This window comes from Triturus cristatus, chromosome 3_1 (assembly GCF_964204655.1).
Source record: "Triturus cristatus chromosome 3_1, aTriCri1.1, whole genome shotgun sequence".
NCBI lineage: Eukaryota > Metazoa > Chordata > Amphibia > Caudata > Salamandridae > Triturus > Triturus cristatus.
This window is the reverse complement of record NC_140583.1, coordinates 369,858,533-370,002,711: the sequence shown is the minus strand read 5'-3', so window position 1 is coordinate 370,002,711 and position 144,179 is coordinate 369,858,533.

Below are 144,179 nucleotides of genomic sequence, written 5' to 3'. Positions count from 1 at the left end.
AAGGCTGACTATCATGTCATGGGAGTGATGCTACATGTTATATGCTCCATGGTGAGAAGACATGTATGCATGGTACCACAACATGCACAGAAGCAGTCACCACACATTCCCAACCTGTACCACCACCAAAAAGCCTTGCTGCAATACTTACCCAAACTGACATTTCCACATGTCCGTGCATGGAACGCTGATTCAGCACACGTTGCAATACTCACGAGGAATAGCAGGAGGACAACGATGACACGACCAGACAACAGGTGCAAAATACCTGGGAATGACAGACACACGAGAAGTCACCTAAAACAATTCTCAACGCACACCTGGAAGTGTACAAAACATGAACAATGTTGGACACATGTAAATTGTCAATCAAGTCTCTCCGCAAAACTGTGTTGCATGACATCATCACTCGAGTGACACATCAGAACACACATCCAAGTCACTTTGCATTCAGTCAGCTGGACACACACATTGCAACACATGACAATCAATGCTACAAGCTTGCACACTCATAGACAGTGACTCACCATTATGAGAAGAAGTTGTGTATGAGCTGACTCCGGATATCATCCCCCTCCTCCTCCTCATCACTAGCCTCGTGACCAAGCCTTGATCCTCCACGGGCGGATGCTCCTGCTCATCTGGATCCAGGATGAGTGGCACTGCCTTCTCAACTGCCATGTTGTGCAGCATGCAGCACACAATGAAGATTTTGCGGACCTTCTCCAGGGCATAAGGGAGGGCCCCGCCTGTCTTGTCCAGGCACCGGAATCGGCTCTTCAGGAGTCAAAACGTCCTTTCAATCACTCGCCTGGTCTGCCCGTGTGCATCGTTGTACCGGTGATCTGAAGCTGTTCTTGGGTTGTGGAGAGGTGTCATCAGCCATGGCATGTTGGGATAGCCAGAGTCCCCTACATGGAAACATCATGTAAATAAGTGGGTCAGGAGATGCCGTAAGAGACAAAGATACCGCAACATATAGGACAAAAAGACTATACCCACCAACAAGACATGCTCGTTTGTTGTGCAGCCGCAGCATCATTTGTGGCACCCTGCTACGCCTCATGATGTAGGCATCGTGTGCTGATCCTGGAAAACGTGCACAGACATTGGAAATCAGCATGTTAGCAAGACACACCACAAGGGCATTTATCGAGTGGTAATGTTTGTGGTTGCGATAGGCTTGTTCCTGTGCCTGTGGTGGTACAAAAGCCACAGGTGTAACATCAATGGACCCAATTACATGGGGCATCCCACCCAGGGCATAGAAATCCCCCTTGACATCCCTCAACCCTTCTGGAGTCGGAAATTTGATGAATTCATCAAGGTGCTCCAACATGGCTGCTAAAACATCACGCAGGACACGGCTGAACATAGTCTGGGACATCCCACCCACATCAGCTATGGTCAATTGAAACGTACCTGTGGCAAAAAAATGTAAGGCTGCCATCACCTTCATATTGGGGGTCAGCGCAGTAGGATACCTGTGTTGCGGTTGGAGGTGTGGTGCCAGCTTGTTTGTCAGGTCCTCAATCAACTGTTGAGTGAATCTGTAACGGCGGCTGCAGGCACGTTCCCTCATATACAAAACAATAGGGCAACCCAATAAACCCCAAGGATTTGGGTATAATGTAATTCCACAAAAAATATAAACCTTGAGGATTTACTTCATTAATATTTCTTAGTCAAACAGTCACTTTAGTGAACTTAATTTCAAAAGAACCTAGAGAGAAACAGTAGTTATCACAGTTCATTATTTATTCATTTTTATGCATTCTTTTTTTGATTTCAATGTAACCAATCGTTTATATATACAGAAAGGAAAAATAAATTTTCATTTATACACTGGCAACATAAGACTACTGTCAATTTGATACACATAGAAAACAGTAGTTATTGACACTTTTTACAAAGATGAACCATCCACAGTTGGTCATGTATCAAGAAAATTCTTGTTTCAACGTTTGTGGTATCAAAGCACATCAGATGAACACTTGTTTACACCAAAGAAGTGTCACGGCGTCGACGTTTCGGTCTCCTATCAGATAATATTAATCAACGAGACCATCTTCAGGACCAAAGTTGCGCCATGTATCTATTATAAACAAATGCATTACATTACTTAACAGACTATTTACAAATATCTACATCTAAGTTCTACATATTGGTATTGCCTATACAATGAAGGAAAAGGTGTATCCAAGGGTAATCACCCGATCTAGTGAATAAGGTCCCAAAAACCATAAAGTATATGACATTCAATAAAATCTCCAAAGAACAACTAAGGTTATAAATTCAGTAAGTGAAATCCTACTTTAATATCTCTCCAGCAGCGTGACCATCACCACTTTGTGAACGTATTTCTCATGCCAGTGTGGTGGAAACGAGCCACTTACTATATAGAGACCATAAGTAATTCTTAGTCTGTTGAATCAATTCTTCCGCGGTCTTCTAATGAAGAGCTTGGTTCTTAAAGTATATACAACACGCCGCAAATCAGAAAACTATCGTAAACATTTAAAATCTTTCCATAAGTCCACTTTTTAAGCAAACGGAATATGATGAGAAAACCTCCCAGCCATTACTTCCAGGAAACGCCAGCTATCGTCGGCGGTGCGTGAGTCCTTATTCTGTAAACAAACAGACACCCACCTAATCAGTAAACGATTACGCCATGCCGCTAGTGTCTTTATAAATGAAACCACAGTACATCAAGCTTTCCACGACTTACCATTTAGCAGAAATCTCCAGCTACTCTACTTCCATTGCGCGTCTCGCCAATTAGTCCGAGCGTGAATTCTGGGGTAACGCGAGCCTTAATAATGGCGTGATCTAAATCGTCATATGTAAGCGGTCAACAAGTCGGCCATCTTACAGTGTAGTAGTTCAAACAACGGACTCACCTAATGCCCTGCTGTCTTCTAGATACGCCCAAACAGGTGAAAACCAAAACAGGTGAAAACCAAATCATAACACTATATACCGCCTAGTTATGGGCGTGCATGTATCTTAAGAAAAATTATTAAACGTATGCCGAATAACACGACACCTGTTATGAATTTGCTATGCCACGTCCAAATCGTCTTATCCAAAAGGAAAAACTGTCGGCCATCTTAAGGTGGATATATTTGAACTACAAACAAGCATATAATGCTCGGACCCACTAATACCCTACTTGCTTCTCCATGCAGTTGGAGAACAAATCAAAAAGCCATAAGCCAATCAATAGAACCTAGCCAATAATATCCATATAAGCTTAGGAAACCACTCAGAGTGTCGATGACTATGTCAAAAGTGTAAATCCAATGCTCTCGTTATAGAACTCATGGGTTACACAAAGTCCTAGATCATCGAAGCAAACATCCCACAACTGAGTGGAGTGTAATTTGTGGTAGACCACTATCCGTCAGATCACTAGAGTACTCTCAAGTAGCCCAAATGACTAATCAGTGGTCAGTAACCATCCTCTCCTGTTGTTGCGAGTTCTGCCTCTCTGTGTATGTGGACCTCTCCCCAGATAAAATTGGGGATGAGAGGCTACCCATATAGGCTTGTGAAACGCTCACTCAAAAGGGCTTGGTATTATGATCGGGAGGCACTCCTACAGAATAAGGAACAACGTGCCCCCACATCTGAAATTATCACCTGTGTCATGACATTTGGCACTGAGTCTAATTCCATCAAAAAGATTGTGTCAAAAAATTGGCATCTGATACAGAAAGTCGAACCACAGTTTTCCAGACCGCGTTTTGCTTTCAAAAGAGCAAAGAATCTAAGGGACTCACTTGTAAAAGCGTATAAAGAACCAGTCCCGACTTCACTAACAAACCTGTGGGGGCTAGCACCCATAACTGGCCACTACCCATGTGGGCATTGCATAGCCTGCCCAACGACATCAGTGGTTAAATCCTGTGTCCTTAATGGAATTAAGTGGACAATACGCCAACACACAAATTGTCTGACAAGAAATGTCATCTACTGTATAGAATGCCCTTGACAAGAAGTCAAGAAGCGCATAATACAACATCAATCGCGTATTAGATGTAGAATCATTACTGCACCTATGGTAGAACATTATGTGGAAAAAGAACATAACCCCACTGAAATGAAATGGTTTGTACTAGAGACTGTTAAAAATACAAAAAGGCGACAGAATGTTGAACGCCTACTGACTCTGAAGGAAAACAGGTGGATTTGGTCAGTTAAAACGGTGGAGAGGGGATTGAATTCCTTTATCGAATGGCAAACTTTGGCGACACTGTAAACTATATGACCACTGGTTGTTCAACTCCATCTAACAGTATGCATCAGTTTTCGGTTCCTAAACTGACCACTGATTAGTCATTTGGGCTACTTGAGAGTACTCTAGTGATCTGACGGATAGTGGTCTACCACAAATTACACTCCACTCAGTTGTGGGATGTTTGCTTGGATGATGTAGGACTTTGTGTAACCCATGAGTTCTATAACGAGAGCATTGGATTTACACTTTTGACATAGTCATCGACACTCATGGGTCTGAGTGGTTTCCTAAGCTTATATGGATATTATTGGCTAGGTTCTATTGATTGGCTTATGGCTTTTTGATTTGTTCTCCAACTGCATGGAGAAGCAAGTAGGGTATTAGTGGGTCCGAGCATTATATGCTTGTTTGTAGTTCAAATATATCCACCTTAAGATGGCCGACAGTTTTTCCTTTTGGATAAGACGATTTGGACGTGGTTCCTCTTGAGCATAGCAAATTCATAACAGGTGTCGTGTTATTCGGCATACGTTTAATAATTGTTCTTAAGATACATGCACGCCCATAACTAGGCGGTATATAGTGTTATGATTTGGTTTTCACCTGTTTTGGTTTTCACCTGTTTGGGCGTATCTAGAAGACAGCAGGGCATTAGGTGAGTCCGTTGTTTGAACTACTACACTGTAAGATGGCCGACTTGTTGACCGCTTACATATGACGATTTAGATCACGCCATTATTAAGGCTCGCGTTGCCCCAGAATTCACGCTCGGACTAATTGGCGAGACGCGCAATGGAAGTAGAGTAGCTGGAGATTTCTGGCAAATGGTAAGTCGTGGTAAGCTTGATGTACTGTGGTTTCATTTATAAAGACACTAGCGGCATGGCGTAATCGTTTACTGATTAGGCGGGTGTCTGTTTGTTTACAGAATAAGGACTCACGCACCGCCGACGATAGCTGGCGTTTCCTGTAAGTAATGGCTGGGAGGTTTTCTCATCATATTCCGTTTGCTTAAAAAGTGGACTTATGGAAAGATTTTAAATGTTTACGATAGTTTTCTGATTTGCGGCGTGTTGTATATACTTTTAGAACCAAGCTCTTCATTAGAAGACCGCGGAAGAATTGATTCAACAGACTAAGAATTACTTATGGTCTCTATATAGTAAGTGGCTCGTTTCCACCACACTGGCATGAGAAATAAGTTCACAAAGTGGTGATGGTCATGCTGCTGGAGAGATATTAAAGTAGGATTTCACTTACTGAATTTATAAAAGGAGTTGTTCTTTGGAGATTTTATTGAATGTCATATACTTTATGGTTTTTGGGACCTTATTCACTAGATCGGGTGATTACCCTTGGATACACCTGTTTTCCTTCATTGTATAGGCAATACCAATATGTAGAACTTAGATGTAGATATTTGTAAATAGTCTGTTAAGTAATGTAATGCATTTGTTTATAATAGATACATGGCGCAACTTTGGTCCTGAAGATGGTCTTGTTGATTATTATTATCTGATAGGAGACCGAAACGTCGACGCCGTGACACTTCTTTGGTGTAAACAAGTGTTCATCTGATGTGCTTTGATACCACAAACGTTGAAACAAGAATTTTCTTGATACATGACCAACTGTGGATGGTTCATCATTGTAAAAAGTGTCAATAACTACTGTTTTCTATGTGTATCAAATTGACAGTAGTCTTATGTTGCCAGTGTATACTTTCTGTATATATAAACGATTGGTTACATTGAAATCAAAAAAAGAATGCATAAAAATGAATAAATAATGAACTGTGATAACTACTGTTTCTCTCTAGGTTCTTTTGAAATTAAGTTCACTAAAGTGACTGTTTGACTAAGAAATATTAATGAAGTAAATCCTCAAGGCTTATATTTTTTGTGGAATGGCACGTTCCCTCATGACAGCCAAGTCTGGCATTAGTCTTGGGACAGGTGGTGCCTTGCAAAACATAGTTTTGAAGAATGAAGATTGAGAGTCGGCAAACATCAATGTCAATCAACATAGCACATGCTACACTGCTAATACACATCAGGTAACTATGGAGTCGGGTGTGTGCAATACATCCAGGACACAGATGCCAGCTTGCTGGCACTCCTACAAAAAGCCTGATACACCTGTTGATTGTCAAGTCTACATGACATGCCCTGAAATGATTTGGGGGCCAGTCTGAGTGAAGAGCCACAGATATGACCGGAGTGACACACAACCACATAGCTGCATTTGAAGGATGTCATCTCATCCAGACAGCTGACTGCAAGGCACACGCACAGGTCACATGGAATGTCAAATGTACATATCAAACACAGTGCGATGAAGGGGTACATGTGACAACACAAAGACACAGCCATTGAGACAACAAACACATGTATGACTGAAAATATATGATGTCCCATGCACACTGACCCTACAGCCTTGGGAATCCACATGTGGCATGGTGTGCGTAGATATGTTACATGCCCAACTCCACACAGACACCTGTTGGATGCACCAACAGCAGATGCCATTGACGGGACACTGACATGAAGCTCATGGGAACACATGACACACACCTGACATAGTCCCAAAGGGGCTAACTGATCGTGACAAGGGACAGTGGCCCTGTCCCTTGCATCAGGAGACAGGTGCGGGTGTTGATGACTGTGCCACCCACTGCTGCTATGCATGACACAGTTGGACTACAGACACACATGTGGCAAGTGTCAAGGTGATGTGTGCCACATCGTGCCCCATCACACATGACATGTGTCCACAGGTCAGAACACATCAATTGTGCAACTAGATGAGAGGACCTGTGCAATATCACTGCCTAACACACCTAGAGCCTGCACATGAAAGTATGCAATGACAATTACTTGATGGACATCCATGTGCGACTCGTAGCCCTCCATTCCTGGCATGTGTACGGCTGTATTACCATTGTAAGCGTGTGAAATGCGTACCCGTATGTGTACGCACTGGTAGTACACGTACGTGTAATAAGGTAGTACACGTACGTGTACTACCAGTGCGTACGTGTACACGTATGTGCACAACTAGTGCGTACACGTACTTGTACACGTACGTGTAGGCACTGGTAGTACACGTATGTGTACTACCAGTGCCTACACATATGTGTACACGTACGTGTACAACTAGTGCGTACACGTACTTGTACACGTACGTGTAGGCGCTGGTAGTACACGTACGTGTACAACTAGTGCGTACACGTACTTGTACACGTACATGTAGGCACTGGTAGTACACGTACGTGTACTACCAGTGCCTACATGTGCGTGTACAACTAGTGCGTACACGTACTTGTAAACGTACGTGTAGGCACTGGTAGTACACGTACGTGTACTACCAGTGCGTACACATACGTGTACTACCAGTGCCTACACGTATGGGTGCAAGTACGTGTACGCACTAGTTGTACACATACGTGTACTACCAGTGCCTACATGTACGTGTACTACCAGTGCCTACACGTATGTGTACAAGTACGTGTACACACTAGTTGTACACATACGTGTACTACCAGTGCCTACACGTACGTATACAAGTTTGTGTACACACTAGTTGTACACGTATGTGTATGCACTGGTAGTACACGTACATGTACTACCAGTGCCTACAGGTATGTGTACAAGTACAGTACGTGTACGCACTAGTTGTACACGTATGTGTACTACCAGTGCCTACACGTACGTGTACACTAGTTGTACACATACGTGTACTACCAGTGCCTACACGTACGTGTACAAGTTCGTGTACGCACTAGTTGTACACGTATGTGTATGCACTGGTCGTACACGTACATGTACTACCAGTGCCTACAGGTACGTGTACAAGTACAGTACGTGTACGCACTAGTTGTACACGTACGTGTACTACCAGTGCCTACACGTACGTGTACAAGTACGTGTACGCACTAGTTGTACACGTACGTTTACGCGCACTGCCTACACGTACGTGTCAAACGCACTGTGCAACTGGTGCCATAGGGGTACGTGTCAAACGCACCGTACCTGTGTGTGGCTTTCAAAATTACATAGGGGACACATAAGGGACAAGTATTAGGCCCTAAATGCATGCTGGTTGTCATGGATACCGAGTTTTCTCTTCAAATTTTTCCATCAGGTGTCCTGGAAAAGTCAGTTGGCCACAAAATACAATGTTGCAAAGTGGTTGTTGACTTGACATGATGCTCTAAATTTGAACAATGCAAATGCTGTCACTGGTGTATGTTTAAAGGGATTGTAGTAAACGTAAGATGTGAATGATTCTGACCAATCACTATGTACTCCTCAAAATGAATGCCCCTCAGCAAGACAGATATAAGGCAGCCAGAAGCCATGAGTGGGCACTTGCCTCCACAACTTTCCTGTTGACAACATTGCTGCTGTCTCTGCTTCCCTGGACCATGTATCGTGCTGTGGAGAGGGCCCAGCCATTCACCCAGGAGGAGAATCAGGCCTTGCTGGACGTCCTCCTCCCACAGTACACCAGCCTTTATGGGAGACCAGGGGAGCAGGTGAGTGCTGAGTCCACTACCTTTGCCTATGCACCTGTTGTGTGACTGTCAATATTGTGTCCAGGTGGGACTGACATGCAATGTTGTTCAGAGTGTGTCCCGGGGAGGGCATGCTTATGTCTCTCATGCAGTGCATCATGTAGTTCCTGTGAGCACTCCTCACTTGCATGGTGCTTACAGTGACTTTCACTGCATAGTGCATGAGACATTCAGCCTGGCTAATCCTTGGGGGCTTTTATTCCTGTTGTCCTGAGGTGATTCAGTGGTCCCCCCGGTGTGACAGGTGACTGTACCCACAGATGTGTATGAGTTGAGTGGACCTATGGTGAGAGTGTCCAAATGACATGTACGACCTCATGGACATTGATGTGTGTGAATGTTCCTTTCATGTGGGTGAGTGTCTATGTGAAGTGTTGCACCACAGCTGCATGTTGGAGGCTAATGATCTATCCATCTGACGTGACAAGTGAGCCGTGCTTTGTGTCTGACTTGCAGAGCTAGCACGACACCTGTGACTCCCCCCTGGCTGCAGAGTGAGGGTTGTATCCGCTGTTGTTGGGACATGTGACTGCATGGCACGTGCTGCCCATCAGCCTGCTGTTGCATGTGCTGCACAGTGTGTGGCATGTGTCATTGAGTGTTTTGCACCCCTCATTCCACCTGTAGACTTTCAATGCCATGTACTGCATTGGCGCTTGCACACAGGCCAATTTCATGTTGTGAATGAGGCTATTCATGTCAGCAACCTGTGCCCTGTTCAACATTTCAAAGATGTTCTAATGTGTGTCTCTGGGACATGGAGCAGGAGTATTGATGTTGTGTCACTTTGTCATCCTGACAAGTAACTGCCTATGAGAAGGGGGTGATCTGGACCAAAGTCGTCAGGGCCGTGAGGACTGCGGGGGTCCTGATCGACAGCTGGCCCAGGTCCGCAAGAGGTGGCAGGACATCCGGTGCTGGACCCGGCGGATCGCCCGGGTCCAGCTCAAACTCTCTCCTCCTCGCCCCCACGGCGGCCGCCGACACCTGACCCACCACATGAAACGTATCCTGGTGGTGGTCTTCCCTGACCTCGATAGGCAGTTACATGAGAGACTGCAGCAAGGAAGGGGTAGGTACATGGCTTTTTGTCACCAGCTTTAGGAAGTGCTATTTTGCATGAATACACTTCCAGAGTTCATATGTGCAGTGCATTTTCTGTTCCCAAATGTCACCTGGGGATCTTTTTCATCCCTTCCTCTCCTTCACATGTGTCCCCTGGTGTGTGTGTAATCACATTTGCACATGGTCATCTAGGGTGCCAGTACATCTAAGTGCACATTGCTTTCTGCATCATGTGGGAGGGTGGTCTGTGACTTGTGACGGTACCTTGCCTGTGCCATGACCTGTTCACTATGTTGGGGGTCCATAGTTGTTGTCACTGATGCTGATTCTCAACATAGGAGTGTGAGCTTTCAACTGGACACCCTTGCAGCATGTATGAGCAGTGTTGTGGCCTCAGACATGATGTGCATGAGTGTGAGATATGCATAGTGCCATGACGGTTGAACATGGTAGAGTCAGCTCATTCAGGACCATGGAGCAGTGTACCCACTACAGTCCCCTGAGACACCCTGGCCTCCTAATCATGTGCGTCATCCAACACTGTGCACATTCTCTGTTTGTGCTGCATAGGTCTGCCTCTGTGGCATTGTTCCCTGGCCTAGTTTGGATTTTGTTAATGTGTGCTACATGTGTCCACTGGACAGGGATACACCATTTTGCTTGTGCATACTCACACTGGGCAGTGCCTGTGTGGCTATTCACAACAATCTGTTGATGGTTGTTTGTCACAAATATGTGCTGTCAGCCCCACGAGGTGATGTGGTGTCAATGAAGCAATTTTTCTAGCACAGTTGTTGTTACCCTGAATAAGAGGTGTCACTTTTTGATCTGTATAAATCACATTGACTCAGGTATTGGGGGTGGGGGGGGTGCGGGAGAGGCATACATGTACAACCCTGATTTTTCATTGCCAGGTCTGGATTGTGTGTGAGTATTGCCTGGCCTAAAATACACTGGGCAGTGCCCCTGTGATGCTGGCCAGTGCTTAATGTACGTGCTTTGCAGCCTGTGTCATTTTTTTACCAACAAGAATCCTGCTCGTACATTTTTGGCACGTGTGTGGTTCAGATGCAACGCAGTTTGGACTTTGTGTGCTGACATCTGTGTGTACATTCTGGCTTGCCATGAGGGTGTCCCCACAGTACAGCTGGTCTTTTTTACCAACCTATTGCAGGCCCATTAGCTTATGCATTGTCCTGGGTGTGGACATGTGTGCCACTCCAGATGACAGGCAGTAGGTCATATGTGTAGCCAACTGTGTAATCAGGTGACGGATGGCCTGGTGACAACTGACATGATTCAAGTTGTTACTCTTCATGAATTATACCTTGACACTCACAGCACTTGTCAACAGTTAAACACAACAAGGTTCAGCACTATTCAGAAAAAGTCAACGAGTATATTCAGGAATGTCCAAAACGTAGATGTATTTTTTCCATAAGAGATTCTTTTCTTTATTTCATATGTTCACAAACATGGAGAATCAAAACCTCATAGACGTGAAAAAGCCATAGCCGACACGTTTCGTCTCTTATAACGAGACTTCTTCAGGGCTTCAAAAAACAGTATAGAAAAATGTTCAGATTAATTATCAAGGTCCAAAGCTTCAATAGGCTTCTTATAGGAGCATATCAGAGTAACGTGGTAACCTGTTTCTTCCAATGTCTTCGGTCAAGGAATAAACCGAGCACCTAAGCGAGGATATATATAAGCCTCCGCTCTTTAATATACAATATAGGCAGAGAGGACACCTTCTTGAGAACAGGATTCAGGTCCGATTATAAATATGGTTGATGGAAATAGGAGGTTATCCAGGGGTTAAGAAAATTGCTAGTAGGGCTCCACGGAACCTCCGTGAATTTAGGTGCATGACCGTCATCCGTATCTGCTTATTTTTTTATGATTTGTGTTAGGAACACTGGTGTGCCTGCATGCAATATGTCGTACAAGGCAGTGCACACAAAAGTACATTGACACTGTCATTGAATAAGCTGGCACCTTTTCAAAGAAGCCACTGTTATAAATAAATGGTGTTGCAGATTCTCCATATACATGTTCCCATGGTGGTCTTGATTTTGTGAGACTCATTAGTTGTCGGTGATACAAACTAACGAGTGTCAAGACGTCAAGACCTCCGTGGGCCCATGTATATGTACTTTCTGCAACGCCATCTATTTCTAACAGTGGCTCCTCCGAAAAGGTGCCAGCTTCTTCAATGACAGTGTCAATGTACTTTTGTGTGCACTGCCTTGTGCAACATCTTGCATGCAGGCACATCAGTGTTCTTTTCACAAAATGGCCAATTGGCACATCCCAAACATGTAGATTGATTAAAGTATTGTGAGTCCCAAGGTACCAACATTTGTTCGTTTTGTGTTCCAAGGGACTTACAGGTCTCTGAGTGTGGTGACACCTTGAGTATTGAGGTGTGTTAGTTTACCTTGAGTGCACCACTCCTGTTTTTTCAGGGTAAACAAGAGGTGTCATGACTTCATTGTATTGCTGTGCTCACCGGTTCACAGACACTAGCTTCTCAGTGTATTGCTCATTCAAGTTGTGGCCTTTTGTGTATTGAGTTTCCTGGTGTCAAAGTGGCATGGTGGGTCTACCAACTGGGCAGTACAGGGCTTACATATGTGCGGAGTAATCCAGCTGTTACTCATGATGCATTGCCTGATATGCACTGTGACCAATTGTTCTTGGGCTCATGTGTCAGATGTATACAGGTGACTGATGCTTGCTGGTTTCTTCTCCTTGCCCACAGCATCATCATCCACAAGTGAGGGAGACACCTGCATGGACCTTGAGGAGGGACCCAGCGACAGTGCCACCAGTGCTGTCTAGTCAGCAGGAGACAGTGGGACGGAGGGAGAGGGGAGTCAGTCGGAGGACCTGTCCGGAGGCGAGAGCATGTACGACACCGACAGGTCCCAGGCTGACATCCTTGAGGAGGCGGAGGATGCAACAACATCTGGCAGCATCCCACCATCTGTACCCGCCTCCTCCATTGCCATCTCCGCCCTCCCAGTTGCTCCCGTCCCTTCTGTCCGTGCAGGGTCCCACCGTGTCTCCTTAGGACCAGGCACCGCAGCCCCTGCCCCTGTCACCCCTGCTGCCCTCAGTGAAGAGTCTGTGGACACACTGCGGCAGTTGCAGGTTGGTCAGGCATCGATGCTGCATGTCCTCCATGAACACACTAGACTGCTCATACAGTTGGTGTCGTTCGTGGAGGGCATGTCATCAACGATGACTGAGCAATGCAGGTTTCTGCGGTCCATGGACTCTTCACTGACATAAGCAGTGTCTCTCCTGCGGCGCTCCGTCCCCCCACCTACCCCGGACCCATCCACACTGCCCTCTCCCATGCCTGTCCAAAGCACACACAGACAGTCACAGGCACACACCCCAACAGTCACATCCAGCACACCCCCAACTAAGGCACAGCGCACACCTCCTGGCATGCACACTCAGGGGGGATGTAGTCACACCCACAAGGTCTGGAGGCAAACGGCAGACACGCAGCCTCAGTCAGAGTCCGCAGTCCTCACGAACCACTTCCTTCAAATCCACTCCCCTTAGCTCCCCTGCCAAAATGTCACCCAAAGAGACCTACATGGCTAGTCTGTCCCTCAGCCCCACTGTGACACCATCCCGCAAGCGGTTGAGGAAGTCTCCGGCCAGGGGAGTTGAGTCCCCCCCATGTCCACCACCTCCCCCAAGAGCGCTGCACCCCATCCCTCGGACACCCCCCCTCCGTTGGCCCTGGTGTTTCTTCTGGTGCAGGGGTTTCTCTGGACGCCCTGGCAGCAGTGTGCAGCGAGCTGCTCACCACCACCTTTGGCGCTGCCTCACCCCCTGTGGTGGATACGTCCAGCCCTGCACCCACCACACCTACCCAACCCACTCCTGTCCCTGCGGTGCCTGGTACTCCCACTGATGATGCCCCCCCCCGGTCGACAAACCTTGAGGTGACTTTGTGCAGGCAAGGTAGGGGTGGACACAGTCGCATACGTCCACCCTTGGACTCGGACTATGGACTGGCCATTGGCCTTTGTAAATAGTGACTTCTTACAAAAAAAATTTGGTGTGCTGAATAAAGCCTTTTCATTTAGTTTCCACACTATTGCATTTCAGGTACTTGATGTTGGTGATGAGGCCCATGAAGTTGGTGTTCTGGTAATGTGTTAGGGTTCTGAGAAATGTTTTAGTATGATGGTCATGAGGTGGACCATGGTATCTGTGTGCCATCACAATGTCTGTGAAAATATTAATTGGTAGTGTGTGTTCCTTTGGATTGTGAGACATTGTCCCAAGGAGTGTTCCTTCCTCTGTGGCACCTGACATGTTCCCTGCAAACTGTTGCACAATTGTTGTGCTGACCTGTGTCAACATATCCTTTGTTGGTGGCGGATCCCTTCAACAATGGCCATGCATGCTCACCGATGTCTCCTGCTGAATCGTCTGTGCCATCCTTGCCAGTCACTGTACTTGTGTTTTGTGTATGTAGGAATGGCATCAGGGACCAATTGCCCCTTTTCAGCACTATGCATGTGTGTAATCACGGCCTAACACACAAATGGCACGTGTAATGCAGGGTATTTGGGCACTTGACTCACAATTGTGGGCATTGTATCTAGTCGCAGTGAACCCTATTCCTTACTTGAGAGACAACATCTGGGTGGCTGGACCAGCACCTGGACATTCCTATCACTCCTGTGATGTGCATGACAGTGTGTGTTCCCCTTGGCTAACTTATTTTAGTATGCAGTTCCATAACTATACAGTCTGTTGGCATGAAATCAGGGTGTGTATTGTGGGGCATCCGCCATGGGTGGGTATGCATGTGTTGTATGTCCTCACACCCACATGTGGTGTGTCATGCAGTGTGTGAATGACATCCATCCTCCTGGGAGTGGAGCACTGCTGGGAGTCCTCTGCACCCACCCCTCATATGTCTGTCCACTGCTGGGAGTCCTCTGCACCCACCCCTCATATGTCTGGGCACTGCTGGGAGTCCTCTGCACCCACCCCTCATATGGCTGGACACGGCTGGCAGTCCTCTGCACCCACCCCTCATATGTCTGGACACTGCTGGGATTCTTCTGCACCCACCCCCATATCTCTGTCCACTGCTGGTTGTGATATGCACCCACCCCTTATATGTCTGTCCACTGCTGGTGGTGATATGCACCCACCCCTCATGTGTCTGTCCACTGCTGGGAGTCCTCTGCACCCACCCCTCATATGTCTATCCACTGCTGGGAGTCCTCTGCACCCACCCCCATATGTCTGGACACTGCTGGTAGTGATATGCACCCACCCCTCATATGTCTGTCCACTGCAGGGAGTCCTCTGCACCCACCCCTCATATGTCTGGGCACTGCTGGGAGTCCTCTGCACCCACCCCTCATATGTCTATCCACTGCTGGGAATCCTCTGCACCCACCCCTCATATGTCTGGACACTGCTAGGAGTCCTCTGCACCCACCCCTCATATGTCTGGGCACTGCTGGGAGTCCTCTGCACCCACCCCCATATCTCTGTCCACTGCTGGTAGTGATATGCACCCACCCCTCATATGTCTGTCCATTGCTGGTAGTGATATGCACCCACCCCTCATATGTCTGTCCACTGCTGGGAGTCCTCTGCACCCACCCCTCATATGTCTGGACACTGCTGGGAGTCCTCTGCACCCACCCCTCATATGTCTGGGCACTGATGGGAGTCCTCTGCACCCACCCCTCATATGTCTGTCCACTGCTGGGAGTCCTCTGCACCCACCGCTCATATGTCTGGACACTGCTGGTAGTGATATGCACCCACCCCTCATATGCCTGTCCACTACTGGGAGTCCTCTGCACCCACCCCTCATATGTCTGTCCACTGCTGGGAGTCCTCTGCACCCACCACTCATATGTCTGGACACTGCTGGTAGTGATATGCACCCACCCCTCATATCTCTGTCCACTGCTGGGAGTCCTCTGCACCCACACCCATATGTCTGTCCACTGTTGGGAGTCCTCTGCACCCACCCCCATATGTCTGTCCACTGCTGGGAGTCCTCTGCACCCACCCCTCATATCTCTGTCCGCTGCTGGTAGTGATATACACCCACCCCTCATATGTCTGTCCACTGCTGGGAGTCCTCTGCACCCACCCCTCATATGTCTGGGCACTGATGGGAGTCCTCTGCACCCACCCCTCATATGTCTGTCCACTGCTGGGAGTCCTCTGCACCCACCCCTCATATGTCTGGACACTGCTGGTAGTGATATGCACCCACCCCTCATATGCCTGTCCACTACTGGGAGTCCTCTGCACCCACCCCTCATATGTCTGTCCACTGCTGGGAGTCCTCTGCACCCACCACTCATATGTCTGGACACTGCTGGTAGTGATATGCACCCACCCCTCATATCTCTGTCCACTGCTGGGAGTCCTCTGCACCCACCCCCATATGTCTGTCCACTGTTGGGAGTCCTCTGCACCCACCCCCATATGTCTGTCCACTGCTGGGAGTCCTCTGCACCCACCCCTCATATCTCTGTCCGCTGCTGGTAGTGATATACACCCACCCCTCATATGTCTGTCCACTGCTGGGAGTCCTCTGCACCCACCCCTCATATGTCTGGACACTGCTGGGAGTCCTCTGCACCCACCCCTCATATGTCTGTCCACTGCTGGGAGTCCTCTGCACCCAATCCTCATATCTCTGTCCACTGCTGGGAGTCCTCTGCACCCACCCCTCATATGTCTAGGCACTACTGGGAGTTCTCTGCACCCACCCCCATATCTCTGTCTACTGCTGGGAGTCCTCTGCACCCACCCCTCATATCTCTGTCCACTGCTGGGAGTCCTCTGCACCCACCCCTCATATGTCTGGACACTGCTGGGAGTCCTCTGCACCCACCCCTCATATCTCTGGACACTGCTGGTAGTGATATGCACCCACCCCTCATATGTCTGTCCACTGCTGGGAGTCCTCTGCACCCACCCCTCATATGTCTGGACACTGCAGGTAGTGATATGCACCCACCCCTCATATGGCTGCCCACTGTTTGGAGTCCTCTGCACCAACCCCCATCTGTCTGTCCACTGCTGGTAGTGATATACACCCACCCCTCATATGTCTGTCCACTGCTGGTAGTGATATGCACCCACCCCTCATATGTCTGTCCACTGCTGTTGGTGATATGCACCCACCCCTCATATGTCTGTCCACTGCTGGCAGTCCTCTGCACCCACCCCTCATATGTCTGTCCACTGCCGGGAGTCCTCTGCACCCACTCCCATATCTCTGTCCACTGCTGGTAGTGATATGCACCCACCCCTCATATGTCTGGACACTGCTGGTAGTGATATGCATCCACCCCTCATATGTCTGTCCACTGCTGGGAGTCCTCTTCACCCACCCCTCATATGTCTGGACACTGCTGGTAGTGATATGCACCCACCCCTCATTTGTCTGTCCACTGCTGATAGTGATATGCACCCACCCCTCATATGTCTGTCCACTGCTAGGAGGCCTCTGCACCCACCCACGCTCCCCCTTGGAACTGTACACTGCTGGCCAGGACCTACTCACACAACAATATGAAGGTAACTTGCTGGGTCAGTCCTCTATGCCCACATTCCTGGGGTGTGTACGCCTCGTATCCAAATTTTCCTGCTGCCGTAACAGGGTACATGTGGTACGAACCGTACCCACGCATGTATGCGTGGGTACGGTCCGTACCTGAGTACTCATGGGGCCAAAGGGGTACGCACCGTACCCACGCATGTACGTGTGGGTACGGTCTGTACCTGAGTACTCATGGGGCCGTAGGGGACGCACCGTACCCACGTATTCATGCGTGGGTACGGTCCGTACCACTGTTGTCATGGTGCTGTAGGGGTACGTGTAGTACGCACCGTACCCACGCATTCATGCGTGGGTATGGTCCGTACCACTGTTGTCATGGTGCCGTAGGGGTACGTGTGGTACGCACCATACCCATGCATTCATGCGTGGGTACGGTCCGTACCACTGTTGTCATGGTGCTGTAGGGGTACGTGTGGTATGCACCGTACACGTCCACTTCCTTTTTGCGGTACGCAGGGGTAGCTGGCCACGCCCCCCCAAGTGACCAGACCCTGGTGGTAATGTATGGCCTCCATATTATAGGTTTGTGTTTGCTATGGGGTATGTTTCCTGGCCCTCACCCCCCCCCCTGGCCCCTGGGTGTTGTTCTCACCTTCTGCGGCGTGTTCGTCAGGTGCGGTGCACCAGGTCGTAGGCCAAGAGGACCGAGATGACACGTGCGATGGGGTTCATGGCTGTACATCGCGTACCGGGGCTCCGTGGCGTAGGGTTCTGCTTTTCCGGCAGTTTTTCGCTCCCGTAGTCACAGCGAGGTACGTAGTGACGTCAGTACGAATCGTACTTGCTGGGCCGGAAAATGCTGCTGAAATACGTACGGACGTCGTGTACAAGCAGTTCCGGATCGGAATCGTGAGTATTTTTTTGCTGTATGGTCTTTTGTACGATTCGTACAGAAAAAGGCTTTCTGTACGAATCGTACTTCCTAGGTTGTAGAATGAGTTTACCTGGTACGAGTCGTACGGAGAAAACGCTCCGTACGACTATTCATACTGCCTTTTTCCATGATTGGAATCGGCCCCTAGTTATTTAATTGAAAATTAATTTTAATTGTGTACCTAATGTTTTTAAAGTTAAGTTCAATTTTAGGTGCAGGTTGTGGGGATTATAGGGGTAAAGGATGGGAAATTAATTAATTTGAATGAATTATAATTTGGTTTTTAATTAATAATATTTGTTCAATTGATAATTAATTATGTTAATTCTGCTAATATTTGTTTTTTACATTTTAGATGTGAGTTCTGGGTTTTGTAGGGGCAGGAGGTGGGAAGGAAGTATATCAATTTTAAGCAGCTAGTAATTTTATTAAGATTAATAATACTTTTTGTGTGGGTATATTGTGGGAAGTACATTGATTATATTTAATTAATAATGAATATTTAATTAATGAAAATTAATTGTTGTTGAATATTAATATTAACCCCTTTGCCGCAAGGGTAATTCCCCCAAGGCGCGGGGGGCACGCGGCGCCGCGGTGCTCGTGACGAGCCCAGCTCGTCATGAGGCACAGTGGAGCTGTGCTCATGACGAGCTGAGCTCGTCACGACCCCGCCCACTGATTGATTCTCCCGCACAGGCAGAGAATCAATCGCGCGTGGGCGGGCCGCGACTGTTATGACGAGCCCAGCTCGTCATGAGCACAGCTCCACTGTGCCTCATGACGAGCTGGGCTCGTCATGAGCATGCAAGCGGTTAATAGTGTAAAATATGTTTTTTAGGTGCAGGTTGTGAGTTTTGTGGTGTTATTGGGTGGGAAGTAACTAAACTAAATCTATGTACTAATTAATTGCTTTGTTAATAAATAATTTCTAAATGAAAATATTTTTTGTATGAAAATATTTTTTGTGTTGTATTTATAATATCAGTTGTAGGTATTTGCAATATGTATTTAACAGTATAATATGTTTTTACGTTTTTTCATTTTAAAATATATAGATATTTTCCAACATATTTATATGTTTTTTAATTTACTCAGCTTTTAAAATATTTTTTTACTAAAGATATTTTGTTTGTTTATAATGTTGAATTGACTGGCGTGGTAGTAGTACATTTTACCCCTCCATTATCCAACACTTTCCCTACTGTTGCTTTTACTGGAGTGGGAATAGTAAATTTTACCCCTCTGCATTCCAACACTTTCCCTACTGTTGTACTGACTGGAGTGGGAATAGTAAATTTTAGTCCTCCGTAATCCAGCACTTTTCCTACTGTTGCACTGACTGGAGTGGGAATTTTTTTTTTGTTAAATATACATTTTATTGCTGTTAACTGTGGTGGGAATAGTAAATTGTAGTATTTTGTAATGTTATATTTTATGCATTTATATATTTATTGTAGTTAGAAAACTAAATCTTATTTTGTTACTGTTGTGTTGTTTTAGGTGGGAGTAATTATGTTTATATTTATTTAGTTGAAAAATCTTTTCTTTTTAATGTTGTGGGAAGTGTATATATATTCATTTTAATTTGTAGTAATTTATTTTGGGGCCGATTCCGATCCTGTAATTTTTTTTCCCATACGACTCGTATCCATATTTTTTTCCGTACGAATCGTACAAGTCACGTCTGACCCGTGAAGTACGATTCGTATGGCAAAAAGTACATACGGATCAGCCCTATCCGTACGAATCAGATCGGGAAAAGATGTACGAGATGTACCCGGACACTTTTCCGTACGAATCGTAAAAATGCAGTCCGAGCATACTAGTACGATCCGGACCGGCTTACCGATTTACGATTTGTACGGAAAACGTCCGTCCCGTACACGGGGAATGACTTGTACAAATGCAATGTCTATGTACGCACCGTACAGTAGCAATGTCGGTGTACGCACCGTACATAGGCGATGGCGGTGTACGCACCGTACATAGCAATGTCGGTGTATGCACCATACATAAGCGATGGCGGTGTACGCACCGTACATAGCGATGGCGGTGTACGCACCGTACATAAGCGATGGCGGTGTACTCACCGTACATAGCAATGGGGAGTGTACGCACCGTACACAGCGATGGGGGTGTTCGCACCGTACATAGCAATGGCGGTGTACGCACCGTACATAGCGATGGGGGATGTACGCACCGTACATAGCAATGGCGGTGTACGTACCGTACATAAGCGATGGCGGTGTATGCACCGTACATAGCAATGGGGGTGTACGCACCGTACATAGCGATGGGGCTGTTCGTACCGTACATAAGCGATGGCGGTGTACGCACCGTACATAGCAATGGCGGTGTACGCAGCGTACATAGCAATGGCGGTGTACGCCCCGTACATACACAACGCATGGGGCCGTGTGTCTGTACGACTCGTACCCCTGTACCGTACTGAACTACGGACACTGGAAAACAGCACAAGGAGGGTCTATTCGACTCGCACAACACCACAAAACACATCTACACTGCACAAAAAATGGAAAGGACTGACCTGGACACATCCCATCAGGCAAACAGAGGGGCAAATTCACAACCACCCCTTATGACACACCCACCAAAAATTCAAACTGAGCCACACCCACAAATGGACCAATAAAGAGGGCCCTCACACACAAACCATGAGCCTTTGCAACAGACTCACTGCAGCTACAGAGCACATACCAACAACTGCACCCATCCACCTTAACATATACACCTTCACATAACCTCCTTCACACATACCCCCTCTACACATTCACACCCACACTGTCACATTCAGGCCCACACACCCACAACCATCCACACCCTCACCCCACACCATGCCCACAGACAAGAATCCAAAGTTCACAAGGGAGGAGCTGGAGATCCTTGTCAATGAAGTCATCAGAGTCGAGCCACAGCTGTTTGGAACATTAGTCAGACAGACCAGCATATCTGAAACATCACGCCTGTGGCAGAGGATTGTCGATAGGGTGAATGCTGTTGCACCCATCAGAAGGACCAGGAATGAATGCCAAGCCAGGTGGTATGATCTGCGGAGGGCGGTCAAGCGCAAAATGAATGAGGACTACGCCCAAAGCAACATCACTGGAGTTGGTGCGCCCCGCAGACCAGTACATTACCATCCCTGGGAGGAGAAGGTGATGGCCATGCTTCCGCCGGTGGGAGTACATGAACTCCAAGGAGTTGCAGAGCCTGGTGAGTACACAAACAACTTACGTAACATGGGGGTAATGCCATCCACACCCCAACTACACCAAATGCACGCAACTACCCCCAAGCCCTCACCGGCCAGAACCACAGTCAAAAACTACACTAATGCCAATAACATGTGTATGCCCCATTGAGAAAGCAAGGCCATGCTACGTCCCATGCTACATGAAGCACCAACCCAAGAATGGATGTCTGGTATGCTGGGAGGGTGGGTGGCACAAAACGCATGTTTGAATCATAAATCAGACCCAATTGCCCTCATCCCATATGGCCCAGCTACATACCCATGCACCATGGCAATGCACAGGGATTGGGAAAGTACTGACAAGATAGCTCACACTTGGCCCTGGTGTAGGCAGCACAAGGCCCTCCTGTGACCAGTGCAAACACAAACACCAACACAACAAGGTCAGATATCTAGGACAGGAACTCACACTCACTGTCATGGCAGCATGCTCCATGGGGGACAGCTACATCACCTGGGAGCCCCAGGGCCAAATCACACTACACCCACCAGCAGGCCCTGTCACACACACCCCTTACACAAGCAGACACCACCAGGACAGGCAATGGATTTACCCACTGTCACAATGGACATGCAACACAACAAGACCAATACATAGCCGAAGAAGCATCCAAGCCACAAATCGACATGTCAAAGACTCAGGAGAACATATCAATCTGTCCCCCGCAACATACCCATCCACAAGTGAACATTGAGGAGAATGCTAGGCACATACAACTACCTGGAGGAACAGTGCCAACTTGAATGTGTATGAAACATGCATGTTGCATGAAACAGCATTAACATTGTTTGTCTCTCACACACAGGGCAACGTGATGAATATTCCCCCAACAATGGGGGGGAAGAATCACAGTCACAGGCTCGGGAGGAACCTAATCCCACCGGCAGCGGTGCCTCTCAACACTCCGCGGAAAACCCCGACCGACCTGGACCCTCTGGTGTCCAAGCCCCTGCAGAACCTGGTTCTGGCCCATCTGTGCCAAACACCACCCCCATTCCTGCCACATCCCAGGAGACACCGAGGAGCCCTGCCCACAGTGAACAATTGAGCCAGTCTGACCAGGAGGGACAAGGTGCGGCGGGCACCCAGGAGGAGGCAGACAACACCGACACTGCCATCCCTCAGGGGTCCCATAGACCCGATGTGCCCACAACAGCAGGCCAGGCTCGTGTGGGCAGGGGTGGTGGGATTGGAGGATGGCGGAGGCGAGAACCTGACCAGCCAGCTGAAGGGACCGGTATGTCACACATCCACAACATCATGGAGGCATACCGGCATGAAACCAGGGAGTTCAGCCAGGTAGTGGTGACCCTCACAGAGATCAAGAACCAGCAGGCCGAGCAACACGCCAGTCAATAAGAACACCAAGAACGGATGGAGGCAAGACTGGCTGAGCTCCTGGCGGTGCAAAGGAACATAAACCATTCACTCTGTCGGATTGCCGACAACATGGGCAACCCTCCCTGTGCCACCAGGCGAAGACCACCACCACCAGCCACAGGGAGGGAGGAGGAGGAGGATTCATCCAACGGAGCCTCCCAAGCATCATCAAGGCCTACATCTGAGGGTCCCGCGAGGAAGGTGGGTCGTCCACGGAAAAGACCATGAGAGGCAGCGGCCCATCCACATCTCCCAGGTCACCTGGCCTGGCACCTGGCCTTCATGTGCGACAGCATCACCTTATTGACTGACATCATCTGCCACATGGACTTGCTGGTCACAGTCTGACCAATGATGCCAAACACTGTGGTCTGGACTCTGATGACTTCAAATGCCAAGGATCCCATCTCCCCCTGTGAACTTTGGATTCTATGGTCCCTGCATAGCACCTTTTTCTGTGCACAAATCACGCCCCAGAGCTACAAATAAAAAATTAATACATGCAATTTTATGTTGCAGTCATTTAGCATGATTACACAACGTACAGATATGTCGAAGTATGCCTGAGTATGGAACAAACTCCAGCCATCCATACACTTGGATCTGAGTCCGGTCGAGGACACACATGGGTCACAATGTATCACAAAATACAGACATGGAGCCCAATACTCACACGTGATAGCCTCAAGATGCTGAGGGGGGGCTTGCAATACTGCTCAGACAGACCAATTTGGAAGAGTATCATGAAGGTGTAGAGGTCATGGGTCATGTTAATGTGCCCGGGGAGGGAGTCCCAGGTCTGTTTTGCGAGGTGGGAGAACTATCTCCTGCCTGCAGTTTTTATGTGGATGTGATGAATGGTGGCCAGGGCAAGGTGGGCTGCATGGAGTTGGGCCAACGGAGTGTTGGATGACAGACATCCACGGTCGGTGTTGGGTCTGGGGTTGTGGACTGCCTCCTGAGTGTGGTTGAGGAGTCTGAAGGTGATCCTGCAGCACACAGTGAGCCATTGTACCTATCTCAGGTGGACAGTGATGGGGCTGGGGTGGGGGATGTTGCAGATGAGGTGTGCGGATGCACCCAGGATGTGGACAACTTCTCCTGCAGTTTTGCTGTTGTTCTCCGTAGATGGCGGTGCTGTAGTTGAGCCGGCTGATGTCTTGGACCAGGGGGACGGTCTGTCTTGCCTTGGAGTGGATCCATCTGTGGGTCATTTGCAGCATGTGGGGGGTGTTGCAGCATGAGGTAAAGATGCATGGTAATTGTCAGCGATGGGTCCATGATGAACACCAGCTTGCGTGCATGGCCACTGGGTGCTGGTGTGGTGCACAGACTAGTGGGACACAAGGAGTTGAGCCAGCTGTAAGGGGACAATCCTCAGATGATGACCTCTGTCCTGTCCAAGTCCAGCCTCAGGTGGCTGATGTTCAGCCATTCCTCAACGGATCTCATGCCTCGTTGAAGTTTTGATCTGGCAATGGCTGGGTCTTTGGTGAGTTGGAGGAGCATCTGGGTGTCAATGGCATACGAGATGATGATGAGGTCGTGTGATGGTGGAGAGGGGGGTCATGGAGACATTGAAGATCGTCACGCTGAGAGAAGAACCCAGTGGCATGGGCCAGATGACCCCAGTGTATTACATGTTGCAGGGTGGAGGCAGACTCCCTGGACCTTGCTGGTGAGAGAATTTCTGATTTAGCCCTGGGCCCTCCTCTGGATACCAGTGTTGGAGATGTGTGAGATGACAGTGTGGTAGCACATGGTGTAGAATACCATTGAGAGGTCAAGGGTGGTGGCCTCACCATTGTTGAGCATGGCAAAGTTGTGGTTGGTGGTGGCAATGCTGACGGTTGCAGTGGTGTGATTACTATGGAAGATGGCCTTGTGCCGGTTGCCTGGAGAAGGTTGCATGGAGGAAAATTGTCATTTGCTTGTTGTGTGTCTTCCTGATGACAGAAGGGCCTGGGTCTCTGCATGCCTCCTGCACCCATGGAATGTGGCAAACTCAAAGGAGACATTCAGGACGCGCTGGATGTGGGCTTAAAGGATGTGGAATGATGTGGTTTAGATGTTGTGTGGGAAGGGGACTGATGGAGAGCCAGAGTGTATGTTGCAATGAGCCAGGTTGTGTCATTGGTGCTGATGGGAGTCCATAACCTGATGGGGGTTTGTCCTGCGGATAATAGTGCTGTCTGCGTCTGTGTGCCAAGGCTGTCGTGTATGCCCATGAGCTTGCAGTGGTACAAAGTTGCAAGGGATGTGATCTGCCTTGCAAGGCTGGGGTGTCTTGGATGGAGATCTGCTGTCAGTTCACTCACAATGCTGATGAGCTCCTTGATGTCGTGTGTTTGGGTGTCTCGGCACTATCTGAAGGATCTCCACTTGTCCTTGCTGATGATATGGTGATGGCTGTGTGTGGTGTTTTCCAGGGCTGTAAGGCAAATTATGGCTCTTTGTGTTGCAAGGTTTGCACAAGAGTCCGGCTAAGTCTGTAGGAGTCCAGTAGGTCTGCCTTGTCCCAGGTGCCTGAACTGTTGTTGTGCTTCACAGGAAAGTCCGTCAATGTGGCAAGATTGTGGGATCAGTTGCTGATCCAGTGCGTGAGGTTGTGGCGGGGTGTTGTTTTGAGTGTCCCACACAGCTTGTCTGTGGTGACTTACATCAAGCATCTTTGGGGGATCGGTAGCGGGGTGTGGGGCAGTGTGTTGCTTGTCGGAGACGTGGAGTCAACTGTTGATGGACCAATGATGGATGGTGGTGTTGTTCCCCTCCAGCAAGAAGTTAATAGCACACAGCCACATGTAGCCCGTAGAGGTGAGGGCATGCATGCAGATGTACGTGTTGATGGCTTAGCGGAATAGTGGATGTAGTCCTGCAGATCTGTAGAGGAGTGTTACACTGAGGGTTGCCATGGAGATGCTGCAAACCCGGATTTGTGACTCTGAGGGTGTACTTGTGAATAAATAGCAATTCATTCCCAGGGATTGGTGTTGCCGTCCCTGCGGGTGGCCTTGTCTCCGTCTGAGATGGCAATGAAAACGTCATGTGCTGAGGATGCTTTTGTCCAGGTTACTGTCATGAAGGTGATGTGTGGGGCTGTTGTGTTGAGGAGGTAAACATGTGCATTTGCATGTGTCAAACATGAACAATGTTTGACACATGCAAATTTCAAAGAAAGTCTCTCCGCAAAACTGTGTGGCATGACATCATCACTCTAGTGACACATCAGAACACACGTCCAAGTCACTTTGCATTCAGTCAGCTGGACACACATATTGCAACACATGCCACTCAATGCTACAAGCTTGCACACTCATACCCAAGTGACTTACCATTATAAGAAGAAGTTGCGTATGAGCTGACTCCGGATGTCCTCCTCCTCCTCATCACTAGCCTCGTGAGCAAGCCCTTGATCCTCCACGGGTGGATGTTCCTGCTCATCCGGATCCAGGATGAGTGGCACTGCCTTCTCAACTGCCATGTTGTGCAGCATGCAGCACACGAGGAAGATTCGGCAGACCTTCTCCGGGGCATAAGGGAGGGACCCGCCTGTCTTGTCCAGGCACCGGAATCGGCTCTTCAGGAGGCCAAACGTCCTCTCAATCACTCGCCTGGTCTGCCCTTGTGCATCGTTGTACCTGTGATCTGCAGCTGTTCTTGAGTTGCGGAGAGGTGTCATTAGCCATGGCATGTTGGGATATCCAGAGTCCCCTACATGGAAATATCATGTAAAAAACAGGGTCAGGAGATGCCGTAAGAGCCAAAGATACCGCAACACACAGGACAAACAGAGTATACCCACCAACAAGACATGCTTGTTCGTTGTGCAGCCGCAGCATCATTTGTGGCACCCTGCTACGCCTCATGATGTAGGCATCGTGTGCTGATCCTGGAAAACGTGCACAGACATGGGAAATCAGCATGTTAGCAAGACACACCACAAGGGCATTTATTGAGTGGTAATGTTTTCTATTGCGATAGGCTTGTTCCTGTGCCTGTGGTGGTACCAAAGCCACATGTGTACCATCAATGGACCCAATGACATGGGCATCCCTCCCAGGGCATAGAAATCACCCTTGACATCTGTCAACTCCTCAGGAGTAGGAAATATGATGAATTCATCAAGGTGCTCCAACATGGCTGCTAAAACATCACGCAGGACACGGCTGAACATTGTTTGTGACATGCCACCAACATCAGCTATGGTGAATTGAAACGTACCTGTGGCAAACAAATGTAGGGCTGCCATCACCTTCATCTTTGGGGTCAGTGCAGTAGGATACCTGTGTCGCGGTTGGAGGTGTAGTGCCAGCCTGTCGGTCAAGTCCTCAATCAACTGTTGAGTGAATCTGTAACGTCGGATGCAGGCACGTTCCCTCATGGCACCCAAGTCTGGCATTAGTCTTGGGACAGGTGGTGCCCTGCAAGACATTGTTTGGATGAATGAAGATTGAGAGTCGGCCAACATCAATGTCAATGAACATAGCACATGCTTCACTGCTAATACACATCAGGTAACTATGGAGTCGGGTGTGTGCAATACATCCAGGACACATATGCAAGCGTGTTGGCACTCCTACAAAAAGCCAGATACACCTGTTGATTGTCAAGTCTACATGGCATGCCCTGAAATGAGCTGGGGGCCAGTCTGAGTGAACAGCCAGAGATATCACCAGAGTGACACACATCCACATAGCTGCATTGGAAGGATGTCATCTCATCTAGACAGCTGACTGCAAGGCACACGCACAGGTCACATGGAATGTCAAATGTACATATCAAACACGTTGCGATGAAGGGGTACACGTGACAACTAAAAAACACAGCCATTGAGACAACGCACACATGTCTGACTGGGAAAATATGATGCACGATGCACACAGACCCTACAGCTGTGGGAATCCACATGTGGCATGGTGTGCGTAGATGTGTTCCATGCCCATCTCCACACAGATCCCTGTTGGATGCCCGAACAGCAGATGCAGTTGACAGGACACTGACATCAAGCTCATGGGAACACATGACACACACCTGACATAGTCCCAAAGGGTCACGGTGATCGAGACCTGTCAGTTGATAGAGTGTCCCTGTCCCGAGCATCAGGAGACAGGTGCGGGTGTTGATGACTGTGCTATCCCACTGCTGCTGTGCATGACACAGTTGGACTACAGGAAAATCACAGGAGTGTAACCCATAGACCCAACTGAGATCAGGGTAATTGCAAAATACTTACAACAATATCTCAGCAGGAATTATTGAATTCTTTGCAATTGTATGCACAAAACATTACAAACCACAAAGCAAGTAAAAAAGAGGCTTCAAATATTTTGATTAATGCGCCCGTGGGCGTCATGTATTTGGAGAAGATTAATGAAAAATATATACAAATTGTAACAGCACTACTTGGTATGAATACCAAAAAACAACCCTAAAGAAGAAAGTGTACAATGTGCTCGTGATAATGGAGTGACGGCGCAAGTGACAACGTGAAGGAAACCATAGCCAAATGGCGCAAAACAGTATTTACAAGATATGTACAAGATGAAAGGTTCAAAACATCCACTTTTTTTCAATTGTCCATTCGATATTTTTCGAAATTATTCGGAGAACCAAACATTAGAGGGCGCCAGAAAGAGTTAAGGCTGATGGGCACAGGTCGACGACGTTTCGATCCTATTCAATTAGGATCATCCTCAGGACCAGGGTCGCAAATTTCAGGGAGTGCTGAGGCACGGGAAGGAGGGGCTCGGTTGTAGAAGGAACCGGAGAGTAGATAATAACGTCCCGGTAGAGATTCAATCGAAACACGAATGAAAGTAGCGTGTCTGCTGTCAAGGGTACAGGGTGGACTGGTGAGCCGATCACAAGACCTCCGCGAGGGTAAGGAATTTGGCGTCTCGCTAACAGGAGCGGAGCTAGGGAGCCAGGGAGGGACGCGAAGGGGCGCTTCAATGAATTTTGATGAGCAGGTCAGGGGAGTAAGGGTCCAATAGTTAAACGAAGGTACACCAAGCCGCCACGGACGTGTGCGGTACTCGAACGCTGCCACAGTTGGACTACAGACACACATGTGGCAAGTGGCAAGGTGATGTGTGCCACATAGTGCCCCATCACATATGACATGTGTCCACAGGTCTGTTGATGGTTGTTTGTCACAAATATGTGTTGTCAGCCCCACGAGGTGATGTGGTGTCAATGAAGCAATATTTCTAGCACAGTTGTTGTAACCCAGAATAAGAGGTGTCAGTTATTGATCTGTATCAATCACATTGACTCAGGTATTGGGGGGGGGGGGTGTGGGAGAGGCATACATGTGCAACCCTGATTTTTCATTGCCAGGTCTGACTTGTGTGTGAGAATTGCCTGTGCAAAAATACACTGTGCAGTGCCCCTGTGATGCTGGCCAGTGCTCAATGTTCGTGCTTTGCAGCCTGTGTCATTTTTTTACCAACATGAATCCTGATCATACATTTTTTGCACCTGTGTGTGGTTCTGATCCAACGCATTTTGGACTTTGTGTGCTGACATCTGTGTGTACATTTTGGCTTGCCATGAGGGTGTCCCCACAGTACAGCTGGGCTTTTTTATCACCCAATTGCAGGCCCATTAGCTTATGCATTGTCCTGGGTGTGGACATGTGTGCCACTCCAGATGACAGGCAGTAGGTCATATGTGTAGCCAACTGTGTAATCAGGTGACGGATGGCCTGGTGACAACTGACATAATTCAAGTTGTTACTCTTACAAAATTGTACCTTGGCACTCACAGCACTTGTCAACAGTTGTTCATGTTTTAAATGTGGAAATTGGATGATTTGTGTTAAGTACACTGATGTGCCTGCATGAAAAAAGTCTACCAAAGAAGCGCACACCAAACGACATTTCAACTTTCATGGAACACACTGGCACCTATTCAAAGAAGCCACTGTTCAAATTAAATGGTGTTGCAGATTCTCCATATACATGTTCCCACAGTGGTCTTGATTTTGTGAGACTCCTTTGTTGTTGGTGATACAAACTAACGAGTCTCAAGACATCAAGACCTTCGTGGGCCCATGTATATGTACTTTCTCCAACACCATTTATTTCTAACAGTGGCTTCTCAGAAAAGGTGCCAGCTTCTTCAATGACAGTGTACATGTATTTTTGTGTGCACTGCCTTGTGCGACATATTGCATGCAGCCACATGAGTGTTCTTTTCACTAAATGGCCAATTGGCACATTCAAAACATGTAGATTGGGTAAAGTATTGTGAGTCCCAAGGTACCAACATTTGTTCGTTTTGTGTTCCAAAGGACTTACAGGTCTCTGAGTGTGGTGACACCTTGAGTATTGAGGTGTGTTAGTTTACCTTGAGTGCATCACTACTGTTTCTTTCAGGCTAAACAAGAGGTGTCATGACTTCATTGTATTGCTGTGCTCACCAGTTCACAGACACTAGCTTCTCAGTGTATTTCTCATTCAAGTTGTGGCCTTTTGTGTATGTATTTTCCTGGCGTCAAAGTGGCATAGTGGGTCTACCAACTGGGCAGTAAAGGGGCTTACATATGTGCGGAGTAATCTAGCTGTTACTCATGATGTATTGCCTGATATGCACTGTGACCAATTGTTCTTGTGCTCATGTGTCAGATGTATACAGGTAACTGATGCATTTTGGTTTCTTCTCCTTGCCCACAGCATCAACATCCGCAAGCGAGGGAGACACCTGCATGGACCTTGAGGAGGGACCCAGCGACAGTGCCGCCAGTGCTGTGGAGTCAGCAGGAGCCAGTGGCACGGAGGGCGAGGGGAGTCAGTCGGAGGACCTGTCTGGAGGCGAGAGCATCTACGACGCCGATGGGTCCGAGGCTGAACTCCCTGAGGAGGCGGAGGATGCAACAACAACTGGCAGCATCCCACCATCTGTACCCGCCTCCTCCATTGACATCTCCGCCCTCCCAGTTGCTCCCGTCCCTTCTGTCCGTGCAGGGTCCCACCGTGTCTCCTTCGGACCAGGCACCGCACCCCCTGCCCCTGTCACCCCTGCTGCCCTCAGTGAAGAGTCTGTGGACACACTGCGGCAGTTGCAGGTTGGTCAGACATCAGTGCTGCATGTCCTCCATGGACACACTAAACTGCTCACACAGCTGGTGTCGTTGGTGGAGGGCATGTCATCAATGATGTCTGAGCAACACAGGATTCTGCGGTCGATGGACTCTGCACTGACGGAAGCAGTTTCTCTCCTGTGGCGCTCCGTCCCCCCAACCCTGGACCCATCCACACTGCCCTCTCCCATGCCTGCCCAACGCACACACAGACAGTCACGGGCACGCACCCCAACAGACACATCCAGCACACCCCCAAGTAAGGCACAGCGCACACCTCCTGGCAGGCACACTCAGGGGGATGTAGGCACACCCACAGGGTCTGGGGGCAAACAACAGACACGCAGCCACAGTCAGAGTCCACAGTCCTCACAACCCAGTTCCTCCAAAACCACTCCCCTTAGCTCCCCTGCCAAACTCTCACCCAAAGAGCTCTACATGGGTGAGCTGGCCCTCACCCCCACTGTGACACCAACCTGCAAGCGGGCGAGGAAGTCCCCGGGCAGGGGAGTTGAGTCCACCCCCATGTCTACCCTCTCCCCCAAGAGCGCTGCACCCCATCCCTCGGCCACCCCCCCTCCGTTGGCCCTGGGGTATCTTCAGGTGCAGGGGTTACTCTGGACACCCTGGCAGCAGTGTGCAGCGCCGAGCTCACCTCCACCTTTGACGTCCAGCCCTGCCCCCACCACACCTACCCAACCCCCTCCTGTCCCTGCGGTGTCTGGTCCTGCCACAGATGATGCCCCCCCTCGGTCGACAAACCTTAAGGTTACTTTGTGCAGGCAAGGTAGGGGTGGACACGGTCCCCTACGTCCACCCTTGGACTATAACAAAGGACTGGCCATTGGCCTTTGTACATAGTGTCTTCTTAATTTATTATTTTTGTGTGCTGAATAAAGCCTTTTCTTTTACTTTCAACACTATTGCATTTCAGGTACTTGATGTTGGTGATGAGGCTCCTGGAGTTGTTGTTCTGGTAATGTGTTAGGGTTCTGAGAAATGTTTTTGTATGATGGTCATGAAGTGGACCATGGTATCTGTGTGCCATCACAATGTCTCTGCAAAGAATCATTGGTAGTGTGTGTTCCTTTTCTTTGGAGACATTGTCCCAAGGAGTGTTCCTTCCACTGTGGCACCTGATATCTTCCCTGCAAACAGTTGCTCAATTGTTGTGCTGACCTGTGTCAACACTTCCTTTGTTGGTGACAGATCCCTTCAACAATGGCCATGCCTGCTCACCGATGTCTCCTGATGAATCGTCTGTGCCATCCTTGCTAGTCACTGTACTTGTGTTTTGGGTATGTAGGAATGCCTTCAGGGACAAATTGTCCCTTTTCAGCACTATGCATGTGTGTAATCATGGCCTACCACACAAATGGTACTTGTTGTGCAGGGTATTTGGGCACCTGACTCACAATTGTGGGCATTGTATCTGGTGGAATTGAACCCTATTCCTTCCATGAGAGACAACATCTTGGTGGCTGGACCAGCACCTGGACATTCCTATCAGTCCTGGGATGTGCGTGACAGTGTGTGTTCCCTTTGGCTATCTTAGTTTTGTATGCAGTTACATGACTATACAGTCTGTTGGCATGAAATCAGGGTGTGTATTGTGCTGCATCCGCCATGGGTGGGTATGCATGTGTTATATGTCCTCACACCCACATGTGGTGTGTCATGCAGTGCGTGAAAGACATCCATCCTCCTGGGAGTGGGACACTGCTGGGAGTCCTCTGCACCCACCCCTCATATGTCTGTCCACTGCTGGGAGTCCTCTGCACCCACCCCTCATGTGTCTGGACGCTGCTGGCAGTGATATGAACCCACCCCACATATGTCTGTCCACTGCTGGGAGTCTTCTGCACCCACCCCTCATATGACTGTCCACTGCTGGTAGTGATATGCACCCACCCCTCATATGTCTGGACACTGCTGGTAGTGATATGCACCCACCCCTCATATGTCTGGACGCTGCTGGGAGTCCTCTGCACCCACCCCTCATATGTCTGTCCACTGCTGGTAGTGATATGCTTTCACACCTCATATGTCTGTCCACTGCTGGGAGTCCTCTGCACCCACCCCTCATATGTCTGGACACTGCTGGCAGTGATATGCACCCCCCCTCATATGTCTGGACACTGCTGGTAGTGATATGCACCCACCCCTCATATGTCTGGACGCTGCTGGGAGTCCTCTGCACCACCCATCGTATGTCTGGACACTGCTGGTAGTGATATGCACCCACCCCTCATATGTCTGGGCACTGCTGGTAGTGATATGCACCCACCCCTCATATGTCTGGACGCTGCTGGGAGTCCTCTGCACCCACCCCTCATATGTCTGTCCCTGCTGGTATTGATATGCACCCACCCCTCATATGTCTGTCCACTGCTTGGAGTCCTCTGCACCCACTCCTCATATGTCTGTCCACTGCTGGTAGTGATATGCACCCACCCCTCATATGTCTGGACACTGCTGGTAGTGATATGCACCCACCCCTCATACGTCTGTCCACTGCTGGGAGTCCTCTGCACCCACCCCTCATATGTCTGGGCACTGCTCGTAGTGATATGCACCCACCCCTCATATGTCTGGACGCTGCTGGGAGTCCTCTGCACCCACCCCTCATATGTCTGGACACTGCTGGTAGTGATATGCACCCACCCCTCATATGTCTGTCCACTGCTGGTAGTGATATGCACCCACCCCTCATATGTCTGTCCACTGCTGGGAGTCCTCTGCACCCACCCCTCATATGTCTGTCCACTGCTGGTAGTGATATGCACCCACCCCTCATATGTCTGGGCGCTGCTGGGAGTCCTCTGCACCCACCCCTCATATGTCTGGACACTGCTGGTAGTGATATGCACCCACCCCTCATATGTCTGTCCACTACTGGTAGTGATATGCACCCACCCCTCATATGTCTGGATGTTGCTGGGAGTCCTCTGCACCCACCCCTCATATGTCGGTCCACTGCTGGTAGTGATATGCACCCACCCTACATATGTCTCTCCACTGCTGGGAGTCCTCTGCACCCACCCCTCATATGTCTGTCCACTGCTGGTAGTGATATGCACCCACCCCTCATATGTCCGGACACTGCTGGTAGTGATATGCACCCACCCCTCATATGTATGGGCACTGCTGGTAGTGATATGAACCCACCCCTCATATGTCTGGATTCTGCTGGGTGTCCTCTGCACCCACCCCTCATATGTCTGTCCACTGCTGGGAGTCCTCTGCACCCACCCCTTATATGTCTGTCCACTGCTGGTAGTGATATGCACCCACCCCTCATATGTCTGGACACTGCTGGTAGTGATATGCACCCACCCCTCATATGTCTGTCCACTGCTGGGAGTCCTCTGCACCCACCCCTCATATGTCTGTCCACTGCTGGTAGTGATATGCACCCACCCCTCATATGTCTGGACACTGCTGGTAGTGATATGCACCCACCCCTCATATGTCTGGACGCTGCTGGGAGTCCTCTGCACCCACTACTCATATGGCTGGACACTGCTGGTAGTGATATGCACCCACCCCTCATATGTCTGTCCACTGCTGGTAGTGATATGCACCCACCCCTCATATGTCTGTCCACTGCTGGGAGTCCTCTGCACCCACCCCTCATATGTCTCTCCACTGCTGGTAGTGATATGCACCCACCCCTCGTATGTCTGGACGCTGCTGGGAGTCCTCTGCACCCACCCCTCATATGTCTGGACACTGCTGGTAGTGATATGCACCCACCCCTCAAATTTCTGTCCACTGCTGGTAGTGATATGCACCCACCCCTCATGTGTCTGGATGCTGCTGGGAGTCCTCTGCACCCACCCCTCATATGTCTGTCCACTGCTGGTAGTGATATGCACCCACCCTGCATATGTCTGTCCACTGCTGGGAGTCCTCTGCACCCACCCCTCATATATCTGTCCACTGCTGGTAGTGATATGCACCCACCCCTCATATGTCTGGACACTGCTGGGAGTCCTCTGCACCCACCCCTCATATGTCTGGACACTGCTGGTAGTGATATGCACCCACCCCTCATATGTCTGGACGCTGCTGGGAGTCCTCTGTACCCACCCCTCATATGTATGTCCACTGATGTAGTGATATGCACCCACCCCTCATATGTCTGTCCACTGCTGGGAGCCCTCTGCACCCACCCCTCATATGTCTGGACACTGCTGGTAGTGATATGCACCCACCCCTCATATGTCTGGATACTGCTGGTAGTGCTATGCACCCACCCCTCATATGTCTGGACACTGCTGGGAGTCCTCTGCACCCACCCTCATATGTCTGTCCACTGCTGGGAGTGTATCTGACTTATCCTGACTAGTGTGGTGGTCCCTACTTGGGCAGGGTGCATACCTCTGCCAACTAGAGACCCCATTTCTAACATCTGTGATCTGCGGTAAGGATAGGACTTGTGTTTGTGCAGAACCTTAGACTAATTTGGTGTACACTACCATCCATATCTAAGACCATTACAATTTTCCCTTTTTCCTGCCTTAGTTTTTAATTGCCTTTTTCCCCCTTTTCCAAATCTAAGCGCCCTAAACCTTCACTTGTTGTACTATGTGGTTGTGGTACCATGGATACCTGCAATCTGGATACCCTCAGCAAATCTAAGCTGCTGAAGATTTGCACACAGAGGGGGGTGAAGGCAGACAAGAAGGCTACCATGGCATATCTGCAAATAGGCCTCAGGACTTTTGAGGAGGTACAAGGATATCAGGCCACCTCAGGTGAGGATGAGGTGGAGAACAATGAGGAGGGATGGATCACTGATTGAGGATGAGGAGAGGGAGGACCAGTCCAGGGTCCTGAGTTCCTAGGACAGCCTAACTCTACCCTCGCAGAGGACATGAATGCCCCTGATGCTCAGGATGGGGCAGGGAACATTGAATCTGCCAAAAAAACATTCCCCTCAGGAGCAGAAGGATAGGAGGGAGGTGTGGAAGCTCAAGAGGGAGCTGGAGCTGGCTAAGTTGAAGCTGAAGGAGAAAAAGCCTACAAAGTTCTCCACGACTAAGGACCAGCATACATCATCCCCTCCACCTGAATTTCCACCAACTCTCCCTGAGACCTATGTCCTGTCTCCCTTGCCCTCCCAAAGACATCTTGCATCTGCCGCAGCTACAGTGAAGGCCAGTCTTTCTCCTACCTCACCGCCAAGTCCTGGAACAGCTTTCCCCTCCACCTTCGAGCATCACCCTCACTCGCAGACTTCAGGGAGAAACTCAAGACCTGGCTGATCAAATGAGCCCAGCAGCCTCGCACCTGGATACTCTCTGGGTTATTAGCCATGCTCTTCAAATGCCAAATGATTGATTGATTGAAAACGCTGGAGCATGAGCTCAAGCTTAAGGAGCTGGCTATCCAAACCAGACAGGTGGAGTCTAGCAGCAGTGGGGGCAGCACACTTGCAGTGTCCCATGGGGATGCAAGGGTCTGCAAACCAAAATATGTGGTGCCCAACTATGTGGTGGGAGACAATATTCACAAATGATTCTCAGCTTATGAGGTAGCTATAAGAGTGCACAGGGTTCCTGAGGAGTATTTTGGGTAGCTTGAGGAGGTATATACCCACGGTAGGGAGGGACACACTCCTGACACTCAAAGTGGAAGACCAAACACAGTACACCCCTATGAAGGCCATTTTAGTCAAGAAATTTGGGTTAACTCCTGAAAGGTATAGACAGAAGTTCTGACATAGTCACAAACTCCATACACAGACTAGGTGGATTTCTTTGACTACTCCAGCAAGGCACTGAAGAGCTGTGAAGGGGCAGCAAGGTAAAGGATTTCACTGGGCTTTACAATCTCATTTTTAAGGAGCACATATTGGATATTTGTTTTCCAGAGCAGCGCCAGCACCTGGTGAACAGCAAACTGACTGACCTCATGAAGCATGCTGAGGAGGTGGACCCCTGGGTGAGCACCAGAGTGTCCAGCAAGAAGGTATCTGGGTGGACTCCCAAAAGGGTGGTCAGGGTTCCCACCTGAAGAAGGAGAGAAGGAGTGGGGTGATAAAAAGAAGTAGTTCTCATGAGGCCCCCAAAAGAATTCTCTGGGGAAAGGGTCCCATACCCAATCTGGCCACAAGAAATAGAGCTTTCCTAACATGAGTCAGTACAAACCCCCCAAGTGCTATGAGTGCTTTGAGTATGGACATTTAAAGGGAATCCCAAATGAGCTAAGAGAGCACAGCCTCCCACTGGAGGTAATACTAGGGGTACCAAGTGTAGTCCTTGGGGAGGTGTTTGTCCAAGTTAGTGAGGAGGAGACTAGAGGGGTTACCCTACTGTCCCTGAGTGACTTGGAGATGGTCCCAGAGACCCATGTGCCATCTAATATTACAAAGTATAAGCAATGGGTTGCTATCAATGGGCAAGGTGTGGAGGCTCTGAGGGACACTGGTGCCAGTATGACTATGGCAAGTAGCCATCTGGTGCCCCCAGAGCAGATGTTACCCAATGTATTCCGCCAGGTTGTGGTAGCAGACAACTGCGAGAGTAACTACCCAGTGTCCCTTGCTCCATTTGAGAAGGAGAGGGTCACGGTATTCTTAAAGTCGCTGTGAGTCCAGTCATGCCTGTGGACTGTTTGCTAGGGAATTACCCAGAACAGACTATATGGAAGGAGGGGGAGGTCATATCTCACCTGGAAATGCTGTGGGTACCTGAGTGGGCTTGTACTACCATCAGCTCCATGGCTGACCGGAGTGGGAGGCAAAAAGGTCTGAAACCTGGACAAATGGCACAGACAGCTTCCAAACCAAGGAGGGGTGAAGGGACTAGAGAGCCAGCCCCTGAGTGCCTCCCAATTGAGGTGGATGGAGAGCCAGAGGAGGCCATCCCAGGGCCTAGTGGAGAGGACACTGTCTGCATTGGTGAACTACTGGGTCTGGCTGAATGGCAAGTAGAAGGAGGACCCACCAGGGAGGACTTCTGCAAGGCTCAGAGGGAATGACCAGCCTTGGAGGGCATGAGGCAGCAGGCAAAAGCCTAGGAAGCAGGTGATGCCTCTGGTAGTCACCACATTTACTGGGAGAACAACCTCCTGTACAGTGAGCCTAACGAACTGATGCATGGGACAACAAGTGCCCTGGTGGTCCCCCAGTGCTAGAAGTCTTTCCCACTAGGACTGGCTCACAAAATCCCCATTGCAAAATATCTAGGCCAGGAAAAGACCTTAGCAAGTCTTGTCCCTCACTTTTACTGGCCCCAAATGAAGAGGTATTCAGATGCATTTGGTAGAACCTGTGTTACCTGCCAGGCCAATCGGAAGGCAGGGCAGAAACTAAAACCTCCCATGTCTCCCTTGCCTGTCTTTGGCATTCCCTTTGTGAGGATGGGCATCAATATGGTAGGGTCCATGGATCCCCAGACTACTTCTGGTTACAGGTACATCCTGGTTCTGGTGGACCACGCCACTGGGTACCCAGAGGCAATACCTCTGAGGACTACTACGCCACCCACAGGGGCTAGAATCCTGATGGGAATTTTTACCCTGGTAGGTTTCCCCAAGGAAGTGGTGTCTGACAGGGGCACCAACTTCATGTCTGCTTATATGCTTATATGCATTAAATGTGGAAGGAGTGTGGAGTTACTTATAAGTAGGGCTCCCCGTTTTCCGTTTTTACGGATTTTTACATATAAATACAGACGGAAAACAAGTTTTCCTTTATCTGTATTTATATATAAAAAACGGGAAAATACTAGTAAATGTTACTGTGCTGCCGTCTGGTGTCTCCCCCTCCTTAATGGGTTAAGAGGTGTCAGCCCGGGCTGAGAAAGCTTCCCGGGCACACACAGAGCTGCCGGCCGCACCCGAGTACTTCACATGTCTTTGAAAGGTTAATGAGGCGTTGGTCTTATTTCACCCCTTTTAGAGCCCCTGCCAGAGTCAGATTAGGAGCCTCTATTCACAGCATTGTTGTGTGAGTTGTGGCTCTTGCACCATGTTGTGACGATTACAGCAATGGAGCATTTGGTGACAGGGTGGGACTCTGCTCCCTGATGGAATTAGCAGGTCTGGGAGGCAGCAGCTGCCTCTGGGGATGCAGAGCCGGTGCTTGACACGTGGATATCTCGAGAGGGGAGGGGGGTGAGGGAATGCAGGCAGCAGACCGGGCTGTGAGCCGGGAAGGAACTCGAAACAGGAGCGCTGTGTTCTGACACATAGAGGCAGCCGTCTGGCGCAGTGCGGCCCTCTTAAACTCACGTTGGACATCCTCAGCCATGGATACAGCACTTCTAATAGCACCATTTAGGTGTTTCTAGTTACACCTGGCCAGGGACAGTGTTAGAAGGCAACCTCAGAGGGGCCCGGAAGGGCCCTGACTGCCCTGAGACCCACCCTCGAGGTATCGTAGCCGGGCACTGGCGGGAGACTCCTCAGGGAAGGAACCTCGTATCTAGGATCGTACACTCGGCACCACACGACAGAGAGACACTACACGAGGAGTTCTTAAGAGCAAATCTTTATCAGATCAGAGTGATAGGATCTTTATGATCAGCAAGGCAAAATATATATATATAATATATATATATATATATATATAATATATATAATAATTCTTTATTCGGTTTGTCACGAAGAAAACCATAAAAGAGAACAATCATGTACAGTAAAAAAGAAAAAACAGCTGTCATTTGTTTAAAAAGAAGAGAAATTTTTTGCTTCTGAGAATCAATGTTTTTTCCTAATGCAGTTTGTTAAAGGTTTTTTCTATGGTTCATAATACATTTTAAAAAGTTTAGGACCAGGTAACAGACTTCTTCAGACTCTAAGGTTTGCAGTCTAAGGAAGGCCGGTCGACATTGTCTTAGGCCCCATCGCCTGCATAGCGGAAGTATCCAAAATTTTCTGTGTGGTTGGTAAAATTTACAAAAGATAATGACATGGATATTTGATTGAGTTGATATCGCATCACAGGGACACGGAGGCAGCTTTGAGTCCCAGGCCTTATTTAGAGGAAAAGCAACCAGTCTAAAAAAGAGGTTCAGTCTGAGCCTGGTGAGCAGCATCCTCTCATATGTTTTGGTATGCAGAGTAAGGTATGGTTGAATGCCAAAAGTTAGCTGGACTGTGTTCGCGTGAACCACTGAGGGTTTTGCAGCCTCAGTTGACAGTCTTAGTGTTTCCAGATGCCGTAGTGTGAGTTCCTTGAGCTCCTTTTTTGGGAGGGCAAAAATCGATTCTGGGTGGAGATAATATTTTTCAAGGCCCATATCTGTAAAAAAGTTTCTGATGTAGCGGAGCCATTTTAATCTAGAGGCGTGATCGAGTGACATTGTGTCAGCCACTATCGACTGTGATAGCGTATTAGCATCCGAAGTCCATATACGCCTCCACAAAAGCAATGGCTGAATTTTAAGGAGATCCTGCAAATACGGAATTCCCAGTTCCATATGGGAGGCGTAGGTTGGTGAGCCTTTTGGGGTAGCAAGAAGGAATCTTATAAATTGATTTTCAATTTTTTGTAAGGCTCCAACATCTATATGGCCCCAGACCCCTGCTCCATAGAGAGCAATCGCTTGGCACTTGGCGTTGTAAATTTTTAGCAGTTCTGCTGGCCGCCTCCTTCCCAATTTCCTCGAGAAGGACTGCAGGGCTGCTATTGAGCGCTTAAAAAGGTGGCATCTCGCTTCCACTGCTGGTTTCCAGGTTAGCTTATCATCAATCATGATCCCGAGGTATGGGTATTGTGTGGTGACCTCCAATGGCTGGCTATCGAGAAAGATACTTTTTTTTCCTTTCTGTGCCCCCCCGTGATCATGACGAACGTTTTTTTAACATTAACCTTTAGATCCAAGGCGTTCATGAAGGTGGTATATCTGTTGGACCCGGCCTCGTAGCATGGCCCTCCGTGCCCCCGCACCACCGAAACCTGGTGCCTGCAGCCCAAGCACGCGGCCCAGCCGACCTTTCCCATCAGGACACCTGCACCAACCCCGGACCTCCCCGTACATGGCCTCTCTCCTTTCGGCCTCCCCGGGCCCGCGTGCCCACTCCATGCAACAAGATGGCCGCCCGGCTCCAGCGCGACCCGGGCCTGGAGGCGCCACTCCGGCTGGAGGACATCACGCTTCCCGGGGATGAGAGAGGGAGGAGCAGTTTCTATCGCACCTCTGAACTCCCCGGGGACGATGGGTTTCGATCGGCCCTCCGGCCTCCCTGCGGGCTGGCTCCGTGCCTGCTGGATGTCTGGGACTCCTCCCGACCCGGCCCTGAAAGGATCAAAAGACAATAGCAGGAAACCCCGACAAGCGGCCCCCAGGTGACAAGACCCCTGCCTGCGCAGACTCCGGACATCAAAGCGGGGTCGACCTATAACAAGGGGTGCTCTGAGACTGTCCGACAGATTCGACGCTGGAACAACGAGAGCCTGCTGAGTGACTCGCGGCTCCCTGAAGATCGTAAGATCTCCGAACTTGTACCTGAGCCCTGCTGAGTGACTCGCGGCTCCCTGAAGATCGTAAGACCTCCGAACTTGTACCTGAGCCCTGCTGAGTGACTCGCGGCTCCTTGAAGATCGTAAGACCTCCGAACTTGTACCTGAGCCCTGCTGAGTGACTCGCGGCTCCTTGAAGATCGTAAGACCTCCGAACTTGTACCTGAGCCCGCTGAGTGACTCGCGGCTCCCCCAGACTCTCACGGTCCCGCCGGACCCCGACTCCGACCACATATCCCCCAGCTCGAGGATTGTGAGCTGTGCGCCGGATACGTCCCTGCTTTGAACCGTTACCAGAGACAGTCCCGCTACCCCCTACCTTTCCGAGACTCTTGAGCCCGTGCTCGCCGTGTACATATTTGCAGTGATACCTATTTGATAAAGCTTGTTTCTGAGAATACCCAGTGTGGTCTCTCTGTGTCGTGTGGTGCCAGAAGTACGATCCTAGTTGCGCGATTCCTCCCCCTGGGGAATCTCTCGCCAGTGCCCGGCTACGATACTACACGGGTGGGACTCAGGGAAGTCAGGACCCCCTTCCGGGCTCCTCTGAGGTCGCCGTCTAACATTGGTGGCAAGCGACGGGATTCGGGCCCATCACCTAGAGATCGTACAGTGAACAACGGACGCACGACCAACAAAGATGGCAGAAGGAAGCGCCATGAGCTCCGCAGAAACCAACGCCAACAGAGTGTTCCAGGTGGAGCATCTGGAAGAATACACACACAAAGAGCTAAAACAATTTTGCAAAGAACTTAAAATCGCTACCACTGGCCTCAACACTAAGGAAGACTTGCAGAAAGCACTGAAAACTTGGGTGGAGACCGGGGCATCCCGCCCGGAAGGCACGGGTGAGCGCCCCGACGAAGCCGAACCCCCTCCAAGTGAAAGCAGCAACAATCAGGTGCGAGGCATTGTACCAGACGGGGGCCTATCCCCAGAAGAACTCGCGGACAGAGAGAGAAGCCGCAGTCATGAACTCGAGTTAGCCAAGCTCAAAATCGAGGGCGAATTGAAGTTAGCGGAGAAAAAGCTAGCGGTAGAGCAAATGCGCGTACAAGGCGAACTGGAAGAAAAGAAGCTCCAACGGGAGCACGAAGGAAGAAAGCTCCAACTAGAGCACGAACGCAGCTTAAAAGAACTCGAGCTCAAGGCCCGAAATGAGGACGGGAGGCCCTCGGGGAACCGAGAGACGGCCCCCCCAGCGGAACAGAAGGTCCACATCCCCAAGGATGTGGTCAAAGAATATTATAAAAACGATGACATTCAGCAATGGTTTCGGGCCTACGAGGTCGCCATGACCTCCCATCGGATTCCACAGAAGGACTGGGGGGCGGGGTTATGGGGGCGGTTTCTGAGCGAAGGAAGGGACACCCTGCTCGACCTACCCCTCTCCCTGCAGACCTCCTACAGCCACATGAAAGAGGCTCTCCTCACAAGATACGGCCTCACCCCAGAAATGTACCGCCAACGGTTCCGGGACTGCAGGAAGATCCCGGGCACCACCTGGGTGGAGTATGTAAACTTTTTTAGTCGGGCCTTCGATGGGTGGGTCAAGGGCAGCAAGGTCACCACCCTGGCCGAACTCACTGATCTCATGTTATGGGAACATCTGGCTGCGAACTGCTTCGTAGAGCTACGTCAACATCTGCTGGATAGCAAGCTCACAGATCCCCGGAAGCTGGCTGTGGAGGCCGACCGCTGGACCAACACCCGGGTCTCCCGGGGCATGGTAGGAGAGTACCCCCGAACCAGTCAGGGACCACCCCGCCAGAGAGGGGGAGGGAACCAGGGAGGGCCGAGAGAGTCCCAGCCTAGCCCCCCGAAGACACCACCACCACCTTTCCCGGCGCCCCCCCCACCAGTAACAGGGCCCCCTGGGAGACGAGGACACCGGGTGACCGTCACATGTTTTCGTTGCCAGAAACCCGGGCACTACGCCAATGACCCAGAGTGCCCCATGGCCACCCAAGTCACCCCTGCGAGACAGGTAGCAAACGTAGCCCTGGGGGAGGAGGTTGAGGAAGCCGAGGAGTGGGAACCCGCCGCTATGGCCTTAGTATCACTGGGAGATAGGGAAATGATCCCTGGTAGCCTCCTACCGTCCAACACACAGAAATATGGGCAGCTCGTCAAGATCAATGGCCACCAGGTAGAGGCCCTGCGGGACACCGGAGCCAGTATCACCGGTGTCCTCAGGCACCTAGTTCCCGAGGAGCAGATCCTCCCCAATGTCTTTTGCCCCGTAATATCCGCAGACAATAGGGAAAGCATGTGTCAGGTAGCCCTGGTGCCATTTGAGTGGGGAGGGGTGATAGGTAAACTCAAGGTGGCCGTAAGAACCTCCCAGCCGGTCGACTGCCTCTTAGGGAACGACCTGGAGAGTTCTCCCTGGAAGCACGTAGAGCGCAAGGCCCACCTAGGAATGATGGGACTCCCCGAGTGGGTGTGCGCCACCACCCGATCTATGACAGCCCGACTCACTCCCCGGAGAGAAGTCGAGGGCACCCCGGTCGAAGAAGCCCGTACCGTTCCCACCGAGGGTCCTCCCGTTCCCCCATCGGAAGGGTCCGTCGCCAGCGACGAACCCGCACCATCCGACCCCGCCCCGGTCCCCGAGTTGGGGGATCTACCCGAGTTGGCCCATTGGCGCCACGAGGGCGGGCCCACCCGGGAAGAATTTTGCCGGGAGCAAGCCACCTGTCCTTCCCTGGTCGGGCTGCGGCGCCAGGCCGAGGGCCAAGCCGCAGGTGACCAGACCGGAACGCACCGAATCTATTGGGAGAATAACATCCTGTATAGTGAGCAGAAATCAGTGGAGCTGGGATCAGGACGGGTACTGGTGGTACCCCTCCGCTTCCGGGATTTCCTCCTGGGCTTAGCCCACGATGTCCCCCTCGCCGGTCACCTGGGTCAGGACAAGACCTACAGCCGTCTCGTGACCCATTTTTTTTGGCCTAAGATGAAAGCAGCGGTAGAGGCACACTGCAAGTCCTGCCCCACGTGCCAAGCCAGTGGGAAGAGTGGGGGGAAGCGCAAGGCTCCCCTCCAACCCTTCCCGGTCGTCAGTACCCCCTTCGAACGAGTCGGAATCGACATCGTGGGGCCACTGGACCCCCCCACCTCCCAAGGTCACCGGTTCATCTTGGTCCTAGTAGACCACGCCACCCGCTATCCAGAGGCTATTCCCCTGCGCACCATCACGGCCCCCGTGGTGGGCCGGGCCCTGATGGGGATCTTTTCCAGGGTGGGTTTCCCCCGCGAGGTCGTAAGCGATCGCGGCACTAATTTTATATCCCGGTATATGACGTCCCTATGGCAACAATGCGGGGTGTCCTATAAGTTCACCACCCCGTACCATCCCCAAGGGAACGGCCTAGTAGAGAGGTTTAATAGGACTTTGAAAGGGATGATCGCTGGCCTAGAAGAGCCCCTCCGGCGTAAGTGGGACGTCCTGCTCCCCTGCCTCTTGTTCGCGTACCGGGAGGTCCCCCAGAAGTCCTTAGGGTTCAGCCCGTTTGAATTACTCTATGGGCACCCCGTCCGAGGTCCCCTCAGTTTGGTTAAGGAAGGGTGGGAGGCAGCACCCCAGACCACCCCCCGAGATGTGTTCCAATATGTCCTGGCCCTCCGGAACCAGACCAGGAAGTTCCGAGAACTGGCCGAGGCCAACCTGGAGGCGAGTCAAGAAGAAATGAAGCGCTGGTACGACCAGAATGCTACTCTGGTCGAGTTCCAGCCGGGCCAGCAGGTGTGGGTCATGGCCCCCGTGAAGCCTGGCGCTCTCCAGGACCGATGGACTGGGCCCTACAAAGTGGTTGAGAGGAAGAGTCAAGTCACCTACTTGGTGGACGTCCAGTCGCCTCGGGATCCCCTCCGGGTCCTGCACGTGAACCGCCTCAAGCCTCACTTCGTGCGGACAGAACTGAGCCTCCTGCTGGCCACCGATGACGGGGCCGAAGATGAGTCGGATCCCCTTCCGGACCTCCTGTGTGTCAAGGAGCAGGATGGCTCCGTGGAGGGAGTGAACCTCTCCCCAGCCCTCACTGCCCAGCAACAAGCAGACTGCCGCCAGCTCCTCAGACAATTTTCCGACCTCTTCTCCCTGACCCCCCGGGTCACCAACTGGTGTGTTCACGATGTGGACACCAGGGACAGCCCGCCGGTGAGACACCGAGCCTACCGGGTTCCTGACCGGGTCCGGTCCTGCATTCAAGCTGAAGTCTCGAAGATGTTGACCCTGGGGGTGATCGAGCCCTCTGACAGTCCCTGGGCCAGCCCCGTGGTCCTGGTTCCGAAGGCAGCAGCCCCCGGTGTCGCCCCCGAGCTCCGGTTCTGCGTGGATTACCGGGGGCTCAATGACGTTACCCGAGCCGATGCCCACCCCATTCCACGAGCCGACGAGCTCATTGACCGACTAGGGGCCGCCCGGTTCCTCAGCACTTTCGACCTCACCTGCGGCTACTGGCAGATTGCGCTCACCGAAGGGGCCAAGGAGCGGTCTGCTTTCTCCACCCCCGATGGGCACTACCGCTTCCGCGTGATGCCCTTCGGGATGAAAAATGCCCCGGCCACTTTCCAGAGACTGGTAAATAGGGTCCTGGCCGGGCTAGAACAGTTCAGCGCGGCCTATCTGGACGACATCGCTGTCTTCAGTTCAGAGTGGAGTGAGCACCTCCAGCACCTCCGGAGAGTGCTAACCGCCCTGCGCCAGGCAGGCCTCACCGTAAAAGCCAGCAAGTGCCAGATCGGGCAAGGATCCGTAGTCTACCTGGGGCACCAAGTCGGGAGTGGCCAGGTCGCTCCTCTACAGCCAAAGATCGACGCCATCCTGGCCTGGGACCCACCCATCACCCAAACGGAAGTCCGAGCCTTTCTGGGACTCACGGGCTACTACCGCCGATTCATTCGGGGGTATGGCAGCCTGGTCGGCCCTCTCACTGAACTCACGTCTAAAAAACAGCCAAAGAAGGTGCAATGGACGGCTGCCTGCCAGGAAGCTTTCGATGCTCTAAAAAAGGCCATGTGCACTGCCCCCGTCCTCCAGGCTCCCGACTACACCAAGGAGTTCATAGTCCAGACCGATGCCTCCGAGCATGGCATTGGGGCCGTCCTGTCCCAAGTGAATGATCAAGGCCTAGACCAGCCCGTCGCCTTCCTCAGTCGGCGGCTGCTACCCCGAGAACAGAAGTGGAGCACCATAGAGCGCGAAGCCTTTGCCGTGGTCTGGGCACTCAAAAAACTACGACCCTACCTGTTCGGCACTCATTTCAGGGTCCAAACTGACCATCGGCCCTTGCGATGGCTCATGCAGATGCGAGGAGAAAACCCCAAGCTACTGCGGTGGTCAATCTCCCTCCAGGGAATGGACTTCACCGTAGAACACCGCCCTGGTACGGACCACGCCAACGCTGACGGCCTCTCCCGGTTCTTCCGCCTCAGCGAAGAGAACCCCCCAAGGTGATGGGCAGTTCTCTCCGGCTTTCAGCTGGGGGGGACGCGTGTTGGACCCGGCCTCGTAGCATGGCCCTCCGTGCCCCCGCACCACCGAAACCTGGTGCCTGCAGCCCAAGCACGCGGCCCAGCCGACCCTTCCCATCAGGACACCTGCACCAACCCCGGACCTCCCCGTACATGGCCTCTCTCCTTTCGGCCTCCCCGGGCCCGCGTGCCCACTCCATGCAACAAGATGGCCGCCCGGCTCCAGCGCGACCCGGGCCTGGAGGCGCCACTCCGGCTGGAGGACATCACGCTTCCCGGGGATGAGAGAGGGAGGAGCAGTTTCTATCGCACCTCTGAACTCCCCGGGGACGATGGGTTTCGATCGGCCCTCCGGCCTCCCTGCGGGCTGGCTCCGTGCCTGCTGGATGTCTGGGACTCCTCCCGACCCGGCCCTGAAAGGATCAAAAGACAATAGCAGGAAACCCCGACAAGCGGCCCCCAGGTGACAAGACCCCTGCCTGCGCAGACTCCGGACATCAAAGCGGGGTCGACCTATAACAAGGGGTGCTCTGAGACTGTCCGACAGATTCGACGCTGGAACAACGAGAGCCTGCTGAGTGACTCGCGGCTCCCTGAAGATCGTAAGATCTCCGAACTTGTACCTGAGCCCTGCTGAGTGACTCGCAGCTCCCTGAAGATCGTAAGACCTCCGAACTTGTACCTGAGCCCTGCTGAGTGACTCGCGGCTCCTTGAAGATCGTAAGACCTCCGAACTTGTACCTGAGCCCTGCTGAGTGACTCGCGGCTCCTTGAAGATCGTAAGACCTCCGAACTTGTACCTGAGCCCGCTGAGTGACTCGTGGCTCCCCCAGACCCCGACTCCGACCACATATCCCCCAGCTCGAGGATTGTGAGCCGGATACGTCCCTGCTTTGAACCGTTACCAGAGACAGTCCCGCTACCCCCTACCTTTCCGAGACTCTTGAGCCCGTGCTCGCCGTGTACATATTTGCAGTGATACCTATTTGATAAAGCTTGTTTCTGAGAATACCCAGTGTGGTCTCTCTGTGTCGTGTGGTGCCAGAAGTACGATCCTAGTTGCGCGATTCCTCCCCCTGGGGAATCTCTCGCCAGTGCCCGGCTACGATACTACACGGGTGGGACTCAGGGAAGTCAGGACCCCCTTCCGGGCTCCTCTGAGGTCGCCGTCTAACAATATCTATCTAGTGAGAGCTGGAGTTCGCGCGGCGTTCGGGCCAGGATGACAGCGTCATCCGCGTAGAGGAGCGCTGGAATCGGTCTCTGTTTCATTTTTGGGAGGTCCTGAGCCCCCCTCAGCATCTCCTCCTCCAGGCCATTTGTGTAGAGCGAGAAAAGGAAGGGGGCCAGAACACAGCCCTGCCTAACTCCTCGCTCCACGCCAAATGATGCCGTCAGCTCACCGTTCTTTCCGAACCGAACTCTAGCCGAGGCCCCGGAGTAGAGCTCTCTAAGAAGATCCAGCAGTGAGGGGTCCACGTTCATTGCTCTTAGGACTGTCCATAATTTGGAGTGTGCGACGCAGTCAAAAGCGGCAGACAGGTCCACATAGACCATGTATACCGTTGATTTCTTTGCATGCGTGTATTTGGCCATTATAAGGCTAAGGTTAAGTGCCTGCTCTACTGTCCCGAGGCCTTCTCTAAAGCCGAATTGTAGGTCCGAGATGATACGCTTTTCCTCACTCCAGTGATGTAGTCTCTCCAGAATGACCCTCCCCACCAGTTTGCCAAGGGAGTCCAGGAGGGATATGGGACGATAGCATTTTGGGTCCTGTCGGTCCCCTTTCTTAAAGATGGGGACCATGATTGATCTGGTCCATGAGTCCAAAATGCCCTCACTGGCTGCTGCTGTGCATACTCTCGTCAAGATAGGTGCCCAGAGCTCCTGGTTAAATTTAAAAAGGTCCACAGGGACGCCATCAGGCCCCGGGGCTTTCCCTGTTTTACTTTTTTCCAAAGCCGCCAAGATTTCGGAGATGTCAAAAGAAATTGGGATTGGATATTGTACTTCATTATGGAAGTGAGATGGATGGTCTGTGGTTCCTTGGTCTTTGAATATATTTTCGAAGTGGGCAATCCAAGTTCCCTCATCTATAGCGACCTCTATCTTGGGAGAGTTGTTGTCCGAGAGGAATGGGGATCTAATCGTTCTCCAGAAATCCTTGCTGTTTTTTGATTGGGAGCTCTTGTCTAGGTCATTCCAGAGTTTCTCTTTCATTTGTTGTAGTTTTAGTTTGCGTTCCAGTTTGTATTTTCTTCTTAGAGATTGAATAAGGCCCACGTCTCTTGGTTTTTTGTGGAGGGCAGATTTTAGATCAGTTAGGGCTCTCGTACAGTTGTGGTTAAACCAACCTTTCCTTTCTGTATGGCTACTGTCAGAATTTCTGCGAAGTTCAGTAGGACTTCCGTATGATTTAGGGCTAGGTCCAAACAATTAAGAATATATGGGTACGCCTGATTAACTAGTTTTTTTGTGAGATTTTGTGGGTCGATCTTTTCCCATTTTATGGAATAACCATTATGTTTACGCAGTTGCAGGCTGTCTTGAGCGAGGGCAGTTGCTATATCAGTGACCTTAGATCTGTATTCAGATGGATGGAATTCAATCTTTAGTGCATAGTGATCACTTAGTGTATTGCCAATTACTTGGTGATCTGTGACTTTTGTAGCGAGACCATGGGACAGCAGGATGTAGTCCACAGTTGTCTGGTGGCCTCTAGCCACGTAAGTTGGATTGAACTGATTTTTCTCCGCCTTCAGGGAATTAGCGATAAATAAATCAAACTCTGACAGTGTGTTATTCAGAGCGTTGCCAGATTTATTGTCGACGAAATGGGCTAGTGGAACGTCGTTGTCGTCTGCAAATCCGCAACATTGGGTATCTGCCATTTGGCAGGGATGAATATTGAAATCACCTCCCCAAATAAGATGGATCATTTTAGAGTTGTCCTCCTTGTGTTGAAAGGATCTTAGTCTCTCCTGCATATCTTGGACAAAAGTCAGGAAATCGTTTTCCGTTAGGTTGTTATATGAGTTGACAAGGGTGATAGTGTCCTCATTTGCAAAGGAGAGGGTGAATATCTGACAGTTAGAATCGGTGGAAAGATTGGTCACTTTTAACTGTGATAGGGTGTTGGCGATGTAGATTGTCAGGCCTCCTTTGGGTCTACCTATTGCGCTTTGAGTAGCAAATGAGGAGTAAGTTTTGTACCCCAATAAATGGAGCTCTGAGGTTGCCCAGGTCTCTTGAAGGCAAATTATTTTGCCTTGTTCTAAGAAATTAACGGCAACGGGGTCTTCGATCTTTGTTCGTAGGCCCGCCACATTCCAAAATAAAAAAGGTATTGTGTGGGAATTCACTTTCGGGACTGAAATTGGTGGGGTCGTGACAATGTTGTTACTTAGGGAAGGGGAGTGTGGCAGGTTTGGGGTAATATATTCTAGGTCCCTTGATGGTCAATGTTGGACAGGCCACACGAAGGGCTCGCTCCCTCCCCGCATGACAGGGCCCCAGCCCCCACCGGCTCCCCCGGCCGGGTCAAGCCGCCATCTTGGGCCCTGCACCACGAGGCCGCGTGGCCTCCACCCGACCCTAACCCTGGGCCTGGCCGGCCCCGACATCCCGGCACCACCATCCACCCAGGAGGTGAGCGGACCACTTGGCAGGTCAATGGGAGAACGAAGCGTCAAGGGCTCTTCCCCCGCCAGGTGCCGATCGCCTCCAGCTCCCCCAGGCGCTGGCTCCACCCCCTGCTGGGTGTCTGGACACCTTCATCCCGGGCCCTCCGACCTCCAAGCGCGAGGGTCCGGACATCAAAGGGCGCCTGCCCTATAACTGGGGCAGCTCCGGAGCAGGAAGGCAGTTGTATCCTGGAGTCGAGAGACACCGAGAGAACTCAGCCTTGACGGACTACTGGCGCTTCCGTAGCCCTATCTTGCGAACTATCGTCCTGCCTGCTGGCGCTGCCGCGGCCTTCTGCAACATCCCTCCTCGTCGGGACCTGCTGGCGCTGCCGCGGCCCGTTGTATCGACCATCCTCACCGGGACCTGCTGGCGCTGCCGCGGCCCGTTGTAACGACCATCCTCACCGGGACCTGCTGGCGCTGCCGCGGACCGTGTACCGACCATCTCTACCGGGACCGGCTGGCGCTGCCGCGGCCCGTACCAGCTAAACCACCAAGCTCGAGGATTGTGAGCTAATCATCATTTCATCCGAACTACCAGACTGGTAAACAGACTGTCCCGCTACCCTTTCCCTATCCTGAGAGACCTAAGTCGAGGGGACCTCTGAGTCCAGACCTCCTTGTACTATTTCATCGTACCTTAAGAAGTGCATATAAAGAACGCTAAATCTTCTCCTTGTGTGGTGTCTGTCTGTGGGGGGGGGGGCGGGAAGTTATTTATCTGTACGATCGCTGGAGACGGCTCTCCCCGGAGACCTCTCCCCTTGTCCTCGGCCGACCCTCCCGGTCCGTCTAACAGTCAATCCACCATTTCTAGAGGACTATATCTATTTATTGTTGGAATGTTGTACCAGGGATCCCATCTGGGCGGTTCTCTGCGAGTCATCCTCTGCTGTTGGTATCCCCATTCTCCCCAGTTTACTCCCTGATGACGTGGATTGACTATTTGCCAAGGGTTTTCCTGCTCCCGGAAACGAGAGGCGCCATATTGTCTGTTGTCATAGAAAGTTGGTTGGCGCTGAGGTGGTTCCACCCAAGGAAAAGCGGGGTCCTCAGAGAAGTTATTGTTTGAGGTTTGAATGAGAGGATAGAAAAATGAGAGGGGTTTAATTCTAATGCTTCCATTTAGGTTCAGTTGTTCCCAAGAGGTGACATAGTCTGCCACCCATGGGTCCTCAAAGGTAATGATGATGCAGTCCCCTGGATATTGTTTGGTGCCTTTCCCCACCCACGGGGTCCTGCAAAGAGAGGAAATCCTACCATGGCAATTTGGTGGCATGGGGCGATTTGTCTGCAACCAATGGTGTACTTTGTTTTTTAGGGACCATGGCGGTTCCGCCGTGTTAGGAGGTAGTTCAGTTACTCCGATCATAACTGCTACGTAAGGGGCGGCCTCAGGAGGAAGCTCAGTATGGGCTCTAGGTTCACCCCTCCCTCTTTGGGTGTTTCTTTGGGTTGGTTGGGAAGAGAGGTTGTATGCCGGGGTCTTTAAAGGAACAGTTTTTCTTGGAGCTGGTTGTGGCCAAGTGGTTGTGGGTGGTCTATTTTTGCTTTGTTTTGAAGCGGTTGAACCTGCAGTAGTAGTATTTGATATGCTTTGGGTCATGGTAACTGGGGGTGTTGGGATAGGGAGCGGTACGGTAGGTACTACTGTCTGAGGCATGACTGTTTGGGGGATGGAAAATTTTGCGCTAACACCCAGAGAGTTTGAGAGGGCGTTATGAGAAGGATTTGCGCTCCCTTTCTTCTTTGGGGGAGGCCCCTGGATGTGTTGTGGGGGCAAGATAAGCTTCGAAATCTGTAGTTCTATCTTTGTCAGCTTTTGTTCTACGGGTCTTAAGAGTTGTTTTAAGATTTCTGTTATCTTATTTATGAAAATGAGATTCTCGTAATCTTCTGGGGCCTTTTTCGTGGGTGGTTGGGTTGGTGAGTCCAATAGGATAGGAGTAGTACCTTCCAGTTGGCCGTGAAGAACAATTGCAGTAGCAAGTTCTAAGTGTGGTGGTGGTGAAGAAATTGGTAGGAGAATTGGTGGAGCCTCAGAAGTATTCGGAGGGGGAGCGGTTTTAGGTATAGTTGGGATTTTTCGGGTAGGCTTATTTTTGCTAATTGCTCCTTCTCTCCTTCCTCTAGCTTGGATATCTACCGAGGGTGATATCTGGGTGGGGGATCGAGGGGGTAGCTCAGGGGTTTTTTCTAGTCCTGAAGATGAGGGTGAATCTGCAAGGTCAGATACGGATAAATCTACATTATTTGGGAGGCTGCGTCTGCCTTCGTTCACAGCTCCTGATGCTTTTTTATTTGCCAGGACGGGGGTTCTAGCTTCTGCGAGGTTTCCCAGGGAAGATCGTTTGGCAAAATCTAAGTCCAATGAAACTCTTTTTTCCATAAGGGTAATACTTTGGTCGATGAGGGAGTTTGCTTTCGCAAGGAAGTCGTCCATAGGACCCAATAACTTCCTAACGCTTCCTGGAGCTAGTGTTTTTGTCCCTCTTGTAACTACCATCTTGTGATGTTATAAGACGATGTAGTCAGTGATATTTCCCGTGGCTAGAATAAGTATTAGGTAGATAGTAGGTATGCGGAAAGGGTGAGTAATAACTTACAAAGGGTGGGGCCCAGTCCAGTCTCTCGGTCTCTCCGGGCCTCGAACGGCCTCAAACGGCCCGCTCTTTGCCCGGTCTTTGCCCCGGAATGCGCCCCGCGCGCGTCCCGCGATGCGCGTTACAGAGGTCGCCTTTACGTTGTGATTGGTTGTAGGGGCGTGGCACTGGGAGGGGGCGCGGCTCACGCGGGAAGAGGACCAGCTGGAGCTGTTGTGTGCTGGTCCTCGCAGTCCCGGGGCCAGCGCCTCTCCCTCCTCTGCGGCCACGAGGTGTGCTGGGGCTTCCTAGCCGGTCAGCAACGCTGGTAGGTGTTTGACGGGCTACTCCTGTAGCTGAGACAACTCTGGTCGGGCTGGGAGCAAACACAGTCCGTTTGCGAGTGGCACCCGCGAAGCGGGTGCCGCGAGAAGTTATTGCGCTCGGTTGGGGGCGTGGCACTGGGAGGGGGCGCGGCTCACGCGGGAAGAGGACCAGCTGGAGCTGTTGTGTGCTGGTCCTCGCAGTCCCGGGGCCAGCGCCTCTCCCTCCTCTGCGGCCACGAGGTGTGCTGGGGCTTCCTAGCCGGTCAGCAACGCTGGTAGGTGTTTGACGGGCTACTCCTGTAGCTGAGACAACTCTGGTCGGGCTGGGAGCAAACACAGTCCGTTTGCGAGTGGCACCCGCGAAGCGGGTGCCGCGAGAAGTTATTGCGCTCGGTTGGGGGCGTGGCACTGGGAGGGGGCGCGGCTCACGCGGGAAGAGGACCAGCTGGAGCTGTTGTGTGCTGGTCCTCGCAGTCCCGGGGCCAGTGCCTCTCCCTCCTCTGCGGCCACGAGGTGTGCTGGGGCTTCCTAGCCGGTCAGCAACGCTGGTAGGTGTTTGACGGGCTACTCCTGTAGCTGAGACAACTCTGGTCGGGCTGGGAGCAAACACAGTCCGTTTGCGAGTGGCACCCGCGAAGCGGGTGCCGCGAGAAGTTATTGCGCTCGGTTGTGGGCGTGGCACTGGGAGGGGGCGCGGCTCACGCGGGAAGAGGACCAGCTGGAGCTGTTGTGTGCTGGTCCTCGCAGTCCCGGGGCCAGCGCCTCTCCCTCCTCTGCGGCCACGAGGTGTGCTGGGGCTTCCTAGCCGGTCAGCAACGCTGGTAGGTGTTTGACGGGCTACTCCTGTAGCTGAGACAACTCTGGTCGGGCTGGGAGCAAACACAGTCCGTTTGCGAGTGGCCGGCAAAATATATACAAGGAGAGCGCGGGCTCACAAAGTCTTGGAGGGGGGGTTAGGAGGTAGCGGGACAGTCTTTGGGGATAAGAATCAGATGCAGGAGCGTACCCGGCGCACAGCTCACAATCCTCGAGCTGGGGGATACGCTTGTCGTCGTGGGGTCCGGCGGGACCAAGAGAGCCTGTGGGAGCCGCGAGTCACTCAGCAGGCTCGAGTACAAGTTCGGAGGTCTTACGATCTTCAGGGAGCCGCGAGTCACTCAGCAGGGCTCAAGCACAAGTTCGGACGTCTTACGATCTTCAGGGAGCCGCGAGTCACTCAGCAGGGCTCAAGCACAAAGTCTGGAGGTCTTACGATCTTCAGGGAGCCGCGAGTCACTCAGCAGGGCTCAAGCACAAAGTCGGAGGTCTTACGATCTTCAGGGAGCCGCGAGTCACTCAGCAGGGCTCAGGTGTTTCCAAGGCGAATCTGCCGGACAGTCCCAGAGCACCCCTTGTTATAGGGCGACTCCTCTTTGATGTCCGGAGTCTGTGCAGGCAGGGGTCTTGTCACCTGGGAGTCGCTTGTTGGGGGTTTCCTGCCATTGTCCTTTGATCCTTTCAGGGCCGGGTCGGGAGGAGTCCCAGACACCCAGCAGGCGTGGAGCCAGCCCTCGGGGAGGCCGGCGGGTCGATCGAAACCCACCTTCCCAGGGAAGCGCAGAGGTGTGATGGAAACTGCTCCTCCCTTTCTCATCCCAAGGGGAGCGCGATGTCCTCCAGCCGGAGTGGCGCCTATAGGCTAGGGTCGCGCTGGGGCCGGGCGGCCATCTTGGTGCATGAAGTGGGCACGCGGGCCCGGGATGGCCGAAGGAGGAAGGCCACGGACGGGGGAAGTCCGGGTCGGGTGTGTGTGTTCTGGTGGGAAGGATCGGCTAGGCCGTGGGCTCGGGGCTGGTGTGAGGTGCAGGGGTCAGGTCTGACTACGTTACGAGGCCCGGGTCTAACAGACAGCTTTTAGCGCTAGTGGGGCACAATTGGGTTGCAGTTGAAGTCCGTGTGAGTTTCTCTCTGTGGGGCAGTATGACAGAAACTGCAAGGCTCTGAGACAAATGGCTTGTGATAGCACTTTTAAGCATATTGGGGACATTTTGCAAATGGCAAAGTTTTCAGGTGAATATATAGTGTTGACCAATAAAAACTGAGCGCATGTGTGCATTGTCCATTTAAATAAATATGGAAAAATACTAGCTGTAGCGTTGTCTTTTGCTTGTGGCAAAAATAAATGTGGATAAATACAGAAAAAATGCCCGAAAAATAAATATGGATAAATACAGACGGAAATGGCAAAAAAATAAATACCATAAAACCGGGAGCCCTACTTATAAGTTATATAGGTTCTCCACCCTCTACCAACCACAAACCAATGGACTTGTAGAGAGATTCAACAAGACCCCAAAAGGCATGAGCAGGAGCCTACCTGAGACTCTGAGACTTAAGTGAGACGTCCTCCTGCCATGGCTTCTCTTTGCCTACACGGAGGTACCACGGAGGCGGTTGGTTTTAGCCCCTTTGAGCTTCTGTACAGTCACCCTGTCAGAGGACCTTTCAGCCTGGCAAAGGAAAAGTGGGAGTAATTCCAGGAAACCTCCCCAGCATGTCATGAACTACATGTTGGCCTTCTGAAGCTAGATGGCCAAGTTGTGGAAGCTAGCTTTTCACAACATAGAGGTCAGCCAGGAAGTGATGAAACAGTGGTACAACCAGGCGGCGGTCCCTGTGGACCTGCATCGTGACCCGAAAGTGTGGGTCATGGAAAGCCATGGAGCCCGGGGCCCTCCAAGACCGCTGGGCCCCACAAGATTGTTGAGTGGAAGGGGGAGGGCACCTACTTGGTGAACCTCAAGACCCACAGACACCCCCTAAGGGTTAGCCACCTCAACAGCCTCAAGCCCCATTATGAGAAGTCTGAAGTCACCATGATGTTGGTGACAAATGGAAGGGAGGTAGGGAGATTGAAACTCTACCTACCTCTCATCCTCCCTAGAGAATGATGGGTGAGTGGAAGGTGTACATTGTTTCGCCATCCTCACTTCTGAACAGCATAGGGACTGAAACCAGTTGCTGGGACAGTTTGCTCTCTGTTTTCTCTCAGTCCTGGGGTTACACACTTGTGTACCCACAACATAGACACAGGAGACAGTCCCCCTGTCTAAAATAAAATCTACAGGCTGTCAGACAAAGTGAGGGCCATCATTAAAAAAGAAGTTTCCAAAATGCTGGTGATGGGGTGATTGAACGTTCCAGTTGACCCTGGTCTTGTCCTGTGGTGCCGGTACCAAAAGCTGCCCCAAAGGGCACTGCACCAGAACTCTGGTTCTGTGTAGACTATAGGGGGCTCAATTCAGCCACCAAAACTGATGCTCATCCAATCCCACAGACGGATAAGCTGATTGACAGATTAGGGGCTGCCCAGTACTTCTGAACTCACTTCACAATACTGGCAGATCGCCCTAACTGAAGGTGTCACGGGGAGGGCATCCTTCTCCACCATAGATGGCCAGTACCAGATTAGAGTAATCTCCTTTGGGTTTAAGAACGCCCCTACCACCATCCAGATGTTGGTAAACAAATTCTTGGCTGGGATGGAGGCCTTCAGACCTGCATATCTTGATTACAGGGCTATTTTCAGCAACAGCTGGAATTACCATCTCTTCCACTTCCAGTAGGTGCTTCAGGTGCTGTAGGATGCAGGCCTGACTATCAAAGCCACCAAATGCCAGATAGGGTAGGGGACTGTTGTGTACTTGGGACACCTGGTGGGTGGGGCAAGGTGCCAACCATCCAGGCCAAGATAGAAACCATCATGGCCTGGAGCCCCAAAACCTCAGACAGAGGTGAGAGTCTTTATTAGTCAAAGGGTATGGCACCATTGTGGCTCCTGTGACTGAACTAGCATTATAGAAACCACCCAGAAATTTAATCTGGACAGAGGCATGCCAGAAAACATTTGACTCCCTAAAATAGGTCATGTGCACAGCTGCTGTGCTCATAAACCCTGACTTTTTCAAAGAGTTCATAGTTCAAACTGATTCCTCAGAGCATGGCGTAGGGGCAGTACTGTCACAGCTTAAGGAGGAGGGCCTAGACCAACCTGTAACTTTCTTCTCTAGGAGTTTACTACCACAGGACAGAGGTGGAATGCTATTGAACTGGAAACCTTTGCTGTGGTCTGGGCCCTGAAGAAGCTGAGACCATGTCTGTTTGGGACTCACTTCCAGATTCAGACAGACCACAGGGCCTTTAGGTGGCTAATGCAAATGCGGGGTGAGAATCCAAAATTGTTGAGGTGGTCCATCTCTCTGTGGGGAATGGACTTTACAGTGGAACACAGACTTGGTTCACACCACACCAATGCTGATGGTCTCTCTAGGTTCTTCCACCTTAGTGATGAGATCTCGGTTGGGCAACTCTCCCCACTTTCAGCTGGGGGGGGGACACATGTTAGACCTGTCAGCCTTAGGGTGCTCTACCCCCAAACTTTTTGCCTGCTTTGCCTCACGTTTTGCTAATCTATTTTTATTGACCTAAGTACTCTGGGCCCTTTTCCACTGCTAACCAGGGCTAATGTGCATGTGCTCACCCATCTAAACATGGTAACATTGGTATATCTACAATTGGCATATTCAATTTTCTTATAAGTCCCTAGTATGGTGCACTATATGTGCCCAGGGCCTATACATTAAATGCTATTAGTGGGCCTGAAGCACTGATTGTGCAACCTGCTTAAGTAGCGATTTGGCATTTAAAATCCCTTGCCACGCCTTAAAATCTTTCTTTTATCACATATAAGTCACCCCTAACGTAGGCCCTAGGAAGCCCAAAGGGCAGGGTGCTGTGTAAATAAAAGGTCAGACATGTACTAGTTTTACATGTTCTGGTGGTGAAAAACTTACTAATTCTTTTTTCACTACTTTGAGGCCTACCCTTCCCATAGGTTAGCATTGGGGATTGCTTAATACATTTATTAAGTGTAATTCCTGATTGAGAAGGCGTGGAATAGTATTGTTTGGTACCTATGGACTTGTAATGATAAGTCCTATTTAATGGCAAAGTTGGATTTATGATTACAACTTTAAAAATGCCGCTTTTAGAAAGTTCAAATGAACAATTTACCCAAACTGTAATTATTTAAACTGACACTTTTATCCTCTGGGTCAAGTGAATCAATTGTCTTGGCCCATTTATTTAGTTACATAGATTCATAATCTTATTTAGATACTTGGGGGCCGATTCCAATCCTGGAAAAAGGCTGTATGAATCGTTGTACGGAGCGTTTTCTCCGTACGACTCGTACCCGGTAAACTTTCCGTACAACCTAGGAAGTACGATTCGTACAGAAAGCCTATTTCCGTACGTTTTGTACAAAAGCCCGTACGTGTCAAAAAAAACAAAGATTCTGATCCGGAACAGCTAGTACGCGACGTCCGGACGTCTTCAGGCAGCGGTTTCCGGCCCAGCAAGTACGATTCGTCCCTACGTCACTCCATACGGCTCTTTTTTTACGGGAGCTAAACACAGCCGGAAAAGCAGAGTCCTACGCGAACCGCTACGCAACGGATCACCGGTACGCGACGTACATGCCATGAACCCCATCGTACGTGTCATCCCGGTCCTCCTAGCCTACGACCTGGTGCACCGGACCCGACGCACATGCCGCAGAAGGTGAGAACAACACCCAGGGGCCAGGATGGGGGTGGGGGTGAGGGGCAGGAAACATACCCCATACCCAAAGCCAAACCTATAATATGGAGCCCATACATTACCACCAGGGTCGGTTCACTTGGGGTGGGCGTGGCCAGCAACCCCTGCGTACCGCAACAACGGAAGTAGACGTGTACGGTGCATTGCACATGTACCCCTACGGCACCAGTACAATAGTGATACGGACCGTACACACGCAATGAATGTGTGGGTACGGTGCGTTTCACACGTACCCCTATGGCACCAGTACAATAGTGATACGGACCAAACACACGCAATGAATGCGTGGGTACGGTGCGTTTCACACGTACTCCTACGGCACCAGTACAATAGTGATACGGACCGTAAACACGCAATGAATGCAAGGGTACGGTGCGTTACATACGTACCCCTACGGCACCAGTACAATAGTGATATGGACCGTACACACGCAATGAATGCGTGGGTACGGTGCGTTTCACACGTACCCCTACGTCACCAGTACAATAGTAATACGAGGCGTACACACGCAATGAATGCGGAGGTACGGTGCGTTTCACCCGTACCCCTACAGCACCAGTACATTTGGGATACGAGGCGAACCCACGCCACAAATGTGGGGTTACGGTCTGGCCCTGCATGTTACCTTCATATTGGTGTGTGTGTAGGTCCAGGCCAGCAGTGTACTGCTCCAAGGGGGTGGGTGGGTGCAGAGGATTCCCAGCAGTGGCCAGCCATATGGGGGGGCTGCAGATCAATACCAGCAGTGTCCAGACATGTAGGGGTGGCTGTAGAGGACTCCCAGCAGTGGTCAGCCATATAGGGGTGGCTGTAGATGAATACCTGCAGTGTCCAGACATATGGGGGTGGGTGCATATGACTCCCAGCAGTGTACAGGAAAATGGGGGTGGGTGCAGAGGACTCCCAGCAGTGGACAGAGACATGGTGGTGCGTGCAGAGGACTCCCAGCAGTGGCGTGCAATATGAGGGGTGGGTGCAGAGGACTCCCAGCAGTGGACAGAGATATGGGGGTGGGTACAGAGGACTCACAGCAGTGAACAGAGACATGGGGGTGGGTGCAGAGGACTCCCAGCTGTGAACAGAGACATGGGGGTGGGTGCATATGACTCCCAGCAGTGGACAGAGACATGGGGGTGGGTGCATATGGCTCCCAGCAGTGGACAGAGATATGGGGGTGGGTGCAGAGGACTCCCAGCAGTAGCATGCTATATGAGGGGTGGGTGCAGAGGACTCCCAGCAGTGGACAGAGATATGGGGGTGGGTGCAGAGGACTCCCAGCAGTGAACAGAGACATGGAGGTGGGTGCAGGGGACTCCCAGCAGTGAACAGAGACATGGGGTGGGTGCATATGACTCCCAGCAGTGGACAGAGACACGGGGGTGGGTGCATATGACTACCAGCAGTGGACAGAGACATGGGGGTGGGTGCATATGACTCCCAGCAGTGGACAGAGATATGGGGGTGGGTGCAGAGGACTCCCAGCAGTGGCATGCAATATGAGGGGTGGGTGCAGAGGACTCCCAGCAGTGGACAGAGATATGGGGGTGGGTGCAGATGACTCCCAGCAGTGAACAGAGACATGGGGGTGGGTGCATATGACTCCCAGCAGTGGACAGAGACATGGGGGTGGGTGCATATGACTGCCAGCAGTGGACAGAGACATGGGGGTGGGTGCAGAGGACTCCCAGCAGTGGCATGCAATATGAGGGGTGGGTGCAGAGGACTCCCAGCAGTGGACAGAGACATGCGGGTGGGTGCAGAGGACTCCCAGCAGTGGACAGAGACATGGGGTGGGTGCAGAGGACTCCCAGCAGTGGAGAGAGACATGGGGGTGGGGGCATATGACTACAAGCAGTGGACAGAGACATGGGGGTGGGTGCATATGACTACCAGCAGTGGCATGCAATATGAGGGGTGGGTGCAGAGGACTCCCAGCAGTGGACAGAGACATGGGGGTGGGTGCATATGACTCCCAGCAGTGGACAGAGATATGGGGGTGGGTGCAGAGGACTACCAGCAGTGGACAGAGGCATGGGGGGTGCATATGACTCCCAGCAGCGGACAGAGACATGGGGGTGGGTGCATATGACTACCAGCAGTGGCATGCAATATAAGGGGTGGGTGCAGAGGACTCCCAGCAGTGGACAGAGACATGGGGGTGGGTGCATATGACTACCAGCAGTGGACAGAGACATGGGGGTGGGTGCATATGACTCCCAGCAGTGGACAGAGACATGGGGGTGGGTGCAGAGGACTCCCAGCAGTGGCATGCAATATGAGGGGTGGGTGCATATGACTCCCAGCAGTGGACAGAGACATGGGGGTGGGTGCATATAACTCCCAGCAGTGGACAGAGACATGGGGGTGGGTGCATATGACTACCAGCAGTGGACAGAGACATGGGGGTGGGTGCAGAGGACTCCCAGCAGTGGACAGAGACATTGGGGTGGGTGCATATGACTCCCAGCAGTGGCATGCAATATGAAGAGTGGGTGCAGAGGACTCCCAGCAGTGGACAGAGATATGGGGGTGGGTGCAGAGGACTCCCAGCAGTGGACAGAGACTCCCAGCAGTGGACAGAGACATGGGGGTGGGTGCATATGACTCCCAGCAGTGGACAGAGACATGGGGGTGGGTGTATATGACTCCCAGCAGTGGACAGAGACATGGTGGTGGGTGCATATGACTCCCAGCAGTGGCATGCAATATGAGGGGTGGGTGCAGAGGACTCCCAGCAGTAGCATGCAATATGAGGGGTGGGTGCAGAGGACTCCCAGCAGTTGACAGAGACATGGGGGTGGGTGCAGAGGACTCCCAGCAGTGGACAGAGACATGGGGTGGGTGCAGAGGACTCCCAGCAGTGGACAGAGACATGGGGGTGGGGGCATATGACTCCCAGCAGTGGACAGAGACATGGGGGTGGGTGCATATGACTACCAGCAGTGGCATGCAATATGAGAGGTGGGTGCAGAGGACTCCCAGCAGTGGACAGAGACATGGGGGTGGGTGCATATGACTCCCAGCAGTGGACAGAGATATGGGGGTGGGTGCAGAGGACTACCAGCAGTGGACAGAGGCATGGGGGGTGCATATGACTCCCAGCAGTAGACAGAGATATGGGGGTGGGTGCATATGACTACCAGCAGTGGCATGCAATATAAGGGGTGGGTGCAGAGGACTCCCAGCAGTGGACAGAGACATGGGGGTAGGTGCATATGACTACCAGCAGTGGACAGAGACATGGGGGTGGGTGCATATGACTCCCAGCAGTGGACAGAGAAATGGGGGTGGGTGCAGAGGACTCCCAGCAGTGGCATGCAATATGAGGGGTGGGTGCATATGACTCCCAGCAGTGGACAGAGACATGGGGGTGGGTGCATATGACTCTCAGCAGTGGACAGAGGCATGGGGGTGGGTGCATATGACTACCAGCAGTGGACAGAGACATGGGGGTGGGTGCATATGACTCCCAGCAGTGGACAGAGACATGGGGGTGGGTGCATATGACTACCAGCAGTGGCATGCAATATGAGGGGTGGGTGCAGAGGACTCCCAGCAGTTGACAGAGACATGGGGGTGCGTGCATATGACTCCCAGCAGTGGACAGAGACTTGGGGGTGGGTGCTAAGGAGTATCAGCAGTGGACAGAGACATGGGGGTGGGTGCAGAGGACTCCCAGCAGTGGACAGAGACATGGGGGTGGGTGCATATGACTCCCAGCAGTGGCATGCAATAAGAGGGGTGGGTGCAGAGGACTCCTAGCAGTGGACAGAGACATGGGTGTGGGTGCATATGACTCCCAGCAGTGGACAGAGATATTGGGGTGGGTGCAAAGGACTCCCAGCAGTGGCATGCAATATGAGGGGTGGGTGCAGAGGACTCCCAGCAGTGGACAGAGACATGGGGGTGGGTGCAGAGGACTCCCAGCAGTGAACAGAGACATGGGGGTGGGTGCAGAGGACTCCCAGAAGTGGACAGAGACATGGGGGTGGGTGCATATGACTCCCGGCAGTGGACAGTGACATGGGGGTGGGTGCATATGACTACCAGCAGTGGACAGAGACTTGCGGGTGGGGGCAGAGGAATTCCAGAAGTGGACAGAGACATGGGGTGGGTGCATATGACTCCCAGCAGTGGCATGCAATATGAGGGGTGGGTGCAGAGGACTCCCAGCAGTGGACAGAGGTATGGGGTGGGTGCAGAGGACTCCCAGCAGTGGACAGAGACATGGGGTGGGTGCAGAGGACTCCCAGCAGTGGACAGAGACATGGGGGTGGGTGCAGAGGACTCCCAGCAGTGGACAGAGACATGGGGGCGGGTGCATATGACTCCCAGCAGTGGACAGAGACATGGGGGTGGGTGCATATGACTCCCAGCAGTGGCATGCAACATGAGGGGTGGGTGCAGAGGACTCCCAGCAGTGGCATGCAATATGAGGGGTGGGTGCAGAGGACTCCCAACAGTGGACAGAGATATGGGTGTGGGTGCAGAGGACTCCCAGCAGTGGACAGATACATGGGGGTGGGTGCAGAGGACTCCCAGCAGTAGACAGAGATATGGGGTGGGTGCGGAGGATTCCCAGCAGTGGACAGAGACATGGGGGTGGGTGCATATGACTCCCATCAGTGGACAGAGACATGGGGGTGGGTGCAGAGGACTCCCAGCAGTGGCATGCAATATGACGGGTGGATGCAGAGGACTCCCAGCAGTGGACAGAGACATGGGGGTGGGTGCAGAGGACTACCAGCAGTGGACAGAGGCATGGGGGGTGCATATGACTCCCAGCAGTGGACAGAGATATGGGGGTGGGTGCAGAGGACTACCAGCAGTGGACAGAGGCATGGGGGGTGCATATAACTCCCAGCAGTGGACAGAGACATGGGGGTGGGTGCATATGACTACCAGCAGTGGCATGCAATATAAGCGGTGGGTGCAGAGGACTCCCAGCAGTGAACAGAGACATGGGGGTGGGTGCATATGACTACCAGCAGTGGACAGAGACATGGGGGTGGGTGCATATGACTCCCAGCAGTGGACAGAGACATGGGGGTGGGTGCAGAGGACTCCCAGCAGTGGCATGCAATATTAGGGGTGGGTGCATATGACTCCCAGCAGTGGACAGAGACATGGGGGTGGGTGCAGAGGACTCCCAGCAGTGGACAGAGACATGGGGGTGGGTGCAGAGGACTCCCAGCAGTGAACAGAGACATGGGGGTGGGTGCAGAGGACTCCCAGCAGTGGACAGAGACATGGGGGTGGGTGCATATGACTCCCGGCAGTGGACAGAGACATGGGGGTGGGTGCATGTTGGACCCGGCCTCGTAGAATGGCCCTCCGTGCCCCCGCACCACCGAAACCTGGTACCTACAGCCCAAGCACCCGGCCCAGCTGAACCTCCCCACCAGGACACACGCACCGGCCCGGACATCCCCGTCCCTGGCCTCTCTCCTTTCGGTCACCCCGGGCCCGCGTGCCCACTTCATGCACCAAGATGGCCGCCCGGCCCCAGCGCGACCCGGGCCTAGAGGCGTGTTGGACAGGCCTCACAGACGGCTCGCTCCCTCCCCGCTCGACAGGGCCCGAACTCCGGCCCACCTGGCATTTCCCCGCGACAAGCACCTGTACTCCGTCTCCCGACGGACCCTCTGCCTTCGGACCCCTACTCATCCCGGGGTCCAACCCCACCGGCTCTCCCGGCCGGGTCGAGCCGCCATCTTGGGCCCTGCACCACGCGGCCGCATGGCCTCCCCTCGACCCTAACCCCGGGCCTGGCCGGCCCCGACATCCCGGCACCACCATCCACCCAGGAGGTGAGCGGACCACTTGGCAGGTCAATGGGAGACCGAAGCGTCAAGGGCTCTCCCCCGCCAGGTGCCGATCGCCCCCAGCTCCCCCAGGCACTGGCTCCACCCCCTGCTGGGTGTCTGGACACCTTCATCCCGGACCCTCCGACCTCCCAGTGCGAGGGTCCGGACATCAAAGGGCACCAGCCCTATAACTGAAGCAGCTCCGGATCAGGAAGGCAGTTGTATCCTGGAGTCGAGAGACACCGAGTGAACTCAACCCTGACGGTCTACTGGCGCTGCCGTAGCCCGCTCTTGCGAACCATCGTCCTGCCTGCTGGCGCTGCCGTGGCCTTCTGCAACATTCATCTTCCTGGGACCTGCTGGCGCTGCCGCGGCCCGTTGTAACGACCATCCTCACCGGGACCTGCTGGCGCTGCCGCGGCCTTCTGCAACATTCATCTTCCTGGGACCTGCTGGCGCTGCCGCGGCCCGTTGTAACGACCATCCTCACCGGGACCTGCTGGCGCTGCCGCGGACCGTATATTTTCCGGGGACCTGCTGGCGCTGCCGCGGCCCGTTGTATCGACCATCCACACCGGGACCTGCTGGCGCTGCCGCGGCCCATACCACCTAACCACCAAGCTCGAGGATTGTGAGCTCATCATCATCTCATCCGAACTACCTGATTGGTAAATAGACTGTCCCGCTACCCCCTTCCCTACCTTGCGAGACTCTAATCGAGGGGACCCCTGAGTCCAGACCTCCTTGTACCATTTAACCGTACCTTAAATAAGTGCTTATAAAGAACACTGAACCTTAACCGTGTGTGATATCTGTCTGTGGGGGGGAAGTTACTTGTCTGTACGATCGCTGGAGACGGCTCTCCCCGGAGACCTCTCCTTCTGACCCCGGCCGACCCTCCCGGTCCGTCTACCTTTTCTAACATTGGTGGCCAGCGGCGCGATCCGAATCAACGCGTAATCGTACAGAGAGTAGCTCACCCCACGACAAAGCACGATGTCGACCAAAGATAGCAGCTCCACCGAGAAGTTCCAAATGGAAAAATTAGAGGAATACAACCACCGCGAACTGAGACAATTTTGCATAGAACTTGGCATTGCTACCACCGGCCTGAGCACCAAGGATGATCTGAAGCGCGCTCTTGAGTCGTGGACAGAAACTGGGGTCGCAGGACCCTCCGACCAAAGCAGCGTCACACCAGACCAAAACAGCATCACACCAGAGGGGAACGCCACGGCTCCCGAGGAGCGGGGAACGGGCCTCTCACAGGAGGAGATACGAGAAAGAGACAGAGTCAGACTACACGAATTAGAGATGGCACAACTCAAGATGGATGGGGAGCTCAAGTTAGCTGAACAAAAACTCAACCTCGAGCATATGCGGCTTCGAGAGGAACGAGAAGAAAAGCAGAGACAGAGGGAGCTGGAAGAGAAAAAAATAACGCTCGAGCACGAGCGCCAACTGGCGGAAATAGAACTGCGCAAACAGAATAAGGAACTGGGGGTGCCTGAGCGACCACACACCCCGGGGCCAATTGAGAAAAAAGTTCACATCCCCAAGGATGTGGTCCGCGAGTATGTCCGAGAAGACGACATACAACAGTGGTTTAAAGCCTATGAGATCGCAATGACCTCCCACCGGATCGACCGGAGTGATTGGGGGGCCGGACTTTGGGGGAGATTTATCAACGAGGGTCGCGATGCCCTGCTGCAGCTCCCCGATCACCAAATGTCGTCCTACGACCACATGAAGGCTGCCCTCCTCACCCGCTACGGCCTCACGCCCGAGATGTACCGCCAGAGGTTCAGAGATTGCACCCGGATCCCAGGTACAACTTGGGTGGAATACGTGAACTATTTCAGCCGGGCCTTCGAGGGGTGGATCAAGGGAAGTCAGGTCACCACCTACGAACAACTCTTCAACCTTATGGTATGGGAGCACCTGTCAAACAACTGTTTCGTCGAGCTCAGGCAGCACCTACTCGACAGTAAGCTGACTGACCCCCGGCAGCTCGCCGCCGAAGCTGACCGGTGGGAAAGCACCCGAGTGGGCCGGAAGGGGCCACACGACCAGAACAGAAGCAACCAAGGCCAGCACCGTCCTCGGGGAGGAGGAGGGGGCCAGGGGCGAGGGAGAGACGCCTTACCAGCAACACCCGTGGCCAGCACCCCGCCTCCGGCCGGCCGGGGCAACCCCCCGTTGCGACCTGGGTACCGAGCCAACGTCACGTGCCACCGGTGCCAGCGACTAGGCCACTACGCCAACGATCCGAACTGCCCGCTAAACCAAACACCCAAGCCCCGCCAGGTAGCTGCCGCTGCCCTCGGGGAAGAGCAATCATCGGAGGGACCCGAAGAGTATGAGCCGGCCCAGCAAGGGTGGGAACCGGCCGCCATGGTCCTGGCATGCCTAGGGGGAAGAGACATGGTTCCGCGGGCTCCCCTACCCGCCAACACCAGAAAGTACGGTCAGTGGGTGACCATTAATGGACAGAGAGCCGAGGCCTTGCGTGACACCGGCGCCAGCGTGACGGCCGTCCGCTGTCACCTGGTGAAGCCCGAGCAGATCCTGCCGAACATTCTTTGCCCCGTCCGCTCGGCAGACAACTCTGAAAGCATGTGTAAGATGGCCTGCGTCCCGTTTGAATGGGGAGGGGTCTCCGGCCTACTGAAGGTGACGGTCCGGGACGATGCCCCCGTGGACTGCCTCCTGGGGAATGACCTCGAGAGTTCCCCGTGGGCCACCGTCGAGAGAAGAGAGCACTTGGGGATGCTGGGCCTCCCGGACTGGGCTTGCATAACCACCCGATCCATGGCCGCCCGTGCCGCCCCCCGATCGGAAGAAACCGAATGGCCAGCACCTCCGCCCCCGTTTGCCCCCGTAGAGGATAACGGCGAGTCCGACCTCCCGGACCCGACTACCGAAGAAGACGCGCCACCCCAGGACCTTCCAGATCTGGCTCAGTGGCGGCAAGAAGGGGGGCCCACCCAAGAACAGTTCCGCCAGGAACAAAAGACCTGTCCCTCCCTCGAGGGACTCCGCCAGCAAGCCAGCACCCAAAACGCCGGGGACACCACCGGAACCCACTGGGTCTACTGGGATAACGACCTGCTCTACAGCGAGCAAAGAATCGCCGAGCTAGGGGCCGGTCGAGTTCTGGTGGTACCGCTCCGCTTCCGAGACTTTCTGCTCAACCTAGCCCATGATGTCCCCCTGGCTGGACACCTGGGCCAGGATAAAACGTACAGTCGCCTGGTGACCCACTTTTTCTGGCCGAAAATGAGGAATGACGTCCTGAACCACTGCCGATCGTGCCCCACATGCCAAGCCAGCGGGAAGAGTGGCCGGAAGCTGAAGGCCCCTCTACAACCCTTCCCGGTGGTCACCACCCCGTTCGAGAGGGTGGGGATAGACATTGTGGGACCCCTGGACCCCCGCACGGCACAAGGACATAGGTTCATCTTGGTACTAGTGGACCATGCCACCCGCTACCCCGAGGCGGTGCCCCTACGGACAGTGACCGCTCCAGTGGTTGGCCGGGCCCTGATGGGGATCTTCTCCCGAGTAGGCTTCCCCCGAGAAGTCGTCAGCGACCGAGGTACGAATTTCATATCAAAATACATGAAGTCCCTCTGGCAACAATGCGGGGTCACCTACAGATTCACGACCCCCTATCACCCCCAAGGGAACGGACTGGTGGAGCGTTTTAACCGCACTCTCAAAGGGATGATTGGGGGATTGGAAGAGCCTCTCCGTCGCCAGTGGGATGTACTGCTCCCGTGCCTTCTCTTCGCCTACCGAGAAGTTCCCCAGAAGTCCCTCGGTTTTAGCCCCTTTGAACTCCTATACGGACACCCTGTGCGAGGGCCCCTCAGCCTAGTCAAGGAAGGTTGGGAGATGGCCCCCCTAACGACCCCTCCAGACGTCTTCAAATACATCCTGGCCTTACGAAACCAGACCCGGCGCTTCAGGGAGATGGCCAAGGCGAACCTCGAGGCCAGCCAGGAGGACATGAAGAGGTGGTATGACCACAATGCCTCCTCCGTTGAATTCGAACCTGGGCAGCAAGTATGGGTGATGTCCCCCACCGAACCATGTGCCCTGCAAGATAAGTGGACGGGGCCCTTCAAAGTGGTCGAGCGCAAAAGCCCCGTCACTTACCTCATCGACATGGGGTCCTCCCGGAACCCCCTTCGGGTCCTCCACACCAACCGGCTCAAACCGCACTTTGTGCGCTCCGAACTAAGCCTCTTGATGGCTACGGACAGTGGCACAGAAGAAGACTCCGAGCCCCTCCCGGATCTCCTGAAGACTCAGGAGAAGGACGGCTCCGTGGACGGGGTCCGGCTCTCTGACGCCCTCACTTCGGAGCAACGCCAGGACTGCCGGGACCTCCTGCTGCAGTTCGCTGCCCTGTTCTCCCTCACCCCCGGGGTCACCCCCTGGTGTTTGCACGACGTAGACACCGGGGACAGTCCCCCTGTCCGGCACCGGGCCTACCGCGTACCAGATCGGGTACGGGCCTGCATACAGGAGGAAGTGGCCAAGATGCTCACGATCGGGGTCATCGAGCCCTCGGACAGTCCCTGGGCCAGTCCGGTCGTATTAGTTCCCAAGGCCGCTGCCCCCGGCTCCGCCCCTGAACTGAGATTCTGCGTCGACTACCGGGGCTTGAACGCTGTCACCCGGACCGACGCTCATCCCATCCCCCGAGCAGACGAGCTGATCGACCGGCTGGGGGCCGCCCGCTACCTTAGTATCTTCGACCTAACGGCGGGCTACTGGCAGATCGGCCTCACACCCAGGGCTCAGGAACGGTCAGCCTTCTCTACCCCCGATGGCCACTATCAATTTAAGGTCATGCCCTTTGGCATGAAGAATGCCCCCGCCACGTTCCAACGCCTTGTGAACCAGGTCTTGGCGGGGCTTGAAGAATTCAGCGCTGCCTACCTGGACGATATCGCTGTATACAGCCACCACTGGTCCGACCACCTCCGTCACCTCCAAGAGGTCCTACAAGCCCTCCAGCGGGCCGGCCTCACCATTAAGGCCGGCAAGTGCCAGATTGGCCAAGGGTCTGTGACCTACCTTGGGCACCAAGTGGGGAGCGGGCTGGTGGCCCCACTACAACTTAAGATTGCTGCCATCCAGTCCTGGCAGCCCCCCGTCACCCAGACCGAGGTCCGAGCCTTCTTGGGGCTCACCGGCTACTACCGGCGGTTCGTGAAGGACTACGGCAGCATCGTGGGGCCCCTCACGGGTCTCACATCCAAGAACCAGCCGAAGCGGGTCAACTGGACTCCTGATTGTCAAGCTGCCTTCGAGGAGCTGAAGGCCGCCCTGTGCACCGCTCCGGTGCTCCAGGCCCCCGATTACAGTCGGGAATTTGTGGTGCAGACCGACGCCTCCGACCACGGCATCGGAGCCGTCCTCTCTCAGTTGAACCCCGAAGGTCATGACCAGCCGGTGGCCTTCATCAGTCGACGTCTCCTGGCCCGAGAACAGCGTTGGAGCACCATCGAGAGGGAGGCATTTGCAGTAGTGTGGGCCCTCAAAAAGCTCCGACCCTATCTCTTCGGTACCCACTTCCGGGTACAAACCGACCATCGACCCCTGCAATGGCTGATGCAGATGCGGGGGGAGAACCCAAAACTCTTGCGCTGGTCCATTTCCCTGCAGGGAATGGACTTCACTGTGGAGCACCGACCAGGCCAAGACCACGCCAACGCGGATGGCCTGTCCCGCTTTTTCCGCCTCGACGAAGAGAGTCCCCAAGGAGATGGGTGACTCTCCCCGCCTTCAGCTGGGGGGGACGCATGTTGGACAGGCCTCACAGACGGCTTGCTCCCTCCCCGCTCGACAGGGCCCGAACTCCGGCCCACCTGGCATTTCCCCGCGACAAGCACCTGTACTCCGTCTCCCGACGGACCCTCTGCCTTCGGACCCCTACTCATCCCGGGGTCCAACCCCACCGGCTCTCCCGGCCGGGTCGAGCCGCCATCTTGGGCCCTGCACCACGCGGCCGCATGGCCTCCCCTCGACCCTAACCCCGGGCCTGGCCGGCCCCGACATCCCGGCACCACCATCCACCCAGGAGGTGAGCGGACCACTTGGCAGGTCAATGGGAGACCGAAGTGTCAAGGGCTCTCCCCCGCCAGGTGCCGATCGCCCCCAGCTCCCCCAGGCACTGGCTCCACCCCCTGCTGGGTGTCTGGACACCTTCATCCCGGACCCTCCGACCTCCCAGTGCGAGGGTCCGGACATCAAAGGGCACCAGCCCTATAACTGAAGCAGCTCCGGAGCAGGAAGGCAGTTGTATCCTGGAGTCGAGAGACACCGAGTGAACTCAACCCTGACGGTCTACTGGCGCTGCCGTAGCCCGCTCTTGCGAACCATCGTCCTGCCTGCTGGCGCTGCCGCGGCCTTCTGCAACATTCATCTTCCTGGGACCTGCTGGCGCTGCCGCGGCCCGTTGTAACGACCATCCTCACCGGGACCTGCTGGCGCTGCCGCGGCCTTCTGCAACATTCATCTTCCTGGGACCAGCTGGCGCTGCCGCGGCCCGTTGTAACGACCATCCTCACCGGGACCTGCTGGCGCTGCCGCGGACCGTATATCTTCCGGGGACCTGCTGGCGCTGCCGCGGCCCGTTGTATCGACCATCCACACCGGGACCTGCTGGCGCTGCCGCGGCCCATACCACCTAACCACCAAGCTCGAGGATTGTGAGCTCATCATCATCTCATCCGAACTACCTGATTGGTAAATAGACTGTCCCGCTACCCCCTTCCCTACCTTGCGAGACTCTAATCGAGGGGACCCCTGAGTCCAGACCTCCTTGTACCATTTAACCGTACCTTAAATAAGTGCTTATAAAGAACACTGAACCTTAACCGTGTGTGATATCTGTCTGTGGGGGGGAAGTTACTTGTCTGTACGATCGCTGGAGACGGCTCTCCCCGGAGACCTCTCCTCCTGACCCCGGCCGACCCTCCCGGTCCGTCTACCTTTTCTAACAAGGCGCCACTCCGGCTGGAGGACATCACGCTTCCAGGGGATGAGAGAGGGAGGAGCAGTTTCGATCGCACCTCTGAACTCCCCCGGGACGATGGGTTTCGATCGGCCCTCCGGCCTCCCTGAGGGCTGGCTCCACGCCTGCTGGGTGTCTGGGACTCCTCCCGACCCGGCCCTGAAAGGATCAAAAGACTATAGCAGGAAAACCCGACAAGCGACCCCCAGGTGACAAGACCCCTGCCTGCACAGACTCCGGACATCAAAGAGGGGTCGAACTATAACAAGGGGTGCTCTGGGGCTATCCGAGAGATTCGACGCTGGAACAACGAGAGCCTGCTGACGTGGTCGCGGCTCCTGAAATTGGAACTCACCTGAGCCCTGCTGAGTGACTCGCGGCTCCCTGAAGATCGTAAGACCTCCGAACTTGTACCTGAGCCCTGCTGAGTGACTCGCGGCTCCCTGAAGATCGTAAAACCTCCGAACTTGTACCTGAGCCCTGCTGAGTGACTCGCGGCTCCCTGAAGATCGTAAGACCTCCGACCTTGTACCTGAGCCCTGCTGAGTGACTCGCGGCTCCCCCAGACTCTCACGGTCCCGCCGGACCCCAACTCCGACCACGTATCCCCCAGCTCGAGGATTGGGAGCTGTGCGCCGGATACGTCCCTGCTTTGAACCGTTACCAGAGACAGTCCCGCTACCCCCTACCTTTCCGAGACTCTTGAGCCCGTGCTCACCTTGTACATATTTTCAGTGATACCTGTTTGATAAAGCTTGTTCTGAGGATACCCAGTGTGGTCTCTCTGTGTCGTGTGGTGCCAGAAGTACGACCCTAGTTGCGAGATTCCTCCCCCCTGGGGAATCTCCCGCCAGTGCCCGGCTACGATACTTTGAGGGTGGGTCTCAGGGTAGTCAGGACCCCTTTCCGGGCTCCTCTGAGGTCGCCGTCTAACATTGGTGGCAAGCGACGGGATTCGGGCCCATCACCTAGAGATCGTACAGTAAACGACGGACGCACGACCAACAAAGATGGCAGAAGGAAGCGCCACGAGCTCCGCAGAAACCAACGCCAACAGAGTGTTCCAGGTGGAGCATCTGGAAGAATACACACACAAAGAGCTAAAAAATTTTTGCAAAGAACTTAAAATCGCTACCACTGGCCTTAACACTAAAGAAGACTTGCAGAAAGCACTGAAAACTTGGGTGGAGACCGGGGCCTCCCGCCCGGAAGGCACGGGGGAGCGCCCCGACGAAGCCGAACCCCCCCAAAGCGAAAGCAGTAGCAATCAGGTGCGAGGCATCGTACCAGACGGGGGCCTATCCCCGGAAGAGCTCGCGGACAGAGAGAGAAGCCGCAGTCATGAACTCGAGTTAGCCAAACTCAAAATCGAGGGCGAATTGAAGTTAGCGGAGAAAAAGCTAGCAGTAGAGCAAATGCGTGTACAAGGCGAACTGGAAGAAAAGAAGCTCCAACGGGAGCACGAAGGAAGAAAGCTCCAACTGGAGCACGAACGGAGCTTAAAGGAACTCGAGCTCAAGGCCCGAAATGAGGACGGGAGGCCCTCGGGGAACCGAGAGACGGCCCCCCCAGCGGAACAGAAGGTCCACATCCCCAAGGATGTGGTCAAAGAATATTATAAAAACGATGACATTCAGCAATGGTTTCGGGCCTACGAGGTCGCCATGACCTCCCATCGGATTCCACAGAAGGACAGGGGGGCGGGGTTGTGGGGACGGTTTCTGAGCGAAGGAAGGGACACCCTGCTCGACCTACCCCTCTCCCTGCAGACCTCCTACAGCCACATGAAAGAGGCTCTCCTCACAAGATACGGCCTCACCCCAGAAATGTACCGCCAACGGTTCCGGGACTGCAGGAAGATCCCGGGCACCACCTGGGTGGAATATGTAAACTTTTTTAGTCGGGCCTTCGATGGGTGGGTCAAGGGCAGCAAGGTCACCACCCTTGCCGAACTCACTGACCTCATGTTATGGGAACATCTGGCTGCGAACTGCTTCGTAGAGCTACGTCAACATCTGCTGGATAGCAAGCTCACAGATCCCCGGAAGCTGGCCGTGGAGGCCGACCGCTGGACCAACACCCGGGTCTCCCGGGGCATGGTAGGAGAGTACCCCCGAACCAGTCAGGGACCACCCCGCCAGAGAGGGGGAGGGAACCAGGGAGGGCCGAGGGAGTCCCAGCCTAGCCCCCCGAAGACACCACCTCCACCTTTCCCGGCGCCCCCCCCCACCAGTAACAGGGCCCCCTGGGAGACGGGGACACCGGGTGACCGTCACATGTTTTCGCTGCCAGAAACCCGGGCACTACGCCAATGACCCAGAGTGCCCCATGGCCACCCAAGTCACCCCTGCGAGGCAGATAGCCAACGTAGCCCTGGGGGAGGAGGTTGAGGAAGCCGAGGAGTGGGAACCCGCCGCTATGGCCCTAGTATCCCTGGGAGATAGGGAAATGATCCCTGGTAGCCTCCTACCGTCCAACACACAGAAATATGGGCAGCTCGTCAAGATCAATGGCCACCAGGTAGAGGCCCTGCGGGACACCGGGGCCAGTATCACCGGTGTCCTCAGGCACCTAGTTCCCGAGGAGCAGATCCTCCCCAATGTCTTTTGCCCCGTAATCTCTGCAGACAATAGGGAAAGTATGTGTCAGGTGGCCCTGGTGCCATTTGAGTGGGGAGGGGTGATAGGTAAACTCAAGGTGGCCGTAAGAACCTCCCAGCCGGTCGACTGCCTCTTAGGGAACGACCTGGAGAGTTCTCCCTGGAAGCACGTTGTTGGACCCGGCCTCGTGGCGTGGTCCTTAACCCCCTGGATTGTGCCCGTTCCCCGCCCGGCCTTCACGGGCCACCCGTCTGAACTGCACCAAGACCCTTCACCCGGAGCTGCACGTGGTCGCATACTCCTCGTGGCTCCGCCATCTTGTTGGCATCCACGTCACACCGTGCCCCAGCCGGCGCGACCCCGCTCAACCCAGCCTCGACCCCAGCGAAGCCCCGCCATCGAGGCACCACGAACTAGCCAGGGGGTGCCGCAGGAACCATTCATCGCCCCCGGCGGAGGACAGTATCGATGGGACCCCCAACTGTCCTCCCCTCTCGAGGTGTGATCGCCCGGCAACTCCCATGGGCCTGGCGCCTCTCCTGCTGGGCGTCTGGCCACCTCCACCCGGCCACTCCGCCCCCTCGGGCGCATAGGTCCGGACATCAAAGGGCTCCAGACCTATATCTGGGGCGACCCCACCACAGCTCGGCAGTTGTATCCCGGAGTCGAGAGCCCTGCTGATTGAATCGCGGCTGACCCTACGGAGAAGAACTCTTGTCGGAACCATCACGAGCCCTGCTGACTGCGTCGCGGCTCCTTCCTGTGAACCCTTTCTGAACCACCTGGAACATCGGAGCCCTGCTGACGCTGTCGCGGCCCAACCTCGCTGAAGCCTCCCTCGGAGCCCTGCTGACGACGTCGCGGCTCGAGCTGAGCAGAAACCATCTTGAGAGCCCTGCTGATTGGATCGCGGCTCTCCACGAACTGTACGCCAGAGCCCTGCTGACGCCGTCGCGGCTCGACCCCTCCGAGATCCGGAGGTCCTCCAGCTTGAGGAGAAGAACTGGGCCCCAGGTACCCTCGTACCGCATTCCTGCCAAAGACTGTCCCGCTACCCCGACCCTTCCAAAGAGACACTGAGACTTTTGGTGGATCCCTCGATCCCTTCGTGTAAATATTGCCCTCGTAACCCTTTTATTGCTGATAAAGAATTGCTTGTCACAAGACAACCTCCTTGGGTCCTGTGTGGTGGTGTTACTGTGCTAGTACGTGATAGGAGAAGGATCTCTCAGGAGACTTCTCGGCAGCGCTCGGCTACTTCGTGCAGTGTGAGGGCCCCCCCCCTTGGTGGTCGCACCGACTCCTCGGGGTCCGCCTTCCAACATTTGGTGGCCAGCGACGGGATCCGAGCCGAACGCAGTACGTACCAGCCAGTACCCACTAGCTACCCATCCAAACGAACAGCATCATGAGCAGCCAGGAAAACAACGCGACAATGGAGTTCCAGCCCGAACGGCTGGAAGAATATACGCACAAAGAATTGAAACAGTTCTGCAAAGACAAAGGCATTGCAACCACCAGCCTGGGTACCAAAGAGGAGATGCAGAAAGCTCTGAGGGCATGGTTGGAGGCCGGGGCAGGCCCCTCCCAGGAGGAAGGGCCCTTGCCCCTGACTGAGACCGCAGCAACCGCACGGACTCCGGCAACCGGAGGAAGAAAGAGTCTAGAAACCGGCCTCTCCGAAGAAGAAATACGAGAGCGGGAAAAGGTCCGGAGCCACGAGCTAGAGCTCGCCCGACTGCGGCTGGACGGTGAACTCCAGCTGGCAGAGAAGAAACTGGCCCTAGAGCAGCTGCGCCTTCAAGAAGAGATAGAGGAGAAGAGACGACACCGGGAGTTGGAGGAAAAGAAACTAACTCTTGAGCACGAGCGCAGTCTCAAGGAGCTCGAGATCAAGGCCAAGAACGGAGGGACTGACACCCCCAGAGACACTCTACCGCCTTCCGAGGCCAAGGTGCATATCCCGAAAGAAGTCGTCAAGGAGTATTACAAGAATGACGACATCCAACAATGGTTCAAGGCCTACGAGGTGGCCATGTCCTCTCATCGGGTGCCCCGAAAGGACTGGGGCGCGGGCCTGTGGGGGCGGTTCCTGAGTGAGGGGCGGGACACGCTGCTCCAGCTACCGGAGGAGGTGATGACCTCCTACGATCACATGAAGGAGGCCCTGCTCACCCGCTACGGGCTAACAGCGGAAATGTACCGCCAGCGGTTCAGAGACTGCAAGAAAATCCCGGGTACCACATGGGTGGAGTATGTGGACTTTTTCAGTCGGGCCCTAGAAGGGTGGATCAAAGGGAGCAAAGCAACCACCTACGGGCAGCTGGTCGACCTCATCGTATGGGAACACCTTTCCAACAATTGCTTCGTGGAACTGAGGCAGCACCTCCTCGACAGCAAAATGACCGACCCGCGAAAACTTGCCGTCGAAGCCGATCGATGGGTCAACTCCCGGGTCCCCCGGAACTCAATGGGGGAGTACCAGAGGAACCCCAACGGGCCCCCCCGCCAGCGCGGTGGGGGGGAGGGCCGAACAGGAACCGAGACCCTCCCGCCGGGGCCCCCAGGAGCCCCCCTCGAGGGCCACCGCAGCCACATCTCTCCCCGAGCCTAGCCCGAAAGGTGGGCCCGGCCCGACCCGGACCACGGCCGCCAGTGACCTGCTATGGCTGCCAACAAACAGGACACTTTGCCAGCGATCCGGCCTGCCCTCTGAACCGAAGAAACGGGGCCGGCGGGCACCCGCCCCGGCAGCTGACAGCCGCCGCCTTGGGGGGAGAAGAAGAGGAAGAGGAGGCCCTCGACCGAGAGAACACTGAGTGGGAGCCGGCAGCCATGTCCCTGGTCTGCCTGGGTAGCCGAGAGATGGTACCCTGCACCCCCATCCCAACCAACACCCAGAAGTACCGGCAGCAGGTCACGGTCAATGGACAACGGGCCGAAGCCCTTCGTGACACAGGCGCCAGTATCACCGCTGTCCGCTGCCACCTGGTGACCCCTGGGCAGATTCTACCGAATGCGCTGTGCCCCGTACGGACGGCCGACAACAGTGAAAGCCTATGCCAGATGGCCCTGGTCCCCTTCGAGTGGGGAGGGGTGACGGGCCTGCTAAAGGTGACAGTGCGCGACGACGCCCCGGTCGACTGCCTCCTGGGGAACGACTTGGAAAGTTCCCCCTGGGCTCAAGTAGAGCGACGAGAACACCTCCGAATGTTGGGACTGGCTGATTGGGCCTGCGCCATCACCCGGTCCATGACCGCCCAGGCCCCCCGCTCATCCTCGACCTCCGGGACCGCCCAGCCCGAGGGGCTCACACCCCCTCCCGCCAGCAGCGAGGAGGAGGCGGACACCGACCCGGGACCCAGCGAATCCTCCCCCGAAGAGATGGCTTCTCCGAGCGCCCTCCCAGAGCTGACACAATGGCGACCCGAAGGGGGCCCCACCCGAGAGCAGTTCCAGCAAGAACAACAGTCCTGTCCCTCTCTCGAAGGGGTCCGACAACAGGCGACCGCGCAAGCCAACGGTGACCAGACCGGCACCCACTGGATCTACTGGACCGAGGGCCTGTTGTACAGTGAACAGAAAGTAGCAGAACTCGGGGCCAGCCGCGTGTTGGTGGTCCCCCTCCGCTTCCGGGAGTTCCTTCTCCACCTGGCCCATGATGTGCCCCTCGCCGGACACTTGGGGCAAGACAAAACGTACAGTCGTCTGGTGACCCACTTCTACTGGCCCCGGATGCGGAGAGATGTGGACAACCACTGCCGGTCCTGCCAGACCTGCCAAGCCAGCGGAAAGACGGGGGGTCGGGTCAAGGCCCCCCTCCAGCCCTTTCCCGCCGTCAGCACCCCGTTCGAACGGGTCGGAATCGATATTGTGGGACCCCTGGACCCCCAAACCGCCCTGGGCCACCGCTTCATCCTGGTCCTCGTGGACCACGCCACCAGGTACCCGGAGGCGGTCCCGCTAAGAACTATAACGGCCCCTGTGGTAGGCCGGGCCTTGATGGGGATCTTCTCCCGAGTGGGATTCCCCAGCGAAGTGGTGAGCGACCGCGGCACGAACTTTATCTCCAGGTACATGCGGTCTCTGTGGCAACAGTGCGGGGTCACATACAAGTTCACGACCCCCTATCACCCTCAGGGGAACGGCCTGGTTGAGCGGTTCAACCGAACATTAAAAGGGATGATCCAGGGCCTGGAAGAACCCCTCAGGCGGAAATGGGATGTCCTGCTGCCCTGCCTCCTGTTTGCCTATCGGGAGGTCCCGCAGAAGTCCCTGGGGTTCAGCCCGTTTGAACTATTGTATGGGCACCCGGTCCGCGGACCGCTCAGCCTGGTCAAGGAGGGCTGGGAGATGAAACCCCGAGGCGCCCCTCCTGACGTCTACCGATACCTCCTGACCCTCCGAAACCAGAACCGCAAGTTCCGATCCATGGCCGAAGCCAACCTCGAGGCCAGCCAGGAGGACATGAAGCGGTGGTACGATCGCAACACCTCTACTATAGAATTCGAGCCAGGACAGAAAGTATGGGTCATGGCCCCGGTCGAACCCGGCGCCCTCCAGGACAAGTGGACCGGGCCCTTCAAGGTGGTGGAGAAGAAAAGTCCCGTCACCTACCTGGTCGATCTGGAGTCCCCCCGGAACCCCCTCCGGGTCCTACATGCTAACAGGCTAAAACCCCACTTCGCCCGGACCGAACTGAGCCTGCTGCTGGCGACTGACGAAGGGGGCGAGGTCGACTCCGAGCCCTTGCCCGACCTCTTGCAATCCGACATTCACGATGGATCGATCGAAGGGGTCCAACTCGCCTCGTCCCTGACCCCGGAACAGCGCAACGACTGCCAGCAATTACTGCGGGACTACGCAGCCCTCTTCTCTCTCACCCCGGGGGTGACCCACTGGTGCGTCCACGATGTCGACACCGGGGAGAGCCCCCCCATACGGCACAGAGCCTACCGGGTGCCTGACCGAGTGCGGGCCTGCATCCAGGCTGAGGTAGCAAAGATGCTGGCCCTGGGAGTCATCGAGCCTTCCGACAGCCCGTGGGCCAGCCCTGTCGTCCTGGTGCCCAAGGCCGCAGCTCCCGGTCACCCCCCGGAGTTGCGATTCTGCGTGGACTACCGAGCCCTGAATGCAGTAACCAAGACAGACGCACACCCGATACCCCGGGCCGACGAACTCATCGACCGCCTAGGGGCCGCTCGCTACTTGAGCACGCTGGACCTCACCGCCGGGTACTGGCAGATCCAGCTCACCCCCGGCGCCCAAGAAAGATCCGCCTTTTCGACCCCGGATGGGCATTACCACTTTCGGGTGATGCCCTTCGGAATGAAGAACGCCCCGGCCACCTTCCAAAGACTAGTGAACAAGGTTTTGGCCGGGCTTGAGGCCTTCAGCGCGGCCTACTTAGATGACATTGCCGTGTACAGCAACCACTGGGCCGAGCACCTTCGCCACCTGAAGGCCGTCCTGGCCGCCCTTCAGCGGGCCGGGCTCACAATCAAGGCCAGCAAATGCCAAATCGGCCACGGATCCGTGACCTACCTGGGCCATCAAGTGGGGAGCGGGCAGGTGGCCCCCCTCCAAGCAAAGATAGATGCCATCCAGACCTGGGAACCCCCCACTACCCAGACCGCTGTCCGGGCCTTCCTGGGCCTCACCGGATACTACCGGCGGTTTATCAGGGACTATGGGAGCATTGTTGGCCCCCTCACAGAGTTAACGTCCAAAAAGCAGCCCAAGAAGGTACACTGGACACCCCGCTGCCAAACAGCCTTCGACACCCTAAAAACAGCCATGTGTACTGCTCCGGTGCTGCAGGCCCCGGACTACCAGAAGGAGTTCGTGGTACAGACGGACGCCTCCGAGTATGGGATCGGGGCCGTCCTATCCCAAGCCGACGAAAAGGGGCTCGACCGACCAGTGGCCTTCCTCAGCCGACGACTACTGCCCCGAGAGCAACGCTGGAGCACTATTGAGCGTGAGGCCTTCGCTGTGGTGTGGGCCCTCAAGAAGCTCCGGCCCTACCTCTTTGGCACCCACTTCCGGGTCCAGACCGACCACCGGCCCTTGCAATGGCTAATGCAAATGCGGGGCGAGAACCCCAAGCTGCTGCGGTGGTCCATCTCGCTACAAGGAATGGACTTTGAAGTCGAACACCGGCCCGGCAATGACCACGCCAACGCCGACGGCCTGTCCCGCTTCTTCCGCCTTGACGAGGAGAATCCCCAAGGAGATGGGTGACTCTCCATGCCTTCGGCTGGGGGGGACGCCTGTTGGACCCGGCCTCGTGGCGTGGTCCTTAACCCCCTGGATTGTGCCCGTTCCCCGCCCCGGCCTTCACGGGCCACCCGTCTGAACTGCACCAAGACCCTTCACCCGGAGCTGCACGTGGTCGCATACTCCTCGTGGCTCCGCCATCTTGTTGGCATCCACGTCACACCGTGCCCCAGCCGGCGCGACCCCGCTCAACCCAGCCTCGACCCCAGCGAAGCCCCGCCATCGAGGCACCACGAACTAGCCAGGGGGTGCCGCAGGAACCATTCATCGCCCCCGGCGGAGGACAGTATCGATGGGACCCCCAACTGTCCTCCCCTCTCGAGGTGTGATCGCCCGGCAACTCCCATGGGCCTGGCGCCTCTCCTGCTGGGCGTCTGGCCACCTCCACCCGGCCACTCCGCCCCCTCGGGCGCATAGGTCCGGACATCAAAGGGCTCCAGACCTATATCTGGGGCGACCCCACCACAGCTCGGCAGTTGTATCCCGGAGTCGAGAGCCCTGCTGATTGAATCGCGGCTGACCCTACGGAGAAGAACTCTTGTCGGAACCATCACGAGCCCTGCTGACTGCGTCGCGGCTCCTTCCTGTGAACCCTTTCTGAACCACCTGGAACATCGGAGCCCTGCTGACGCTGTCGCGGCCCAACCTCGCTGAAGCCTCCCTCGGAGCCCTGCTGACGACGTCGCGGCTCGAGCTGAGCAGAAACCATCTTGAGAGCCCTGCTGATTGGATCGCGGCTCTCCACGAACTGTACGCCAGAGCCCTGCTGACGCCGTCGCGGCTCGACCCCTCCGAGATCCGGAGGTCCTCCAGCTTGAGGATAAGAACTGGGCCCCAGGTACCCTCGTACCGCATTCCTGCCAAAGACTGTCCCGCTACCCCGACCCTTCCAAAGAGACACTGAGACTTTTGGTGGATCCCTCGATCCCTTCGTGTAAATATTGCCCTCGTAACCCTTTTATTGCTGATAAAGAATTGCTTGTCACAAGACAACCTCCTTGGGTCCTGTGTGGTGGTGTTACTGTGCTAGTACGTGATAGGAGAAGGATCTCTCAGGAGACTTCTCGGCAGCGCTCGGCTACTTCGTGCAGTGTGAGGGCCCCCCCCCTTGGTGGTCGCACCGACTCCTCGGGGTCCGCCTTCCAACACACGTAGAGCGCAAGGCCCACCTAGGAATGATGGGACTCCCCGAGTGGGTGTGTGCCACCACCCGATCTATGACAGCCCGACTCACTCCCCGGAGAGAAGTCGAGAGCACCCCGGTCGAAGTAGCCAGCACCGTCCCCGCCGAGGGTCCTCCCGTTCCCCCATCGGAAGGGTCCGTCGCCAGCGACGAACCCGCACCCTCCGACCCCGCCCCGGTCCCCGAGTTGGGGGATCTACCCGAGTTGGCCCATTGGCGCCACGAGGGCGGGCCCACCCGAGAAGAATTTTGCCGGGAGCAAGCCACCTGTCCTTCCCTGGTCGGGCTGCGGCGCCAGGCCGAGGGCCAAGCCGCAGGTGACCAGACCGGAACGCACCGAATCTATTGGGAGAATAACGTCCTGTATAGTGAGCAGAAATCAGTGGAGCTGGGATCCGGACGGGTACTGGTGGTACCTCTCCGCTTCCGGGATTTCCTCCTGGGCTTAGCCCACGATGTCCCCCTCGCCGGTCACCTGGGTCAGGACAAGACCTACAGCCGTCTCGTGACCCATTTTTTTTGGCCTAAGATGAAAGCAGCGGTAGAGGCCCACTGCAAGTCCTGCCCCACGTGCCAAGCCAGTGGGAAGAGTGGGGGGAAGCGCAAGGCTCCCCTCCAACCCTTCCCGGTCGTCAGTACCCCCTTCGAACGAGTCGGGATCGACATCGTGGGGCCACTGGACCCCCCCACCTCCCAAGGTCACCGGTTCATCTTGGTCCTAGTGGACCACGCCACCCGCTACCCAGAGGCTATTCCCCTACGCACCATTACGGCCCCAGTGGTGGGCCGGGCCCTGATGGGGATCTTCTCCAGGGTGGGTTTCCCCCGCGAGGTCGTGAGCGATCGCGACACTAATTTTATTTCCAGGTATATGACGTCCCTGTGGCAACAATGTGGGGTGTCCTATAAGTTCACCACCCCGTACCATCCCCAAGGGAACGGCCTAGTAGAGAGGTTTAATAGGACTTTGAAAGGGATGATCGCTGGCCTAGAAGAGCCCCTCCGGCGTAAGTGGGACGTCCTGCTCCCCTGCCTCTTGTTCGCTTACCGGGAGGTCCCCCAGAAGTCCTTAGGGTTCAGCCCGTTTGAATTACTCTATGGGCACCCCGTCCGAGGTCCCCTCAGTTTAGTTAAGGAAGGGTGGGAGGCAGCACCCCAGACCACCCCCCGAGATGTGTTCCAGTATGTCCTGGCCCTCCGGAACCAGACCAGGAGGTTCCGAGAACTGGCCGAGGCCAACCTGGAGGCGAGTCAAGAAGAAATGAAGCGCTGGTACGACCAGAATGCTACTCTGGTCGAGTTCCAGCCGGGCCAGCAGGTGTGGGTCATGGCCCCCGTGAAGCCTGGCGCTCTCCAGGACCGATGGACTGGGCCCTACAAAGTGGTCGAGAAGAAGAGCCAAGTCACCTACTTGGTGGACGTCCAGTCGCCTCGGGATCCCCTCCGGGTCCTGCACGTGAACCACCTCAAGCCTCACTTCCAGCGGACAGAACTGAGCCTCCTGCTGGCCACCGATGACGGGGCCGAAGATGAGTCGGATCCCCTCCCGGACCTCCTGTGTATCAAGGAGCAGGATGGCTCCGTGGAAGGAGTGAACCTCTCCCCAGCCCTCACTGCCCAGCAACAAGCGGACTGCCGCCAGCTCCTAAGACAATTTTCTGACCTCTTCTCCCTGACCCCCCGGGTCACCAACTGGTGTGTTCATGATGTGGACACCGGGGACAGCCCGCCGGTGAGACACCGAGCCTACCGGGTTCCTGACCGGGTCCGGTCCTGCATTCAAGCGGAGGTCTCGAAGATGTTGACCCTGGGGGTGATCAGCCCTCTGACAGTCCCTGGGCCAGCCCCGTGGTCCTGGTCCCGAAGGCAGCGGCCCCCGGTGTCGCCCCCGAGCTCCGCTTCTGCGTGGATGTTAGAAAAGGTAGACGGACCGGGAGGGTCGGCCGGGGTCAGGAGGAGAGGTCTCCGGGGAGAGCCGTCCCCAGCAATCGTACAGTTAAGTAACTTCCCCCCCACAGACAGATGCCACACAAGGATAAGGTTCAGTGTTCTTTATAAGCACTTATTTAAGGTACGGTGGAATGGTACAAGGAGGTCTGGACTCAGGGGTCCCCTCGATTATAGTCTCGCAAGGTAGGGAAGGGGGTAGCGGGGCAGTCTATTTACCAATCAGGTAGTTCTGATGAGATGATGATGAGCTCACAATCCTCGAGCTTGGTGGTTAGGTGGTACGGGCCGCGGCAGCGCCAGCAGGTCCCGGTGTGGATGGTCGATACAACGGGCCGCGGCAGCGCCAGCAGGTCCCCGGAAGATATACGGTCCGCGGCAGCGCCAGCAGGTCCCGGTGAGGATGGTCGTTACAACGGGCCGCGGCAGCGCCAGCAGGTCCCAGGAAGATGACGGTTGCAGAAGGCCGCGGCAGCGCCAGCAGGTCCCGGTGAGGATGGTCGTTACAACGGGCCGCGGCAGCGCCAGCAGGTCCCCGGAAGATGACTGTTGCAGAAGGCCGTGGCAGCGCCAGCAGGCAGGACGATGGTTCACAAGAGCGGGCTACGGCAGCGCCAGTAGACCGTCAAGGTTGAGTTCACTCGGTGTCTCTCGACTCCAGGATACAACTGCCTTCCTGCTCCGGAGCTGCCTCAGTTATAGGGCTGGTGCCCTTTGATGTCCGGACCCTCGCACTTGGAGGTCGGAGGGTCCGGGATGAAGGTGTCCAGACACCCAGCAGGGGGTGGAGCCAGTGCCTGGGGGAGCTGGGGGCGATCGGCACCTGGCGGGGGAGAGCCCTTGACAGTTCGTTCTCCCGTTGACTTGCCAAGTGGTCCGCTCACCTCCTGGGGGGATGGTGGTGCCGGGATGTCGGGGCCGGCCAGGCCCGGGGTTAGGGTCGAGGGGAGGCCATGCGGCCGCGTGGTGCAGAGCCCCAGATGACGGCTTGACCCGGCCGGGAAAGCCGGTGGGGCTGGACCCCGTGATGAGTAGGGGTCCGAGGGCAGAGGGTTCGTCGGGAGACGGGGTACAGGTGCTTGTCGTGGGGATATGCCAGGTGGGCCGGAGTTCGGGCCCTGTCGAGCGGGGAGGGAGCAAGCCGTCTGTGAGGCCTGTCCAACATGCGTCCCCCCCAGCTGAAGGCGGGGAGAGTCACCCATCTCCTTGGGGACTCTCTTCGTCGAGGCGGAAAAACCGGGACAGGCCATCCGCGTTGGCGTGGTCTTGGCCTGGTCGGTGCTCCACGGTGAAGTCCATTCCCTGCAGGGAAATGGACCAGCGCAAGAGTTTTGGGTTTTCCCCCCGCATCTGCATCAGCCATTGCAGGGGTCGATGGTCGGTTTGTACCCGGAAGTGGGTACCGAAGAGATAGGGTCGGAGCTTTTTGAGGGCCCACACTACTGCAAATGCCTCCCTCTCGATGGTGCTCCAACGCTGTTCTCGGGCCAGGAGACGTCGACTGATGAAGGCCACCGGCTGGTCATGACCTTCGGGGTTCAACTGAGAGAGGACGGCTCCGATGCCGTGGTCGGAGGCGTTGGTCTGCACCACAAATTCCCGACTGTAATCGGGGGCCTGGAGCACCGGGGCGGTGCACAGGGCGGCCTTCAGCTCCTCGAAGGCCGCTTGACACTCAGGAGTCCAGTTGACCCGCTTCGGTTGGTTCTTGGATGTGAGACCCGTGAGGGGCCCCACGATGCTGCCGTAGTCCTTCACGAACCGCCGGTAGTAGCCGGTGAGCCCCAGGAAGGCTCGGACTTCGGTCTGGGTGACGGGGGGCTGCCAGGACTGGATGGCAGCAATCTTCAGTTGTAGTGGGGCCACCAGCCCGCTCCCCACTTGGTGTCCAAGGTAGGTCACAGACCCTTGGCCAATCTGGCACTTGCCGGCCTTAATGGTGAGGCCGGCCCGCTGGAGGGCGCGTAGGACTTCCTGGAGGTGACGGAGGTGGTCGGACCAGTGGCGGCTGTATACAGCGATATCGTCCAGGTAGGCGGCGCTGAACTCTTCAAGTCCCGCCAAGACCTGGTTCACAAGGCGTTGGAACGTGGCGGGGGCATTCTTCATGCCAAAGGGCATGACCTTAAATTGATAGTGGCCATCGGGGGTAGAGAAGGCTGACCGTTCCTGAGCCCTGGGTGTGAGGCCGATCTGCCAGTAGCCCGCCGTTAGGTCGAAGATACTAAGGTAGCGGGCGGCACCCAGCCGGTCGATCAGCTCGTCTGCTCGGGGGATGGGATGAGCGTCGGTCCGGGTGACAGCGTTCAAGCCCCGGTAGTCGACGCAGAATCTCAGTTCAGGGGCGGAGCCGGGGGCAGCGGCCTTGGGAACTAATACGACCGGGCTGGCCCAGGGACTGTCCGAGGGCTCGATGACCCCGATCGTGAGCATCTTGGCCACTTCCTCCTGTATGCAGGCCCGTACCCGATCTGGTACGCGGTAGGCCCGGTGCCGGACAGGGGGACTGTCCCCGGTGTCTACGTCGTGCAGACACCAGGGGGTGACCCCGGGGGTGAGGGAGAACAGGGCAGCGAACTGCAGCAGGAGGTCCCGGCAGTCCTGGCGTTGCTCCGAAGTGAGGGCGTCAGAGAGCCGGACCCCGTCCACGGAGCCGTCCTTCTCCTGAGTCTTCAGGAGATCCGGGAGGGGCTCGGAGTCTTCTTCCGTGCCACTGTCTGTAGCCATCAAGAGGCTTAGTTCGGATCGCACAAAGTGTGGTTTGAGCCGGTTGGTGTGGAGGACCCGAAGGGGGTTCCGGGAGGACCCCATGTCGATGAGGTAAGTGACGGGGCTTTTGCGCTCGACCACTTTGAAGGGCCCCGTCCACTTATCCTGCAGGGCACATGGTTCGGTGGGGGACATCACCCATACTTGCTGCCCAGGCTCGAATTCAACGGAGGAGGCATTGTGATCATACCACCTCTTCATGTCCTCCTGGCTGGCCTCGAGGTTCGCCTTGGCCATCTCCCTGAAGCGCCGGGTCTGGTTTCGTAAGGCCAGGATGTATTTGAAGACGTCTGGAGGGGTCGTGAGGGGGGCCATCTCCCAACCTTCCTTGACTAGGCTGAGGGGCCCTCGCACAGGGTGCCCGTAGAGGAGTTCAAAGGGGCTAAAACCGAGGGACTTCTGGGGAACTTCCCGGTAGGCGAAGAGGAGGCACGGGAGCAGTACATCCCACTGGCGACGAAGAGGCTCCTCCAATCCCCCAATCATCCCTTTGAGAGTGCGGTTAAAACGTTCCACTAGTCCGTTCCCTTGGGGGTGATAGGGGGTCGTGAATCTGTAGGTGACCCCGCATTGTTGCCAGAGGGACTTCATGTATTTGGATATGAAATTCGTACCTCGGTCGCTGACGACTTCTCGGGGGAAGCCTACCCGGGAGAAGATCCCCATCAGGGCCCGGCCAACCACCGGAGCGGTCACCGTCCGTAGGGGCACCGCCTCGGGGTAGCGGTTGGCATGGTCCACTAGTACCAAGATGAACCTGTGTCCTTGCACCGTGCGGGGGTCCAGAGGTCCCACAATGTCTATCCCCACCCTTTCGAACGGGGTGGTGACCACAGGGAAGGGTTGCAGAGGGGCTTTCATCTTCCGACCACTCTTCCCGCTGGCTTGGCATGTGGGGCAAGATCGGCAGTGGTTCAGGACGTCATTCCTCATTTTCGGCCAAAAAAAGTGGGTCACCAGGCGACTGTACGTTTTGTCCTGGCCCAGGTGTCCAGCCAGGGGGACATCGTGGGCCAGGTTGAGCAGAAAGTCTCGGAAGCGGAGCGGTACCACCAGAACTCGACCGGCCCCCAGCTCGGCGATTCTTTGCTCGCTGTAGAGCAGGTCGTTATCCCAGTAGACCCAGTGGGTTCCGGTAGTGTCCCCTGCGTTCTGGGCGCTGGCTTGTTGGCAGAGTCCCTCGAGGGAAGGACAGGTCTTTTGTTCCTGGCGGAACTGTTCTTGGGTGGGCCCCCCTTCTTGCCGCCACTGAGCCAGATCCGGGAGGTCCTGGTGTTGCGCGTCTTCTTCGGTAGTCGGGTCCGGGAGGTCGGACTCGCCGTTGTCCTCTACGGGGGCAACCGGGGGCGGAGGTGCTGGCCATTCGGTTTCTTCTGATCGGGGGGCGGCACGGGCGGCCATGGATCGGGTGGTTACGCAGGCCCAGTCCGGGAGGCCCAGCATTCCCAGGTGCTCCCTTCTCTCGACGGTGGCCCACGGGGAACTCTCGAGGTCATTCCCCAGGAGGCAGTCCACGGGGGCATCGTCCCGGACCGTCACCTTCAGTAGGCCGGAGACCCCTCCCCATTCAAACGGGACGCAGGCCATCTTACACATGCTCTCAGAGTTGTCCGCCGAGCGGACGGGGCAGAGAATGTTCGGTAGGATCTGCTCGGGCTTCACCAGGTGACAGCGGACGGCCGTCACGCTGGCGCCGGTGTCACGCAAGGCCTCGGCTCTCTGTCCGTTAATGGTCACCCACTGACCGTATTTTCTGGTGTTGGCGGGTAGGGGGGCCCGCGGAACCATGTCTTTTCCCCCTAAGCATGCCAGGACCATGGCGGCCGGTTCCCACCCTTGCTGGGCCGGCTCATACTCTTCGGGTCCCTCCGATGATTGCTCTTCCCCTAGGGCAGCGGCAGCTACCTGGCGGGGCTTGGGTGTTTGGTTTAGCGGGCAGTTCGGATCATTGGCGTAGTGGCCTAGTCGCTGGCATCGGTGGCACGTGACGTTGGCTCGGTACCCAGGCCGCAACGGGGGGTTGCCCCGGCCGGCCGGAGGCGGGGTGCTGGCTACGGGTGTTGCGGGCAAGGCGTCTCTCCCTCGCCCCTGGCCCCCTCCTCCTCCCCGAGGACGGTGCTGGCCTTGGTTGTTTCTGGTCTGTTCGTGTGGCCCCCTCCGGCCCACTCGGGTGCTTTCCCATCGGTCAGCTTCGGCGGCGAGCTGCCGGGGGTCAGTCAGCTTACTGTCGAGTAGGTGCTGCCTGAGCTCGACGAAACAGTTGTTTGATAGGTGCTCCCATACCATAAGATTGAAGAGTTGTTCGTAGGTGGTGACCTGACTTCCCTTGATCCAACCCTCGAAGGCCCGGCTGAAATAGTTGACGTACTCTACCCAAGTTGTACCTGGGATCCGGGTGCAATCTCTGAACCTCTGGCGGTACATCTCGGGCGTGAGGCCGTAGCGGGTGAGGAGGGCAGCCTTCATGTGGTCGTAGGACGACATTTGGTGATCGGGGAGCTGTAGCAGGGCATCGCGACCCTCATTGATAAATCTCCCCCAAAGTCCGGCTCCCCAATCGCTCCGGTCGATCCGGTGGGAGGTCATTGCGATCTCATAGGCTTTAAACCACTGTTGTATGTCGTCTTCTCGGACATACTCGCGGACCACATCCTTGGGGATGTGAACTTTTTTCTCAATTGGCCCTGGGGTGTGTGGTCGCTCAGGCACCCCCAGTTCTTTATTCTGTTTGCGCAGTTCTATTTCCGCCAGTTGGCGCTCGTGCCCGAGCGTTATCTTTTTCTCTTCCAGCTCTCTCTGTCTCTGCTTTTCCTCTCGTTCCTCTCGAAGCCGCATATGCTCGAGGTTGAGTTTCTGTTCCGCTAACTTGAGTTCCCCATCCATCTTGAGTCGTGCCATCTCTAATTCGTGTAATCTGACTCTGTCTCTTTCTCGTATCTCCTCCTGCGAGAGGCCCGTTCCCCGCTCCTCGGGAGCCGTGGCGTTCCCCTCTGGTGTGATGCTGTTTTGGTCTGGTGTGACGCTGTTTTGGTCGGGGGGTCCTGCGACCCCAGTTTCTGTCCATGACTCAAGAGCGCGCTTTAGATCATCCTTGGTACTCAGGCCGGTGGTAGCAATGCCAAGTTCTATGCAAAATTGTCTCAGTTCGCGGTGGTTGTATTCTTCTAATTTCTCCATTTGGAACTTCTCGGTGGGGCTGCTATCTTTGCTCGACATCGTGCTTTGTCGTGGGGTGAGCTACTCTCTGTACGATTATGCGTTGATTCGGATCGCGCCGCTGGCCACCAATGTTAGAAAAGGTAGACGGACCGGGAGGGTCGGCCGGGGTCAGGAGGAGAGGTCTCCGGGGAGAGCCGTCCCCAGCAATCGTACAGTTAAGTAACTTCCCCCCCACAGACAGATGCCACACAAGGATAAGGTTCAGTGTTCTTTATAAGCACTTATTTAAGGTACGGTGGAATGGTACAAGGAGGTCTGGACTCAGGGGTCCCCTCGATTATAGTCTCGCAAGGTAGGGAAGGGGGTAGCGGGGCAGTCTATTTACCAATCAGGTAGTTCTGATGAGATGATGATGAGCTCACAATCCTCGAGCTTGGTGGTTAGGTGGTACGGGCCGCGGCAGCGCCAGCAGGTCCCGGTGTGGATGGTCGATACAACGGGCCGCGGCAGCGCCAGCAGGTCCCCGGAAGATATACGGTCCGCGGCAGCGCCAGCAGGTCCCGGTGAGGATGGTCGTTACAACGGGCCGCGGCAGCGCCAGCAGGTCCCAGGAAGATGACGGTTGCAGAAGGCCGCGGCAGCGCCAGCAGGTCCCGGTGAGGATGGTCGTTACAACGGGCCGCGGCAGCGCCAGCAGGTCCCCGGAAGATGACTGTTGCAGAAGGCCGCGGCAGCGCCAGCAGGCAGGACGATGGTTCACAAGAGCGGGCTACGGCAGCGCCAGTAGACCGTCAAGGTTGAGTTCACTCGGTGTCTCTCGACTCCAGGATACAACTGCCTTCCTGCTCCGGAGCTGCCTCAGTTATAGGGCTGGTGCCCTTTGATGTCCGGACCCTCGCACTTGGAGGTCGGAGGGTCCGGGATGAAGGTGTCCAGACACCCAGCAGGGGGTGGAGCCAGTGCCTGGGGGAGCTGGGGGCGATCGGCACCTGGCGGGGGAGAGCCCTTGACAGTTCGTTCTCCCGTTGACTTGCCAAGTGGTCCGCTCACCTCCTGGGGGGATGGTGGTGCCGGGATGTCGGGGCCGGCCAGGCCCGGGGTTAGGGTCGAGGGGAGGCCATGCGGCCGCGTGGTGCAGAGCCCCAGATGACGGCTTGACCCGGCCGGGAAAGCCGGTGGGGCTGGACCCCGTGATGAGTAGGGGTCCGAGGGCAGAGGGTTCGTCGGGAGACGGGGTACAGGTGCTTGTCGTGGGGATATGCCAGGTGGGCCGGAGTTCGGGCCCTGTCGAGCGGGGAGGGAGCAAGCCGTCTGTGAGGCCTGTCCAACAGTGGACTACCGGGGGCTCAATGACGTTACCCGAGCCGATGGCCACCCCATTCCACGAGCCGACGAACTCATTGACCGACTAGGGGCAGCCCGGTTCCTCAGCACCTTCGACCTCACCTGCGGATACTGGCAGATTGCGCTCACCGAAGGGGCCAAAGAGCGGTCCGCTTTCTCCACCCCCGATGGACACTACCGCTTCCGCGTAATGCCCTTCGGGATGAAAAATGCCCCGGCCACTTTCCAGCGACTGGTGAATAGGGTCCTGGCCGGGCTGGAACAGTTCAGCGCGGCATACCTGGACGACATCGCTGTCTTCAGTTCAGAGTGGAGTGAGCACCTCCAGCACCTCCGAAGGGTGCTAATCGCCCTGCGCCAGGCAGGCCTCACAGTAAAAGCCAGCAAGTGCCAGATCGGGCAAGGATCCGTGGTCTACTTGGGGCACCAGGTCGGGAGTGGCCAGGTCGCCCCTCTACAGCCAAAGATCGACGCCATCCTGGCCTGGGAACCACCCATCACCCAGACGGAGGTCCGAGCCTTTCTGGGACTCACGGGCTACTACCGAAGATTCATTCGGGGGTATGGCAGCCTTGTCGGCCCTCTCACAGAACTCACGTCTAAAAAACAGCCAAAGAAAGTGCAGTGGACGGCTGCCTGCCAGGAAGCTTTCGATGCCCTAAAAAGGGCCATGTGCACGGCCCCCGTCCTCCAGGCTCCCGACTACGCCAAGGAGTTCATAGTCCAGACCGATGCCTCCGAGCATGGCATTGGGGCCGTCCTGTCCCAAGTAAATGACCAAGGCCTAGACCAGCCCGTCGCCTTCCTCAGTCGGCGGCTGTTGGCCCGAGAACAAAGATGGAGCACCATAGAGCGCGAAGCCTTTGCCGTGGTCTGGGCACTCAAAAAGCTACGACCCTACCTGTTTGGCACCCATTTCAGACTCCAGACTGACCATCGGCCCTTACGCTGGCTCATGCAGATGCGAGGAGAAAACCCCAAGCTACTGCGGTGGTCAATCTCCCTCCAGGGGATGGATTTCACCGTGGAACACCGCTCTGGTACGGACCACGCCTATGCTGACGGCCTCTCCCGGTTCTTCCGCCTCAGCGAAGAGAACCCCCCAAGCTGATGGGCAGTTCTCTCCGGCTTTCAGCTGGGGGGGACGCGTGTTGGACCCGGCCTCGTAGAATGGCCCTCCGTGCCCCCGCACCACCGAAACCTGGTACCTACAGCCCAAGCACCCGGCCCAGCCGAACCTCCCCACCAGGACACACGCACCGGCCCGGACATCCCCGTCCCTGGCCTCTCTCCTTTCGGTCACCCCGGGCCCGCGTGCCCACTTCATGCACCAAGATGGCCGCCCGGCCCCAGCGCGACCCGGGCCTAGAGGCGCCACTCCGGCTGGAGGACATCACGCTTCCAGGGGATGAGAGAGGGAGGAGCAGTTTCGATCGCACCTCTGAACTCCCCCGGGACGATGGGTTTCGATCGGCCCTCCGGCCTCCCTGAGGGCTGGCTCCACGCCTGCTGGGTGTCTGGGACTCCTCCCGACCCGGCCCTGAAAGGATCAAAAGACTATAGCAGGAAAACCCGACAAGCGACCCCCAGGTGACAAGACCCCTGCCTGCACAGACTCCGGACATCAAAGAGGGGTCGAACTATAACAAGGGGTGCTCTGGGGCTATCCGAGAGATTCGACGCTGGAACAACGAGAGCCTGCTGACGTGGTCGCGGCTCCTGAAGATCGTAAGACCTCCGAACTTGTACCTGAGCCCTGCTGAGTGACTCGCGGCTCCCTGAAGATCGTAAAACCTCCGAACTTGTACCTGAGCCCTGCTGAGTGACTCGCGGCTCCCTGAAGATCGTAAGACCTCCGACCTTGTACCTGAGCCCTGCTGAGTGACTCGCGGCTCCCCCAGACTCTCACGGTCCCGCCGGACCCCAACTCCGACCACGTATCCCCCAGCTCGAGGATTGGGAGCTGTGCGCCGGATACGTCCCTGCTTTGAACCGTTACCAGAGACAGTCCCGCTACCCCCTACCTTTCCGAGACTCTTGAGCCCGTGCTCACCTTGTACATATTTGCAGTGATACCTGTTTGATAAAGCTTGTTCTGAGGATACCCAGTGTGGTCTCTCTGTGTCGTGTGGTGCCAGAAGTACGACCCTAGTTGCGAGATTCCTCCCCCCTGGGGAATCTCCCGCCAGTGCCCGGCTACGATACTTTGAGGGTGGGTCTCAGGGTAGTCAGGACCCCTTTCCGGGCTCCTCTGAGGTCGCCGTCTAACAGTGCATATGACTACCAGCAGTGGACAGAGACTTGCGGGTGGGGGCAGAGGAATTCCAGAAGTGGACAAAGACATGGGGTGGGTGCATATGACTCCCAGCAGTGGCATGCAATATGAGGGGTGGGTGCAGAGGACTCCCAGCAGTGGACAGAGGTATGGGGTGGGTGCAGAGGACTCCCAGCAGTGGACAGAGGTATGGGGTGGGTGCAGAGGACTCCCAGCAGTGGACAGAGACATGGGGGTGGGTGCAGAGGACTCCCAGCAGTGGACAGAGACATGGGGGTGGGTGCAGAGGACTCCCAGCAGTAGACAGAGACATGGGGGTGGGTGCATATGACTCCCAGCAGTGGACAGAGACATGGGGGTGGGTGCATATGACTCCCAGTAGTGGACAGAGACATGGGGGTGGGTGCATATGACTCCCAGCAGTGGCATGCAATATGAGGGGTGGGTGCAGAGGACTCCCAGCAGTAGCATGCAATATGAGGGGTGGGTGCAGAGGACTCCCAGCAGTGGACAGAGATATGGGGGTGGGTGCAGAGGACTCCCAGCAGTGGACAGAGACATGGGGGTGGGTGCAGAGGACTCCCAGCAGTAGACAGAGACATGGGGGTGGGTGCAGAGGATTCCCAGCAGTGGACAGAGACATGGGGGTGGGTGCATATGACTCCCATCAGTGGACAGAGACATGGGGGTGGGTGCAGAGGACTCCCAGCAGTGGCATGCAATATGACGGGTGGGTGCAGAGGACTCCCAGCAGTGGACAGAGACATGGGGGTGGGTGCATATAACTCCCAGCAGTGGACAGAGATATGGGGGTGGGTGCAGAGGACTACCAGCAGTGGACAGAGGCATGGGGGGGTGCATATGACTCGCAGCAGTAGACAGAGACATGGGTGTGGGTGCATATGACTACCAGCAGTGGCATGCAATATAAGGGGTGGGTGCAGAGGACTCCCAGCAGTGGACAGAGACATGGGGGTGGGTGCATATGACTACCAGCAGTGGACAGAGACATGGGGGTGGGTGCATATGACTCCCAGCAGTGGACAGAGACATGGGGGTGGGTGCAGAGGACTCCCAGCAGTGGCATGCAATATGAGGGGTGGGTGCATATGACTCCCAGCAGTGGACAGAAACATGGGGGTGGGTGCATATGACTCCCAGCAGTGGACAGAGACATGGGGGTGGGTGCATATGACTAACAGCAGTGGACAGAGACATGGGGGTGGGTGCATATGACTCCCAGCAGTGGACAGAGACATGGGGGTGGGTGCATATGAATCCCAGCAGTGGACAGAGACTTGGGGGTGGGTGCATATGACTACCAGCAGTGGCATGCAATATGAGGGGTGGGTGCAGAGGACTCCCAGCAGTTGACAGAGACATGGGGGTGGGTGCATATGAATCCCAGCAGTGGACAGAGACTTGGGGGTGGGTGCAGAGGACTACCAGCAGTGGACAGAGACATGGGGGTGGGTGCAGAGGACTCCCAGCAGTGGACAGAGACATGGGGGTGGGTGCATATGACTCCCAGCAGTGGCATGAAATAAGAGGGGTGGGTGCAGAGGACTCCTAGCAGTGGACAGAGACATGGGTGTGGGTGCATATGACTCCCAGCAGTGGACAGAGATATGGGGGTGGGTGCAGAGGACTCCCAGCAGTGGCATGCAGTAAGAGGGGTGGGTGCAGAGGACACCCAGCAGTGGACAGAGACATGGTGGTGGGTGCAGAGGACTCCCAGCAGTGAACAGAGACATGGGGGTGGGTGCAGAGGACTCCCAGCAGTGGACAGAGGCATGGGGGTGGGTGCATATGACTCCCGGCAGTGGACAGAGACATGGGGTGGGTGCATATGACTACCAGCAGTGGACAGAGACTTGGGGGTGGGGGCAGAGGAATTCCAGAAGTGGACAGAGACATGGGGTGGGTGCATATGACTCCCAGCAGTGGCATGCAATATGAGGGGTGGGTGCAGAGGAATCCCAGCAGTGGACAGAGGTATGGGGTGGGTGCAGAGGACTCCCAGCAGTGGACAGAGACATGGGGGTGGGTGCAGAGGACTCTCAGCAGTGGACAGAGACATGGGGGTGGGTGCAGAGGACTCCCGCAGTGGACAGAGACATGGGGGTGGGTGCATATGACTCCCAGCAGTGGACAGAGACATGGGGGTGGGTGCATATGACTCCCAGCAGTGGCATGCAATATGAGGGGTGGGTGCAGAGGACTCCCAGCAGTGGCATGCATTATGAGGGGTGGGTGTAGAGGACTCCCAGCAGTGGACAGAGATATGGGGGTGGGTGCAGAGGACTCCCAGCAGTGGACAGAGACATGGGGGTGGGTGCAGAGGACTCCCAGCAGTAGACAGAGACATGGGGCTGGGTGCAGAGGATTCCCAGCAGTGGACAGAGACATGGGGGTGGGTGCATATGACTCCCATCAGTGGACAGAGACATGGGGGTGGGTGCAGAGGACTCCCAGCAGTGGCATGCAATATGACAGGTGGGTGCAGAGGACTCCCAGCAGTGGACAGAGATATGGGGGTGGGTGCATATGACTCCCAGCAGTGGACAGAGACTTGGGGGTGGGTGCATATGACTCCCAGCAGTGGACAGAGACTTGGGGGTGGGTGCATATGACTCCCAGCAGTGGCATGCAATAAGAGGGGTGGGTGCAGAGGACTCCTAGCAGTGGACAGAGACATGGGTGTGGGTGCATATGACTCCCAGCAGAGGACAGAGATATGGGGGTGGGTGCAGAGGACTCCCAGCAGTGGCATGCAGTATGAGGGGTGGGTGCAGAGGACTCCCAGCAGTGGACAGAGACATGGGGGTGGTGCAGAGGACTCCCAGCAGTGAACAGGGACATGGGGGTGGGTGCAGAGGACTCCCAGCAGTGGACTGAGGCATGGGGGTGGGTGCATATGACTCCCAGCAGTGGACAGAGACATGGGGGTGGGTGCATATGACTACCAGCAGTGGCATGCAATATGAGGGGTGGGTGCAGAGGACTCCCAGCAGTTGACAGAGACATGGGGGTGGGTGCATATGAATCCCAGCAGTGGACAGAGACTTGGGGGTGGGTGCAGAGGACTACCAGCAGTGGACAGAGACATGGGGGTGGGTGCAGAGGACTCCCAGCAGTGGACAGAGACATGGGGGTGGGTGCATATGACTCCCAGCAGTGGACAGAGATATGGGGGTGGGTGCAGAGGACTACCAGCAGTGGACAGAGGCATGGGGGGTGCATATGACTCCCAGCAGCGGACAGAGACATGGGGGAGGGTGCATATGACTACCAGCAGTGGCATGCAATATAAGGGGTGGGTGCAGAGGACTCCCAGCAGTGGACAGAGACATGGGGGTGGGTGCATATGACTACCAGCAGTGGACAGAGACATGGGGGTGGGTGCATATGACTCCCAGCAGTGGACAGAGACATGGGGGTGGGTGCAGAGGACTCCCAGCAGTGGCATGCAGTATGAGGGGTGGGTGCATATGACTCCCAGCAGTGGACAGAGACATGGGGGTGGGTGCATATAACTCCCAGCAGTGGACAGAGACATGGGGGTGGGTGCATATGACTACCAGCAGTGGACAGAGACATGGGGGTGGGTGCAGAGGACTCCCAGCAGTGGACAGAGACATTGGGGTGTGTGCATATGACTCCCAGCAGTGGCATGCAATATGAAGAGTGGGTGCAGAGGACTCCCAGCAGTGGACAGAGATATGGGGGTGGGTGCAGAGGACTCCCAGCAGTGGACAGAGACATGGGGGTGGGTACAGAGGACTCCCAGCAGTGGACAGAGACATGGGGGTGGGTGCATATGACTCCCAGCAGTGGACAGAGACATGGGGGTGGGTGTATATGACTCCCAGCAGTGGACAGAGACATGGTGGTGGGTGCATATGACTCCCAGCAGTGGCATGCAATATGAGGGGTGGGTGCAGAGGACTCCCAGCAGTAGCATGCAATATGAGGGGTGGGTGCAGAGGACTCCCAGCAGTTGACAGAGACATGGGGGTGGGTGCAGAGGACTCCCAGCAGTGGACAGAGACATGGGGTGGGTGCAGAGGACTCCCAGCAGTGGACAGAGACATGGGGGTGGGGGCATATGACTCCCAGCAGTGGACAGAGACATGGGGGTGGGTGCATATGACTACCAGCAGTGGCATGCAATATGAGAGGTGGGTGCAGAGGACTCCCAGCAGTGGACAGAGACATGGGGGTGGGTGCATATGACTCCCAGCAGTGGACAGAGATATGGGGGTGGGTGCAGAGGACTACCAGCAGTGGACAGAGGCATGGGGGGTGCATATGACTCCCAGCAGTAGACAGAGATATGGGGGTGGGTGCATATGACTACCAGCAGTGGCATGCAATATAAGGGGTGGGTGCAGAGGACTCCCAGCAGTGGACAGAGACATGGGGGTGGGTGCATATGACTACCAGCAGTGGACAGAGACATGGGGGTGGGTGCATATGACTCCCAGCAGTGGACAGAGAAATGGGGGTGGGTGCAGAGGACTCCCAGCAGTGGCATGCAATATGAGGGGTGGGTGCATATGACTCCCAGCAGTGGACAGAGACATGGGGGTGGGTGCATATGACTCTCAGCAGTGGACAGAGACATGGGGGTGGGTGCATATGACTACCAGCAGTGGACAGAGACATGGGGGTGGGTGCATATGACTCCCAGCAGTGGACAGAGACATGGGGGTGGGTGCATATGACTACCAGCAGTGGCATGCAATATGAGGGGTGGGTGCAGAGGACTCCCAGCAGTTGACAGAGACATGGGGGTGCGTGCATATGACTCCCAGCAGTGGACAGAGACTTGGGGGTGGGTGCTAAGGAGTATCAGCAGTGGACAGAGACATGGGGGTGGGTGCAGAGGACTCCCAGCAGTGGACAGAGACATGGGGGTGGGTGCATATGACTCCCAGCAGTGGCATGCAATAAGAGGGGTGGGTGCAGAGGACTCCTAGCAGTGGACAGAGACATGGGTGTGGGTGCATATGACTCCCAGCAGTGGACAGAGATATTGGGGTGGGTGCAAAGGACTCCCAGCAGTGGCATGCAATATGAGGGGTGGGTGCAGAGGACTCCCAGCAGTGGACAGAGACATGGGGGTGGGTGCAGAGGACTCCCAGCAGTGAACAGAGACATGGGGGTGGGTGCAGAGGACTCCCAGCAGTGGACAGAGACATGGGGGTGGGTGCATATGACTCCCGGCAGTGGACAGTGACATGGGGGTGGGTGCATATGACTACCAGCAGTGGACAGAGACTTGCGGGTGGGGGCAGAGGAATTCCAGAAGTGGACAGAGACATGGGGTGGGTGCATATGACTCCCAGCAGTGGCATGCAATATGAGGGGTGGGTGCAGAGGACTCCCAGCAGTGGACAGAGGTATGGGGTGGGTGCAGAGGACTCCCAGCAGTGGACAGAGACATGGGGGTGGGTGCAGAGGACTCCCAGCAGTGGACAGAGACATGGGGGTGGGTGCAGAGGACTCCCAGCAGTGGACAGAGACATGGGGGCGGGTGCATATGACTCCCAGCAGTGGACAGAGACATGGGGGTGGGTGCATATGACTCCCAGCAGTGGCATGCAACATGAGGGGTGGGTGCAGAGGACTCCCAGCAGTGGCATGCAATATGAGGGGTGGGTGCAGAGGACTCCCAACAGTGGACAGAGATATGGGGGTGGGTGCTAAGGAGTATCAGCAGTGGACAGAGACATGGGGGTGGGTGCAGAGGACTCCCAGCAGTGGACAGAGACATGGGGGTGGGTGCATATGACTCCCAGCAGTGGCATGCAATAAGAGGGGTGGGTGCAGAGGACTCCTAGCAGTGGACAGAGACATGGGTGTGGGTGCATATGACTCCCAGCAGTGGACAGAGATATTGGGGTGGGTGCAAAGGACTCCCAGCAGTGGCATGCAATATGAGGGGTGGGTGCAGAGGACTCCCAGCAGTGGACAGAGACATGGGGGTGGGTGCAGAGGACTCCCAGCAGTGAACAGAGACATGGGGGTGGGTGCAGAGGACTCCCAGCAGTGGACAGAGACATGGGGGTGGGTGCATATGACTCCCGGCAGTGGACAGTGACATGGGGGTGGGTGCATATGACTACCAGCAGTGGACAGAGACTTGCGGGTGGGGGCAGAGGAATTCCAGAAGTGGACAGAGACATGGGGTGGGTGCATATGACTCCCAGCAGTGGCATGCAATATGAGGGGTGGGTGCAGAGGACTCCCAGCAGTGGACAGAGGTATGGGGTGGGTGCAGAGGACTCCCAGCAGTGGACAGAGACATGGGGGTGGGTGCAGAGGACTCCCAGCAGTGGACAGAGACATGGGGGTGGGTGCAGAGGACTCCCAGCAGTGGACAGAGACATGGGGGCGGGTGCATATGACTCCCAGCAGTGGACAGAGACATGGGGGTGGGTGCATATGACTCCCAGCAGTGGCATGCAACATGAGGGGTGGGTGCAGAGGACTCCCAGCAGTGGCATGCAATATGAGGGGTGGGTGCAGAGGACTCCCAACAGTGGACAGAGATATGGGGGTGGGTGCAGAGGACTCCCAGCAGTGGACAGATACATGGGGGTGGGTGCAGAGGACTCCCAGCAGTGGCATGCAATATGAGGGGTGGGTGCAGAGGACTCCCAACAGTGGACAGAGATATGGGGGTGGGTGCAGAGGACTCCCAGCAGTGGACAGATACATGGGGGTGGGTGCAGAGGACTCCCAGCAGTAGACAGAGATATGGGGTGGGTGCGGAGGATTCCCAGCAGTGGACAGAGACATGGGGGTGGGTGCATATGACTCCCATCAGTGGACAGAGACATGGGGGTGGGTGCAGAGGACTCCCAGCAGTGGCATGCAATATGACGGGTGGGTGCAGAGGACTCCCAGCAGTGGACAGAGACATGGGGGTGGGTGCAGAGGACTACCAGCAGTGGACAGAGGCATGGGGGGTGCATATGACTCCCAGCAGTGGACAGAGATATGGGGGTGGGTGCAGAGGACTACCAGCAGTGGACAGAGGGATGGGGGGTGCATATAACTCCCAGCAGTGGACAGAGACATGGGGGTGGGTGCATATGACTACCAGCAGTGGCATGCAATATAAGCGGTGGGTGCAGAGGACTCCCAGCAGTGAACAGAGACATGGGGGTGGGTGCATATGACTACCAGCAGTGGACAGAGACATGGGGGTGGGTGCATATGACTCCCAGCAGTGGACAGAGACATGGGGGTGGGTGCAGAGGACTCCCAGCAGTGGCATGCAATATTAGGGGTGGGTGCATATGACTCCCAGCAGTGGACAGAGACATGGGGGTGGGTGCAGAGGACTCCCAGCAGTGGACAGAGACATGGGGGTGGGTGCAGAGGACTCCCAGCAGTGAACAGAGACATGGGGGTGGGTGCAGAGGACTCCCAGCAGTGTACAGAGACATGGGGGTGGGCGCATATGACTCCCGGCAGTGGACAGAGACATGGGGGTGGGTGCATATGACTACCAGCAGTGGACAGAGACTTGCGGGTGGGGGCAGAGGAATTCCAGAAGTGGACAAAGACATGGGGTGGGTGCATATGACTCCCAGCAGTGGCATGCAATATGAGGGGTGGGTGCAGAGGACTCCCAGCAGTGGACAGAGGTATGGGGTGGGTGCAGAGGACTCCCAGCAGTGGACAGAGGTATGGGGTGGGTGCAGAGGACTCCCAGCAGTGGACAGAGACATGGGGGTGGGTGCAGAGGACTCCCAGCAGTGGACAGAGACATGGGGGTGGGTGCAGAGGACTCCCAGCAGTAGACAGAGACATGGGGGTGGGTGCATATGACTCCCAGCAGTGGACAGAGACATGGGGGTGGGTGCATATGACTCCCAGTAGTGGACAGAGACATGGGGGTGGGTGCATATGACTCCCAGCAGTGGCATGCAATATGAGGGGTGGGTGCAGAGGACTCCCAGCAGTGGACAGAGATATGGGGGTGGGTGCAGAGGACTCCCAGCAGTGGACAGAGACATGGGGGTGGGTGCAGAGGACTCCCAGCAGTAGACAGAGACATGGGGGTGGGTGCAGAGGATTCCCAGCAGTGGACAGAGACATGGGGGTGGGTGCATATGACTCCCATCAGTGGACAGAGACATGGGGGTGGGTGCAGAGGACTCCCAGCAGTGGCATGCAATATGACGGGTGGGTGCAGAGGACTCCCAGCAGTGGACAGAGACATGGGGGTGGGTGCATATAACTCCCAGCAGTGGACAGAGATATGGGGGTGGGTGCAGAGGACTACCAGCAGTGGACAGAGGCATGGGGGGGTGCATATGACTCGCAGCAGTGGACAGAGACATGGGTGTGGGTGCATATGACTACCAGCAGTGGCATGCAATATAAGGGGTGGGTGCAGAGGACTCCCAGCAGTGGACAGAGACATGGGGGTGGGTGCATATGACTACCAGCAGTGGACAGAGACATGGGGGTGGGTGCATATGACTCCCAGCAGTGGACAGAGACATGGGGGTGGGTGCAGAGGACTCCCAGCAGTGGCATGCAATATGAGGGGTGGGTGCATATGACTCCCAGCAGTGGACAGAAACATGGGGGTGGGTGCATATGACTCCCAGCAGTGGACAGAGACATGAGGGTGGGTGCATATGACTAACAGCAGTGGACAGAGACATGGGGGTGGGTGCATATGACTCCCAGCAGTGGACAGAGACATGGGGGTGGGTGCATATGAATCCCAGCAGTGGACAGAGACTTGGGGGTGGGTGCATATGACTACCAGCAGTGGCATGCAATATGAGGGGTGGGTGCAGAGGACTCCCAGCAGTTGACAGAGACATGGGGGTGGGTGCATATGAATCCCAGCAGTGGACAGAGACTTGGGGGTGGGTGCAGAGGACTACCAGCAGTGGAGAGACATGGGGGTGGGTGCAGAGGACTCCCAGCAGTGGACAGAGACATGGGGGTGGGTGCATATGACTCCCAGCAGTGGCATGAAATAAGAGGGGTGGGTGCAGAGGACTCCTAGCAGTGGACAGAGACATGGGTGTGGGTGCATATGACTCCCAGCAGTGGACAGAGATATGGGGGTGGGTGCAGAGGACTCCCAGCAGTGGCATGCAGTAAGAGGGGTGGGTGCAGAGGACACCCAGCAGTGGACAGAGACATGGTGGTGGTGTTAGAAAAGGTAGACGGACCGGGAGGGTCGGCCGGGGTCAGGAGGAGAGGTCTCCGGGGAGAGCCGTCTCCAGCGATCGTACAGACAAGTAACTTCCCCCCCACAGACAGATATCACACACGGATAAGGTTCAGTGATCTTTATCGACACTTATTTAAGGTACGGTAAAATGGTACAAGGAGGTCTGGACTCAGGGGTCCCCTCGATTAGAGTCTCGTAAGGTAGGGAAGGGGGTAGCGGGACAGTCTATTTACCAATCAGGTAATTCGGATGAGATGGTGATGAGCTCACAATCCTCGAGCTTGGTGGTTAGGTGGTATGGGCCGCGGCAGCGCCAGCAGGTCCCGGTGCGGATGGCCGATACAACGGGCCGCGGCAGCGCCAGCAGGTCCCAGGAAGATGAAGGTTGCAGAGGGCCGCGGCAGCGCCAGCAGGTCCCGGTGAGGATGGTCGGTACAACGGGCCGCGGCAGCGCCAGCAGGTCCCAGGAAGATGAAGGTTGCAGAAGGCCGCGGCAGCGCCAGCAGGCAGGACGATGGTTCACAAGAGCGGGCTACGGCAGCGCCAGTAGACCGTCAGGGTTGAGTTCACTCGGTGTCTCTCGACTCCAGGATACAACTGCCTTCCTGCTCCGGAGCTGTCTTAGTTATAGGGCTGGTGCCCTTTGATGTCCGGACCCTCGCACTTGGAGGTCGGAGGGTCCGGGATGAAGGTGTCCAGACACCCAGCAGGGGGTGGAGCCAGCGCCTGGGGGCTGCTGGAGGCGATCGGCACCTGGCGGGGGAAGAGCTCTTGACGCTTCGTTCTCCCATTGACCTGCCAAGTGGTCCGCTCACCTCCTGGGTGGATGGTGGTGCCGGGATGTCGGGGCCGGCCAGGCCCGGGGTTAGGGTCGAGGTGAGGCCACGCGGCCGCGTGGTGCAGGGCCCAAGATGGCGGCTTGACCTGGCCGGGGAAGCCGGTGGGGCTGGACCCCGTGATGAGTAGGGGTCCGAGGGCAGAGGGTCCGTCGGGAGACGGAGTACAGGGGCTTGTCACGGGGGTATGCTGGGTGGGCCGGAGCTCGGGCCCTGTCGTGCGGGGGGGGAGCCAGCCCTCTGTGTGGCCTGTCCAACATGCGTCCCCCCCAGCTGAAGGCGGGGAGAGTCACCCATCTCCTTGGGGACTCTCTTCGTCGAGGCGGAAAAAGCGGGACAGGCCGTCCGCGTTGGCGTGGTCTTGGCCTGGCCGGTGCTCCACAGTGAAGTCCATTCCCTGCAGGGAAATGGACCAGCGCAAGAGTTTTGGGTTCTCCCCCCGCATCTGCATCAGCCATTGCAGGGGTCGATGGTCGGTTTGTACCCGGAAGTGGGTACCGAAGAGATAGGGCCGGAGCTTTTTGAGGGCCCACACTACTGCAAATGCCTCCCTCTCGATTGTGCTCCAACGCTGTTCTCGGGCCAGGAGACGTCGACTGATGAAGGCCACCGGCTGGTCATGACCTTCGGGGTTCAGCTGAGAGAGGACGGCCCCGATGCCGTGGTCGGAGGCGTCGGTCTGTACTACAAATTCCCGACTGTAATCGGGGGCCTGGAGCACCGGGGCGGTGCACAGGGCGGCCTTCAGCTCTTCGAAGGCCGCTTGACAATCAGGAGTCCAGTGGACCCGCTTCGGTTGATTCTTGGATGTGAGTCCCGTGAGGGGCCCCACGATGCTGCCGTAGTCCTTCACGAACCGCCGGTAGTAGCCGGTGAGCCCTAAGAAGGCTCGGACCTCGGTCTGGGTGACGGGGGGCTGCCAGGACTGGATGGCAGCAATCTTAAGTTGTAGTGGGGCCACCAGCCCGCTTCCCACTTGGTGCCCCAGGTAGGTCACAGACCCTTGGCCAATTTGGCACTTGCCGGCTTTAATGGTGAGGCCGGCCCGCTGGAGGGCTTGGAGGACCTCTTGGAGGTGACGGAGGTGGTCGGACCAGTGGCGGCTGTATACAGCGATATCGTCCAGGTAGGCAGCGCTGAATTCTTCGAGCCCTGCCAAGACCTGGTTCACAAGACGTTGGAATGTGGCGGGGGCATTCTTCATGCCAAAGGGCATGACCTTAAATTGATAGTGGCCATCGGGGGTGGAGAAGGCTGACCGTTCCTGAGCCCTGGGTGTGAGGCCGATCTGCCAGTAGCCCGCCGTCAGGTCGAAGATACTAAGGTAGCGGGCGGCCCCCAGCCGGTCGATCAGCTCGTCTGCTCGGGGGATGGGATGAGCGTCGGTCCGGGTGACAGCGTTCAAGCCCCGGTAGTCGACGCAGAATCTCAGTTCAGGGGCGGTGCCGGGGGCAGCGGCCTTGGGAACTAATACAACCGGACTGGCCCAGGGACTGTCCGAGGGCTCGATGACCCCGATCGTGAGCATCTTGGCCACTTCCTCCTGTATGCAGGTCCGTACCCGATCTGGTACGCGGTAGGCCCGGTGCCGGACAGGGGGACTGTCCCCGGTGTCTACGTCGTGCAAACACCAAGGGGTGACCCCGGGGGTGAGTGAGAACAGGGCAGCGAACTGCAGCAGGAGGTCCCGGCAGTCCTGGCGTTGCTCCGAAGTGAGGGCGTCGGAGAGCCGGACCCCATCCACGGAGCCGTCCTTCTCCTGAGTCTTTAAGAGATCCGGGAGGGGCTCGGAGTCTTCTTCTGTACCACTGTCGGTCGCCATCAGGAGGCTTAGTTCGGAGCGCACAAAGTGTGGTTTGAGCCGGTTGGTGTGGAGGACCCGCAGGGGGTTCCGGGTGGACCCCATGTCGATGAGGTAAGTGACGGGGCTTTTACGCTCGACCACTTTGAAGGGCCCCGTCCACTTGTCTTGCAGGGCACATGGTTCGGTGGGGGACATCACCCATACTTGCTGCCCAGGCTCGAACTCAACGGAGGAGGCATTGTGATCATACCACCTTTTCATGTCCTCCTGACTGGCCTCGAGGTTCGCCTTGGCCATCTCCCTGAAGCGCCGGGTCTGGTTTCGTAGGGCCAGGAGGTATTTGAAGACGTCTGGAGGGGTCGTTAGGGGGGCCAACTCCCAGCCCTCCTTCACGAGGCTGAGGGGCCCTCGCACAGGGTGTCCGTATAGGAGTTCAAAGGGGCTAAAGCCGAGGGACTTCTGGGGTACTTCTCGGTAGGCGAAGAGGAGGCACGGGAGCAGTACATCCCACTGGCGACGGAGAGGCTCTTCCAATCCCCCAATCATCCCTTTGAGAGTGCGGTTGAACCGCTCCACTAGTCCGTTTCCTTGGGGGTGATAGGGGGTCGTGAATCTGTATGTGACCCCGCATTGTTGCCAGAGGGACTTCATGTACTTCGATATGAAGTTCGTACCTCGGTCGCTGACGACTTCTCGGGGGAAGCCTACCCGGGAGAAGATCCCCATCAGGGCCCGGCCAACCACTGGAGCGGTCACGGTCCGTAGGGGCACCGCCTCGGGATAGCGGGTGGCATGGTCCACTAGTACCAAGATGAACCTGTGTCCTTGTGCCGTGCGAGGGTCCAGCGGCCCCACAATGTCTATCCCCACCCTCTCGAACGGGGTGGTGACCACCGGGAAGGGTTGTAGAGGAGCCTTAAGCTTCCGGCCACTCTTCCCGCTTGCTTGGCATGTGGGGCACGATCGGCAGTGGTTCAGGACGTCATTCCTCATTTTTGGCCAGAAAAAGTGGGTCACCAGTCGACTGTACGTTTTATCTTGGCCCAGGTGCCCAGCCAGGGGGACATCGTGGGCTAGGTTGAGTAGAAAGTCTCGGAAGCGGAGCGGTACCACCAGAACTCGACTGGCCCCCAGCTCGGCGATTCTTTGCTCGCTGTAGAGCAGGTCGTTATCCCAGTAGACCCAGTGGGTTCCGGTGGTGTCCCCGGCGGCTTGGGTGCTGGCTTGTTGGCGAAGCCCCTCGAGGGAGGGACAGGTCTTTTGCTCCTGGCGGAACTGTTCTTGGGTGGGCCCCCCTTCTTGCCGCCACTGAGCCAGATCCGGAAGGTCCTGGGGTTGCGCGTTTTCTTCGGGGGCCGGGTCTGGGAGGTCGGCCTCGCCGTTGTCCTCTACGGGGGCAACCGGGGGCGGAGGTGCCGGCTCACACTCCTCGGGACCCTCCAACGACTGCTCCTCCCCCAGGGCAGCGGCAGCTACCTGGCGGGGTTTGGGCGTTTGGTTCAGCGGGCAGTTCGGATCGTTGGCGTAGTGGCCTAGTCGCTGGCATCTGTGGCACGTGACGTTGGCTCGGTACCCAGGCCGCAACGGGGGGTTGCCCCGGCCGGTCGGCGGCGGGGTGCTGGCCACGGTTGTTGCTGGCAAGGCGTCTCTCCCCCGCCCCTGGCCTCCTCCTCCTCCCCGAGGACGGTGCTGGCCTTGGTTGCTTCTGTTCTGGTCGTGTGGCCCTTTCCGGCCCACTCGGGTGCTCTCCCACCGGTCAGCTTCGGCGACGAGCTGCCGGGGGTCAGTCAGCTTACTGTCGAGTAGATGCTGCCGGAGCTCGACGAAGCAGTTGTTTGACAGGTGTTCCCATACCATGAGGTTGAAGAGCTGTTCGTAGGTGGTGACCTGACTTCCCTTGATCCAACCCTCGAAGGCCCGGCTGAAATAGTTCACGTATTCCACCCAAGTGGTACCTGGGATCCGGGTGCAATCCCTGAACCTCTGGCGGTACATCTCGGGCGTGAGGCCGTAGCGGGTGAGGAGGGCAGCCTTCATGTGGTCGTAGGACGACATTTGGTGATCGGGGAGCTGCAGCAGGGCATCGCGACCCTCGTTGATAAATCTCCCCCAAAGTCCGGCTCCCCAATCACTCCGGTCGATCCGGTGGGAGGTCATTGCGAACTCATAGGCCTTAAACCATTGTTGTATGTCGTCTTCTCGGACATACTCGCGGACCACATCCTTGGGGATGTGAACTTTTTTCTCAGTTGGTCCCGGGGTGTGTGGTCTTTCAGGCACCCCCAAGTCCTTATGCTGTTTGCGCAGTTCTATCTCTGCCAATTGGCGCTCGTGCTCGAGCGTTATCTTTTTCTCTTCCAGCTCTCTCTGTCTCTGTTTTTCTTCTCGCTCCTCTCGAATCCGCATCTGCTCGAGGTTGAGTTTCTGTTCAGCTAACTTGAGCTCCCCATCCATCTTGAGTCGTGCCATCTCTAATTCGTGCAGTCTGACTCTGTCTCTTTCTCGTATCTCCTCCGGTGATAGGCCCGTTCCCCGTTCCTCGGGAGTCGTGGCGTTCCCCTCTGGTGTGACGCTGTTTTGGTCGGAGGGTCTTGCGACCCCCGTTTCTGTCCACGACTCAAGGGCGTGCTTTAGGTCATCCTTGGTACTCAGGCCAGTGGTAGCAATGCCAAGTTCTATGCAAAATTGTCTCAGTTCGCGGTGGTTGTACTCCTCTAGTTTCTCCATTTGGAACTTCTCGGTGGAGCTGCTATCTTTGGTCGACATCGTGCTTTGTCGTGGGGTGAGCTACTCTCTGTACGATTACGCGTTGATTCGGATCGCGCCGCTGGCCACCAATGTTAGAAAAGGTAGACGGACCGGGAGGGTCGGCCGGGGTCAGGAGGAGAGGTCTCCGGGGAGAGCCGTCTCCAGCGATCGTACAGACAAGTAACTTCCCCCCCACAGACAGATATCACACACGGATAAGGTTCAGTGATCTTTATCGACACTTATTTAAGGTACGGTAAAATGGTACAAGGAGGTCTGGACTCAGGGGTCCCCTCGATTAGAGTCTCGTAAGGTAGGGAAGGGGGTAGCGGGACAGTCTATTTACCAATCAGGTAATTCGGATGAGATGGTGATGAGCTCACAATCCTCGAGCTTGGTGGTTAGGTGGTATGGGCCGCGGCAGCGCCAGCAGGTCCCGGTGCGGATGGCCGATACAACGGGCCGCGGCAGCGCCAGCAGGTCCCAGGAAGATGAAGGTTGCAGAGGGCCGCGGCAGCGCCAGCAGGTCCCGGTGAGGATGGTCGGTACAACGGGCCGCGGCAGCGCCAGCAGGTCCCAGGAAGATGAAGGTTGCAGAAGGCCGCGGCAGCGCCAGCAGGCAGGACGATGGTTCACAAGAGCGGGCTACGGCAGCGCCAGTAGACCGTCAGGGTTGAGTTCACTCGGTGTCTCTCGACTCCAGGATACAACTGCCTTCCTGCTCCGGAGCTGTCTTAGTTATAGGGCTGGTGCCCTTTGATGTCCGGACCCTCGCACTTGGAGGTCGGAGGGTCCGGGATGAAGGTGTCCAGACACCCAGCAGGGGGTGGAGCCAGCGCCTGGGGGCTGCTGGAGGCGATCGGCACCTGGCGGGGGAAGAGCTCTTGACGCTTCGTTCTCCCATTGACCTGCCAAGTGGTCCGCTCACCTCCTGGGTGGATGGTGGTGCCGGGATGTCGGGGCCGGCCAGGCCCGGGGATAGGGTCGAGGTGAGGCCACGCGGCCGCGTGGTGCAGGGCCCAAGATGGCGGCTTGACCTGGCCGGGGAAGCCGGTGGGGCTGGACCCCGTGATGAGTAGGGGTCCGAGGGCAGAGGGTCCGTCGGGAGACGGAGTACAGGGGCTTGTCACGGGGGTATGCTGGGTGGGCCGGAGCTCGGGCCCTGTCGTGCGGGGGGGGAGCCAGCCCTCTGTGTGGCCTGTCCAACAGGTGGGTGCAGAGGACTCCCAGCAGTGAACAGAGACATGGGGGTGGGTGCAGAGGACTCCCAGCAGTGGACAGAGGCATGGGGGTGGGTGCATATGACTCCCGGCAGTGGACAGAGACATGGGGTGGGTGCATATGACTACCAGCAGTGGACAGAGACTTGGGGGTGGGGGCAGAGGAATTCCAGAAGTGGACAGAGACATGGGGTGGGTGCATATGACTCCCAGCAGTGGCATGCAATATGAGGGGTGGGTGCAGAGGAATCCCAGCAGTGGACAGAGGTATGGGGTGGGTGCAGAGGACTCCCAGCAGTGGACAGAGACATGGGGGTGGGTGCAGAGGACTCCCAGCAGTGGACAGAGACATGGGGGTGGGTGCAGAGGACTCCCGCAGTGGACAGAGACATGGGGGTGGGTGCAGAGGACTCCCAGCAGTGGACAGAGACATGGGGGTGGGTGCATATGACTCCCAGCAGTGGACAGAGACATGGGGGTGGGTGCATATGACTCCCAGCAGTGGCATGCAATATGAGGGGTGGGTGCAGAGGACTCCCAGCAGTGGCATGCAATATGAGGGGTGGGTGTAGAGGACTCCCAGCAGTGGACAGAGATATGGGGGTGGGTGCAGAGGACTCCCAGCAGTGGACAGAGACATGGGGGTGGGTGCAGAGGACTCCCAGCAGTAGACAGAGACATGGGGCTGGGTGCAGAGGATTCCCAGCAGTGGACAGAGACATGGGGGTGGGTGCATATGACTCCCATCAGTGGACAGAGACATGGGGGTGGGTGCAGAGGACTCCCAGCAGTGGCATGCAATATGACAGGTGGGTGCAGAGGACTCCCAGCAGTGGACAGAGACATGGGGGTGGGTGCATATGACTCCCAGCAGTGGACAGAGACTTGGGGGTGGGTGCATATGACTCCCAGCAGTGGACAGAGACTTGGGGGTGGGTGCATATGACTCCCAGCAGTGGCATGCAATAAGAGGGGTGGGTGCAGAGGACTCCTAGCAGTGGACAGAGACATGGGTGTGGGTGCATATGACTCCCAGCAGTGGACAGAGATGTGGGGGTGGGTGCAGAGGACTCCCAGCAGTGGCATGCAGTATGAGGGGTGGGTGCAGAGGACTCCCAGCAGTGGACAGAGACAAGGGGGTGGTGCACAGGACTCCCAGCAGTGAACAGGGACATGGGGGTGGGTGCAGAGGACTCCCAGCAGTGGACTGAGGCATGGGGGTGGGTGCATATGACTCCCAGCAGTGGACAGAGACATGGGGGTGGGTGCATATGACTACGAGCAGTGGCATGCAATATGAGGGGTGGGTGCAGAGGACTCCCAGCAGTTGACAGAGACATGGGGGTGGGTGCATATGAATCCCAGCAGTGGACAGAGACTTGGGGGTGGGTGCAGAGGACTACCAGCAGTGGACAGAGACATGGGGGTGGGTGCAGAGGACTCCCAGCAGTGGACAGAGACATGGGGGTGGGTGCATATGACTCCCAGCAGTGGCATGCAATATGAGGGGTGGGTGCAGAGGACTCCCAGCAGTGGACAGAGACATGGGGGTGGGTGCATATGACTCCCAGCAGTGGCATGCAATATGAAGAGTGGGTGCAGAGGACTCCCAGCAGTGGACAGAGATATGGGGGTGGGTGCAGAGGACTCCCAGCAGTGGACAGAGACATGGGGGTGGGTGCATATGACTACCAGCAGTGGACAGAGACATGGGGGTGGGTGCAGAGGACTCCCAGCAGTGGACAGAGACATTGGGGTGTGTGCATATGACTCCCAGCAGTGGCATGCAATATGAAGAGTGGGTGCAGAGGACTCCCAGCAGTGGACAGAGATATGGGGGTGGGTGCAGAGGACTCCCAGCAGTGGACAGAGACATGGGGGTGGGTACAGAGGACTCCCAGCAGTGGACAGAGACATGGGGGTGGGTGCATATGACTCCCAGCAGTGGACAGAGACATGGGGGTGGGTGTATATGACTCCCAGCAGTGGACAGAGACATGGTGGTGGGTGCATATGACTCCCAGCAGTGGCATGCAATATGAGGGGTGGGTGCAGAGGACTCCCAGCAGTAGCATGCAATATGAGGGGTGGGTGCAGAGGACTCCCAGCAGTTGACAGAGACATGGGGGTGGGTGCAGAGGACTCCCAGCAGTGGACAGAGACATGGGGTGGGTGCAGAGGACTCCCAGCAGTGGACAGAGACATGGGGGTGGGGGCATATGACTCCCAGCAGTGGACAGAGACATGGGGGTGGGTGCATATGACTACCAGCAGTGGCATGCAATATGAGAGGTGGGTGCAGAGGACTCCCAGCAGTGGACAGAGACATGGGGGTGGGTGCATATGACTCCCAGCAGTGGACAGAGATATGGGGGTGGGTGCAGAGGACTACCAGCAGTGGACAGAGGCATGGGGGGTGCATATGACTCCCAGCAGTAGACAGAGATATGGGGGTGGGTGCATATGACTACCAGCAGTGGCATGCAATATAAGGGGTGGGTGCAGAGGACTCCCAGCAGTGGACAGAGACATGGGGGTGGGTGCATATGACTACCAGCAGTGGACAGAGACATGGGGGTGGGTGCATATGACTCCCAGCAGTGGACAGAGAAATGGGGGTGGGTGCAGAGGACTCCCAGCAGTGGCATGCAATATGAGGGGTGGGTGCATATGACTCCCAGCAGTGGACAGAGACATGGGGGTGGGTGCATATGACTCTCAGCAGTGGACAGAGACATGGGGGTGGGTGCATATGACTACCAGCAGTGGACAGAGACATGGGGGTGGGTGCATATGACTCCCAGCAGTGGACAGAGACATGGGGGTGGGTGCATATGACTACCAGCAGTGGCATGCAATATGAGGGGTGGGTGCAGAGGACTCCCAGCAGTTGACAGAGACATGGGGGTGCGTGCATATGACTCCCAGCAGTGGACAGAGACTTGGGGGTGGGTGCTAAGGAGTATCAGCAGTGGACAGAGACATGGGGGTGGGTGCAGAGGACTCCCAGCAGTGGACAGAGACATGGGGGTGGGTGCATATGACTCCCAGCAGTGGCATGCAATAAGAGGGGTGGGTGCAGAGGACTCCTAGCAGTGGACAGAGACATGGGTGTGGGTGCATATGACTCCCAGCAGTGGACAGAGATATTGGGGTGGGTGCAAAGGACTCCCAGCAGTGGCATGCAATATGAGGGGTGGGTGCAGAGGACTCCCAGCAGTGGACAGAGACATGGGGGTGGGTGCAGAGGACTCCCAGCAGTGAACAGAGACATGGGGGTGGGTGCAGAGGACTCCCAGCAGTGGACAGAGACATGGGGGTGGGTGCATATGACTCCCGGCAGTGGACAGTGACATGGGGGTGGGTGCATATGACTACCAGCAGTGGACAGAGACTTGCGGGTGGGGGCAGAGGAATTCCAGAAGTGGACAGAGACATGGGGTGGGTGCATATGACTCCCAGCAGTGGCATGCAATATGAGGGGTGGGTGCAGAGGACTCCCAGCAGTGGACAGAGGTATGGGGTGGGTGCAGAGGACTCCCAGCAGTGGACAGAGACATGGGGGTGGGTGCAGAGGACTCCCAGCAGTGGACAGAGACATGGGGGTGGGTGCAGAGGACTCCCAGCAGTGGACAGAGACATGGGGGCGGGTGCATATGACTCCCAGCAGTGGACAGAGACATGGGGGTGGGTGCATATGACTCCCAGCAGTGGCATGCAACATGAGGGGTGGGTGCAGAGGACTCCCAGCAGTGGCATGCAATATGAGGGGTGGGTGCAGAGGACTCCCAACAGTGGACAGAGATATGGGGGTGGGTGCTAAGGAGTATCAGCAGTGGACAGAGACATGGGGGTGGGTGCAGAGGACTCCCAGCAGTGGACAGAGACATGGGGGTGGGTGCATATGACTCCCAGCAGTGGCATGCAATAAGAGGGGTGGGTGCAGAGGACTCCTAGCAGTGGACAGAGACATGGGTGTGGGTGCATATGACTCCCAGCAGTGGACAGAGATATTGGGGTGGGTGCAAAGGACTCCCAGCAGTGGCATGCAATATGAGGGGTGGGTGCAGAGGACTCCCAGCAGTGGACAGAGACATGGGGGTGGGTGCAGAGGACTCCCAGCAGTGAACAGAGACATGGGGGTGGGTGCAGAGGACTCCCAGCAGTGGACAGAGACATGGGGGTGGGTGCATATGACTCCCGGCAGTGGACAGTGACATGGGGGTGGGTGCATATGACTACCAGCAGTGGACAGAGACTTGCGGGTGGGGGCAGAGGAATTCCAGAAGTGGACAGAGACATGGGGTGGGTGCATATGACTCCCAGCAGTGGCATGCAATATGAGGGGTGGGTGCAGAGGACTCCCAGCAGTGGACAGAGGTATGGGGTGGGTGCAGAGGACTCCCAGCAGTGGACAGAGACATGGGGGTGGGTGCAGAGGACTCCCAGCAGTGGACAGAGACATGGGGGTGGGTGCAGAGGACTCCCAGCAGTGGACAGAGACATGGGGGCGGGTGCATATGACTCCCAGCAGTGGACAGAGACATGGGGGTGGGTGCATATGACTCCCAGCAGTGGCATGCAACATGAGGGGTGGGTGCAGAGGACTCCCAGCAGTGGCATGCAATATGAGGGGTGGGTGCAGAGGACTCCCAACAGTGGACAGAGATATGGGGGTGGGTGCAGAGGACTCCCAGCAGTGGACAGATACATGGGGGTGGGTGCAGAGGACTCCCAGCAGTGGCATGCAATATGAGGGGTGGGTGCAGAGGACTCCCAACAGTGGACAGAGATATGGGGGTGGGTGCAGAGGACTCCCAGCAGTGGACAGATACATGGGGGTGGGTGCAGAGGACTCCCAGCAGTAGACAGAGATATGGGGTGGGTGCGGAGGATTCCCAGCAGTGGACAGAGACATGGGGGTGGGTGCATATGACTCCCATCAGTGGACAGAGACATGGGGGTGGGTGCAGAGGACTCCCAGCAGTGGCATGCAATATGACGGGTGGGTGCAGAGGACTCCCAGCAGTGGACAGAGACATGGGGGTGGGTGCAGAGGACTACCAGCAGTGGACAGAGGCATGGGGGGTGCATATGACTCCCAGCAGTGGACAGAGATATGGGGGTGGGTGCAGAGGACTACCAGCAGTGGACAGAGGGATGGGGGGTGCATATAACTCCCAGCAGTGGACAGAGACATGGGTGTGGGTGCATATGACTACCAGCAGTGGCATGCAATATAAGCGGTGGGTGCAGAGGACTCCCAGCAGTGAACAGAGACATGGGGGTGGGTGCATATGACTACCAGCAGTGGACAGAGACATGGGGGTGGGTGCATATGACTCCCAGCAGTGGACAGAGACATGGGGGTGGGTGCAGAGGACTCCCAGCAGTGGCATGCAATATTAGGGGTAGGTGCATATGACTCCCAGCAGTGGACAGAGACATGGGGGTGGGTGCAGAGGACTCCCAGCAGTGGACAGAGACATGGGGGTGGGTGCAGAGGACTCCCAGCAGTGAACAGAGACATGGGGGTGGGTGCAGAGGACTCCCAGCAGTGTACAGAGACATGGGGGTGGGCGCATATGACTCCCGGCAGTGGACAGAGACATGGGGGTGGGTGCATATGACTACCAGCAGTGGACAGAGACTTGCGGGTGGGGGCAGAGGAATTCCAGAAGTGGACAAAGACATGGGGTGGGTGCATATGACTCCCAGCAGTGGCATGCAATATGAGGGGTGGGTGCAGAGGACTCCCAGCAGTGGACAGAGGTATGGGGTGGGTGCAGAGGACTCCCAGCAGTGGACAGAGGTATGGGGTGGGTGCAGAGGACTCCCAGCAGTGGACAGAGACATGGGGGTGGGTGCAGAGGACTCCCAGCAGTGGACAGAGACATGGGGGTGGGTGCAGAGGACTCCCAGCAGTAGACAGAGACATGGGGGTGGGTGCATATGACTCCCAGCAGTGGACAGAGACATGGGGGTGGGTGCATATGACTCCCAGTAGTGGACAGAGACATGGGGGTGGGTGCATATGACTCCCAGCAGTGGCATGCAATATGAGGGGTGGGTGCAGAGGACTCCCAGCAGTGGACAGAGATATGGGGGTGGGTGCAGAGGACTCCCAGCAGTGGACAGAGACATGGGGGTGGGTGCAGAGGACTCCCAGCAGTAGACAGAGACATGGGGGTGGGTGCAGAGGATTCCCAGCAGTGGACAGAGACATGGGGGTGGGTGCATATGACTCCCATCAGTGGACAGAGACATGGGGGTGGGTGCAGAGGACTCCCAGCAGTGGCATGCAATATGACGGGTGGGTGCAGAGGACTCCCAGCAGTGGACAGAGACATGGGGGTGGGTGCATATAACTCCCAGCAGTGGACAGAGATATGGGGGTGGGTGCAGAGGACTACCAGCAGTGGACAGAGGCATGGGGGGGTGCATATGACTCGCAGCAGTGGACAGAGACATGGGTGTGGGTGCATATGACTACCAGCAGTGGCATGCAATATAAGGGGTGGGTGCAGAGGACTCCCAGCAGTGGACAGAGACATGGGGGTGGGTGCATATGACTACCAGCAGTGGACAGAGACATGGGGGTGGGTGCATATGACTCCCAGCAGTGGACAGAGACATGGGGGTGGGTGCAGAGGACTCCCAGCAGTGGCATGCAATATGAGGGGTGGGTGCATATGACTCCCAGCAGTGGACAGAAACATGGGGGTGGGTGCATATGACTCCCAGCAGTGGACAGAGACATGAGGGTGGGTGCATATGACTAACAGCAGTGGACAGAGACATGGGGGTGGGTGCATATGACTCCCAGCAGTGGACAGAGACATGGGGGTGGGTGCATATGAATCCCAGCAGTGGACAGAGACTTGGGGGTGGGTGCATATGACTACCAGCAGTGGCATGCAATATGAGGGGTGGGTGCAGAGGACTCCCAGCAGTTGACAGAGACATGGGGGTGGGTGCATATGAATCCCAGCAGTGGACAGAGACTTGGGGGTGGGTGCAGAGGACTACCAGCAGTGGAGAGACATGGGGGTGGGTGCAGAGGACTCCCAGCAGTGGACAGAGACATGGGGGTGGGTGCATATGACTCCCAGCAGTGGCATGAAATAAGAGGGGTGGGTGCAGAGGACTCCTAGCAGTGGACAGAGACATGGGTGTGGGTGCATATGACTCCCAGCAGTGGACAGAGATATGGGGGTGGGTGCAGAGGACTCCCAGCAGTGGCATGCAGTAAGAGGGGTGGGTGCAGAGGACACCCAGCAGTGGACAGAGACATGGTGGTGGGTGCAGAGGACTCCCAGCAGTGAACAGAGACATGGGGGTGGGTGCAGAGGACTCCCAGCAGTGGACAGAGGCATGGGGGTGGGTGCATATGACTCCCGGCAGTGGACAGAGACATGGGGTGGGTGCATATGACTACCAGCAGTGGACAGAGACTTGGGGGTGGGGGCAGAGGAATTCCAGAAGTGGACAGAGACATGGGGTGGGTGCATATGACTCCCAGCAGTGGCATGCAATATGAGGGGTGGGTGCAGAGGAATCCCAGCAGTGGACAGAGGTATGGGGTGGGTGCAGAGGACTCCCAGCAGTGGACAGAGACATGGGGGTGGGTGCAGAGGACTCCCAGCAGTGGACAGAGACATGGGGGTGGGTGCAGAGGACTCCCGCAGTGGACAGAGACATGGGGGTGGGTGCAGAGGACTCCCAGCAGTGGACAGAGACATGGGGGTGGGTGCATATGACTCCCAGCAGTGGACAGAGACATGGGGGTGGGTGCATATGACTCCCAGCAGTGGCATGCAATATGAGGGGTGGGTGCAGAGGACTCCCAGCAGTGGCATGCAATATGAGGGGTGGGTGTAGAGGACTCCCAGCAGTGGACAGAGATATGGGGGTGGGTGCAGAGGACTCCCAGCAGTGGACAGAGACATGGGGGTGGGTGCAGAGGACTCCCAGCAGTAGACAGAGACATGGGGCTGGGTGCAGAGGATTCCCAGCAGTGGACAGAGACATGGGGGTGGGTGCATATGACTCCCATCAGTGGACAGAGACATGGGGGTGGGTGCAGAGGACTCCCAGCAGTGGCATGCAATATGACAGGTGGGTGCAGAGGACTCCCAGCAGTGGACAGAGACATGGGGGTGGGTGCATATGACTCCCAGCAGTGGACAGAGACTTGGGGGTGGGTGCATATGACTCCCAGCAGTGGACAGAGACTTGGGGGTGGGTGCATATGACTCCCAGCAGTGGCATGCAATAAGAGGGGTGGGTGCAGAGGACTCCTAGCAGTGGACAGAGACATGGGTGTGGGTGCATATGACTCCCAGCAGTGGACAGAGATGTGGGGGTGGGTGCAGAGGACTCCCAGCAGTGGCATGCAGTATGAGGGGTGGGTGCAGAGGACTCCCAGCAGTGGACAGAGACAAGGGGGTGGTGCACAGGACTCCCAGCAGTGAACAGGGACATGGGGGTGGGTGCAGAGGACTCCCAGCAGTGGACTGAGGCATGGGGGTGGGTGCATATGACTCCCAGCAGTGGACAGAGACATGGGGGTGGGTGCATATGACTACGAGCAGTGGCATGCAATATGAGGGGTGGGTGCAGAGGACTCCCAGCAGTTGACAGAGACATGGGGGTGGGTGCATATGAATCCCAGCAGTGGACAGAGACTTGGGGGTGGGTGCAGAGGACTACCAGCAGTGGACAGAGACATGGGGGTGGGTGCAGAGGACTCCCAGCAGTGGACAGAGACATGGGGGTGGGTGCATATGACTCCCAGCAGTGGCATGCAATATGAGGGGTGGGTGCAGAGGACTCCCAGCAGTGGACAGAGACATGGGGGTGGGTGCATATGACTCCCAGCAGTGGCATGCAATATGAAGAGTGGGTGCAGAGGACTCCCAGCAGTGGACAGAGATATGGGGGTGGGTGCAGAGGACTCCCAGCAGTGGACAGAGACATGGGGGTGGGTACAGAGGACTCCCAGCAGTGGACAGAGACATGGGGGTAGGTGCATATGACTCCCAGCAGTGGACAGAGACATGGGGGTGGGTGTATATGACTCCCAGCAGTGGACAGAGACATGGTGGTGGATGCATATGACTCCCAGCAGTGGCATGCAATATGAGGGGTGGGTGCAGAGGACTCCCAGCAGTAGCATGCAATATGAGGGGTGGGTGCAGAGGACTCCCAGCAGTTGACAGAGACATGGGGGTGGGTGCAGAGGACTCCCAGCAGTGGACAGAGACATGGGGTGGGTGCAGAGGACTCCCAGCAGTGGACAGAGACATGGGGGTGGGGGCATATGACTCCCAGCAGTGGACAGAGACATGGGGGTGGGTGCATATGACTACCAGCAGTGGCATGCAATATGAGAGGTGGGTGCAGAGGACTCCCAGCAGTGGACAGAGACATGGGGGTGGGTGCATATGACTCCCAGCAGTGGCATGCAATATAAGGGGTGGGTGCAGAGGACTCCCAGCAGTGGACAGAGGCATGGGGGGTGCATATGACTCCCAGCAGTAGACAGAGATATGGGGGTGGGTGCATATGACTACCAGCAGTGGCATGCAATATAAGGGGTGGGTGCAGAGGACTCCCAGCAGTGGACAGAGACATGGGGGTGGGTGCATATGACTACCAGCAGTGGACAGAGACATGGGGGTGGGTGCATATGACTCCCATCAGTGGACAGAGACATGGGGGTGGGTGCAGAGGACTCCCAGCAGTGGCATGCAATAAGAGGGGTGGGTGCAGAGGACTCCTAGCAGTGGACAGAGACATGGGTGTGGGTGCATATGACTCCCAGCAGTGGACAGAGATGTGGGGGTGGGTGCAGAGGACTCCCAGCAGTGGCATGCAGTATGAGGGGTGGGTGCAGAGGACTCCCAGCAGTGGACAGAGACAAGGGGGTGGTGCATAGGACTCCCAGCAGTGAACAGGGACATGGGGGTGGGTGCAGAGGACTCCCAGCAGTGGACTGAGGCATGGGGGTGGGTGCATATGACTCCCAGCAGTGGACAGAGACATGGGGGTGGGTGCATATGACTACGAGCAGTGGCATGCAATATGAGGGGTGGGTGCAGAGGACTCCCAGCAGTTGACAGAGACATGGGGGTGGGTGCATATGAATCCCAGCAGTGGACAGAGACTTGGGGGTGGGTGCAGAGGACTACCAGCAGTGGACAGAGACATGGGGGTGGGTGCAGAGGACTCCCAGCAGTGGACAGAGACATGGGGGTGGGTGCATATGACTCCCAGCAGTGGCATGCAATATGAGGGGTGGGTGCAGAGGACTCCCAGCAGTGGACAGAGACATGGGGGTGGGTGCATATGACTCCCAGCAGTGGCATGCAATATGAAGAGTGGGTGCAGAGGACTCCCAGCAGTGGACAGAGATATGGGGGTGGGTGCAGAGGACTCCCAGCAGTGGACAGAGACATGGGGGTGGGTACAGAGGACTCCCAGCAGTGGACAGAGACATGGGGGTAGGTGCATATGACTCCCAGCAGTGGACAGAGACATGGGGGTGGGTGTATATGACTCCCAGCAGTGGACAGAGACATGGTGGTGGGTGCATATGACTCCCAGCAGTGGCATGCAATATGAGGGGTGGGTGCAGAGGACTCCCAGCAGTAGCATGCAATATGAGGGGTGGGTGCAGAGGACTCCCAGCAGTTGACAGAGACATGGGGGTGGGTGCAGAGGACTCCCAGCAGTGGACAGAGACATGGGGTGGGTGCAGAGGACTCCCAGCGGTGGACAGAGACATGGGGGTGGGGGCATATGACTCCCAGCAGTGGACAGAGACATGGGGGTGGGTGCATATGACTACCAGCAGTGGCATGCAATATGAGAGGTGGGTGCAGAGGACTCCCAGCAGTGGACAGAGACATGGGGGTGGGTGCATATGACTCCCAGCAGTGGCATGCAATATAAGGGGTGGGTGCAGAGGACTCCCAGCAGTGGACAGAGGCATGGGGGGTGCATATGACTCCCAGCAGTAGACAGAGATATGGGGGTGGGTGCATATGACTACCAGCAGTGGCATGCAATATAAGGGGTGGGTGCAGAGGACTCCCAGCAGTAGACAGAGACATGGGGGTGGGTGCAGAGGATTCCCAGCAGTGGACAGAGACATTGGGGTGGGTGCATATGACTCCCATCAGTGGACAGAGACATGGGGGTGGGTGCAGAGGACTCCCAGCAGTGGCATGCAATATGACGGGTGGGTGCAGAGGACTCCCAGCAGTGGACAGAGACATGGGGGTGGGTGCATATAACTCCCAGCAGTGGACAGAGATATGGGGGTGGGTGCAGAGGACTACCAGCAGTGGACAGAGGCATGGGGGGGTGCATATGACTCGCAGCAGTGGACAGAGACATGGGTGTGGGTGCATATGACTACCAGCAGTGGCATGCAATATAAGGGGTGGGTGCAGAGGACTCCCAGCAGTGGACAGAGACATGGGGGTGGGTGCATATGACTACCAGCAGTGGACAGAGACATGGGGGTGGGTGCATATGACTCCCAGCAGTGGACAGAGACATGGGGGTGGGTGCAGAGGACTCCCAGCAGTGGCATGCAATATGAGGGGTGGGTGCATATGACTCCCAGCAGTGGACAGAAACATGGGGGTGGGTGCATATGACTCCCAGCAGTGGACAGAGACATGGGGGTGGGTGCATATGACTAACAGCAGTGGACAGAGACATGGGGGTGGGTGCATATGACTCCCAGCAGTGGACAGAGACATGGGGGTGGGTGCATATGAATCCCAGCAGTGGACAGAGACTTGGGGGTGGGTGCATATGACTACCAGCAGTGGCATGCAATATGAGGGGTGGGTGCAGAGGACTCCCAGCAGTTGACAGAGACATGGGGGTGGGTGCATATGAATCCCAGCAGTGGACAGAGACTTGGGGGTGGGTGCAGAGGACTACCAGCAGTGGAGAGACATGGGGGTGGGTGCAGAGGACTCCCAGCAGAGGACAGAGACATGGGGGTGGGTGCATATGACTCCCAGCAGTGGCATGAAATAAGAGGGGTGGGTGCAGAGGACTCCTAGCAGTGGACAGAGACATGGGTGTGGGTGCATATGACTCCCAGCAGTGGACAGAGATATGGGGGTGGGTGCAGAGGACTCCCAGCAGTGGCATGCAGTAAGAGGGGTGGGTGCAGAGGACACCCAGCAGTGGACAGAGACATGGTGGTGGGTGCAGAGGACTCCCAGCAGTGAACAGAGACATGGGGGTGGGTGCAGAGGACTCCCAGCAGTGGACAGAGGCATGGGGGTGGGTGCATATGACTCCCGGCAGTGGACAGAGACATGGGGTGGGTGCATATGACTACCAGCAGTGGACAGAGACTTGGGGGTGGGGGCAGAGGAATTCCAGAAGTGGACAGAGACATGGGGTGGGTGCATATGACTCCCAGCAGTGGCATGCAATATGAGGGGTGGGTGCAGAGGAATCCCAGCAGTGGACAGAGGTATGGGGTGGGTGCAGAGGACTCCCAGCAGTGGACAGAGACATGGGGGTGGGTGCAGAGGACTCCCAGCAGTGGACAGAGACATGGGGGTGGGTGCAGAGGACTCCCGCAGTGGACAGAGACATGGGGGTGGGTGCAGAGGACTCCCAGCAGTGGACAGAGACATGGGGGTGGGTGCATATGACTCCCAGCAGTGGACAGAGACATGGGGGTGGGTGCATATGACTCCCAGCAGTGGCATGCAATATGAGGGGTGGGTGCAGAGGACTCCCAGCAGTGGCATGCAATATGAGGGGTGGGTGTAGAGGACTCCCAGCAGTGGACAGAGATATGGGGGTGGGTGCAGAGGACTCCCAGCAGTGGACAGAGACATGGGGGTGGGTGCAGAGGACTCCCAGCAGTAGACAGAGACATGGGGCTGGGTGCAGAGGATTCCCATCAGTGGACAGAGACATGGGGGTGGGTGCATATGACTCCCATCAGTGGACAGAGACATGGGGGTGGGTGCAGAGGACTCCCAGCAGTGGCATGCAATATGACAGGTGGGTGCAGAGGACTCCCAGCAGTGGACAGAGACATGGGGGTGGGTGCTTATGACTCCCAGCAGTGGACAGAGACTTGGGGGTGGGTGCATATGACTCCCAGCAGTGGACAGAGACTTGGGGGTGGGTGCATATGACTCCCAGCAGTGGCATGCAATAAGAGGGGTGGGTGCAGAGGACTCCTAGCAGTGGACAGAGACATGGGTGTGGGTGCATATGACTCCCAGCAGTGGACAGAGATGTGGGGGTGGGTGCAGAGGACTCCCAGCAGTGGCATGCAGTATGAGGGGTGGGTGCAGAGGACTCCCAGCAGTGGACAGAGACAAGGGGGTGGTGCAGAGGACTCCCAGCAGTGAACAGGGACATGGGGGTGGGTGCAGAGGACTCCCAGCAGTGGACTGAGGCATGGGGGTGGGTGCATATGACTCCCAGCAGTGGACAGAGACATGGGGGTGGGTGCATATGACTACGAGCAGTGGCATGCAATATGAGGGGTGGGTGCAGAGGACTCCCAGCAGTTGACAGAGACATGGGGGTGGGTGCATATGAATCCCAGCAGTGGACAGAGACTTGGGGGTGGGTGCAGAGGACTACCAGCAGTGGACAGAGACATGGGGGTGGGTGCAGAGGACTCCCAGCAGTGGACAGAGACATGGGGGTGGGTGCATATGACTCCCAGCAGTGGCATGCAATATGAGGGGTGGGTGCAGAGGACTCCCAGCAGTGGACAGAGACATGGGGGTGGGTGCATATGACTCCCAGCAGTGGCATGCAATATGAAGAGTGGGTGCAGAGGACTCCCAGCAGTGGACAGAGATATGGGGGTGGGTGCAGAGGACTCCCAGCAGTGGACAGAGACATGGGGGTGGGTACAGAGGACTCCCAGCAGTGGACAGAGACATGGGGGTAGGTGCATATGACTCCCAGCAGTGGACAGAGACATGGGGTGGGTGCATATGACTCCCAGCAGTGGCATGCAATATGAGGGGTGGGTGCAGAGGAATCCCAGCAGTGGACAGAGGTATGGGGTGGGTGCAGAGGACTCCCAGCAGTGGACAGAGACATGGGGGTGGGTGCAGAGGACTCCCAGCAGTGGACAGAGACATGGGGGTGGGTGCAGAGGACTCCCGCAGTGGACAGAGACATGGGGGTGGGTGCAGAGGACTCCCAGCAGTGGACAGAGACATGGGGGTGGGTGCATATGACTCCCAGCAGTGGACAGAGACATGGGGGTGGGTGCATATGACTACCAGCAGTGGCATGCAATATAAGGGGTGGGTGCAGAGGACTCCCAGCAGTGGACAGAGACATGGGGGTGGGTGCATATGACTACCAGCAGTGGACAGAGACATGGGGGTGGGTGCATATGACTCCCAGCAGTGGACAGAGACATGGGGGTGGGTGCAGAGGACTCCCAGCAGTGGCATGCAATATGAGGGGTGGGTGCATATGACTCCCAGCAGTGGACAGAAACATGGGGGTGGGTGCATATGACTCCCAGCAGTGGACAGAGACATGGGGGTGGGTGCATATGACTAACAGCAGTGGACAGAGACATGGGGGTGGGTGCATATGACTCCCAGCAGTGGACAGAGACATGGGGGTGGGTGCATATGAATCCCAGCAGTGGACAGAGACTTGGGGGTGGGTGCATATGACTACCAGCAGTGGCATGCAATATGAGGGGTGGGTGCAGAGGACTCCCAGCAGTTGACAGAGACATGGGGGTGGGTGCATATGAATCCCAGCAGTGGACAGAGACTTGGGGGTGGGTGCAGAGGACTACCAGCAGTGGAGAGACATGGGGGTGGGTGCAGAGGACTCCCAGCAGAGGACAGAGACATGGGGGTGGGTGCATATGACTCCCAGCAGTGGCATGAAATAAGAGGGGTGGGTGCAGAGGACTCCTAGCAGTGGACAGAGACATGGGTGTGGGTGCATATGACTCCCAGCAGTGGACAGAGATATGGGGGTGGGTGCAGAGGACTCCCAGCAGTGGCATGCAGTAAGAGGGGTGGGTGCAGAGGACACCCAGCAGTGGATAGAGACATGGTGGTGGGTGCAGAGGACTCCCAGCAGTGAACAGAGACATGGGGGTGGGTGCAGAGGACTCCCAGCAGTGGACAGAGGCATGGGGGTGGGTGCATATGACTCCCGGCAGTGGACAGAGACATGGGGTGGGTGCATATGACTACCAGCAGTGGACAGAGACTTGGGGGTGGGGGCAGAGGAATTCCAGAAGTGGACAGAGACATGGGGTGGGTGCATATGACTCCCAGCAGTGGCATGCAATATGAGGGGTGGGTGCAGAGGAATCCCAGCAGTGGACAGAGGTATGGGGTGGGTGCAGAGGACTCCCAGCAGTGGACAGAGACATGGGGGTGGGTGCAGAGGACTCCCAGCAGTGGACAGAGACATGGGGGTGGGTGCAGAGGACTCCCGCAGTGGACAGAGACATGGGGGTGGGTGCAGAGGACTCCCAGCAGTGGACAGAGACATGGGGGTGGGTGCATATGACTCCCAGCAGTGGACAGAGACATGGGGGTGGGTGCATATGACTCCCAGCAGTGGCATGCAATATGAGGGGTGGGTGCAGAGGACTCCCAGCAGTGGCATGCAATATGAGGGGTGGGTGTAGAGGACTCCCAGCAGTGGACAGAGATATGGGGGTGGGTGCAGAGGACTCCCAGCAGTGGACAGAGACATGGGGGTGGGTGCAGAGGACTCCCAGCAGTAGACAGAGACATGGGGCTGGGTGCAGAGGATTCCCATCAGTGGACAGAGACATGGGGGTGGGTGCATATGACTCCCATCAGTGGACAGAGACATGGGGGTGGGTGCAGAGGACTCCCAGCAGTGGCATGCAATATGACAGGTGGGTGCAGAGGACTCCCAGCAGTGGACAGAGACATGGGGGTGGGTGCATATGACTCCCAGCAGTGGACAGAGACTTGGGGGTGGGTGCATATGACTCCCAGCAGTGGACAGAGACTTGGGGGTGGGTGCATATGACTCCCAGCAGTGGCATGCAATAAGAGGGGTGGGTGCAGAGGACTCCTAGCAGTGGACAGAGACATGGGTGTGGGTGCATATGACTCCCAGCAGTGGACAGAGATGTGGGGGTGGGTGCAGAGGACTCCCAGCAGTGGCATGCAGTATGAGGGGTGGGTGCAGAGGACTCCCAGCAGTGGACAGAGACAAGGGGGTGGTGCAGAGGACTCCCAGCAGTGAACAGGGACATGGGGGTGGGTGCAGAGGACTCCCAGCAGTGGACTGAGGCATGGGGGTGGGTGCATATGACTCCCAGCAGTGGACAGAGACATGGGGGTGGGTGCATATGACTACGAGCAGTGGCATGCAATATGAGGGGTGGGTGCAGAGGACTCCCAGCAGTTGACAGAGACATGGGGGTGGGTGCATATGAATCCCAGCAGTGGACAGAGACTTGGGGGTGGGTGCAGAGGACTACCAGCAGTGGACAGAGACATGGGGGTGGGTGCAGAGGACTCCCAGCAGTGGACAGAGACATGGGGGTGGGTGCATATGACTCCCAGCAGTGGCATGCAATATGAGGGGTGGGTGCAGAGGACTCCCAGCAGTGGACAGAGACATGGGGGTGGGTGCATATGACTCCCAGCAGTGGCATGCAATATGAAGAGTGGGTGCAGAGGACTCCCAGCAGTGGACAGAGATATGGGGGTGGGTGCAGAGGACTCCCAGCAGTGGACAGAGACATGGGGGTGGGTACAGAGGACTCCCAGCAGTGGACAGAGACATGGGGGTAGGTGCATATGACTCCCAGCAGTGGACAGAGACATGGGGTGGGTGCATATGACTCCCAGCAGTGGCATGCAATATGAGGGGTGGGTGCAGAGGAATCCCAGCAGTGGACAGAGGTATGGGGTGGGTGCAGAGGACTCCCAGCAGTGGACAGAGACATGGGGGTGGGTGCAGAGGACTCCCAGCAGTGGACAGAGACATGGGGGTGGGTGCAGAGGACTCCCGCAGTGGACAGAGACATGGGGGTGGGTGCAGAGGACTCCCAGCAGTGGACAGAGACATGGGGGTGGGTGCATATGACTCCCAGCAGTGGACAGAGACATGGGGGTGGGTGCATATGACTCCCAGCAGTGGCATGCAATATGAGGGGTGGGTGCAGAGGACTCCCAGCAGTGGCATGCAATATGAGGGGTGGGTGTAGAGGACTCCCAGCAGTGGACAGAGATATGGGGGTGGGTGCAGAGGACTCCCAGCAGTGGACAGAGACATGGGGGTGGGTGCAGAGGACTCCCAGCAGTAGACAGAGACATGGGGCTGGGTGCAGACGATTCCCATCAGTGGACAGAGACATGGGGGTGGGTGCATATGACTCCCATCAGTGGACAGAGACATGGGGGTGGGTGCAGAGGACTCCCAGCAGTGGCATGCAATATGACAGGTGGGTGCAGAGGACTCCCAGCAGTGGACAGAGACATGGGGGTGGGTGCATATGACTCCCAGCAGTGGACAGAGACTTGGGGGTGGGTGCATATGACTCCCAGCAGTGGACAGAGACTTGGGGGTGGGTGCATATGACTCCCAGCAGTGGCATGCAATAAGAGGGGTGGGTGCAGAGGACTCCTAGCAGTGGACAGAGACATGGGTGTGGGTGCATATGACTCCCAGCAGTGGACAGAGATGTGGGGGTGGGTGCAGAGGACTCCCAGCAGTGGCATGCAGTATGAGGGGTGGGTGCAGAGGACTCCCAGCAGTGGACAGAGACAAGGGGGTGGTGCAGAGGACTCCCAGCAGTGAACAGGGACATGGGGGTGGGTGCAGAGGACTCCCAGCAGTGGACTGAGGCATGGGGGTGGGTGCATATGACTCCCAGCAGTGGACAGAGACATGGGGGTGGGTGCATATGACTACGAGCAGTGGCATGCAATATGAGGGGTGGGTGCAGAGGACTCCCAGCAGTTGACAGAGACATGGGGGTGGGTGCATATGAATCCCAGCAGTGGACAGAGACTTGGGGGTGGGTGCAGAGGACTACCAGCAGTGGACAGAGACATGGGGGTGGGTGCAGAGGACTCCCAGCAGTGGACAGAGACATGGGGGTGGGTGCATATGACTCCCAGCAGTGGCATGCAATATGAGGGGTGGGTGCAGAGGACTCCCAGCAGTGGACAGAGACATGGGGGTGGGTGCATATGACTCCCAGCAGTGGCATGCAATATGAAGAGTGGGTGCAGAGGACTCCCAGCAGTGGACAGAGATATGGGGGTGGGTGCAGAGGACTCCCAGCAGTGGACAGAGACATGGGGGTGGGTACAGAGGACTCCCAGCAGTGGACAGAGACATGGGGGTAGGTGCATATGACTCCCAGCAGTGGACAGAGACATGGGGGTGGGTGTATATGACTCCCAGCAGTGGACAGAGACATGGTGGTGGGTGCATATGACTCCCAGCAGTGGCATGCAATATGAGGGGTGGGTGCAGAGGACTCCCAGCAGTAGCATGCAATATGAGGGGTGGGTGCAGAGGACTCCCAGCAGTTGACAGAGACATGGGGGTGGGTGCAGAGGACTCCCAGCAGTGGACAGAGACATGGGGTGGGTGCAGAGGACTCCCAGCAGTGGACAGAGACATGGGGGTGGGGGCATATGACTCCCAGCAGTGGACAGAGACATGGGGGTGGGTGCATATGACTACCAGCAGTGGCATGCAATATGAGAGGTGGGTGCAGAGGACTCCCAGCAGTGGACAGAGACATGGGGGTGGGTGCATATGACTCCCAGCAGTGGCATGCAATATAAGGGGTGGGTGCAGAGGACTCCCAGCAGTGGACAGAGGCATGGGGGTGCATATGACTCCCAGCAGTAGACAGAGATATGGGGGTGGGTGCATATGACTACCAGCAGTGGCATGCAATATAAGGGGTGGGTGCAGAGGACTCCCAGCAGTGGACAGAGACATGGGGGTGGGTGCATATGACTACCAGCAGTGGACAGAGACATGGGGGTGGGTGCATTTGACTCCCAGCAGTGGACAGAGAAATGGGGGTGGGTGCAGAGGACTCCCAGCAGTGGCATGCAATATGAGGGGTGGGTGCATATGACTCCCAGCAGTGGACAGAGACATGGGGGTGGGTGCATATGACTCTCAGCAGTGGACAGAGACATGGGGGTGGGTGCATATGACTACCAGCAGTGGACAGAGACATGGGGGTGGGTGCATATGACTCCCAGCAGTGAACAGAGACATGGGGGTGGGTGCATATGACTACCAGCAGTGGCATGCAATATGAGGGGTGGGTGCAGAGGACTCCCAGCAGTTGACAGAGACATGGGGGTGCGTGCATATGACTCCCAGCAGTGGACAGAGACTTGGGGGTGGGTGCTAAGGAGTATCAGCAGTGGACAGAGACATGGGGGTGGGTGCAGAGGACTCCCAGCAGTGGACAGAGACATGGGGGTGGGTGCATATGACTCCCAGCAGTGGCATGCAATAAGAGGGGTGGGTGCAGAGGACTCCTAGCAGTGGACAGAGACATGGGTGTGGGTGCATATGACTCCCAGCAGTGGACAGAGATATTGGGGTGGGTGCAAAGGACTCCCAGCAGTGGCATGCAATATGAGGGGTGGGTGCAGAGGACTCCCAGCAGTGGACAGAGACATGGGGGTGGGTGCAGAGGACTCCCAGCAGTGAACAGAGACATGGGGGTGGGTGCAGAGGACTCCCAGCAGTGGACAGAGACATGGGGGTGGGTGCATATGACTCCCGGCAGTGGACAGTGACATGGGGGTGGGTGCATATGACTACCAGCAGTGGACAGAGACTTGCGGGTGGGGGCAGAGGAATTCCAGAAGTGGACAGAGACATGGGGTGGGTGCATATGACTCCCAGCAGTGGCATGCAATATGAGGGGTGGGTGCAGAGGACTCCCAGCAGTGGACAGAGGTATGGGGTGGGTGCAGAGGACTCCCAGCAGTGGACAGAGACATGGGGGTGGGTGCAGAGGACTCCCAGCAGTGGACAGAGACATGGGGGTGGGTGCAGAGGACTCCCAGCAGTGGACAGAGACATGGGGGCGGGTGCATATGACTCCCAGCAGTGGACAGAGACATGGGGGTGGGTGCATATGACTCCCAGCAGTGGCATGCAACATGAGGGGTGGGTGCAGAGGACTCCCAGCAGTGGCATGCAATATGAGGGGTGGGTGCAGAGGACTCCCAACAGTGGACAGAGATATTGGGGTGGGTGCAAAGGACTCCCAGCAGTGGCATGCAATATGAGGGGTGGGTGCAGAGGACTCCCAGCAGTGGACAGAGACATGGGGGTGGGTGCAGAGGACTCCCAGCAGTGAACAGAGACATGGGGGTGGGTGCAGAGGACTCCCAGCAGTGGACAGAGACATGGGGGTGGGTGCATATGACTCCCGGCAGTGGACAGTGACATGGGGGTGGGTGCATATGACTACCAGCAGTGGACAGAGACTTGCGGGTGGGGGCAGAGGAATTCCAGAAGTGGACAGAGACATGGGGTGGGTGCATATGACTCCCAGCAGTGGCATGCAATATGAGGGGTGGGTGCAGAGGACTCCCAGCAGTGGACAGAGGTATGGGGTGGGTGCAGAGGACTCCCAGCAGTGGACAGAGACATGGGGGTGGGTGCAGAGGACTCCCAGCAGTGGACAGAGACATGGGGGTGGGTGCAGAGGACTCCCAGCAGTGGACAGAGACATGGGGGCGGGTGCATATGACTCCCAGCAGTGGACAGAGACATGGGGGTGGGTGCATATGACTCCCAGCAGTGGCATGCAACATGAGGGGTGGGTGCAGAGGACTCCCAGCAGTGGCATGCAATATGAGGGGTGGGTGCAGAGGACTCCCAACAGTGGATAGAGATATGGGGGTGGGTGCAGAGGACTCCCAGCAGTGGACAGATACATGGGGGTGGGTGCAGAGGACTCCCAGCAGTGGCATGCAATATGAGGGGTGGGTGCAGAGGACTCCCAACAGTGGACAGAGATATGGGGGTGGGTGCAGAGGACTCCCAGCAGTGGACAGATACATGGGGGTGGGTGCAGAGGACTCCCATCAGTGGACAGAGACATGGGGGTGGGTGCAGAGGACTCCCAGCAGTGGCATGCAATATGACGGGTGGGTGCAGAGGACTCCCAGCAGTGGACAGAGACATGGGGGTGGGTGCAGAGGACTACCAGCAGTGGACAGAGGCATGGGGGGTGCATATGACTCCCAGCAGTGGACAGAGATATGGGGGTGGGTGCAGAGGACTACCAGCAGTGGACAGAGGCATGGGGGGTGCATATAACTCCCAGCAGTGGACAGAGACATGGGGGTGGGTGCATATGACTACCAGCAGTGGCATGCAATATAAGCGGTGGGTGCAGAGGACTCCCAGCAGTGAACAGAGACATGGGGGTGGGTGCATATGACTACCAGCAGTGGACAGAGACATGGGGGTGGGTGCATATGACTCCCAGCAGTGGACAGAGACATGGGGGTGGGTGCAGAGGACTCCCAGCAGTGGCATGCAATATTAGGGGTGGGTGCATATGACTCCCAGCAGTGGACAGAGACATGGGGGTGGGTGCAGAGGACTCCCAGCAGTGGACAGAGACATGGGGGTGGGTGCAGAGGACTTCCAGCAGTGAACAGAGACATGGGGGTGGGTGCAGAGGACTCCCAGCAGTGGACAGAGACATGGGGGTGGGTGCATATGACTCCCGGCAGTGGACAGAGACATGGGGGTGGGTGCATATGACTACCAGCAGTGGACAGAGACTTGCGGGTGGGGGCAGAGGAATTCCAGAAGTGGACAAAGACATGGGGTGGGTGCATATGACTCCCAGCAGTGGCATGCAATATGAGGGGTGGGTGCAGAGGACTCCCAGCAGTGGACAGAGGTATGGGGTGGGTGCAGAGGACTCCCAGCAGTGGACAGAGGTATGGGGTGGGTGCAGAGGACTCCCAGCAGTGGACAGAGACATGGGGGTGGGTGCAGAGGACTCCCAGCAGTGGACAGAGACATGGGGGTGGGTGCAGAGGACTCCCAGCAGTAGACAGAGACATGGGGGTGGGTGCATATGACTCCCAGCAGTGGACAGAGACATGGGGGTGGGTGCATATGACTCCCAGTAGTGGACAGAGACATGGGGGTGGGTGCATATGACTCCCAGCAGTGGCATGCAATATGAGGGGTGGGTGCAGAGGACTCCCAGCAGTGGACAGAGATATGGGGGTGGGTGCAGAGGACTCCCAGCAGTGGACAGAGACATGGGGGTGGGTGCAGAGGACTCCCAGCAGTAGACAGAGACATGGGGGTGGGTGCAGAGGATTCCCAGCAGTGGACAGAGACATGGGGTGGGTGCATATGACTCCCATCAGTGGACAGAGACATGGGGGTGGGTGCAGAGGACTCCCAGCAGTGGCATGCAATATGACGGGTGGGTGCAGAGGACTCCCAGCAGTGGACAGAGACATGGGGGTGGGTGCATATAACTCCCAGAAGTGGACAGAGATATGGGGGTGGGTGCAGAGGACTACCAGCAGTGGACAGAGGCATGGGGGGGTGCATATGACTCGCAGCAGTGGACAGAGACATGGGTGTGGGTGCATATGACTACCAGCAGTGGCATGCAATATAAGGGGTGGGTGCAGAGGACTCCCAGCAGTGGACAGAGACATGGGGGTGGGTGCATATGACTACCAGCAGTGGACAGAGACATGGGGGTGGGTGCATATGACTCCCAGCAGTGGACAGAGACATGGGGGTGGGTGCAGAGGACTCCCAGCAGTGGCATGCAATATGAGGGGTGGGTGCATATGACTCCCAGCAGTGGACAGAAACATGGGGGTGGGTGCATATGACTCCCAGCAGTGGACAGAGACATGGGGGTGGGTGCATATGACTAACAGCAGTGGACAGAGACATGGGGGTGGGTGCATATGACTCCCAGCAGTGGACAGAGACATGGGGGTGGGTGCATATGAATCCCTACGAATCCCAGCAGTGGACAGAGACTTGGGGGTGGGTGCATATGACTACCAGCAGTGGCATGCAATATGAGGGGTGGGTGCAGAGGACTCTCAGCAGTTGACAGAGACATGGGGGTGGGTGCATATGAATCCCAGCAGTGGACAGAGACTTGGGGGTGGGTGCAGAGGACTACCAGCAGTGGACAGAGACATGGGGGTGGGTGCAGAGGACTCCCAGCAGTGGACAGAGACATGGGGGTGGGTGCATATGACTCCCAGCAGTGGCATGAAATAAGAGGGGTGGGTGCAGAGGACTCCTAGCAGTGGACAGAGACATGGGTGTGGGTGCATATGACTCCCAGCAGTGGACAGAGATATGGGGGTGGGTGCAGAGGACTCCCAGCAGTGGCATGCAGTAAGAGGGGTGGGTGCAGAGGACACCCAGCAGTGGACAGAGACATGGTGGTGGGTGCAGAGGACTCCCAGCAGTGAACAGAGACATGGGGGTGGGTGCAGAGGACTCCCAGCAGTGGACAGAGGCATGGGGGTGGGTGCATATGACTCCCGGCAGTGGACAGAGACATGGGGTGGGTGCATATGACTACCAGCAGTGGACAGAGACTTGGGGGTGGGGGCAGAGGAATTCCAGAAGTGGACAGAGACATGGGGTGGGTGCATATGACTCCCAGCAGTGGCATGCAATATGAGGGGTGGGTGCAGAGGAATCCCAGCAGTGGACAGAGGTATGGGGTGGGTGCAGAGGACTCCCAGCAGTGGACAGAGACATGGGGGTGGGTGCAGAGGACTCCCAGCAGTGGACAGAGACATGGGGGTGGGTGCAGAGGACTCCCGCAGTGGACAGAGACATGGGGGTGGGTGCATATGACTCCCAGCAGTGGACAGAGACATGGGGGTGGGTGCATATGACTCCCAGCAGTGGCATGCAATATGAGGGGTGGGTGCAGAGGACTCCCAGCAGTGGCATGCAATATGAGGGGTGGGTGTAGAGGACTCCCAGCAGTGGACAGAGATATGGGGGTGGGTGCAGAGGACTCCCAGCAGTGGACAGAGACATGGGGGTGGGTGCAGAGGACTCCCAGCAGTAGACAGAGACATGGGGCTGGGTGCAGAGGATTCCCAGCAGTGGACAGAGACATGGGGGTGGGTGCATATGACTCCCATCAGTGGACAGAGACATGGGGGTGGGTGCAGAGGACTCCCAGCAGTGGCATGCAGTATGACAGGTGGGTGCAGAGGACTCCCAGCAGTGGACAGAGACATGGGGGTGGGTGCATATGACTCCCAGCAGTGGACAGAGACTTGGGGGTGGGTGCATATGACTCCCAGCAGTGGACAGAGACTTGGGGGTGGGTGCATATGACTCCCAGCAGTGGCATACAATAAGAGGGGTGGGTGCAGAGGACTCCTAGCAGTGGACAGAGACATGGGTGTGGGTGCATATGACTCCCAGCAGTGGACAGAGATATGGGGGTGGGTGCAGAGGACTCCCCGCAGTGGCATGCAGTATGAGGGGTGGGTGCAGAGGACTCCCAGCAGTGGACAGAGACATGGGGGTGGTGCAGAGGACTCCCAGCAGTGAACAGGGACATGGGGGTGGGTGCATATGACTACCAGCAGTGGCATGCAATATGAGGGGTGGGTGCAGAGGACTCCCAGCAGTTGACAGAGACATGGGGGTGGGTGCATATGAATCCCAGCAGTGGACAGAGACTTGGGGGTGGGTGCAGAGGACTACCAGCAGTGGACAGAGACATGGGGGTGGGTGCAGAGGACTCCCAGCAGTGGACAGAGACATGGGGGTGGGTGCATATGACTCCCAGCAGTGGAATGCAATAAGAGGGGTGGGTGCAGAGGACTCCTAGCAGTGGACAGAGACATGGGTGTGGGTGCATATGACTCCCAGCAGTGGACAGAGATATGGGGGTGGGTGCAGAGGACTCCCAGCAGTGGCATGCAATATGAGGGGTGGGTGCAGAGGACTCCCAGCAGTGGACAGAGACATGGGGGTGGGTGCAGAGGACTCCCAGCAGTGAACAGAGACATGGGGGTGGGTGCAGAGGACTCCCAGCAGTGGACAGAGGCATGGGGGTGGGTGCATATGACTCCCGGCAGTGGACAGAGACATGGGGGTGGGTGCATATGACTACCAGCAGTGGACAGAGACTTGGGGGTGGGGGCAGAGGAATTCCAGAAGTGGACAGAGACATGGGGTGGGTGCATATGACTCCCAGCAGTGGCATGCAATATGAGGGGTGGGTGCAGAGGACTCCCAGCAGTGGACAGAGGTATGGGGTGGGTGCAGAGGACTCCCAGCAGTGGACAGAGACATGGGGGTGGGTGCAGAGGACTCCCAGCAGTGGACAGAGACATGGGGGTGGGTGCAGAGGACTCCTGCAGTGGACAGAGACATGGGGGTGGGTGCATATGACTCCCAGCAGTGGACAGAGACATGGGGGTGGGTGCATATGACTCCCAGCAGTGGCATGCAATATGAGGGGTGGGTGCAGAGGACTCCCAGCAGTGGCATGCAATATGAGGGGTGGGTGCAGAGGACTCCCAGTAGTGGACAGAGATATGGGGGTGGGTGCAGAGGACTCCCAGCAGTGGACAGAGACATGGGGGTGGGTGCAGAGGACTCCCAGCAGTAGACAGAGACATGGGGCTGGGTGCAGAGGATTCCCAGCAGTGGACAGAGACATGGGGGTGGGTGCATATGACTCCCATCAGTGGACAGAGACATGGGGTGGGTGCAGAGGACTCCCAGCAGTGGCATGCAATATGACGGGTGGGTGCAGAGGACTCCCAGCAGTGGACAGAGACATGGGGGTGGGTGCATATGACTCCCAGCAGTGGACAGAGACTTGGGGGTGGGTGCATATGACTCCCAGCAGTGGCATGCAATAAGAGGGGTGGGTGCAGAGGACTCCTAGCAGTGGACAGAGACATGGGTGTGGGTGCATATGACTCCCAGCAGTGGACCGAGATATGGGGGTGGGTGCAGAGGACTCCCAGCAGTGGCATGCAGTATGAGGGGTGGGTGCAGAGGACTCCCAGCAGTGGACAGAGACATGGGGGTGGGTACAGAGGACTCCCAGCAGTGAACAGAGACATGGGGGTGGGTGCAGAGGACTCCCAGCAGTGGACTGAGGCATGGGTTGGGTGCATATGACTACCAGCAGTGGACAGAGACTTGGGGGTGGGGGCAGAGGAATTCCAGAAGTGGACAGAGACATGGGGTGGGTGCATATGACTCCCAGCAGTGGCATGCAATATGAGGGGTGTGTGCAGAGGACTCCCAGCAGTGGACAGAGGTATGGGGTGGGTGCAGAGGACTCCCAGCAGTGGACAGAGACATGGCGGTGGGTGCAGAGGACTCCCAGCAGTGGACAGAGACATGGGGGTGGGTGCAGAGGACTCCCAGCAGTGGACAGAGACATGGGGGTGGGTGCATATGACTCCCAGCAGTAGACAGAGACATGGGGGTGGGTGCATATGACTCCCAGTAGTGGACAGAGACATGGGGGTGGGTGCATATGACTCCCAGCAGTGGCATGCAATATGAGGGGTGGTTGCAGAGGACTCCCAGCAGTGGCATGCAATATGAGGGGTGGGTGCAGAGGACTCCCAGCAGTGGACAGAGATATGGGGGTTGGTGCTGAGGACTCCCATCAGTGGACAGATACATGGGGGTGGGTGCAGAGGACTCCCAGCAGTGGACAGAGAAATGGGGGTGGGTGCAGAGGATTCCCAGCAGTGGACAGAGACATGGGGGGGTGCATATGACTCCCATCAGTGGACAGAGACATGGGGGTGGGTGCAGAGGACTCCCAGCAGTGGCATGCAATATGAGGGGTGGGTGCAGAGGACTCTCAGCAGTGAACAGAGACATGGGGGTGGGTGCATATGACTCCCAGCAGTGGACAGAGACATGGGAGTGGGTGCATATGGCTAACAGCAGTGGACAGAGACATGGGGGTGGGTGCAGAGGACTCCCAGCAGTGGACATAGATATGGGGGGGTGTACATCATTATCAGATGACCACACCTACATGGTGGTATGTACGCATCCCTAACTTTGGACTATGATGACAGTGCCATAACAACACATCACTGACAGCAGTGTCCCACTCCCAGGAGGATGGATGTCTTTCACCCACTGCATGACACACCACATGTGGGTGTGAGGACAAGTAACACATGCATACCCACCCATGGCGGATGCAGCACAATACACACCCTGATATCATGCCACAAGACTGTATAGTCATGTAACTGCCTACAAAACGAAGATAGTCAAAGGGAACACACACTGTCACGCACCTCCCAAGACTGATAGGAATGTCCAGGTGCTGGTCCAGCCACCAAGATGTTGTCTCTCATGGAAGGAATAGGGTGGAAGTCCCCTAGATACAATCCCCACAATTGTGAGTCACATGCCCAAATACCCTGCATAACAAGTACCATTTGTGTGGTAGGCTGTGATTACACACATGCATAGTGCAGAAAAGGGTGAATTTGTCCCTGAAGGCATTTCGACATACTCAAAAGACAAGTACAGTGACTAGCAAGGATGGCACAGACGATTCAGCAGGAGACATCGGTGAGCAGGGATGGCCATTGTTGAAGGGATCCGTCACCAACAAAGGAAATGTTGACACAGGTCAGCACAACAATAGTGCAACTGTTTGCAGGGAAGATGTCAGGTGCCACAGAGGAAGGAACACTCCTTGGGACAATGTCTAAAAAAACAAGCATTTGCAATGCAATCGGTCTCACATTTGTGGAAGTTTGAATTTTTGGCGTTGTAAATGATTTTGGTTTTTTAATTTATGTTTAGTTGTTTGGAGTGGAGTGGATGTATGTCGTTTGTAGTGAAATTATGTGGTTTGAATTGGAATTATTAGTTGTTGAATTGTGTGAGGTGGAATTCTGTGGTATGTAGTGTATTTGTGTGTTGTAAATATGTGGTATGGCGAATAGATAGAGCTGTATAAAATACATAGAAAGTAAGAATGAGAGAGATAGGTAGTTTGTGTATGAAGAAGTTTAGCAAAGGAACATACTCTCGGACAACATCCTTGGGGATGTGGACTTTTTTCTCGGTTGCCCCTGGGGTGTGCGGTTGCTCAGGCACCCCCGGTTCTTTATTCTGTTTCCGAAGTTCTATTTCTGCCAGTTTGCGCTCGTGTTCGAGTGTTATTCTTTTTTCCTCAAGCTCTCTCTGTCTCTGTTTTTCTTCTCGTTCCTCTCGGAGCCGCAGATGCTCTAGATTTAGTTTCTGCTCGGCTAACTTTAGTTCACCGTCCATCTTGAGTCGTGCCATTTCCAACTCGTGTAATCTGGTCCTTTCTCTTTCCTGGATCTCCTCCTGCGAGAGGCCCGTTCCCCGCTCCTCGGGAGCCGTGGCGTTCCCCTCTGGTGCGACACTGTTTTGGTCGGAGGATCCGGTGATCCCAGTTTCTGCCCACGACTCAAGGGCGCGCTTCAAATCATCTTTGGTACTCAGGCCGGTGGTAGCAATGCCTAGTTCCATGCAGAATTGTTTAAGTTCGCGGTGGCTATATTCTTCCAACTTATCCATTTGGAACTTTTCAGTGGAACCGCTATCTTTGGCTGACATCGTGGTTTTGTCGTGGGGTGAGCTACTCTCTGTACGATTACGCGTTGATTCGGATCGCGCCGCTGGCCACCAATGTTAGACGGACCGGGAGGGTCGGCCGAGGACGAGGGGAGAGGTCTCCGGGGAGAGCCGTCTCCAGTGATCGTACAGACAAATAACTTCCCCCCCACAGACAGATACCACACAAGGAGATGGATTAGCGTTCTTTATAAGCACTTCTTAAGGTACGATGAAAAGGTACAAGGAGGTCTGGACTCAGGGGTCCCCTCGATTCAAGTCTCTCAAGATGGGAAAAGGGGGTAGCGGGATAGTCTGGTTACCAGTCTGGTAGTTGAGGTGGTATGGTGGGTAGCTCACAATCCTCGAGCTTGGTGGTCTAGCTGGTACGGGCCGCGGCAGCGCCAGCAGGTCCCAGTGAAGATGGTCGGTACACGGTCCGCGGCAGCGCCAGCAGGTCCCAGTGAAGACGGTCGATGTACGGTCCGCGGCAGCGCCAGCAGGTCCCGGTGAAGATGGTCGTTACCTCGGGCCGCGGCAGCGCCAGCAGGTCCCGACGAGGATGGATGTTGCAGAAGGCCGCGGCAGCGCCAGCAGGCAGGACGATAGTTCGCAAGATAGGGCTACGGCAGCGCCAGTAGTCCGTCAAGGCTGAGTTCTCTCGGTGTCTCTCGACTCCAGGATACAACTGCCTTCCTGCTCCGGAGCTGCTCCAGTTATAGGGCAGGCGCCCTTTGATGTCCGGACCCTCGCACTTGGAGGTCGGAGGGTCCGGGATGAAGGTGTCCAGACACCCAGCGGGGGGTGGAGCCGGTGCCTGGGGGAGCTGGAGGCGATCGTCACCTGGCGGGGGAGAGTCCTTGGCGCTTCGTTCTCCCATTGACCTGCCAAGTGGTCCGCTCACCTCCTGGGTGGATGGTGGTGCCGGGATGTCGGGGCCGGCCAGGCCCAGGGTTAGGGTCGGGGGGAGGCCACGCGGCCTCGTGGCGCAGGGCCCAAGATGGCGGCTTGACCCGGCCGAGGGAGCCGGTGGTGGTTTGGGCCCGTGATACATGGAGGTCCGAGGGCAGGAGTTCTGTCGGGAGACGGGGTGCGGGTGATTCTCGTGGGTCACGCCTGGTGGGCCGGGGCTTGGGCCCTGTCATGTGGGGGGGGAGCAAGCCCTTCGTGTGGCCTGTCCAACATGCGTCCCCCCCAGCTGAAGGCGGGGAGAGTCACCCATCTTCTTGGGGACTCTCCTCGTCGAGGCGGAAGAAGCGTGACAGGCCATCTGCGTTGGCGTGGTCTTGGCCCGGTCGGTGCTCCACGGTGAAGTCCATCCCCTGCAGGGAGATGGACCAGCGCAATAGTTTTGGGTTCTCCCCCCGCATCTGCATCAGCCACTGCAGGGGTCTATGGTCGGTTTGTACCCGGAAGTGGGTACCGAAGAGATAGGGCCGGAGCTTTTTGAGGGCCCACACCACTGCGAAGGCCTCCCTCTCGATTGTGCTCCAGCGCTGTTCTCGGGCCAGGAGACGTCGGCTGATGAAGGCCACCGGCTGGTCATGGCCCTCGGGGTTCACTTGGGAAAGAACCGCTCCGATGCCGTGGTCGGAGGCGTCTGTCTGTACTACGAATTCCCGACTGTAATCGGGGGCCTGGAGCACAGGGGCGGTGCACAGGGCGGCCTTCAGCTTTTCGAAGGCCGCTTGACAATCGGGGGTCCAGTTAATCCGCTTCGGTTGGTTCTTGGACGTGAGACCCGTGAGGGGCCCCACAATGCTGCCGTAGTCCCTCACGAACCGCCGGTAGTAGCCGGTGAGCCCCAGGAAGGCTCGGACTTCGGTCTGGGTGACGGGGGGCTGCCAGGACTGGATGGCAGCAATTTTAAGTTGCAGTGGGGCCACCAGCCCGCTCCCCACCTGGTGCCCCAGGTAGGTCACGGACCCTTGACCAATTTGGCATTTGCCGGCCTTAATCGTGAGGCCGGCCCGCTGGAGGGCCTGTAGGACCTCCTGGAGGTGGAGGAGGTGGTCGGACCAGTGGCGGCTGTATACAGCGATATCGTCCAGGTAGGCAGCGCTGAACTCTTCGAGCCCCGCCAAGACCTGGTTCACAAGACGTTGAAATGTAGCGGGGGCGTTCTTCATGCCGAAGGGCATGACCTTGAAGTGGTAGTGGCCATCGGGGGTAGAGAAGGCGGATCGTTCTTGAGCCCGGGGTGTGAGACCGATCTGCCAGTAGCCCGCTGTTAGGTCGAAGATACTGAGGTAGCGGGCAGCCCCCAGCCGGTCGATCAATTCATCCGCTCTGGGGATAGGATGAGCGTCGGTTCGGGTGACAGCGTTCAAGCCCCGGTAGTCGACGCAGAATCTCAGTTCAGGTGTGGTGCCGGGGGCAGCGGCTTTGGGGACCAATACAACCGGGCTGGCCCAGGGACTGTCCGAGGGCTCGATGACCCCGATCGTGAGCATTTTGGCCACTTCCTCTTGTATGCAGGCCCATACCCGATCTGGTACGCGGTAGGCCCGGTGTCGGATAGGGGGACTGTCCCCGGTGTCCACGTCGTGCAAGCACCAAGGGGTGACCCCGGGAGTGAGGGAGAACAGTGAAGCGAACCGCAGCAGGAGGTCCCGGCAGCCCTGGCGTTGCTCTGGGGTGAGGGCATCGGAGAGCCGGACCCCGTCCACGGAACCGTCGTTCTCCTGAGTCTTCAGGAGATCCGGGAGGGGTTCGGAGTCCTCTTCTGCTCCACTGTCTGTAGCCATCAGGAGGCTGAGTTCTGAGCGCACAAAGTGTGGTTTGAGTCTGTTGGTGTGGAGGACCCGAAGGGGGTTCCGGGGGGTCCCCATGTCGATGAGGTAAGTGACGGGGCTTTTGCGCTCGACCACCTTGAAGGGCCCCGTCCACTTATCTTGCAAGGCACATGGTTCGGTGGGGGACATCACCCACACTTGTTGACCAGGTTCGAACTCGACGGAGGAGGCATTGTGATCATACCATCTCTTCATGTCTTCCTGGCTGGCCTCGAGGTTCGCCTTGGCCATCTCCCTGAAGCGCCGGGTCTGATTACGTAGGGCCAGGAGGTACTTGAAGACGTCTGGAGGGGTCTTTAGGGGGGCCATCTCCCAACCTTCTTTGACTAGGCTGAGGGGCCCTCGCACAGGGTGCCCGTACAGGAGTTCGAAAGGGCTAAAACCGAGGGACTTCTGGGGAACTTCTCGGTAGGCGAAGAGGAGGCACGGGAGTAGTACATCCCGCTGGCGACGGAGGGGCTCTTCCAATCCCCCAATCATCCCCTTGAGAGTGCGGTTGAATCGCTCCACTAGTCCGTTCCCTTGGGGGTGATAGGGGGTCGTGAATCGGTAGGTGACCCCGCACTGTTGCCAGAGGGACTTCATGTATTTGGAGATGAAGTTCGTGCCTCGGTCGCTGACGACTTCTCGGGGGAAGCCCACCCGGGAGAAGATCCCCATTAGGGCCCGGCCAACCACCGGAGCTGTTACAGTTCGTAGAGGCACCGCCTCGGGGTAGCGGGTGGCGTGATCCACCAGTACCAGGATGAACCTATGTCCTTGTGCCGTGCGGGGGTCCAGGGGCCCCACAATGTCTATTCCTACCCTCTCGAACGGGGTGGTGACCACTGGGAAGGGTTGTAGAGGGGCTTTCAGCTTACGGCCACTCTTCCCGCTGGCCTGGCACGTGGGGCAGGACCGGCAGTGGTTCAGGACGTCGTTCCGCATCTTCGGCCAGAAAAAGTGGGTCACTAGGCGACTGTAAGTTTTGTCTTGGCCCAGGTGTCCAGCCAGGGGGACATCGTGGGCCAGGTTGAGCAGGAAGTCTCTGAAGCGGAGAGGTACCACCAGTACTCGACCGGCCCCTAGCTCTGCGATTCTCTGTTCGCTGTATAGCAGGTTGTTCTCCCAGTAGACCCAGTGAGTTCCGGTGGAGCCCCCTGCGCTCTGGGCGCTGGCTTGTTGGCGGAGTCCCTCGAGGGAGGGGCAGGTCTTTTGCTCCTGGCGGAACTGTTCTTGGGTGGGCCCCCCTTCTTGACGCCACTGAGCCAGGCCGGGGACGTCCTGGGGTTGCGCGTCCCCTTCGGTCGTTGGTTCCGGGGGGTTGGCCTCGTCGTTGTCTTCTACTGGGGCGACCGGGGGCGGAGGTGCTGGCCATTCCGGTTCTTCTGGTCGGGGAACGGCACGGGCGGTCATGGACCGGGTGGTTACGCAGGCCCAGTCCGGGAGGCCCAGCATCCCCAGGTGCTCTCTTCTCTCGACGGTGGCCCACGGGGAACTCTCAAGGTCATTCCCCAGGAGGCAGTCCACGGGGGCATCATCCCGGACCGTCACTTTCAACAGGCCGGAGACCCCTCCCCATTCGAAGGGGACGCAGGCCATTTGACACAGACTTTCGGAATTGTCGGCTGAGCGGACGGGGCAGAGAATGTTCGGCAGGATCTGCTCGGGTTTCACCAGGTGACAGCGGACGGCCGTCACACTGGCGCCTGTGTCACGTAAGGCCTCGGCCCGATGCCCATTAATGGTCACCCACTGACCGTATTTCCTGGTGTTGGCGGGTAGGGGAGCCCGCGGGACTATGTCTTTTCCCCCTAGGCACGCTAGAACCATGGCAGCCGGTTCCCACTCTTGCTGGGCCGGCTCATACTCTTCCTGTTCCTCTGATAGTCGTTCTTCCCCCAGGGCGGCGGCAGCTACCTGGCGGGGCTTGGGCGTTTGGTTCTGCGGGCAGCTCGGGTCATTGGCGTAATGGCCGACTCGCTGGCATCGGTGGCACGTGACATTGGCTCGGAACCCTGGACGCATCGGGGGGTTTCCCCGGCCGGCCGGGGGCGGGGTGCTGGCCACGGGTGTTGCCGGGAGGGTGTCTCTCCCTCGCCCCTGGCCTCCTCCTCCTCCCCGAGGACGGTGCTGGCCTTGGTTGCTTCGGTTCTGCTCGTGTGGTCCTCTCCGGCCCACTCGGGTGCTCTCCCATCGGTCAGCTTCAGCGGCGAGCTGCCGGGGGTCAGTCAATTTACTGTCGAGGAGGTGCTGCCTGAGCTCGACGAAGCAGTTGTTCGACAGGTGTTCCCATACCATAAGGTTAAAGAGTTGTTCGTAGGTCGTTACCTGGCTCCCCTTGATCCAACCCTCGAAGGCTCGGCTGAAATAGTTTACGTACTCCACCCAAGTTGTACCCGGGATCCGGGTGCAATCTCTGAACCTCTGGCGGTACATCTCGGGTGTGAGGCCGTAGCGGGTGAGGAGGGCAGCCTTCATGTGGTCGTAGGACGACATTTGGTGATCTGGGAGCTGCAACAGGGCATCGCGACCTTCGTTGACGAACCTCCCCCATAGTCCGGCTCCCCAATCACTCCGGTCGATCCGGTGGGAGGTCATGGCGATCTCGTAGGCTTTGAACCACTGCTGTATGTCGTCTTCTCGGACCTACTCTCGGACAACATCCTTGGGGATGTGGACTTTTTTCTCGGTTGCCCCTGGGGTGTGCGGTTGCTCAGGCACCCCCGGTTCTTTATTCTGTTTCCGAAGTTCTATTTCTGCCAGTTTGCGCTCGTGTTCGAGTGTTATTCTTTTTTCCTCAAGCTCTCTCTGTCTCTGTTTTTCTTCTCGTTCCTCTCGGAGCCGCAGATGCTCTAGATTTAGTTTCTGCTCGGCTAACTTTAGTTCACCGTCCATCTTGAGTCGTGCCATTTCCAACTCGTGTAATCTGGTCCTTTCTCTTTCCTGGATCTCCTCCTGCGAGAGGCCCGTTCCCCGCTCCTCGGGAGCCGTGGCGTTCCCCTCTGGTGCGACACTGTTTTGGTCGGAGGATCCGGTGATCCCAGTTTCTGCCCACGACTCAAGGGCGCGCTTCAAATCATCTTTGGTACTCAGGCCGGTGGTAGCAATGCCTAGTTCCATGCAGAATTGTTTAAGTTCGCGGTGGCTATATTCTTCCAACTTATCCATTTGGAACTTTTCAGTGGAACCGCT